We start from the raw sequence: 141997 nt of genomic DNA, 5'->3' as shown, positions 1-141997 counted from the left end.
GACTTTACGTAGAGACAATTCTCTAAAAGGCGCTGTAGAACACGTCGAACGTGCTGAACATGAATCTCGAGTGACGGAGAAAAAATCAGGATATCGTCAAGATAGACAAAAACAAAGATGTTCAGCATGTCTCTCAGAACATCATTAACTAATGCCTGAAAAACAGCTGGCGCATTGGCGAGACCAAACGGCAGAACCCGGTACTCAAAATGCCCTAACGGAGTGTTAAACGCCGTTTTCCACTCGTCCCCCTCTCTCTGATGCGCACGAGATGGTAAGCGTTACGAAGGTCCAACTTAGTAAAGCACCTGGCTCCCTGCAGAATCTCGAAGGCTGATGACATAAGGGGAAGCGGATAACGATTCTTAACCGTTATGTCATTCAGCCCTCGATAATCCACGCAGGGCGCAGAGTACCGTCCTTCTTCTTAACAAAAAGAACCCCGCCCGGCCGGAGAGGAAGAAGGCACTATGGTACCGGCGTCAAGAGACACAGACAAATAATCCTCGAGAGCCTTACGTTCGGGAGCCGACAGAGAGTATAGTCTACCCCGAGGAGGAGTGGTCCCCGGAAGGAGATCAATACTACAATCATACGACCGGTGAGGAGGAAGGGGGTTGGCTCGGGACCGACTGAAGACCGTGCGCAGATCATGATATTCCTCCGGCACTCCTGTCAAATCGCCAGGTTCCTCCTGAGAAGTAGGGACAGAAGAAACGGGAGGGATGGCAGACATTAAACACTTCACATGACAAGAAACGTTCCAGGATAGGATAGAATTACTAGACCAATTAATAGAAGGATTATGACATACTAGCCAGGGATGACCCAAAACAACAGGTGTAAACGGTGAACGAAAAATCAAAAAAGAAATAGTCTCACTGTGGTTACCAGATACTGTGAGGGTTAAAGGTAGTGTCTCAAATCTGATACTGGGAAGATGACTACCATCTAAGGCGAACATGGGCGTAGGCTTCTCTAACTCTCTGAAAGGAATGTCATGTTTCCGAACCCATGCTTCGTCCATGAAACAACCCTCAGCCCCAGAGTCTATCAAGGCACTACATGTAGCACCCGAACCGGTCCAGCGTAGATGGACCGACAAAGTAGTACAGGATCTTGATGGAGTGTCATGCAGGTGATAGAGGACCCAAAAGCGACTTAACAGAAACAGAGTTTATTCAAGTCCAAACAGGGAATAACAGAAATCCTCTAGTTTGTAGAGGGGAATAACAAGAGAAGCGGCCACAGACTGCAGGTCGCCGGGTAGGCGCAGGCCGTAGTAGACAGAGACACCTGCTCACACGCAGCATCTGATGAAGGCAAAAAACACGACAGGACAGGGGCGAAACACAATCACAGCATGGTGAATACAAAACAAGGAACCGACGGGACAGGAACGGAACACAAAGGAATAAATAGGGACTCTAATCAGGGGAAAGGATCGGGAACAGGTGTGGGAAGACTAAATGATGATTAGGGGAATAGGAACAGCTGGGAGCAGGAACGGAACGATAGAGAGAAGAGAGAGCGAGAGAGTGAGAGAGGGAGGGGGAGAGAGAGGGATAGAAGGAGGGAAAGAACCAAATAAGACCAGCAGAGGGAAACGAATAGCATGGGGAGCACAGGGACAAGACATGATAATAAATGACAAACATGACAGTACCCCCCACTCACCGAGCGCCTCCTGGCGCTCTCGAGGAGGAACACTGGCGGCAACGGAGGAAATCATAGATCAAACGGTCCAGCACGTCCCGAGAAAGAACCCAACTCCTCTCCTCAGGACCGTAACGAAAAACGATAAAAAGGGAAACTAGGGTACTACTCTAAAAAAAATGAGAACTAGGGACAGACTGAGACACAGCAAGGGCAGGAACAAGAACAGGAGAGATGCGATGGCAGGGAACAGACTGAGACCCAGCAAGACCAGGAGCAGAAGCAGAAAAAAATTACCAGACTTCTTCTGCGCGCAGTCTGAACACGCAGCCACGAAACGGCGCGTGTCACGCTCCTGAGTCGGCCACCAAAAGCGCTGGCGAATAGACGCAAGAGTGCCTCGAACACCGGGATGACCAGCTAACTTGGCAGAGTGAGCCCACTGAAGAACAGCCAGACGAGTGGAAACAGGAACGAAAAGGAGGTTACTAGGACAAGCGCGCGGCGACGCAGTGTGCGTGAGTGCTTGCTTAACCTGTCTTTCAATTCCCCAGACTGTCAACCCGACAACACGCCCATAAGGAAGAATCCCCTCGAGATCAGTAGAAGCCACAGAAGAACTAAACAGACGGGATAAGGCATCAGGCTTGGTGTTCTTGCTACCCGGACGGTAAGAAATCACAAACTCGAAACGAGCGAAAAACAACGCCCAACGAGCTTGACGGGCATTAAGTCGTTTGGCAGAACGGATGTACTCAAGGTTCTTATGGTCTGTCCAAACGACAAAAGGAACGGTCGCCCCCTCCAACCACTGTCGCCATTCGCCTAGGGCTAAGCGGATGGCGAGCAGTTCACGGTTACCCACATCATAGTTGCGCTCAGATGGCGACAGGCGATGAGAAAAATAAGCGCAAGGATGAACCTTATCGTCAGACTGGAAGCGCTGGGATAGAATGGCTCCCACGCCTACCTCTGAAGCGTCAACCTCGACAATGAATTGTCTAGTGACGTCAGGAGTAACGAGGATAGGAGCGGACGTAAAAACGTTCTTTTAGAAGATCAAAAGCTCCCTGGGCGGAACCGGACCACTTAAAACACGTCTTGACAGAAGTAAGAGCTGTGAGAGGGGCAGCAACTTGACCGAAATTACGAATGAAACGCCGATAGAAATTAGCGAAACCTAAAAAGCGCTGCAACTCGACACGTGACCTTGGAACGGGCCAATCACTGACAGCTTGGACCTTAGCGGAATCCATCTGAATGCCTTCAGCGGAAATAACGGAACCGAGAAAAGTAACGGAGGAGACATGAAAAGAGCACTTCTCAGCCTTTACGTAGAGACAATTCTCTAAAGGCGCTGTAGAACACGTCGAACGTGCTGAACATGAATCTCGAGTGACGGAGAAAAAATCAGGATATCGTCAAGATAGACAAAAACAAAAATGTTCAGCATGTCTCTCAGAACATCATTAACTAATGCCTGAAAAACAGCTGGCGCATTGGCGAGACCGAACGGCAGAACCCGGTACTCAAAATGCCCTAACGGAGTGTTAAACGCCGTTTTCCACTCGTCCCCCTCTCTGATGCGCACGAGATGGTAAGCGTTACGAAGGTCCAACTTAGTAAAGCACCTGGCTCCCTGCAGAATCTCGAAGGCTGATGACACAAGGGGAAGCGGATAACGATTCTTAACCGTTATGTCATTCAGCCCTCGATAATCCACGCAGGGGCGCAGAGTACCGTCCTTCTTCTTAACAAAAAGAACCCCGCCCCGGCCGGAGAAGAAGAAGGCACTATGGTACCGGCGTCAAGAGACACAGACAAATAATCCTCGAGAGCCTTACGTTCGGGAGCCGACAGAGAGTATAGTCTACCTCGAGGAGGAGTGGTCCCCGGAAGGAGATCAATACTACAATCATACGACCGGTGAGGAGGAAGGGAGTTGGCTCGGGACCGACTGAAGACCGTGCGCAGATCATGATATTCCTCCGGCACTCCTGTCAAATCGCCAGGTTCCTCCTGGGAAGTAGGGACAGAAGAAACGGGAGGAATGGCAGACATTAAACACTTCACATGACAAGAAACGTTCCAGGATAGGATAGAATTACTAGACCAATTAATAGAAGGATTATGACATACTAGCCAGGGATGACCCAAAACAACAGGTGTAAACGGTGAACGGAAAATCAAAAAAGAAATAGTCTCACTGTGGTTACCAGATACTGTGAGGGTTAAAGGTAGTGTCTCAAATCTGATACTGGGAAGATGACTACCATCTAAGGCAAACATGGGCGTAGGCTTGTCTAACGGTCTGAAAGGAATGTTATGTTTCCGAACCCATGCTTCGTCCATGAAACAACCCTCAGCCCCAGAGTCAATCAAGGCACTGCATGTAGCACCCGAACCGGTCCAGCGTAGATGGACCGACATAGTAGTACAAGATCTAGATGAAGAGACCAGAGTAGTAGCGCTCACCAGTAGCCCTCCGCTTACTGATGGGCTCTGGCCTCTTACTGGACATGAATTAACAAAATGTCCAGCAACTCCGCAATAGAGGCACAGGCGGTTGGTGATCCTCCGTTCCCTCTCCTTAGTCGAGATGCGAATCCCTCCCAGCTGCATGGGCTCAGTCTCAAAGCCAGAGGAGGGAGATGGTTGCGATGCGGAGCAGGGAAACACCGTTGATGCGAGCTCTCTTCCACGAGCCCGGTGACGAAGATCTACCCGTCGTTCTATGCGGATGGCGAGAGCAATCAAAGAGTCCACATCTGAAGGAACCTCCCGGGAGAGAATCTCATCCTTAACCACTGCGTGGAGTCCCTCCAGAAAACGAGCGAGCAGCGCCGGCTCGTTCCACTCACTAGAGGCAGCAAGAGTGCGAAACTCAATAGAATAATCCGTTATGGACCGTTCACCTTGGCATAAGGAAGCCAGGGCCCTAGAAGCCTCCCTACCAAAAACTGAACGGTCAAAAACCCGAATCATCTCCTCTTTAAAGTTCTGGAACTTGTTAGAGCAATCAGCCCTTGCCTCCCAGATAGCTGTGCCCCATTCTCGAGCCCGGCCAGTAAGGAGTGAAATGACGTAAGCAACCCGAGCTCTCTCTCTAGAGTATGTGTTGGGTTGGAGAGAGAACACAATCTCACACTGCGTGAGAAAGGAGCGGCACTCAGTGGGCTGCCCGGAGTAGCAAGGTGGGTTATTAACCCTAGGTTCTGGAGGCTCGGCAGGCCAGGAAGTAACAGGTGGCACGAGACGTAGACTCTGGAACTGTCCAGAGAGGTCGGAAACCTGAGCGGCCAGGTTCTCCACGGCATGGCGAGCAGCAGACAATTCCTGCTCGTGTCTGCCGAGCATGGCTCCTTGGATCTCGACGGCAGTGTAACGAGCGTCTGAAGTAGCTGGGTCCATTCCTTGGTCGGTTCCTTCTGTCATGCAGGTGATAGAGGACCCAAAAGCGACTTAACAGAAACAGAGTTTATTCAAGTCCAAACAGGGAATAACAGAAATCCTCTAGTTTGTAGAGGGGAATAACAAGAGAAGCGGCCACAGACTGCAGGTCGCTTCGGGTAGGCGCAGGCCGTAGTAGACAGAGACACCTGCTCACACGCAGCATCTGATGAAGGCAAAAAACACGACAGGACAGGGCGAAACACAATCACAGCATGGTGAATACAAAACAAGGAACCGACGGGACAGGAACGGAACACAAAGGAATAAATAGGGACTCTAATCAGGGGAAAGGATCGGGAACAGGTGTGGGAAGACTAAATGATGATTAGGGGAATAGGAACAGCTGGGAGCAGGAACGGAACGATAGAGAGAAGAGAGAGCGAGAGAGTGAGAGAGGGAGGGGGAGAGAGAGGGATAGAAGGAGGGAAAGAACCAAATAAGACCAGCAGAGGGAAACGAATAGCATGGGGAGCACAGGGACAAGACATGATAATAAATGACAAACATGACATGGAGAGACTTGAGTAGTTGCGCTCACCTGTAGCCCTCCGCTTACAGATGAGCTCTGGCTTTTACTGGACATGAATTAACAAAATGTCCAGCAACTCCGCAATAGAGGCACAGGCGGTTGGTGATCCTCCGTTCCCTCTCCTTAGTCGAGATGCGAATCCCTCCCAGCTGCATGGGCTCAGACTCTGAGCCAGAGGAGGGAGATGGTTGCGATGCGGAGCAGGGAAACACCGTTGATGCGAGCTCTCTTCCACGAGCCCGGTGACGAAGATCTACCCGTCGTTCTATGCGGATGGCGAGAGCAATCAAAGAGTCCACATCTGAAGGAACCTCCCGGGAGAGAATCTCATCCTTAACCACTGCGTGGAGTCCCTCCAGAAAACGAGCGAGCAGCGCCGGCTCGTTCCACTCACTAGAGGCAGCAAGAGTGCGAAACTCAATAGAATAATCCGTTATGGACCGTTCACCTTGGCATAAGGAAGCCAGGGCCCTAGAAGCCTCCCTACCAAAAACTGAACGGTCAAAAACCCGAATCATCTCCTCTTTAAAGTTCTGGAACTTGTTAGAGCAATCAGCCCTTGCCTCCCAGATAGCTGTGCCCCATTCTCGAGCCCGGCCAGTAAGGAGTGAAATGACGTAAGCAACCCGAGCTCTCTCTCTAGAGTATGTGTTGGGTTGGAGAGAGAACACAATCTCACACTGCGTGAGAAAGGAGCGGCACTCAGTGGGCTGCCCGGAGTAGCAAGGTGGGTTATTAACCCTAGGTTCTGGAGGCTCGGCAGGCCAGGAAGTAACAGGTGGCACGAGACGTAGACTCTGGAACTGTCCAGAGAGGTCGGAAACCTGAGCGGCCAGGTTCTCCACGGCATGGCGAGCAGCAGACAATTCCTGCTCGTGTCTGCCGAGCATGGCTCCTTGGATCTCGACGGCAGTGTAACGAGCGTCTGAAGTCGCTGGGTCCATTCCTTGGTCGGTTCCTTCTGTCATGCAGGTGAAAGAGGACCCAAAAGCGACTTGGCGAAAACAGAGTCTTTAATCCAGTAAAGTAAATACAAACAAAAAACACAACTTTCACTCGAAATGACGAGGACAAACTGGAGACTCGATCTTGAACAGCAGGTGAACAGCAGGTTGCCTCGGGAAGGCACTTGAACCAGACAGACTCAGACACCTGCTCACCACGCAGCATCTGAGGAAAACACGACACGACAGGGCGATACACAAACACAGCACGGTGAATTCTAGACAAGGAACCGACAGGACAGGAACGGAACACAAAGGAAGAAATAGGGACTCTAATCAGGGGAAAGGATCGGGAACAGGTGTGGGAAGACTAAATGATTGATTAGGGGAATAGGAACAGCTGGGAGCAGGAACGGAACGATAGAGAGAAGAGAGAGCGAGAGAGTGAGAGAGGGAGGGGGAGAGAGAGGGATAGAAAGAGGGAAAGAACCTAATAAGACCAGCAGAGGGAAACGAATAGAATGGGAAGCACAGGGACAAGACAAGATAATAAATGACAAAACATGACAGATGTCTTCAGAGGGTAAATGCTTTGCACAGTCTTGTATAGTTTAAATAAAACATAACAGTGAACACCATGTATATGTTTTCATTAATAACATATTGATAACATTTTTGGAGAAGGAAACTGTTAACCCTATCTAGTTAATATCGGATAAGAACTAAGTAACTGTGCATTACAGCCCATGTTTAACTATTGTGAATTCAGTGGTATGTTGGGAAGGCTGCTAGAGCCAGTCAGCTTGCTGTGTCGAAGGTAAACAGATGTAAGCACTAGGAAAGCCTGGTCAGTCTCTCCCAGAACCCCAAGCTGTCAGTCACCATGGTAACAGGTGCCTGTGGACTGATGGGAACATAGAACGCAAATATACTTTATATATACTGTTTACATATTGTCATTTTCAACCTAGACGGGAACTAGGATGGAACTCAGCGTTCAGTCACCCAATCACACCATACACAGTTAAGTCCTGGCCACAGCTAGAAAGATCCTTTCCCATTGGTATCACAGTTATAAATAGTGGATATTAGAGAGGCTGTCGCGTGTGTGTCTGGGGGGTTAGTTTGTTTTTGCAACAAACCATGCCTTTCTAGGTTATCCATACTCTCTGTATCCCTCACCACAATACAACAGTCCTTGTTTCCCTTTATGAACAACCAGAGACACATATTTAAATCTAAATATATGGCTCTGCAAGCAATCACACAATTTCACCATGATAACAGAGGTGTTGTCTTCCTCTTGTGTGTGTCCACTACAGACAGTGACTGGAACCCTTGCTCTCTCAGTGTTCACTGCTGTATTGGGCTCCTTTCAGTTTGGATACAACATCGGCGTCATCAATGCACCTCAGAAGGTAAGACCAACTTGCAATTTCATTAAAGGGGAATTCCACCACTTTTTAACCTCATATTTATTATCTCCAGCACCATACTAGTTTTCCATTTAACCAGTGTCATAGATAAACAGATTCTGGCAAAATCAGGCCCACTTTGGCACCAAAAGTTACAGTACATTCAAGACCGTACAATTCTAATAGAATCCCAATTAGAATGTAGTCAGGGGGCATGTTTGGTATCAAATCAAATGTTATTGGTGACATACACATATTTAGCACATGCTATTGCGGGTGTGGCGAAATGCTTGTGTTCCTAGCTCCAACAGTGCAGTAGTATATAACAATCACAACAGTACACACACATCTAAAAGTTAAAGAATGGAATTAAGAAATATATAAATATTGGAGTGGCATTGACTAAAATACAGTAGAATAGAATACAGTATATACATATGAGATGAGTAAAGCAGTATGTAAACGTTATTTAAACATTATTAAAATGACTAGTGTTCCATTATAAAAGTGGCCAGTGATTCCAAGTAATTTATATAGGGCAGCAGCCTCTAAGGTGAAGGGTTGCGTAACCGGGAGGAAGTCGACTAGTGATGTCGATTTAACAGTCTGATATCGGGTGCTGTAGGTGTCCTGAAGGGCAGTTAGTTTGCCCCCGGTGATGCATTGGGCACACCGCACCACCCTCTGGAGAGCCCTGTGGTTGTGGACGGTGCAGTTGCCATATCAGGCGGTGATACAGCCCGAAAGGATGCTCTCAATTGTGCAACTGTAACAGTTTGTGAGGGTTTTATGGGCCAAGGCAAATTTTCTTCAGCCTCCTGAGGTTGAAGAGACGCTGTTGCGCCTTCACCACGCTGTCTGTGTGGGTTAGCCATTTCAGATTGTCAGTGAGGTTTACGCCGAGGATCTTGAAGCTTTCCACCTTCTCCACTGTGGTCCCGTCGATGTGGATAGTGGCATGCTACCTTTGCTGTTTCCTGAAGTCCACAATCTACTGCTTTGTTTTGTTTACATTGAGTGAGAGGTTATTTTCCTGGCACTACACTCCCAGGGCCTTCACCTCCTCCTTGTAGGCTGTCTCGTCATTGTTGGTAATCAGGCCTACTACTGTTGTGTCGTCTGCAAACTTAATGATTGAGGTGGAGGCATGCGTGGCCACGCAGTCATGGGTGAACAAGGAGTACAGGAAGGGGCTGAGCACACACCCTTGTGGGGCCCCTGTGTTGAGGATCAATGAAGCGGAGGTGTTCTTTCCTACCTTCGCCACCTGGGGGTGGCCTATCACAGGGCGGGGTTCAGATCCAGGGCCCTGAGCTTAATGATGAGTTTGGAGGATATTATGTTGTTGAATGCTGAGCTATAGTCAATGAACATAGGTATTCCTCTTGTCCAGATGGAATAGCGCAGTGCGATGGCGATTGCATCGTCTGTGGATCTATTAGGTCGGTAAGCAAATTGAAGTGAGTCTAGGGTGTCAGGTAAGGTAGAGGTGATATGATCCATAACTAGCCTCTCAGAGCACTTCATGATGACAGAAGTGAGTGTTACGGGGCAATAGTAATTTAGTTCAGTTACCTTTGCTTTCATGGGTACAGGAACAATGTTGGACATCTTGAAGCAAGTGGGGACAGCAGACTGGGATAGGGAGAGATTGGATATGTCTGTAAACACTCCAGCCAGCTGGTCTACGCATTGTCTAAGGACGCAGCTAGCGATGCCGTCTGGGCTAGCAGCCTTGCGAGGGTTAACAAGCTTTAACGTCTTACTCAAGACGACTCCCAAGAAGGAGAAACCACAGTCCTTGGTAGTGGGCCGCGTTGGTGGCACTATGTTATCCTCTAAGTGGGCAAAGAAGGTGTTTAGCTTGTCCGGAAGCAAGACGTCGGTATCTGCAAAGTGGCTGGTTTTCTCTCTGTAGTCCGTGATTGTCTGTATACCCTGCCACATACGTCTTGTGTCTGAGCCGTTGAAATGCGACTACTGACGTTTTGTCTGTTTGACTGTCATATTCCCAGTCACCATGGTTAAATGCTGTGGTTCGCGCTTTCAGTTTTGCGTGAATGCTGCCATCTATCCACGGTTTCTGGTTTGGGTAGGTTTTAAGTCACAGTGGGTACAACATCTCCTATACACTTCCTGATGAACTCAGTCACCGTGTCTGTGTATTTGTCAATGTTATTCTCAGAGGCTACCCGGACCATATCCCAATCCCAGTGATCAAAACAATCTTGAAGCATGGATTGGTCCGATTGGTCAGACCAGCATTGAATAGACTTTGCACAGGTACTTCCTGTTTGAGATTCTGTCTATAGGAAAGGAGGGGCAAAATGGAGTCGTGATCAGATTTGCCGAAGGGAGGGCAAATGTAGGCAGGACCTCAGACTAGGGCGAAGGTTCACCTTCCAACAGGACAGTGACCCTAAGCACACAGCCAAGTCAATGCAGGAGTGCCTTCGAGAGAAGTCTCTGAATGTCCTTGTGTGGCCCACACAGAGCCCCGACTTGAACCGATCTAACATCTCTGGAGAGACCTGAAAATAGCTGTGCAGCGACGCTCCCCATTCAATCTGACAGAGCTTGAGAAGAATCTGCAGAGAAGAATTATGTGAAACTCCCCAAATTCATACCCAAGAAGACTCTAGGTTGTAATCACTGCCAAAGGTGCTTCAACAAAGTACTGAGTAAAGGTCTGAATACTTATGTATGAGTAAACCGCCACTACCATCCATACTATTGTCCAACGTGCAATCACTGGAAAATAGAATGGATGATCTATGAATAAGACTAACATACCAATGGGACATTAAAAACTATAATATCTTATGTTTCATTGAGTCGTGGCTGAATGGATACTATAGAGCTGGCTGGGTATTCCGTGCATTGGCAGGACAGAGAAGCTATGTCTGGTAAGACGAGGGGCGCGATTTCTCATTTGAAAGAAGTCTCGAGGTATTGCTCGTCTGAGGTAGAGTACCTCATGATAAGCTGTAGACCACACTATCTACCAAGAGAGTTCTCATCTATATTATTCAAAACGGTCTATTTACCACCTCAAACCAATGCTGGTACTAAGACCACACTCAACGAGCTGTATAACGCCATAAGCAAACAAGAAAATGCACATCTAGTAGCGGCGCTCCTAGTGGCTGGGGACCTTAATGCAAGCAAACTTAAATCCATTTTACCAAATTTCAACCAGCATGTCACATGTGCAACTAAAGGGGAAAAAACCTCTATACCACCTTTACTCCACACAGAGAGACACAAACAAAGCTCTCCCTCGCGATCCATTTGGAAAATCTGACCATAATTCTATCCTCCTGATTCCGAGTACAAGCAAAAACTAAAGCCGGAAGTACCAGTGACTTGCTCAATACGGAAGTGGTCAGATGACACGCATGCTACGCTACTGGACTGTTTTGCTAGCACAGCCTGGAATTTGTTCCGGGATTCATCCAATGGCATTGAGGAGTATACCACCTCAGTCGCCGGCTTTATCAATAAGTGTATCGACGACGTTGTCCTCACAGTGACCATACATACATATCTCAACCAGAAGCCATGGATTACAGTGAACCGAGCTAAAAGCTAGAGCTGCCGCTTTCAAGGAGCGGAACACTAATCTGGACGCTTATAAGAAATACCGTTACGCCCTCAAATGAACCATCAAACAGGCAAAGCGTCAATACAGGACTAAGATTGAATCCTACCACATCAGCTCTGACACTCGTCGGATGTGGCAGGGCATGAAAATGATTACAGACTACAAAGGGAAACCCAGCTGTGAGCTGCCCAGTGACGTGAGCCTACCAGACGAGCTAAAGGCCTTTTATGGTCGCTTCGAGGCAAGCAACACTGAAGCATGCATGAGAGCACCAGCCGTATCGGATCTTTAAACAGGTCAACATTCACAAAGCCGCAGGGCCAGACGGATTACCAGGACATGTACTCAATGCATGCGCGGACCAACTGGCAAGTGTTTTCACTGACATTTTCAACCTCTCCCTGACCGAGTCTGTAATACCTACTTTTTTCAAGCAGACCCTGTGCCCAAGGAAGCGAAGGTAACCTGCCTAAATGATTACCACCCCAGTAGTCATAAAGTGCTTTGAAAGGCTAGTCATGGCTCACATAAACACCATCATCCCGGAAACCCTAGACCTACTCCAATTCGCATACCGCCCCAACAGATCCAATCTCAATCGCACTGAACTCTGCCCTTTCCCACCTGTACAAAAGGAACACCTATGTGAGAATGGTGTCCATTGACTACAGCTCAGCGTTCAACATCATAGTGTCCACAAAGCTCATCACTCAGCTAAGGACCCTGGGACTAAACACCTCTCTCTGCAATTGGATCCTGGACTTCCTGATGGGCCTCCCCCAGGTGGTAAGGGAAGGCAACAACACATCTGCCATGCTGATACTCAACACTGGAGCCCCTCAGGGGTGCGTGCTTAGTCCCCTCCTGTACTTTCTGTTCACCCATGACTGCGTGGCCAAACACAACTCCAACACCATCATTAAGTTTGCTGATGACACAGTGGTAGGCCTGATCAGCGACAACAATGAGACAGCCTATAGGGAGGAGGTCAGAGACCTGGCAGTGTGGTGCCAGGACAACAACCTCTCCCTCAATGTGAGCAAGACAAATGAGGTGAACGTGGACTACAGGAAAAGGCGGGCCGAACAGCCCCCATTAACTTCTTATGGATGGGGGGGGCAGTATTGAGTAGCTTGGATGAATAAGGTGCCCAGAGTAAACTACCTGCTACTCAGCCCCAGAAGCTAAGATATGCATATTATTAGTAGATTTGGATAGAAAACACTCCAAGGTTTCTAAAACTGTTTGAATGATATCTGTGAGTATAATAGAACTCATATGGCAGGCAAAAACCTGAGAAAAAATCCACCAGGAAGTGGGAAATCTGAGGTTTGTAGGTTTTCTACTCTTTGCCTATCCAAGATACAGTGTAAATTTGGTCCGATTGCACTTCCTAAAGCGTCCACTAGATGTCAACAGTCTTTAGAACCTTGTTTCAGGCTTCTACTGTGAAGGGGGAGCGAATAAGAGCTGTTTGACCAAGGAGTCTGGCAGAATGCCATGAGCTATGTCATGCACGCAGCCGTGAGAGCTAGCTTGCGTTCCTTTTCATTTCTAAAGCCAAAGGAATTGTCCGGTTGAAACATTATTGAAGATTGATGATAAAAACATCCTAAAGATTGATTCTATACATCGTTTGACATGTTTCTACAAACTGTAATATAACTTTTTTAACTTTTCGTCTAGACTAAGTGTGCCTGCGCCTCATGCATTTGGATTTGTGAACTAAATGCGCGAAAAAAGGAGGTATTTGGACATAAATGATGGACTTTATCGAACAAAACAAACATTTATTGTGGAACTGGGATTCCTTGGAGTGCAGTCTGATGAAGATCATCAAAGGTAAGTGAATATTTATAATGCTATTTCTGACTTCGGTTGACTCCACAACATGACGGGTATCTGTATGGCTTGTTTTGGTGCCTGAGCGCTGTACTCAGATTATTGCATGGTGTGCTTTTTCCGTAAAGCTTTTTTGAAATCTGAAATCTGAAATCTGACTTGCATTAAGGAGAAGTATATCTTTAATTCCACGTATAACACTTGTATTTTCATCAACATGTATGATGAGTATTTCTGTAAATTGATGTGGCTCTCTGCAAAATTACCGGATGTTTTGGAAGCAAAACATTACTGAACATAATGCGCCAAACTGAGATTTTTGGATATAAATATGAACTTTATCGAACAAAACATACATGTATTGTGTAACATGAAGTCCTATGAGTGTCATCTGATGAAGATCATCAAAGGTTAATGAGTCATTTTATCTCTATTTCTGCTTTTTGTGACTTTTTCTGTGACTAGGTGCTGACCTAACATAATCGCATGGTATGCTTTCGTCGTAAAGCCTTTTTGAAATCGGACACTGTGGTGGGATTAACAACAAGTTTACCTTGAAAATTATGTATGTTTGAGGAATTTTAATTATGAGATTTCTGTTGTTTGAATTTTGCACTTTCACTGGCTGTTGTCAAATCGATCCCGTTAACGGGATTTCAGCCCATCTCATCTCTAAGAAGTTTTAACATCGACGGAGCTGTAGTGGAGCAGGTAGAGAGTTTCAAGTTCCTTGGTGTCCACATCTCCAACAAACTATCATGGTCCAAACACACCAAGACAGTCGTGAAGAGGGCATGACAACACCTTTTCCCCCTCAGGAGATTGAAAAGATTTGACATGGGTCCCCAGATCCTCAAAAAGTTCTACAGCTGCACCATTAAGAGCATCACCGCCTGGTATGGCAACTGCTCAGCATCTGACCGTAAGGCGCTACAGAGGGTAGTGCGTATGGCCCAGTACATCACTGGGGGCAAGCTTCCTACCATCCAGGACCTATATACTAGGTGGTGTCAAAGAAAGGCCAAAAATAATTGTCAAAGACTCCAGTCACCCAAGTCATAGTCGGTTCTCTCTGCTACCGCACGGCAAGCGGTATTGGAGCGCCAAGTCTAGGACCAAAAGACTCCCTAACAGCTTCTACACCCAAGCCATAAGACTGCTGAACAATGAATCAACCTCCCCCTCCCCTTTGTTTTTACACTGCTGCTACACACTGTTTATTATCTATGCATAGTCACTTTACCCCTACATACAAAATAACTTGGATAACCTGTACCCCCGCACATTGACTCGGTACCGGTACCCTCTGTATATAGCCTCGTTATTGTTATTTTTATTGTGTTACTTTTTATTTTTATTTGACCATTTTTACTTTAGTTTATTTAGTAAATATTTTCTTAACCAACAATGCAGTTCAAGAAAGAGTTAAGGGCTTGCAAGAAAGCATTTAACAGTAAGGTATTGTATTCGGAGCATGTAATAAATAACATTTGATTTGAAATGTGATATTTCCGGTTTTTATTTTCAATAAAATAAAATTAAAATTAAAAACTGTTTTTGCTTTGTCATGTAATCCATTTTAGAATAAGTCTGTAAAGTAACAAAATGTGGAAAAAGTCGAGGGGTCTGAATAATTTCCGAATGCACTGTGTGCTTGTTGTCCTCACCAGGGTTTTGACCTGACTGTAGTTCAGTGTCGTAACTGACATCAGTGGGCAAATACTCACTTTCGATGGCCAGTGGCACGCTGGAAAAGTGAATCCCGGTTTCAACTGTACTCATGCAGATGGCAGATAGCGTGTCTGGCGTCCTGTGGGCGAGCGGTTTGCTGCAACAAGAGGTCCCGTGAGAAAAAAACTTGCCGCCTATAGAAATCAAATGCCCATCCAACTGATTATTTAAAGTTATGTTAGGATATATCAGTTATCCTGTTAGAGCTTTTGTGCTGAATCCACTGTGTTGACTAAGGTGCCATGTTTATGGTCATGTCAGTGTGTAGGAAGGAGATTTCAAGATGTGGGAAGTGTGCAGGAAGGCAAGGGACAGAAGATTGTGTAGTTTCAGTGGATAAGGTTGCGTGTGTTAACTGTAGGGGTGACCATGCCACTGGGGATTGGAAGTGTCCGGTGCTAGAGAGTCAGGTTGATTTAATTTTTAATTTTTATCGTTCATCTCATTTGACCACCTCCCTCCAATGATCACTCAAGCCATGAACTTTCCAACCCTCTCATGATCTACCATCTCATGAATGAGGTTGTTGATTTTTTCTTTTTTTGTGTTGCTTTAAAGCGCTTTGATATTCTTTATGTAATGAATAGCGCTTGAATAAATTATTAATATAACCTTTTCGGAAACAGGCTATTGTTGTCTTTTTTCTCAGGACCAGGTTTGTCCCGTTCACAATGAAGTAGAGTCTAACGGCTTTAAAAGCAACATATTAATGTCAGTGCAATCAATTAAGGATTCAAACTAAATGAAATGTCGGGATAGAGGAAAGAAGACATGTAGGGATATAGAAGAGAGAGGGAGATTGGGGGAATAGAGAGACTGTGAGGATGGATGTACTATTACAAAATAGGAGACGGATAAAGAGAGCAGGAGGAAGAAATATATTGGAGACAAGAGAGGGAAAGAGCAGAAGAGAGAGTGGCCAGGGGAGCATCCGAGTAATGTCAACACGAGCCGCATGAGGAAACACACAGCGTTGCCAAAAAATACCCCCTCGCCCTCCTCATGCCTCCTCGCCCTCCTTACCCATCCGCAAGCCTGCACAGTTCACACATCTATCTACCCCCATTCCTGCACTTCAACCCCCCCACATCTCAGATATCCTTAACAGCCAAGGGTGAAATTGGAGGCAGAGGGGTTTAAGGCAACGATTCTGGTGTCATGGGAAAGAGGGGCTATTTTGGGCTTTTTTTTAGGACAACACTCAAAAGGTTTGTTGAGGCTTCACGCTGTGACTCAGTCGCGTTCGGAGAGAAACACACCATAGTGCACGTACAGCCTCCCTGAACAATATATACTGTAGTTAGATGATCTCGCTGCAATATAGACAATCTCTTAGATTCACTGTCGTAAAGCCCTCTTCTCATAAGGGGGCTTTAGTTGTGGTTTGGTGGTCATGGCATATCTCAGAACATATACAGTATCAGCTAATTACTAATAGATCAAATATAGCAGATCATATATCAGCTAACATACACCAAATATATTAGAACATATATCAGCTAAAATAGCTAATATATGTTAGAATATATTTGATGTAACAGAAATAAAAAAAATATTACGATATATCAGCTAACATACATCAAATATATTGGACCATACATCAGCAATCATAACCTCAGAAAAAAAAAGAAATGTCTCTTTTTCAGGACCCTGTCTTTCAAAGATAATTAGTAAAAATCCAAATAACTTCACAGATCTTCATTGTAAAGGGTTTAAACACTGTTTCCCATGCTTGTTCAATGAACCATAAACAATTAATGAACATGGACCTGTGGAACGGTCGTTAAGACACTAACGGCTTACAGACGGTAGGCAATTAAGGTCACAGTTATGAAAACTTAGGACACTAAAGAGGCCTTTCTACGGACTCTGAAAAACACCAAAAGAAAGATGCCCATGGTCTGTGCTCATCTGCGTGAACGTGCCTTAGGCATGCTGCAAGGAGGCATGAGGACTGCAGATGTGGCCAGGGTAATAAATTGCAATGTCCGTACTGTGAGACGCCTAAAACAGAGCTACAGAAAGACAGGACAGACAGCTGAACGTCCTCGCAGTGGTAGACCACGTGTAACAACACCTGCACAGGATCGGTACATCCGAACATCACACCTGCGGCACAGGTACAGGAAGGCAACAACAACTGCCAGAGTTACACCAGGAACGTACAATCAGTGCTCAGATTGTCCACAATAGGCTGAGAGAGGCTGGACTGAGGGCTTGTAGGCCTGTTGCAAGGCAGGTCATCACCAGACATTACCGGCAACAACGTCGCCTACGGGCACAAACCCACCGTTGCTGGACACAAACCCGCTTTTTGCCAGTCCTGTCGACAGGCAAAAAGTGCTCTTCACTGGCGAGTCACGGTTTTGTCTCACCTATCGTTGAAGGAATGAGCGTTACACCGAGGCCTGTACTCTGGAGCAGGATCGATTTGGAGGTGGAGGGTCCGTCATGGTCTGGGGCGGTGTGTCACATCATCATCGAACTGAGCTTGTTATCATTGCAGGCAATCAAAATGCTGTGCGTTACAGGGAAGACATCCTCCCCCCTAATGTGGTACCCTTCCTGCAGGCTCATCCTGACATGACCCTCCAGCATGACAATGCCACCAGTCGTACTGCTCGTTCTGTGCCTGATTTCCTGCAAGACAGGAATGTCAGTGTTCTGCCATGGCCAGCGAAGAGCCCGTATCTCAATCCCATTGAGCACGTCAGGGACCTCTTGGATCGGAGGGTGAGGGCTAGGGCCATTCCCCGCAGGAACTTGCAGGTGCCTTGGTGGAAGAGTGGGGTAACATCTCACAGCAAGAACTGGCAAATCTGGTGCAGTCCATGAGAAGGAGATGCCCTGCAGTACTTAATGCAGCTGGTGGCCACACCAGATACTGACTGTTACTTTGATTTTGACCCCCACCCCTTTGTTCAGGGACATATTATTCCATTTCTGTTAGTCACATGTCTGTGGAACTTTTTCAGTTTATGTCTCAGATTTTGAATCTTGTTATGTTATGTTCTTACAAATATTTAAACATGTTAAGTTTGCTGAAAATAAACACAGTTGACAGTGAGAGGACATTTCTTTTTTTCTGAGTTTACATCAAATATATTGAAACATACCCAGCTAGCAGATTTTGTTTCCTGGAAGTTGTGAGAACATGTGTTTTTGGTTTCACATTGTTTTTTTTCCTGCCCGGTAAAACTGATTTTTTTTTAAACATTCTGAGAACAGAAGTCAAAATGTATCCTGTTCTGGGAACATTTATTTTTAGGTAGCAGGGAGGTTCTGAGAATGTTTTACTCTGGTTCCTTGAAAGTTTTCCTGTAGGTTTTATTAATGCTCTGAGAACAAAATGATAGGTTATTTGGAGTTTTTTTTAATAACATCCTTAAAACTTTTACTGAATGTTTCAATAAGACTTTTAATAACACTGCTAGCTTATTTTGGGTTTTGAAATCCAAGCACAGATAGAACACGTAAATGTATTTCCTTAGGCATTTATCATGCAAACACATATTTTTTTATTGCGGCACAGTATACGTGAGATTCAAACCTGTAATCTAATGTTCTCTAGCCATGGAATGAGTCCACTGAGTCACCAGGATGGTAGTCTGAATACCAGTCTCTTTAGCTAACATTCCACTCCTTGTCATTTTCAAAGAGACTGGCCTTTGGCAGTCTACAACATTCAATATACACAGGATTTACAACGAACTTGCTCATTGGTTGTTGGAAATAATATTTTCCATTATAACATGTGGTAGCTGGAAAATATAATTAGAATTTATAATAAAGTCAAAAACAAACATTTAGCTGTTAAGCAGGTTCTATTTCGAGGCATAAAATCAAATCTAAGATGTTTTGTGGTTGGAATTACTGTATTTACTTTGAGAATTCAGACTTGAGCTAGCAACAAACAAAAAACGGTTGCTTAGCAACCAGATACCAACGTGTTTTGTGGCGGAAAAAAGTGATAGGTCTTTGAATATTTGCATAATCGTTGTGATTGGAAGATTGATGTGAGGGTGATCGAATCAGCATCAAATCCTCTGTTCTCCTTGATCTCATTAATGATAGAATGTTCATATTTGAAGATAGCAGAAAGGCCAGTCTCTTTGCCACATGGCATGGAGTACAGTGAGTGGATTAGCTAAAGAAACTGGTACCCATGCTACCACGATGGGGCTAGCATGCCATGTTTTTTTAGGCTTTCAAAACTGTTCATTTTAGTCTATTAAAACAGAGACCATTTCCAAGGAAAACATTTCTTTTTCTTTTTTAAAAATTGAACCTTTATTTAACTAGGCAAGTCAGTTAAGACAATCTTATTTACAATGACGGCTTACCCCAGCCAAACCCAGACTATGCTGGGCCAATTGTGTGCCACCCTATGGGACTCCCAATCACAGCCGGATATAAAACAGCCTGGACAAGCACTCATTAAGATCAGGAGTGGCCAATTAATGAGCGTGGACAACACAACAGAGCACACTTAACAATAGAGGATAGAGAGAGTTTTGTTCATGCTGAGAATGGACTGTACGTTTTTAAATAACATTCTCAGAGCGTTCTCTGAATATTACTAAAGTGTTCTTGTAGTTTTTATTTTACCCCCTTTTCTCCCCAATTTCGTGGTATCCAATTGTTAGTAGTTACTATCTTGTCTCATCGCTACAACTCCCGTACGGGCTCGGGAGAGACGAAGGTCGAAAGCCATGCGTCCTCCGAAACACAACCCAACCAAGCCGCACTGCTTCTTAACACAGCATGCATCCAACCCGGAAGCCGGCCACACCAATGTGTCGGAGGAAACACTGTGCAACTGGAAACCTGGTTAGTGCGCACTGCGCCCGGCCCGCCACAAGAGTCGCTAGTGCGCGATGAGACAAGGATATCCCTACCGGCCAAACCCTCCCTAACCCGGACGACGCTAGGCCAATTGTGCGTCGCCCCATGGACCTCCCGGTCACGGCCGGCTACAACAGGGCCTGGGCTCGAACCCAGAGTCTCTGGTGGCACAGCTAGCACTGCGATGCAGTGCCCTAGACCACAGGCCTTGTTCTTGTAGTTTTTATTGAAAAATATCTTGAAATTCTCGGAACAATTTGAGAACATGACTTTAAATGGAACCACGAGGAAACCTGTGGGAAACGTTTTGCTGAAGTACTGAAATTCCCACAGAAGAACGTTGTTTCTTAACGTTCTTGAAACAATTTGACAGCATTCCCAATGTCAAAACAGTTGGAGAAAGCGCCTAGACCGTTGCCAAAATTGAAATGAAATGTAACCATGTTTGAACTTTTAATCAAACGTTCTGTTAAAGTAATGAAAGATAAAATAATATTTTTTAAATGTGCTGAGAATGTTCCAAAGCAAGCAATTATCCTGAACCATTCCTAGAAAGTTGTGGGATGGTTGTTTGCAAAATAACCATAGAACAACCACGCTCTTAACAATCTCTAAGAAACATATGGTTCTGAGAACTTTATGTGCTAGCTTGGGTACTGTGTATCAGCTATTACACATAAAATATATAGGTACATATATCAACAGTATATTATATCAAATGTAGAATCAGTTTCATGCTGTATATATTGCATTTTGTGTAGACAGCAGTATCATTCAACTCCTCATCTGACAAGTTAACAAATTTATACTGAACAAAAATATAAATGCCACATGGAACAATTTCAAAGATTTTACTGAGTTACAGTTCATATGAGGAAATCTGTCAATTGAAATAAATTAATTAGGCCCTAATCTATGGATTTCACATGATTGGGAATACAGATATGCATCTGTTGGTCAAAGATACCTTATAAAAAATGCTCCTCAAAATGCCCCTCAGGATCTCGTCACGGTATTTATGTGCATTCAAACTGCAAAAACTAAAATACAATTGTGTTCGTTGTCCGTAGCTTATGTCTGCCCATACCATAACCCCACCGCCACCATGGGCACTCTGTTCATAACATTGATATCAGCAAACCGCTCTCCCACACGATGCAATACACGTGGTCTGCAGTTGTGAGGCCGGTTGGAAGTACTACCAAATTCTCTAAAACGGCATTGGAGATGGCTTATGGTAGAGAAATGAACATTAAATTATCTGGCAACAGCTCTGGTGGACATTCCTGCAGTCAGCATCTATTGTACGCTCCCTCAAAAGTTGAGACATCTGTGGCATTGTGTTATGTGAAAAAAATGCACATTTTACAGTGGCCTTTTATTGTCCCCAGCACAAGGTGCACCTGTATAATGATCATGCTGTTTAATCAGCTTCTTGATATGCCACACCTCTCAGGTGGATGGATTATCTTGGCAACGGAGGTATGCTCAGTAACAGGGATTTAAAAAATTTGTGCACAACATTTGAGAGGAATAAGCTTTTTGTGCTTATAGAACATTTCTGGGATCTTTTATTTCAACTCATGACACATGGGACAAACACTTTATATGGGTTTATATTTTTGTTCAGTGTATATTGAGCAGATTCTTAGGAATCTGATAGTATCTGTATTTAGATACAGACTGGGAGTGAGTCAGACAGAGGAACAGACGGAGATAGTCAGGTGAGTTGTGTTACGAGAGAGGCCTTACAACCGACGTGCCCCCGCTGGTATGTACTCTCTGGTCATGAGTCCTGGTCCCTTGAACCTCTTTAAACATGAGCCAAAACCTTGAACCCTCTGCCGTCTATTCAACAGGCGAAACCTTCAGGCCCAAAAGAACCCCTTGACACAACTGTGCTACTCGTTGAAAGTCAATCCATTGAAAGACAATCTATTTGCGTTAAATTCTAGGTAAGGGATTAATGATTGGGAAGTTTTCGATTTTGATAGACCATATTTGCAAGAAGCACATAGTATTGAATGGTGGTTATACCCGGCATTCACTCACACAAAGCACATTTCTCTCTGTTCCATTGCCGAAGCATTTATCTCAAGGAAGTAACACTTTTGTATACACTTACCTAGATTCAGTATATGTGGCCCATGCCATGCGGGAACCAAACCAAGAACTCTGGTGTTGGAAGGATGCACAACACTCCAAGTAACGGAACCAATTTGAACAAAGCTCATAAATCAATTTTGTCTTGACATTGTTGTCTTCCTGGCCTGGTCCCAGATCTGTTTGTGCTGTCTTACCAACTCCTATGATCCCTGTCATGCTGGGACAGCACAAACAGATCTGGGACCAGGTTACAGTCATCCTGCGATAACTAAGGAAAAATGTTAGCTCTATTGGATGGCTCATCTGTCTCCCCGTTGTCTTGTCATGGTCTTATCTCATCTCTCTTCTCCTGCCTTTCCAGATCATTGAGGCGGACTACAATGCTACATGGGTGCACCGGTATGGAGAGCCCATTCCCACCGCTACACTCACCACTCTGTGGTCCCTGTCGGTGGCCATCTTCTCTATAGGAGGCATGATCTCTTCCTTCTGTGTGGGCGTCATCTCAGAATGGCTGGGCAGGTAGGGGAGATGATACACTCAGACACGAGAAAGCGGACTCACAGACACGCATGCACACGCTAGGGTGACCACATTAAAAACCTCAAAATGCGGGACAACAGGATGATTTTGCAGGACATTAACTGGACGGTGTTGCTTACATGAATGAAACATTTGGCAGCATTTGCATATGCACAGTAGGGGATTTAGGTATGGGCAACATGGGCAGCCACCCGGGGGGGCAGCAAGATGGTGAATTTGACATTTGCGCGACCGGTTTTCTATTGCTCGTTTGTACATCACGTCAATGATATCATGTCACCGTGTGGGACTGTGGGTCAATTAACCTTGTCGGAGTGGGCGCCCTGATTCTAGTTTGTGAGCTACTGCCTGGAAAGGTCTCCCACTCAGAAGTACAAGATGGGGAGGTGGGCAGGGGTAGGTTGACCTCAGGTCTACCCACTGGAAGCCCGAGGTAGGGGGAGCGGCGGCATCTATCAGATTGCGCACCTCTAACTTTGTACAGTACTAATGCAATGAGTAAAATCAGTCACGCTATGAAATGATACCAAATGAACCACAATTCATTCATAAAACTGCAAATATATAGTTTCACAGACATATTGTTACATTTTTTTCTGGTTTGTGCAAAATCATTAAGAATAATATAAAACCAGTCTGCACACCACCAAGGTGAATTGGTTTAGTCTTGACTCTAGGTTGACAGTGTTGGGGGATGGGTAATGTAGTCTCGACTCTTGGTTAACAGTGTTGGGGGATGGGTAATGTAGTCTCGACTCTTGGTTAACAGTGTTGGGGGATGGGTAATGTAGTCTCGACTCTTGGTTGACAGTGTTGGGGGATGGGTAATGTAGTCTCGACTCTTGGTTAACAGTGTTGGGGGATGGGTAATGTAGTCTCGACTCTTAGTTAACAGTGTTGGGGGATGGGTAATGTATTGATGCTCGAGTGCCAAATCAACACAAATGGACAAGAAAAGGTCTAAGCCATCAGGTGCCCAGTTTAGGAAAAAGAGGAAAGAAGAAGAGGAGAAACGTACAAAAGATAAAGGTTTGCAGCTATGTCATCTCTTTATGAGTATAATAACATTTATGTTTGTTAGCCTATGTTACTATGTTGCTTGCTTTGCTATTTTTATTTATTTAACCAGGCAAGTCAGTTAAGAACAAATTATTATTTACAATGACAGCCTAGGAACAGTGGGTTAACTGCCTGTTCAGGGGCAGAACGACAGATTTTTACCTTGTCAGCTCAGGGATTCGATCTAGCAACCATTCGGTTACTGGCCCAACGCTCTAACCAGTTGGCTACCTGCCACCCCTATTACACATAGGGGGACAATATTCCGTTTTCTGTCCAACTAGCTTAGATAACATTGGATATAATTTCACACAATTTCATCATGATTATGTGTGTAGCCTGCAGAAGAACGATTACAACCTAACTAGCACATTATTGATTTGGTTAACTTTCATTGTGGTGACATCATAAAGGTTTTCTGTGATTGTATTGACTAGGTCCTGAGCTCAGTAAGGGGAATTTCCAATGTAGGCTAACTTAAAATATATTATGCTGATATTTTGTATCTTTTGTGATATATTGAGCCTTAAGGGGGTGTCTTATGCCTAGAATTAGACAAGGAGGTTGTATGGTTCATTTGGTTCCTATTCTGAAAGTTTGATCAATTGTGCATAATGACATGTATATTTAATTGTGCAACAAATGTATTTAGGGTGTCAGACTCATATACTGTATTTCAATGCAAATTCAGGGGCACTTCTGAAATATTTTGGAGCACCCTCTGGCACTGGCCAGAATGAGGAGGCATCTCTACCTCCTCAGCCACACAGGCCTCTTCAGAAATGATCTCAGAGCCTCAAGATGAGGAGCCATCCACCTCCTCAGCCACACAGGTGTCTTCACAAATGTTGTCTGAGACTGAGGATAAAGACCCATTTGCTTCCACTTCTCCCCAACAGGATTCTGCAGGATTCTTCAGGTGTGTGTGGGTACACGTACATGTGTTTATGTGTGCATACCTGTATAACATAAGCAAAATCAATAATTTCCCTTTGCCAAGTTTTAAGTTTCCATTTTGTTGGTAACAATGCTGATTTTATCATTACTGGGTATGTATGTGGGATGTTCCACCAGTATAAATTCTGTGAATAACGTGTGTAAACTAATGTCCATGTGCTCTCCATTAGAAATGCCTGTAGCAGCATCCCCACCAAATCCTGCTGCTGAGGATGAACCACTGTCTACAGACCCTGCTGCTGAGGATGAACCACTGTCTACAGACCCTGCTGCTGAGGATGAACCACTGTCTACAGACCCTGCTACTGAGGATGAACCACTGTCTACAGACCCTGCTACTGAGGATGAACCACTGTCTACAGACCCTGCTACTGAGGATGAACCACTGTCTACAGACCCTGCTGCTGAGGATGAACCACTGTCTACAGACCCTGCTGCTGAGGATGAACCACTGTCTACAGACCCTGCTGCTGAGGATAAACCCCTGTCTACAGACCCTGATGCTGAGGATGAACCACTGTCTACAGACCCTGCTGCTGAGGATGAACCACTGTCTACAGACCCTACTGCTGAGGATGAACCACTGTCTACAGACCCTGCTGCTGAGGATGAACCACTGTCTACAGGCCCTGTCTACAGACCATGCTATTGAGGATGAACCACTGTCTACAGACCCTGCTGCTGAGGATGAACCACTGTCTACAGACCCTGCTGCTGAGGATGAAACACTGTCTACAGACCCTGCTGCTGAGGATGAACCATTGTCTACAGACCCTACTGACTGGCCTTCAGCTCTCTCTGACAGAATTCGGACACAACTAGTTTGCAGAGGACAAAGTGAGGTACCACCTAACTTTGCTTTCCCAAGGAATGAGAGTGATAGAATAAGTTGCACCAGTATTTCAGGAAGACTTTGGTGAGTGTTGAAAAAATCCCTAGAAGTTGGTTGGTGTATTCTGAAAGAAACAACAGCCTCTTCTGCTTCTGCTGCAAACTCTTTTCTAGGAAGAAAATGTATTTAGCAAACTCATGTTTGACAGACTGGAAACATGCAAGTTCTTTGCTGACTTCATACGGCAGCAGTCCAGAACACCAAAACTGCATGAAAACATGGAAAGAACTGGCAATGAGGATCACGAAAGGGGAAACAATTGATAAGCACGAGATGGCACTTATGGAGGCTGAGAGGATGAGATGGAGAGAGGTGTTGACACATCTGACTGCTATTGTGCATTCTCTGGCAATTAGAAATCTGGCACTAAGGGGACCCACAGAAACACTGTACTCTCCATCAAATGGAAATATCCTCAAAGAGGTTGAACTGATGGCACAATTTGATCCAGTCATGAAAGAGAACCTTAACCGTGTCCAAAAAGGGACTTCAAGTCACACCACCTTGGCCACCAAATACAGAATGAACTCATTGATTTGTTGAGCAGCATTTCAATAATGGTGAGTGACATCAAGCTGGCAAAATGACTCTCTATCATTCTAGATTGCACCTCAGATGTCAGCCACACTGAACAGTTGTCAGTTGTGATTAGAATTGTGTCCCTGAAGGAGGATCCCCAGATAAAGGAACGTTTTACGGGAGTTTTGGAGGCAGAGGAGTCCACGGGCCAACGTTTGGCATCCCTGATTCTCAAAAGATTAGCTAAAAATTCATTTTGAGGACTGCAGAGGACAGTCTTATGATAATGGGGCCAACGTGAAAGGCAAAAACAAAGGTGCCCAAGCCAGACTCCTGGAAATGAATCCAAGAGGTCTATTTGTGCCATGTGGGGCTCACACATTGAACCTGGTTGTGGCTGATGCTGCTAAAAGTTCTGTCGATGCCACAGGTTACTTTGGCATCTTACACAAACAGTCACCTTGTTCTCAACCTCCACAAAGCGATGGGCCATCCTGAAAAACAACATGTGGACATCACATTGAAGATGTGGACTGAGACAAGGTGGGAAAGTAAAGTTAAGAGTGTCGAGCCACTGAGGTTTCAGGCAGCAGCGGTGAGACAGGCGGGGAATCAAACCAAAGAGTCTGTGATAAAGATTGAGGCCCAGTCCTTGTCAGAGGAGGTGGGATCATACTGCTTCAGCATCTAAATAGTGGTGTGGTGTGACATCTTGAGCCAGATCCAACATGTGAGCAAGCTGATGCCGTCTCCCAGTGTGCGTGTGGATGTTGCAGTCAGTCGTCTCAGAAAGACAGAGAGAGGTCTCAGCAACTACAAAGCATCAGGCTTTATGACTGCACAAACTTCAGCCAAGGATATTTGCGAGGGTATGAATGTAGAGGCAGAAAAGACTGAGGTCCACAAACAGTCAATTTTCATACGAATCATTTGATGAGCCTTTGAGTGACACCTTGAAGAAGCTGGATGTGACATTTTTCAATGTCGTTGTTGATGTTGCAACAGCCCTTCGGGAAAAATTGTACACGTTGGAAAATGTGGGAGAGAAGTTTGGAGTGCTGTCAACCTTCCAAAGTTTCTCAAATGAGGATCTGACAGAACAATGTGAGGCCCTTAGTATGACACTGCACTATAAAGAACACTCAGACTTGGACGGCAGAGAGCTTGCACAGGAACTGAAGAACTTGCCTGACTTGCCATCAAAGACCATGACCCTGCTTGAGCTGCTGATATTTATTTATACACGATAGGGAGCTCTCAGAAATGTATCCAAATTTGTGGACCGCTCTCAGAATTTGTCTTACTCTTCCATTGACCGTAGCTGAAGCAGAGAGGAGCTTTTCAAAGCTGAAGCTCATCAAATCCTACCTGAGGTCCACCATGTCACAGGAACGCCTTAGTGGTCTTGCTGTCATCAGTATTAACCATGCAATTGCTGGGAATATTTCTTATGACAATGTAATTGATGACTTTGCATCAAGGAAGGCAAGAAAGGTAAGGGTTTAGATGGCAGTTGTGGAAGTTGTGTTTCTTGTTTGAAGTGCAATACTGGAATAATCAGGTTATCTTCTTTACAAGTGTGTTATTCTATTTGTGTATTTATGTGATATAGGATTTGTGCAATTTCAATTTATTTGTGTGTTTTTTGTTAGCAATAGTTCTCTCTCTTTCACTCCTTTCTCTTTTCTCTTCTCTCTGAGAACCTGAGCCCTAGGACCATGCCTCAAGGCTACCTGGCCTGATGACTTCTTGCTGTCCCCAGTCCACCTGGTCGTGCTGCTGCTCCAGTTTCTACTGTTCTGCCTGTGGCTATGGAACCCTGACCTGTTCACAGGACGTGCTACCTTGTCCCGGACCTGCTGTTTTCGACTCTCTCTCTCTACCGCACCTGCTGTCTCTAACTCTGAATGATCGGCTATGAAAAGCCAACTGACATTTACTCCTGAGGTGCTGACCTGTTGCACCCTCTACAACCACTATGATTATTATTATTTGATCCTGCTGGTCATCTATGACCGTTTGAACATCTTGGCCATGTTCTGTTATAATCTCCACCCGGCACAGCCAGAAGAGGACTGGCCACCCCTCAGTGCCTGGTTCCTCTCTAGGTTTCTTCCTAGATTCCTGCCTTTCTAGGGAGTTTTTCCTAGCCACCGTGCTTCTACATCTGCATTGCTTGCTGTTTGGGGTTTTAGGCTGGATTTCTTTATAGCACTTTGTGACATCGGCTGATGTAAAAAGGGCTTTATAAATACATTTGACTTATTGATTGATTGATAGTGTAATAATTTGATTCTCTTTGTATTTATACAATTTGTTTATATTTGTCTTTTTTTATATTTACGAGTCTTCTTTTTTATATATTATTTTACATTTATATAGTTTTAAATGTTAGGATTATTTATGTGTGTTGTTTCAAATGTCGGAATAAAAATTACAGGTTGTGCAGAATGGTCCATTTTTTTGGCGGGGGCGCTGAAGGGAGCCATACATACTAGAACCGCCAATGCGTATGCATTTAGATCTTCTTGAATGACTGTTTCGTGAGCAAATTAAAGCAGATGGTCTTAAACTATATAGCCTCTCTGTATTTTGTTTCAATCAATGCACATGCGGCCTAGCGGCGCGTGCTGTTGACTTTTTGCCGCATTATATTTTTTGTGGGGACTATTCTGCTAACCATCTTAAAATCTCATAAGAAACTAGTGGTGTTTTTGTGTAACAGTAACCTTATACTGTGTTATTATATTTTGTTATGTTGTGTAGAATACTAATGAATCATTACGGGAACTTCCAATACATTCATTCAGCTTTTCTATAACTTTACTAAACCAGCACCATTGTGAGAAGTGGCGGAGCGATGTTCCGGTGTTCTCTGGCAGCACTACACCCACAGATATCAATTTTTGCTACACCCCTGCAGTCCGCAGCACCGAACGAGCAATTGAAGCGAAGCCAATTATTTTCCCTTGCACAAAAGTTGGTGATGCAGAACTGAGAAACCACACGTGTGGTTGTTTTATGAAAATCTGTTTATATTTGGTTGGACTCGTGGAATGTAAAACAGTTCAAATGAAATTGAGAAAAGTACTGCAAATATGTTGAATGAGCAACTAATGGGCACGGAGAGCCTCACACGTTTGACGAAATTACCTTATATATTTCAGTCTAATATGGCTAAAAAGCACGCCAAACTGTCCTCTCCCAATTTAGCCGGAATTTATTCCGAAAGGATTTGAAAAACATTGGTTGACTATAGGCCTATATGACGTTGGCCTACGTCTCGTCTTACAATGCGCAAAATATCAGATCTAAACGATTGGAGAAGTTAAGCTTAGGCCATAACATCATTATGATATATATGCATATATTTTCATAAGCGCAACGTGACTGAAAGAGACAGGTTTGGAATATCTGATTTTAAATAAGGGACAAAGATACATAAAATAAAATAAAAAGTGGATTTGTCGCTCTGGATAAGAGCGTCTGCTAAATGACTTAAATGTAAATGTTGATAAAATGCGGGACATGATTGTTTGGTTGCGGGACAAAGGGCACAAATGCGGGACAGTTCCACACAGTCAGTCAGATCCCACATGATTCCCTATAGATAGTGTCAGTCAGATCCCGCATGATTCCCTATAGATAGTGTCAGTCAGTCAGATCCAACATGGTTCCCTATAGATAGTGTCAGTCAGCTAGATCCCACATGGTTCCCTATAGATCGTGTCAGTCAGATCCAACATGGTTCCCTATAGATAGTGTCAGTCAGCTAGATCCCACATGGTTCCCTATAGATAGTGTCAGTCAGTCAGATCCAACATGGTTCCCTATAGATAGTGTCAGTCAGCTAGATCCCACATGGTTCCCTATAGATAGTGTCAGTCAGCTAGATCCCACATGATTCCCTATAGATAGTGTCAGTCAGATCCAACATGGTTCCCTATAGATAGTGTCAGTTAGATCCAACATGGTTCCCTATAGATAGTGTCAGTCAGTTAGATCCAACATGGTTCCCTATAGATAGTGTCAGTTAGATCCAACATGGTTCCCTATAGATAGTGTCAGTTAGATCCAACATGGTTCCCTATAGATAGTGTCAGTCAGCTAGATCCCACATGGTTCCCTATAGATAGTGTCAGTCAGCTAGATCCCACATGATTCCCTATAGATAGTGTCCGTTAGATCCCACATGGTTCCCTATAGATAGTTTCAGTCAGTTAGATCCAACATGGTTCCCTATAGATAGTGTCAGTCAGATCCAACATGGTTCCCTATAGATAGTGTCAGTTAGATCCAACATGGTTCCCTATAGATAGTGTCAGTCAGTTAGATCCAACATGGTTCCCTATAGATAGTGTCAGTCAGATCCAACATGGTTCCCTATAGATAGTGTCAGTTAGATCCAACATGGTTCCCTATAGATAGTGTCCGTTAGATCCCACATGGTTCCCTATAGATAGTTTCAGTCAGTTAGATCCAACATGGTTCCCTATAGATAGTGTCAGTCAGATCCAACATGGTTCCCTATAGATAGTGTCAGTCAGCTAGATCCCACATGGTTCCCTATAGATAGTGTCAGTCAGCTAGATCCCACATGGTTCCCTATAGATAGTGTCAGTCAGATCCAACATGGTTCCCTATAGATAGTGTCAGTCAGATCCAACATGGTTCCCTATAGATAGTGTCAGTCAGCTAGATCCCACATGGTTCCCTATAGATCGTGTCAGTCAGATCCAACATGGTTCCCTATAGATAGTGTCAGTCAGATCCAACATGGTTCCCTATAGATAGTGTCAGTCAGATCCAACATGGTTCCCTATAGATAGTGTCAGTCAGATCCAACATGGTTCCCTATAGATAGTGTCAGTCAGATCCAACATGGTTCCCTATAGATAGTGTCAGTCAGATCCAACATGGTTCCCTATAGATAGTGTCAGTCAGCTAGATCCCACATGATTCCCTATAGATAGTGTCAGTCAGATCCCGCATGATTCCCTATAGATAGTGTCAGTCAGCTAGATCCAACATGGTTCCCTATAGATAGTGTCAGTCAGCTAGATCCCACATGGTTCCCTATAGATAGTGTCAGTCAAATCCAACATGGTTCCCTATAGATAGTGTCAGTTAGATCCCACATGGTTCCCTATAGATAGTGTCAGTCAGCTAGATCCCACATGGTTCCCTATAGATAGTGTCAGTCAAATCCAACATGGTTCCCTATAGATAGTGTCAGTTAGATCCCACATGGTTCCCTATAGATAGTGTCAGTCAGTTAGATCCAACATGGTTCCCTATAGATAGTGTCAGTCAGATCCAACATGGTTCCCTATAGATAGTGTCAGTCAGCTAGATCCCACATGGTTCCCTATAGATAGTGTCAGTCAGTCAGATCCAACATGGTTCCCTATAGATAGTGTCAGTCAGATCCAACATGGTTCCCTATAGATAGTGTCAGTCAGTCAGATCCAACATGGTTCCCTATAGATAGTGTCAGTCAGATCCAACATGGTTCCCTATAGATAGTGTCAGTCAGCTAGATCCCACATGGTTCCCTATAGATCGTGTCAGTCAGATCCAACATGGTTCCCTATAGATAGTGTCAGTCAGTCAGATCCAACATGGTTCCCTATAGATAGTGTCAGTCAGATCCAACATGGTTCCCTATAGATAGTGTCAGTCCAACATGGTTCCCTAGATAGTGTCAGTCAGATCCAACATGGTTCCCTAGATAGATAGTGGTTCCCTATAGATCAGTCAGATCCAACATTTCCCTATAGATAGTGTCAGTCAGCTAGATCCCACATGGTTCCCTATAGATAGTGTCAGTCAGAGATCCAACATGGTTCCCTATAGATAGTGTCAGTCAGCTAGATCCCACATGATTCCCTATAGATAGTGTCAGTCAGATCCCGCATGATTCCCTATAGATAGTGTCAGTCAAATCCAACATGGTTCCCTATAGATAGTGTCAGTCAGATCCAACATGGTTCCCTATAGATAGTGTCAGTCAAATCCAACATGGTTCCCTATAGATAGTGTCAGTCAGATCCAACATGGTTCCCTATAGATAGTGTCAGTCAGCTAGATCCCACATGGTTCCCTATAGATAGTGTCAGTCAGATCCAACATGGTTCCCTATAGATAGTGTCAGTCAGATCCAACATGGTTCCCTATAGATAGTGTCAGTCAGCTAGATCCCACATGGTTCCCTATAGATCGTGTCAGTCAGATCCAACATGGTTCCCTATAGATAGTGTCAGTCAGCTAGATCCCACATGGTTCCCTATAGATAGTGTCAGTCAGATCCAACATGGTTCCCTATAGATAGTGTCAGTCAGCTAGATCCCACATGGTTCCCTATAGATAGTGTCAGTCAGTTAGATCCCACATGGTTCCCTATAGATAGTGTCAGTCAGTCAGATCCAACATGGTTCCCTATAGATAGTGTCAGTCAGCTAGATCCCACATGATTCCCTATAGATAGTGTCAGTCAGATCCCGCATGATTCCCTATAGATAGTGTCAGTCAAATCCAACATGGTTCCCTATAGATAGTGTCAGTTAGATCCCACATGGTTCCCTATAGATAGTGTCAGTCAGTTAGATCCAACATGGTTCCCTATAGATAGTGTCAGTCAGATCCAACATGGTTCCCTATAGATAGTGTCAGTCAGATCCAACATGGTTCCCTATAGATAGTGTCAGTTAGATCCCACATGGTTCCCTATAGATAGTGTCAGTCAGTTAGATCCAACATGGTTCCCTATTTTCGGTTTGTCTCATCATGGTCTGACAAACACCGCTTTGGCTCAGCCACTTTCCACCGCTGTCATTGAAGGTCGACAGGCGGATGCGGTGGGTTGAGACGCAGTACGTGCTAAATCTGTTAGCTCCAGTTTAAATTGACGGATTTTGATGGAGAGTTAATTATTATGTTACTTAGATTGACGCACGGGTGACTCTTAAAGGAGTGACAATAGCTGTTCCTTGTAGAAACAAAATATTTTCCTTATGACAATTTGTAACAGTGTCTGTTTTGTGGTGTAAGTCTGCCATCTAGAGGATACATTATAGAACAGTCGAAGGCCGAAAAACCACAATTATAAAGTGTTTCTGTAAATTATGACTACTAATAATATTAAAACGTATTTATTCCTTTGTACTCTGTCAGGAGGAAAGCCATGCTCATAAACAACTTGTTTGCCTTCATCGGAGGAGGTTTGATGGGCATGGCCAAAATCAGCCGGTCCTTTGAGATGATGATCCTGGGACGCTTCGTCATCGGTGCATACTGTGGTGAGCACTCATCCTGTAGACTTAAATTATACTTTTCAGTGGTGCAGTAGATAGCCTATATTATTTTCTATGAATAGTACTGAAATTCCAATAACCGGTGAAATAGTTCATAGGAATCACTATCGCTGCTCATTTTGTTTTGTCTCCAGACCTTGGCATACCAGTTTCTGAACCTTAGCCTAATGATCTTTCCTCCAGGGTTGGCATCAGGGCTAGTGCCCATGTATGTGGGCGAGATAGCGCCTACAAGTCTGCGAGGTGCTTTGGGCACGCTCCACCAGTTGGCGATCGTCACAGGGATTCTCATAGCACAGGTACAGAAGCTGAGCTTGCACAATGTATTTAACAACATGACAGTGAATTTTGTTTGTTCTACACAATATATTACTATCTGAACCTGCATTAATGTTCTCTCTCATGCACGCTCTCTCTCCTATCTTCATCACTCTTCTCTTTCCTTTCCTCTCTCGCTTTCCCTCTCTCTTTCCCCCCTCGTCCCTAGGTCCTAGGTCTGGAGTCTTTGCTGGGCAGTGAGGAGTTGTGGCCAGTGCTGGTGGGTATGACCGTTCTGCCCACTGTCCTGCAGATGGTGCTGCTGCCCTTCTGCCCCGAGAGCCCCCGCTTTCTCTACATAATCCGCTGCCAGGAGCACCACGCCAAGAGCGGTGAGGATCAAGTCACGACCGGCCACGTCCCAACACTTTCTAGTGGCCTCCTTTCCTCCCTTATCTCCTTTCCTATTTTTGATTGATTGGAGAGGACTACAAGTAGATCAGGAGCAGGGATTGAATTACAAACACACCCCAAAACCCATCCGAAGTTCTCTGCTCAGCGTGACTCTCTTTCCCACTCTTCACCAGGCTTGAGGAGGCTGACCGGAAGGCAGGAGGTGGGGGATATGCTGGCGGAGATGAAGGAGGAGAAGAGGAGGATGGACATGGAGAGGAAGGTGTCCATCGCAGAGCTCTTCCGCTCCCCCATGTACCGGCAGCCCATCATCATCGCCATCCTGCTGCAGCTCTCACAACAGCTCTCTGGGGTCAACGCTGTGAGTACTAGAGAGGGCAGGGGAGTGCAGTAGGTGTGTGTATCACCTGATGATGAGTATTTTCAAATACATTCTATATCTGGAGTCCTTAGATTTCATCAAACAGTGAAAGAATGACAAAGAAACACATTTACATTGGGATCATTGCTTCAAGCTTGACCCCATTCCATGACCAACCATCCTCTTATCTTCTCTCCAGATCTTCTACTACTCCACCAGTATTTTCCAGAAGGCAGGGGTCCAGAGCCCCGTCTACGCCACTATAGGAGCCGGCGTGGTCAACTGTGCCTTCACCGTGGTCTCGGTACACAAGCAGGCCCTGTTTCCAGGCACCTCCATTACTGTTGAACACGTACACCTTTATCACTGAACAAACAAGATAACGAAGTGGGTCGACCCAACCTTAATCTCGTTCCCAGACACTCCCGCTCACATGCGCAGAGTCTAGTGAACCAACAATTCAAACTTGGCCTTCCTGAGCCAATACAGAACGGAAGAAACTCCCAACTTAATCTACCAATTAATCATCTCCCAGAACACCTTGCCCCTTCTCTGTACATGTCTTGTGCAACTCTGTTTACGGTGCCACGCCTCACAGTCTTGTGATTCACTAAAATGAAATTATGATAAATACCTTACTTATAGCAAGGTCACTCTAGGAATTCTATAGGTCACTCCCACTAAGGCCAACTTTAAATCGTTGATGTCCCAGGTTTATATGCGCTGTGGGATGAGGTTATCCCAATCTAGGGCTCTATTCAATCCATACCGTGGAAGTTACAGTTACAAAGTTGGGTATATTTAAAGGTCAATGTTCCCACGTTAGTGGAGTCTGCATTCACGATAAACACTGCATATGTTGGCTCAATCCTAAATTACCTTTACATTTATATTGTACAATCTGTAACGCTTCAGATAGAATAGAGCCTTTAGTCTTTCTGCCTTCATCCAAAAAGGTCAGATTTGTTGATTCATTTATTGATTGTCTTGGCTGGGTTGAGGGTTGACCTTTGATTTTAAAAATGAAAACACCTCTTTAAATCATCAGCTTCACTTTTATGTTTGTATTCTGTAGAGAAAGCTCCCACTTACAATAGTCTTTATCCATGACCAAACCAGACTGGAGAATGCCTTAGACCAGTGGTTCGCAAACCTCTCCTCGGGGACCCCAGACATTTCACAATTTTGTTGTAGCCCTGAACTAGCTCACCTGATTAACCTATTCAAGGTCTTGATGATTAGTTAACAAGTCGAATCAGGTGCAAGAAACATGGAATGGCTGGGGGTCCCAGAGTAGAGGTTTGAGACAAACGCCAGTTGGAAAGGTTCGGTCAGAATCATCTGCTAAGTTTTGTCTCAATTAGAAATGAGTGAACATGATTCAGGCCCGTTGTTACCTGTTTGTCATCTTGCTCTCGTCCAATCAACAGCTCTTCCTGGTGGAGAGGACGGGACGCCGGACGCTACACATGCTGGGGCTGTCCGGAATGTGCGGCTGTGCTATTGTCATGACGATAGCTCTTGCCTTATTGGTCAGTCCTTAATGAATAGCAACAAACTCATTAGCCCATTCACGGAATCATGTACCCATAGAAATAAAATACTAGAAGGGGCGCCCCATTCAAAACAGAGGCCATAATGGGTGGTATGGCTATTTCTATTCATGTACCTCTGGCTGAACCATCACCACCTTTCCCTTGGCAGGACAGTGTTCCCTGGATGAGCTACATCAGCATGCTGGCAATCTTTGGCTTCGTGGCCTTCTTTGAGGTGGGGCCTGGCCCCATCCCCTGGTTCTTCGTGGCTGAGCTCTTCTCCCAAGGCCCCAGGCCCGCTGCGATGGCCGTGGCCGGATTCTCCAACTGGACGGCCAACTTCATTATTGGTTTTGGCTTCCAGTATCTTGCTGTAAGTGATCACTTTGTGTGTTTGTTTTTTTGACCAGGAACCTTCATTTAGGACTTTAGTATTGGTTTTAATGATAGGCGAAGCTGACATACTCTGGATTGGATGGTGTCTTGACAGACATGGACTGATGAGTAAATGTCTTCTCAATGATACACTAATGAATATATGCCCCCCTCCCCCTCTCGCTCCACAGGAGCTTTGTGGGCCTTATGTCTTCCTCATCTTTGCAGTCCTCCTGGTCTTCTTCCTCATCTTCACCTTCTTCCGGGTGCCGGAGACACGGGGCAAGACGTTCGACCAGATCTCCGCCTCCTTCAGCCAGCACCCACCCGCCATGATGGACCTGGACATGGAGCTGGGCAAGCGGAGTACAGAGCTGGACTACCTGGGGGGGGAGGGAAGCCTTGACTAATGGGGTCCCATGGGGGAACTGGGGAGGGCAGGCTGAGGAGGCCAGACGGACTCTTGGTTAGGCAGGGAAACTCAGAGGGATACAACTGGGTACTAAGGGGTGGGCTTGGGCCTAATTCAAACTTCCTTTGAGTTGTGTCTAGGCATATCGAGCAAGGTTGGCGTGTGGGTCAAGGGTTAGGGAGGTGGAATGGATTTGGAACTGGGCCCTTAGTTGGGAAATGGAGTTTGAGGGAGATATGTTGACAGGAACGGGTTGCTCGAGGAAAAGGCTGTGCAACATTAAAGCATTGCACCAACTTAACATACCCCAGAAAGGGTGGCGGGTGAGTGATTTTTATTACCAGGGCAACCCATAATGGGTGATAGAGGGGATGATCAGGAACAAGAATAAGGTTCCTGAACTTTGAGGCATTACCCCCGCCCGGGTGTACATATGCTGATGGGGGATGGAGATTTGATTGAGAGACTGCGCACAGATGTTCTATGGAGAGAGGTATTCCTGCACTTTATATACAAAAATGTCAGCAGTTTTCAGATTGATAGCTGGTTACAATAACAGCTAGTGTGGAAACCCATGTACATTTTTAGTGAGCAAAGCTATGGTGTTGTGGCATTGAGTGATTTATTTCCAAGTTACTGTAAGTTTGTCTCAGTGGGCTAACCAGTCTACCGCTAGCAACCCACTTCCTCTTTGGAAGTGTCCCTAAACTTGATTTCACAAGATGGACAGCTTTAACATGACTCATTGCACAGCCTACAGAGAAGTTACTTTTAATGAGCAAATCATGTATTTAGTACTTAAATGTATATAGCGTGCTGGTTTGAGTGAAAAAAACAAAATGGTACAAGGGTCTTCAAATACTCAAACTTTACCCACTCCAATATGAGTATGTCTTTGGTTTCTATGGGGTTGTGCACAATATTAGTTGATTTGGTTGGTTTTGACTGCTACTGCATCAGCAATCTGTCCCTGAACTACGACACATGTGCTGTCTTCTGTACTGGTTGTGATTGAACAGTTGTCTTTGAAGATTTGTATTGAACAAAGAGAATCTGTAATTTATATGAAGTGTGAATATTGATAGTATCCTGTATGGTTTGTATGACAATTGTTCCCATTTCAAACATGAGCATGTTGATGCCCCAACATTTCAGTGAGACTTTAGTTACTACCATCCCGAGAAAAAAGGGTCATATTGAATACAAATATACTGCAATTTAATGTTACAGCTTTTATCAAGTGTCTGATGCTACGTTTTCAGATTCTACGAGTTGGAATTTAATGCAATTACTTACTCTGGTTTTATCCCACAAAAATGAGATTCAAGGCAGACATATTTTACATTTCCTGGACTGTGTATTGTGGACATTAAAGACATGACTGCATTGTGGTTTTCGCAAACATTTTATCGACATTTAGATACTGACATTGCACATAATCCCCTCCAAAAGAAAAGCACATACAAAAATAAGTAGAACAAAAATGTATATATTTTTTTAAACCAACCCCCGGCCTTGATTTTCCAAATAGGGTGTGGGCTGCAGCATGTTACAAACTAGGGGGGGGTGGCAAGGTTATCGTCGCAACTCCTGGACCACTACCCTCACACACGCTTCCCACATCATCAAACTTAAAATAGCGGCTGGGTCCTCTACTGCTCATGCCCATTCTCAGTCAATTAAAGTAAACTAGCTGGGGGTTTGTGGAGTAACTGGGCATCCAAGCAGATTTTTAAATCTTTCTTTCCTCTAGATCTTTCTAGGCGTATTTTAACATTTATGAATACATGCAACTCCCTCCCTCCCATCCTTCTCCCATATGCAGGGGGGGGGGGGAGGGTCAGTAAGATGGGATGGGGTGGGGGAATTGGAGAGTAGTGCACAGTGGTGGGTGTGGTGAGAGGGGCTCGGTCCCCCAGCTAACCCTCCCTAGGAACCTAAAGAGAGCGACAGGGGGGAGAGAGACAGATGGGCAGAGAAGATAAGGGGAGAAAGGCAGGTATGTGAAAAAAAGACAGGCAGGGGGCAAAGACCGACAGAGAGGACAAGGAGAGATACATTAACACTTAAACCAATAGAACACAATTAATGCCAAGAATTAAGACTTCTAACAGGCAGTGGGTCCCACGGGGTTTCAGACTTCAATTGGCGACCAATTTACAACTGCAATATAGGTGGGCTTTCATTGAACACAAACATCCCAAAAATATAAAGTCATTAGGAAAAGCATTTAACACTCATGTGGACCACAGGGGCTGACCATCCTTCAGAAGACTTGTGCACTTCCTCTGAAAACCCATACATTGAAAAAGTACCTAAATATCACATACTAGTGACAACAGCTACGAGATAGCCGCGTCGCAGTTTCGGTAGTAATGCAAGAAGCGCAACCCTCCACCCAAACCCTTAAAGGCTGTGCCAGTTTAGAGCGGGGTCCCACCTCTTGTCTGGGGTCACGTTACACCGTCTCATGGGCGTCATTCTGTGTCTGCGGGAACTGTCGTGGCAGGTGGCTGAAAAAAAGGACCCTTTTGTAAAAAAAACTGTTGGAACATAACTAAGTCAATATTAATATAATGACTACATGCAGGAATACCTACAGTAAAATAGCCAAGTTTAGACCAGTTAGTAAAAGCAAGAGGGAGTATTGAATAAACGTCGGGGTGCCTCTTACCTCTGGTGATTTGGGGGAGGACTTGGGGGACATTTTGGGGGACATTTTGGGGGAGCCTTTAGGGGAGGATTTGGGGGAGGATTTGAGGTCGGCTGGCTTGGCTGTCTGAAGGGGAGTGCTAGGTTCCGAAGCTAGCTTTTCGGGCTTCTCTGTCCCATCCTAAGATATGAACAGAGGGGAAACTTAGCAACATAATATTGTCATTGTATTATTTTGTATCGCAACATTACATAGGAAGCACTGAGCCGCTCACTTTAGAGACAGAGTTAGACTCTGAGTTCCTCTGCCTGCGGCGGCTGAACTGTCGGCGGGGCTTTTGGCCGTCTTCGTTGGCCTGCTCCCCGTTTGTCTGCTGGCCCTCCTGGGCCTCCTTCACCACATCCTGCCCTTCTGCTGCCTGGCCCTTTGAGGTGGCAGCACCCGCCTGAACCTCCCCGGGAGGTGGGCGAGGACGGAATGGCCTGAGAAGGTTAGATAGCATGGGACAAAGTCAAATTTACAGCCAAATAGGCCAAAACTGCGCCATCAAATCTTGGAATACTAGCCTACGGGCTAAAAAGCCATCCACAAACTGCCAATATCTATTGACATGAGAACATCCAAATACATAAAAAAGCCTACACAAAAATGCCATGTCAGTCTCACCTGCGGTACTGGGTCCTAAACCTACGCGGTGGAGGCCTCTGCTGGTCGCCTTCTACGCCTCCCTCCTGTTCCCCTGGCTCGCCCTGGGGAGAGAACAGACCACACAACACTTCAGGAAAGAAAACAGATTACACAACTGATAAGCACAGGTGGGAGATCCAATCCTCAAATACGCCTCCATTTGCATTTACATTTACATTTAAGTCATTTAGCAGACGCTCTTTTGCAAACATTTAGGAATGGAAAAGTCTAAAAGGGACCCTTGGGACGTCCCAACTGACTTCACCCCATTGAAGTTTAAATTTAAAACAGTTAAGGTAAGGGTAGGGGTTAAGGTAAGGGTAGGGGTTAGGGTGGGGACATCCATTTAGGAAATGGAAAGGCGGAAGCAACTTCCTGGAAAAAGTGGCAGTAAATTCCATTCACCATTTTACTCTGTTGGTCTGCTTTTTCCTCTTCAAATAAGTCAAAATGGAGAACGGACTGTAAACATGTGGAGTTGCAGCTATTTAGCCATCTACTCATCACCTCTTGCCCTTCCTGTCTGGGTCGGCGGGGCCTACGCCGGCGCGGTGGGGGCCGGTCTCCAGGCCGCTCTCCGGGCCGCTCTCCGTCGTGCTCTCCTCCATGCTCCGAAGTGGGGCCTGAGGTGCCGTCACCCTTCTCGTCACCGGGCCTGGGGCTGCGAGAGGACAAACGCCGGCGGAAACGGCGTTTGGTGGGCGCGTACCGACTGCCTTTAACGGGAACACCACCAGGCCCTGTCACGTTGGCTGCCTCCGAGCCCTGAGAGGGGGAGAGAGAGATCTTGTAGGAGAGATATTTTAAACAATGATTTGCAATTCAAACCGTTTGAGTGACTCAAATTAAAAGGGATAGTTCACACCAAAAAGCGAATATTTCCAATTCATTTGAAAAGTAACAAATGGATAAGGCAGCAGCTACACAATGGCCTGAAACTGAAATTGGCATAGGACTGTAAAAAGCACAAAAAGATCAAAGTTTTATTTTGGGCTGAACTATCCTTAAGACTTGTTAATATGGTGGGTGAAAAAAAAAAGATCATCCTTACAGGTTTGCCTACCTTGGCGGCCTCGACCACGTCAAACTCTACCACCTCCCCATCCCCAACACTGCGAAGGAACTTCCTGGGGTTGTTCTTCTTGATGGCAGTCTACAAATATGGATTGGATGATGTGATACAGGGTTTTATTCACGAGGCACCAAACAGAATAAAACATTCTAAAACAGGGATGGCCTGCCTGAACTTGTCCAACAAGAAACCCTCGTTTTCATTTCACATTGTAAAACGTTTTGCTAAGATACGCACTAATGAATGCAACCCAGTGGTATGAAGCAGCAGGTGCTCTTTGCAACTCAGACTTTATCTTGCTGGGTTTACCTGATGAACAAAGACATCCTCTTTGGTGTCGTTTCTGGGGGGGACAATGATCAGTTATGACAAATCCAAAATGATCAAGCCTTAGCCATGTTAACATGTCATACTAGTACTACAGAGCACATGCATTGTGTCAAATTAAATGCTAATTAGTGTACTTTTCAATTTCACATGTGACAGCCACATTACACAACCACATTCTAGCACATAGCAGGGTACCTGTTGATAAAGCCATATCCGTTGCGCACGTTGAACCATTTCACGGTGCCTTGGACTGCGGTGGCTGCAACAACAGCTTGATTAAACACCATCTCAAACATCAAAGTCAAGTCAAAAGAAAGACTCAATGATTGTGAAGCTGCATGTGAGGTCTTGAAAGGGAACGTCTACTATATGACCTAATACATTTCTCCCTCATGGCAACTTTAATTAACCAAAACGGTTCAAGCTAGGCTGCAGGACATGCCGTGATTGTGCCAATCATTAACACTTGACTAGAAACCTATTGACTATGTAAAGTGGGACAAGTTGTGCTTACTGTGCATAGTTGTGGTGTTACCATTTTAACATTGTAGAGAGTTGATGAATAAGTGCCTACATTAACGTACCAAGTAACTTTGTTGACGTAACAAATCAATGGCAACTGACACCTCAATTGGAACGTTTTAACGGAAACTTGTCAAATAATTTACACCAATGCGCACTGCACATTTAATGAAAGCCCAGTTCACTTGTCAATGCTTGATCGTCACGTTAACATTTAGACCTAAATGGTCAATGGTGGTGAAATCAGACGTCAATCGCTGATCAAGATGACGTTCACCTGTGAACAAACTCCCTCCCCCTTGGAACACGTGACATTTGATGAGGTGAAATTAGGGTCATATTGTGACACCATAGGCCTACATTCAACCACGTTCATACTCGACAACTCAAAATGTCGGTTTAAGTAATTAATCTTGATAACGCGTGTGTATCTAAACAGCCCGGCACACTACCAACCGCACAAACCCACGAGGGGTCAGTTTAGCAAATGTTCTACTTTGTCTCACAATTACAATATGCGCTTGTTGAACAATATATTTGTATCAACATTAATGTCAGTCTTAAAATAGAGTAAGCATTTAATAACATGATATTCAGCCAAGTCCTTGCGTAAAACATGGAGGCACGTGGAACTTGAAACGAAACGCCAAAAACTGCTTAGGATCAGCACAACTTGACCTGGGTGTACAATGTGCGCTACTCCCATAGATTAACTCCCAAGAGTTACAAAACCGACATGAGTCACTGAAACATACGCACTTTCCAACCACCCAATCTGTAGCCCTACAGACATATTTTAAGCAATGATTTGAGGCACAGCCATGTTCTGGCTTTAGTCCGTGGCCATGACGCATAGGTATATCCACAAATTTATAACACTCACAAATTGTGCTAACTTTTGTCAAGGAAGATATTTGTCACTAGTAATTCCACTTCATTTACCTATAATTTTTCTCTCCGGCTGTGGCTGTTCTTCCACCGGAGCCGACGGTGGGGCGCTCTGCGCTTCTGCGTCGGTCATACTCTCACGGATACACGTTTACAACAATATCCCCCTCTCCAAACTTTGCTCTGGCCGCCACCGCAAACTTTTTATCCCGACAACCTCCCGGGATCCACAATGTTAACCGCGCCTCATTGGTTTCATAGTAGCCAATCCAGGAGCCTCATTAGCTCAGCAAGGAAGCCATTTGGAAGGGCGTAGGCCGCAAAAAAAAGACAGGTTTAAAATAAAAGCAGGTAGAGCAGGACAAATGATAGCGCGCAGAGGTTACACCTCATTCAGGTGATAACCTGAATGAGGTGTAATCAGTGGTGGAAACAGTACTCACAAGTCATACTTGAGTAAAAGTAAACATACTTTAATAGAAAATGACTCAAGTAAAAGTGAAAGTCACCCAGTAAAATACTACTTGAATAAAAGTCTCAAAGTATTTGGTTTTAAATATACTTAAGTATCACTATTAAATGGAATTGCTAACATGTACTTAAGTATCACAAGTAAAAGTATTAATAATTTCAAATTCTTTATATTTTGAAAACCCGACAGCACAATTTTCTAGTTGTTTAATTGTTTTACGGATAGCAAGGGGTACACTACAACACTGACAATAATTTACTAACAAAGCATGTGTTTAGTGAATCCGCCAGATCAGAGGCAGTAGGGGTGACCAGGGATGTTCTCTTAATAAGCGTGTGAATTGGACCATTTTCCTTTCAAAATGTAACAAGTACTTTTGGGTGTCTGGAGTAAAAAGTACATTATTTCCCTTTCAGAATGTAGTGAAGTAAAAGTTATCAAAATATAAATAGTAAGGTCAAATACAGATACCCCAAAAAACGACTTAAGTAGTACTTTGAAGTATTTTTTACTTAAGTACTTTAAACCACTGGGTGTTATGCATGTAGCCTCTCGTGGCTGTGTTGACCAGAGGGCATAGCCTATATGATTGATAAAGTATTCGGAAATTGTCATTGTCAAAAGTGTAATTCATGTGTGCTGTTCTATCATAATGGGTTACTATTGCCTACTAGGTGTTACCCTCTCCTATGAGAAAATGGCTTATATTTATTTAAATGCAACAATTATGTACGAAGTCGGCTAGCCTAAATCCTACTTAGGTGTACTTTAATTGGTCAGTCAATAAAGCTAAATGGCCCCATATCCTGCTTGTCTCGTCTGTTGCTACAGGCCATACTACAGGCCCACTCCCCTGTGTGCACCTGTCTCTCTGTTGCCGATATTTCAGCTCGTGCAGCCGCCAGTGATAAATTAGACACATGGTTGGCCCTGCGCCAAATCAGTCAGCACAAGCACCCCGTCCTCGTCTTTGCTCCGACCCATGCCCCGACTCGCATGCCCACCAGTCTCTCAACACTCCCCATCCCTCCATTTTATCTTAGCTCCCATCTGGCCCTCGAGCCCTCCACACATAGGTCATCGGATTCATGTTTCATTGGGCTAAATTTAACCCAGCGGCTCCGCGAACTGCCAATCACTGCGCACTGACTTTGACTGCCTGCCGCCATGTCAATACCACCATGGGGGCAATACCACCATGGGTAGCCTATTACAAAGAGCAAAGACTTTTGCCAATAATGAGACGCTGTTATTAGGCCTACATCAGAAACATGTATTGAGCATTAAAACCAGAACCCCCTAAAAGCACAATCTACTTTAAAAAAGGTTAAAAACAATATTAATCCTAATATTCCCTTGAAAGTGAAATATGGTGAAGGATAATGGATCAATTTTTATTGAGGCTTCGGTCATTATCCGAGAGTGGTTACTTGGTGCGTAAAAGCGCCCATATCACCTATGCCCAAAATAACGGTCCTTAGAATGAATGAGAGAGGCCCCATGCTCAGTGAATGAGAGGTTCCATTCGATGTTCCGGTGATTGCGCCCCCTCCCTGTTCTAGAATCTGAGAATTGAGGGTGACCACGCCTGCGCACTAAGCACAATATTGCCTAGGTTCATTTCATGGGTATTTGGAAAGGCTGGGTGAGGGAGTGAGCGAAAGGCGGAGAGTGCTAGGCTACGGACATTGTGGGTTTAAGGTTCCCACTCTTTTTAGGCTGGCGGCTGACCCAAGCGTATGCCCCCCTCCCCCAACGAGAACGATTTCGACGGAGCCGCAGGACAAAATAGGGAGGATAGTGGAAGCGACTGGAATGAGAGAAGAAGAGAGCTGATTTAGGAGATAAGGTACTACAGACAGAGGCATCGCGGCGGTAGACACCAACTAGACAACGGTAGCTACGGACGAAGGGATAAAAAGGAAGACATAAAAAAGTGGGAAGGTTTGACAGTTTTGTAAAGCGAACAGAGTAAACAAATTGTGGAAACGTTAGTTCACCGGGTAAGTTATGCCTACTTATCATAACGTGAAAATAACGGGTATGATTTTGCGTGAGACTAACTAACATTGCCTATGCTCGTCTGCTCATAGCTGTCACCTTATTTTCATTCTACATAGCTGCTCCCTTGTGAGCATTATGAGATGATTGCCTACCAATAAAACAACATTGCATTGTTGTATTGTAGGCTATCAAGTTTGATAGCATATAAGCAATAAGCTGTTAAATTGCCCTTGCTCAATGCCCACTGATAAAGTTTCCGTTACCTATCAGCCAATCAAATGTATAATGTCATGCATATCTTCGGTGGGACGATTTTACACATAGAGATTGACCAAAATAACTTGGGACCGAAACTCAAACCTAACGCTATGCTCGCCGTAGCCTTATCATGCGCATTAGCTTAGTCATTTTACTCTAGTAGCCTACATTCCTATCAACAATGTGCGACATAGCCTTTTCAGTGTATCAAGACCACGATTTCTCCTTGTGTGGTTCATGCAACAATGTTACACTTGCCTCTCGACTGGAGCGGAGCCCCCATATTAGTTAGTGGGCCTCAGCCCCTAGCAGTGCGCATGCATGCAACGATGCCGTCACTGACAGCCGGTTCACGTTTTGTGCGCACTAGGCCGCGCTAGGCTCCTACACTGCGGAGAAGACACGCGTGTTATAAAAATGTGTCAGCGACAGTTTGTCTGTTACTAATATGTCAATGAATATATCCTTATTATGAATGTGTGTTTACGTGCAACCGATAGTCTCAAATTGGCCTTGTGTGTGTCAAGCGCCGTGGTTAAGCCTCTGCCAGTATAATCAGTCGTTTCCCAGTAGGCCTAGGCTATTGCTTCAGACCGAATTAAATCACAGTAAATTCATTGGAATATGCTTTATGATGCAATACTTTTGTAGCTCTTTCTGTTAAATGGATATAGCTTTCCACCAATACCTTTGCCATTATTCTAACAGCAAGTTGACCGTTATAATATTATTGACGTTATAACCAAGAACAACAAGTTGACCGTTATAATATTCTTGACGTTACAACCAAGAACAGCAAGTTGACCGTTATAATATTATTGACATTATAACCAAGGCTGACGCACGCGTGCATTGCTTTTGGCCAGGCATGGGGCCTTTCCTTGAATCGCGTGCATTCCTCCGCCGCGATATATAGTCGCACCCACTCGGCAAATAATATACTTGTTTCCATAGTCCATTATTTGAAAATGTTCCAATGTTTGTGTCAATTGCACAAAAGTAGCATAGAGAAGGCCTATACATTTTTCAGAAAAGTGTTATATCCTATTGCTCATAGTGAGTAGGCAATGGTTGACTGGTCCAGTTAAGAGGTGCCCTATCTCGTTACTTTATTTAGCTCGATATTATCTTTTTCTTTCTCCTAATATCAGTGAACCAGCTCTTTATTCATTTTTGTATTCAATTCGTAATGTTGCATTTCTTAACGTTATTAAGTCAAATATGCAATTATTCCACTGGAGTGTGGTCATTTGGACACATTTAAAATGATTCTTGAAAATTCACAATAGGAGACAGTGTAGGCCTACTGTACACTTCATTACACTGCAAACAGTGTTAACATCATACCAAGTGCAGTAGGCCATAATTTTTATATTGCTCAATAATGTGTTTATTGCTAGAAATAGGAATACAGGAATACGCTCTCTTTTTATTTATTCTTTAGCAAAACCTTTTCAACATCTATTGTAGATGTATCAGCAAATAGGTCGTTTCCCAAGAATAAGCCATAACTAATATGTATTAGAATGGAGTTAGAGGTAAGTAGACCACTTGGAGTAATTGGACCCCCTTACCCCAATCCCAGGACTCCTCAGTATCTGAGGGGTGTCATTACCAGTGATGTCATTACCAGCGGTGTCATTAACCAGTTCTTAGTCCTCATTAACATTTTATGTTTACATTTTGTCATTTAGCAGACGCTCTTAGCTAGAGCGACTTACAGTTAGTGCATTCATCTTAATAAGATAGCTGGGTTGGACAACCACATATGTCAGTCATAGTAAGTTAATTTTCCCCCAATAACGTAGCTATCAGCAAAGTCAGTGCTAGTAGGGGGAGGGAAAAGTCAAGTGCGAGTGTTATGTCATGAAAGGCCATCTTTTTTTTCTTTCTTTTTTTCCCCAACCTCTTCCCACATTCCCCCTCCCCCCTGTGACATCATTGCCTCGGCAGCAGGTATGGCAGACGCAGACGTCGACTTCCAGACAGGCGATGCCGGGGCATCCGCCACCTTCCCCCAGCAGTGCTCGGCCCTGCGCAAGAACGGCTTCGTGGTGCTGAAGGGACGACCCTGCAAGATCGTGGAGATGTCCACGTCCAAGACCGGCAAACACGGCCACGCTAAGGTCAGTGGTGCCTGATTTGACTGTAACCATTTGTATAGCCCTGGCTGGTGTGCAGACATGAAGGCGTGTCTGACATCATACTACCTTGCCCTTGTTTCTGAGTCTGTACGTATTGTCTACAACTCCCTGAACAGTTTGTATTTTCTTTCCTTTATGGGCAGGTCCACATGGTTGGTATTGACATCTTCAACGGAAAGAAGTATGAGGATATCTGTCCCTCTACCCACAACATGGACGTACCCAACATCAAGAGACTAGACTACCAGGTGAGAGGACATTGGAACGGCCAAAGCAGTGAGGGGGACAGAAAGCACAGAGGGAGAGAAGGAGAAGTAGTGAGAAAGAGGTATTGCTGGTTTGAGTGAGATGGCCAATTAGGTAACACTCACTCTCAAACAAAATGGCCACGTCACTGGTAATAGATGTCCCTTGTGCATTCTGATTCCCTATTTGTAATTCCCTGACTCAATCCCCTGCTTGACTCACACTGGAAGATTTGTGAGGATTGACTAGGTGTCAGCAGTATGGTGGAACCTCCCTATAGCCCAGGGATCATCAACTAGATTCAGCCACAGGCTGATTTTATCTTGAGCGGATGATCGGGGGGCCGGAACATGAATACAAATCGTTTGTAGTCGGCAAATTGCCTGCGTGGGAATAATTAGGAACAGATTTCCAAAAATGTAATAATTTGGAACTGATTTACTGGTGTTTTACAGTCTTTTATGTCCAACAATGAAAATGTGAAATGTTATGTTTTTGCTCAGAAAACTTGGTGGGCCAAATAAAACCACCCGCGGGCCAAATTCATCCCGCTGGCCGCCAGTTGGAGAACCCTGCTATAGCCTATTAATAGGCAGTGGAGACATTAGCATTTTCCCCGTACCAATCCAGTGTTGTTTAAGCCATGAGGAAAAGTCAATGAGGGTGGAGGAACACATAATGGAGTTTGTAGGGGAATGTAATCACAGTGGTGTGTCTAGTAAAACTCTGGGATGGAAAGCCTTTGACCTACACCAGCACAAGTTCCAAACTTTCTCATGGTCCTTCGAGCCGGATAGGGAACCTCAAGTGGGTAGCTGTTTTTTCTCCTGTGTTCATTTTTACCCTCTTTCATGGCGGGAGACTCTGGCACTGTGTGTGGACATGACAGTCAGTTGATTGGAGAGCACGCAGGAGCTCTAATTGATTGATTGATTGACAGGGCGGTCACAAAAGTGTCAGAAATTAAAAGAGAGTACTTTTCATGCGTCTCTCTTTTCTGTCATCCTCCTTTCCCTCCCTCCTCTCTTCCCCCTGCAGTTGATTGGGATCACGGATGGTTACTTGTCTCTGCTCCAGGACAGCGGTGAAGTGAGAGAGGACCTGAAGATGCCAGAAGGAGACATGGGCAAAGAAATCGAAACCAAGTACGACGCTGGAGAGGAGATTCTGGTCAGTGGTGTTCCTCATCCTACTTCTTCTATGATTCTCCCTTCGACAAGAAATTGCCTACATTGCTATTAAGCATGGCGGTTTTGTAAGACACAGTGTTGCATTGGAGTAGCACTTTTGCTTAAGTCCAGAGATTTTATTGTGCTTATTCAGTCCTTTGTACCTCCTCTACATAAGCAGTTGTGTAGGTAGACATATCTGATTCATGTTTTCCACTCCTCTTCTGATCCATTTACCCAGTGTGTGTTTGGTGGAAATTCCATACAATGGGATGAAGTACTTAAGTAAAAATACTTTAAAATACTACTTAAGTATTTTTGGGGGCTATCTGTACTTTCCTATTCATATTTTTGATAACTTTTACTCTACTACATTCCTTATGAAAATATTGTACTTTTTACTCCATACATTTTCCTTGACACCCAAAAGTACTCGTTACATTTTGAATGCTTAGCAGGACAGGAAAATGGTCTAATTCGCACACCAATGAAGAGAACATCCCTGGTCATCTCTACTGCCTCTGATCTGGTGGATTCACCAAATACAAATGCTTTGTTTGTAAATGAGTGTTGGAGTGTGTCCCTGGCTATCCGTAAATTTAAAAACACAAAAATCTGGTGTGCTTAATATAAAGATTTTGAAATATATATATTTTTTTACATTAACTTTTAATACTTTAATATATTTAAAACCAAACACTTTAAGACTTTTACTGAAGTAGTATTTTACTGGGTGACTTTCACATAAGTCATTTTCCACTACGGTATCTTTACTTATACTGAGGTATGACAATTGAGTACTTTTTCCACCACTGATTCCATATGTATTATAGCTGCTATAGTCATATTGAACCTGTATACTTACATTACTTCTGGGAATTGAATGTCCCTGTCATGAATAGTTAAAATTAGCAGAGTACACAAATACCCTCACTTATCAATGAAGACTGGCAGGACTAGGGATACATGTAATTTGGGAGTAAGACTGTACAGTATGTAGCACATACCAGTCTCTACTGGGAATCGATATCATGCTCTTAGCAGCACTCTGCAAAGTGTTAAGGTTTAGGGCACAGGAGGTTGGTGGCACCTTAATTGGGGAGGACAGGCTTGTGGTAATGATTGGAGCGAAATAGGTGGAATGGTATCAAAAACTTGCCATTCCATTTGCTCTGTTCCAGCCATGATTAGGAGCCGTCCTCCCCTCAGCAGCCTCCACTGGTTTGGGGGTAACAATTGCTTCAAGTCTTGGGGAAAGGGATGATGTCACAGCCTAAGATAGACACACCTAGTTTACTTCGACTACACTGTTCTGCTAATTAAAATGAATGTATTTTTGTTTGTTTCCCAGATCACTGTTCTGTCTGCGATGAATGAGGAGGCTGCAGTTGCCATCAAGGCCATGGCTAAATAAGACACTGCAGGTAAATGCAAAGGCTTTCTGTATCCCAACTGAACTACATGTCACCTCATACACACACTGCCTGTGACAAAAGTGCCTGGACACACGTGTGTGTGTGTGCGTGTGCGTGTGATGCCACAGGACACTTTTTAACATGCACGTGCATTGCCAGGTTACACGTACATAACACTGTATGTCTATGGACCAAGGGGAAGGCAACTCCAAGACTGATTTTTGGAGAACATCTCTATTCAAGACCTTGAACTACAGAGACGTTGGCACAACAGGAGTTATGGTTAATGTTGGTCAAGGTCTTTCTGAATGTATCTTATTTATTTGTATGTCTTTTTTATCAGCTAAGCTTAGGTACATGTTTTACTTTGCCTAAGGACGCACTGAAACACTTTGGCTGGTCCCCCAGGCGACTTATTTATTTGTTTTTGTATCACAGGAGGTTGGTGGAGGACGGGCTCGTGGGAAAGGCTGGAGTGGAATAGGTGGAATGGTATCAAATACATAATCATGTCTGTAACTGCGCAAATGGAATGGCCTCAAACACATGGACAATGTGCCATTATTATGAACCGTCCTCCCCTCAGCAGCCTCCTGTGTTTGAAATGTTACTGTTGGTTTACCTGGTTGTAGTCTTCATTCACACTACAGTATATGTCTGTTTTGAAAAACATGTTGAAACAAGGGAATTGTTTAAGAGTACTATACAATATACTGGGGATGTCTTGTTTTTCCATGTACATTGCATTCGGAAAGTATTCAGACCCCTTGACTTTTTCCACATTTTGTTACCTTTACAGCCTTATTCTGAAATGGATTAAATAGTTTTTTTCCTCATCAATTTACACAAAACCCCATAATGACAAAGCAAAAACAGGTTTTTAGAAATGTTTGCAAATAAAATACAAAAGAAAACTGAAATATCACATTTACATAAGTATTTACTCAGTACTTTGTTGAAGCACCTTTGGCAACGATTACAGCCTCGAGTCTTCTTAGGTATGACGCTACAAACTTGGCACACCTGTATTTGGGGAGTTTTTCTCATTCTTCTCTGCAGATCCTCTCAAGCTCTGTCACGTTGGATGGGGAGCGTTGCTGCACAGTTTTTTTCAGGTCTCTCCAGAGATCGATCGGGTTCAAGTCCGGGCTCTGGCTGGGCCACTCAAAGACATTCAGAGACTTGTCCAATAGGCTCTCCTGCGTTGCCTTGGCTATGTGCTTAGGGTCGTTGTCCTGTTGGTAGATGAACCTTCTGAGCGCTCTAGAGCAGGTTTTCATCAAGGATCTCTCTGTACTTTGGCCCGTTCATCTTTCCCTCGATCCTGACTAGTCTCCCAGTCCCTGCCGCTGAAAAACATCCCCACAGCATGATGCTGCCACCACCATGCTTCACAGTAGGGATGGTGCCAAGTTTCCTCCCGACGTGACGCTTGGCATTCAGTCCAAAGAGTTCAATCTTGGTTTCATCAGACCAGAGCATCTTGTTTCTGTAATATTTCAGTTTTTATTTTTTAAATAAATTTGCTAAAATTTAAAAAAAAAAAAACAGTTTTTGATTTGTCATTAAGGGGTATTGTGAGTAGATTAATGGGGGGGGGGACTATTTAATCAATTTAAGAATAAGGCTGTAACGTAACAAAATGTGGAAAAAGTCAAGGGGTCTGAATACTTTCCGAATGCACTGTATATTATCTGAAATCTGTGAAAGGTACAGTACTGTTACAGCAATGGACTTGCCTACCCCAAATGCACGTATTACTTGCTTACATATGTTGTTATTTATTTACAGTATTTATGTATGAGCACATGTATATATAAGAGTTGTTTTATATAGATTCCAATGCTTGGTGTATTTGTGTGAATGTAATGGTGTATTTACAGTGAGCTCCAAAAGTATTGGGACAGTGAGCTCCAAATGTATTGGGACAGTGACACATTTTTGGTTGTTTTGGCTCCGAAATGATAATGACTACGAGGTTAAAGTGCAGACTGTCCACTTTAATTTTGAGGGTATTTTCTTTGATATCGGGTGGACCGTTTAGAAATGACAAAGCGTTTTGTACATATTCCCCCCTCCATTTTAGGGGACCAAAAGTATTGGGACAAATTCACTTATGTGTATTAAAGTGGTCAAAAGTTGAGTATTTGGCTCCATATTCTTAGCGCCCAATGATTACACAAAGCTTGTGACTCTACAAACTTGTTGGATGCATAATGATTAATGATGGAGAAAGCTAATGCACCAAACAAGTTTGTAGTCACAACTTGATCTAACTAATCATTGCATGTATTAATTTGTCCCAATACTAAAATGGGGGGGGACTACGTGCAAAAAGTGCTGTAATTTATAAACAGTTCACCCAATATGGATGAAAATACCCTCAAATCAAAGCTGTCTACACTTCAACCTCATAGTAATTGTATCATTTCAAATCCAAAGTGCTGGAGTACAGAGCCGAAACAACAAATGTGTCACTGTCCCAATACCTTTGGAGCTCACTGTATATGAAATGTGCACTATGTGAGGTCAAGGTTGTTAAATGTGTGGTGGGTTACTGTATTTTGATGGTATGTGAAAGGATCTTTGTATTTTTTGAATGTTCGGAGTCCATACTGTATGTACCTCAATGTACTTGTGAACTGTTTTGTATTGATGCACACTAAATTATCCTGTCCACTTTGTTTTCTTTCTTCCCGTCTCTCCTTCCTATCCCTACGTGTCTCTTCCTCAATCACTTCATCTTCCCTTTTTTCCCCCTTTTCTACCTATCCTACCCCTGTACTTTCCTTGTCCTCCCCACTCTCTTTCAGGAGTTAACAAGATTCACTGGACCTGGAAAAGGGAGGGAGTAAGGCCACGTCAATGCTATTCTCCCACTTTTGTTTTTGTAATCTCTCTCCCTCTCACTGTACTTTCTCGCCCTTCTCTGGGTTAAATTAGGAACGCAATTCAATAAATAATTGGAAATGGCAAAACATTCTCTCCACACACACACAGGTCAACACCTGTACAGATGAAACGGAGAGAGAAGGTAGAATAGAGAAAGAAGTGTTTTCTCACAAACAAATTGCCGCCTATGAGGGCAGGGCGTAAGTAACTACTGTACCTAGTCAAGGGAGGAGGGGTGAGAATCTCACAAATGTCTGTTTTGTACATTTTTCCGATTCATCAAGGGCTTCTTCAACTCTATGCATGAGTGATGGATGCTGTTCTGTTTAGGAGCTTATTCAGCGGGAGCAATGTGCTTGGAATGTTACAATAGAAATATAGCATACAGCATTGAAATTGGTGCCAGTTCTAGAACATGGAGATTGTGTCAGGTCTATACGTTCCATTTCTATCTGACGTTCCGAGCGATCCGCCCTTCTGAATGAGCCCCTTCTGTCTTGTTCAATATTTTGTGTAACGTATAGCACCTAAACCTGTCTGTTAAAAACGTGTCATGATTTACATGCTAGGACCAGGGCCCAGATTCACAAAACCTTCTTAAGAAGAAATGTCTTAACAGCCATTTTTTCCGTAAACTATAGACTTATGATGAAAGTTAAACACAGTTGCTATTCCTCAAAAAAGGTTATTGGAAATGTACTTGCGCTATTTCTTATGTTTCTCCTTTTAAGTAAGAAGTTAAGAAATTAGATTCTTGAATAGAAAGTTGGGGGATTTGTTCCTAATTCCAAGATAGCTAAACCCTTTGTCTTGAACTCAGGGCAGTGAGAGAAAAAGCTCATGAAAGCAATTGAACATGTTTAATTCACTCACAAACCTCATCTGAAAGTTTCAGTATTTATTATTTTAAACCCAAGAACATACTAGAACAGTAATCTCAGTAGAAAATAGGATTGCCTTTGCTAGAATAAATGATGTTGCTAGGCAACCAATTTAAGAAGACTAACAAGATATGAGAAGTTTGTAGGAAAATCATAAAATCTTAAGATATTGAGGAATTTTTTTCTTAAGAATATTCTTATGCAAGTGTTTTATGAATCTGGGGCCAGTTCTTTGAGTAGGAGTTGAACAAGTGTCACACAGTAGCATTTGGGAGAAATGAAACTAGCAACCCAATTCCAGTGTCAATTTCAGTCTTTCAGATATCTGATCAAGTCCGTGCACAAGACTAAGTCCTTTCTTTGCGCAATCGGCCCCTTATCTTCCATTACCCTCAAAGCCTGGGCAAAGACCTTATCGACAGGGGCTGCCAACAGGGCAGGTATCTAGCTAGTAGACACACTGGGTCACCTAGAGAGAAGCATCAAGTTTTTGACCCATTATTACTTTGTACAAACTCATGAATGAGAAAAAGTTATGGCATTTGGTTTTTGCATTCACAAAAGTCCAGAATGTGCAGAATGTCTCCCCGCCCCAAGACAAATTAAAGAAGACACAAATTGTTAGAAATGGTGTGTGCTTTATTTATTTATTTCACGGACATAATAGTTTACGGTAATACATCCAAACACACAATACAATTGACAAAGTATAACACTATACAGTTTCACAGTGGAGAAAATGGTTTCCTAGAACCCCTAGGCCTCTAAAACTAAAGTAATACAGCACTAACAAAATTAACTATACAAGAAATATTACTACAAAGTCAAGCCTGTAGGTTTGGGCTTTACAATCAACCATCAAAATCCAAGTTTTACTGTCCCATAATTCCAGTCTTCTAGAAGCCTATGAAATCTCAACGACAAGATCTCCTGGTAAAGGTAGTTTGGGCAGGTAAACATGGTTACTTGCTTTGGTGATAGAATCTCTGTCCACTCTGGGTGTGGGGGAGGAAAGCGTTGCGGGGAGCCGCTTGGGGAGAGCTCTGGAAAGGGGCCTGGTGGACGGAACAACGCCAATGAAATGTTATCAAGCAACAGCTAAGACCTTTAAGCTAAACCATGCATATTTGAAATGACCAAGTAATAATTTAAATTGAATATTATAGTTGACACATTAAAGATGTTTGCGTTCACTGTTAAGATTATTTCATACTCAAGATTCACACTGGTTTTCCTCTGGCTTTGGCTATGAGAGCTTGGACAAATTGTGCAAGAAAACAAAAATACAAATCACTTTTCAGTCTATGCTTTAATAAAGAGCATGAGTAAAGCAATAACCAACTTTTTCCAAAATAACCTCTTTCTGAGGCACTCATATTTCTGATGGGGGTGATGGATCAACAGTGGGCAGTAACAGTAAGATGTGGGGTAGGGAGGGGGTAATGAGGTGTACCTTGGGAGTGGGGATCTGGACAGCCATGGAGGGAGTAGGGAGCAGGCTAGCAGCGGATGTATGGAGGGCTTGGGGGTGCATGGGTCTCAGAGCACCCTGAAAAACACAAGAGGAGTTTAGGGAAAGACAAGGAAAGGACAAGAGGTAAAAGTGAGGACTCCGATTTGAATTGACATTTGTGCACTAAGCACTTAAACATTAAAACAGATTCACAACAAAGTGTATTGGTTGAATAGAGAACTCAACCTTATATAATAGGCACGTCTTGAAAGCGCATCTTCCCCCCTATCTGTCTGACCAGTGGTCTTACCGCGTCAGTGAAGCCAGACTGTTGGTTGGCATGTTCCAACTGCTTCTGAAGGGGTATTCCAGCACCAGGGATGAATCCAGGCTGGGATGTGAAGTGACTATGAACAGCATAGCCTGGCTGCTGATGAGGGAGGTACTGCATTGCCTGGAATGCAGACACACCTAGGCAGGAGACAGAAACAATCAGATTGGGTATTAAGGTATTAACCCATTCACATCCTAGTACTATCTTTAGTACAATATCAACACGTGCCACAGAACAAATTCTGTTTGGTGGAAACTCATGAAATTGTTTCAACATAGTTAGTACAAGTGTCTAGACAGGCCACATTGACGTCATCCATCTATAAAATTTGAACAAATAATTCTAAGCACAACTTTGACAGTGGAGGTACTGTCAAAGTTGTGCTTAGAATTATATGTTCAAATTTTCTCAATGATCAGCATCTTTCTTTAAAAAAAATACATTTAAGAATCAAATTGTTTAAACGCATATATAGGTCTTCCAGCAAGTATTCACAACCCTTGACTTTTCCACATTTTGCTGTGTTATAGATTACATTCAGATGGGTTTTGTCATAGGAATTACGTTTTTACAATTTGTTTTAACAAATGAATAAAAAATTAAAAGGAGAAATAATAGGCATCCACCTCTGTTAGGGAAACACTAAATAAGTTCAGGAGTAAAATTGTGCTTAACAAGACACATAGTAATCTGCATGGACTCACTGTGTGCAATAATAGTGTTAAACATGATTTTTTTTAATGACCACCTCATCTCTTTACCCCACACATACAATTATCTCTAAGGTCCCTCAGTCGAGCGATGAAATTCAAACACTAGTCATTCAACCACAAAGACCAGGGACGTTTTCCAATGCCTCGCAAAGAAGGGCACCTATTGCTAGCTGGGTAAAAATCTATTTATAAGTAGACATTGAATGTCCCTTTGAAAATTGTAAAGTTATTAATTACACTTTGGATGGTGTATCAATACACCCAGTCACTACAAAGATAGATGCATGCTTCCTAACGCAGTTGCCGGAGAGGAAGCAAAACCCTCAGGGATTTCATCATGAGGCCAATGGTGACTAAAACAGAGTTTAATGGCTGTGATAGGAAACTGAGGACGGATCAACAACATTGTAGTTACTCCAGAATACTAACCTAATTGACAGCGTGAAAAGAAGGAATCCTGCACAGAATTCAAATATTCCAAAACATGCATCCTGTTTGCAACAAGGCACTAAAGTAATACTGCAAAACAAATGTGGCAAAGTAATACACTATTTGTCCTGAAAGTGTTATGTTATGGACAAATCCAATATAATACATTACTAAGTACCACTCTCCATAATTTCAAGAATAGTGGTGGCTGCATCGTGTTATGGTTATGCTTGTTATCATTAAGGACTGGGGAGTTTTTCAGGATAAAAAAGAAACAGAACGGAGCTAAGCACAGGCAAAATCCTAGAGGGAAACCTGGTTCAGTCTGCTTTCCACCAGACACGGGGAGATTAATTCACCTTTCAGCAGGACAATAACCTAAAACGCAAGGAACAATCTACACTGGATTGCTTACCAAGAAGAGAGTGAATGTTCCTGAGTGGCTGAGCTAGAGTTTTGAATGAAATCTTCTTGAAAATCTATGACAAGACTTGAAAATGGTTGTCTAGCAATGATCAACAACCAATTTGACAGAATTTTGAAAAGAATAATGGACAAATGTTGCGCAATCCAGGTGGGGAAAGCTTTTAGAGACTTACCCAGAATGACTCACAGCTGTAATCACTGCCAAACGTGCTTCTACAAAGTATTGACTAAGGGTTGTGAATACTTATGGAAATAGTATATTTCTGTATTACATTTTCAATACAATTACCAAAATGAATTCAGGCTGTAACACAACAAAATGTGGAATCAGTCAAGGGGTATGAATACTTTCTGAATGCACTGTAATACACTGTATATAAAACATAGACATGGTTTTAAAAAGGTAGTTGTAATATTTCATTAAGTACAGACATTTGTAGGTGGCTTAACTTGTCCCTGTCCCACGGCTCAGTTTACCCCATACCCAGGGTAAGTTGTGCCAAGAGACCACTTTTTTTGTACAGTTATGTTTTCAAAACTCTAATGTTTACATGAATTCTGATTATTTCCAAGGATTCACAACATTCTGAAATGTATGTAGACAGAATAAAAATATAAAGCAACATGTGAAGTGTTGGTCCCATGTTTCATGAGCTGAAATAAAAGATCCAAGACATCTACCTGACAGGTGTTGCATATTTGGAAAGTGATTAAACAGCTTGATCATTACACAGGTGCACCTTGTGCTGGGGACACTATAAGACCACCACCATGTGCAGTTGTCACAACATTATACCACATGTCTCAAGATTTGAGGGAGTGGGCAATTTGCATGCTGACTGTAGGAATGTCCACCAGAGCTGTTGCCAGAGAATTCAATGTTCATTTCTCTACCATAAGCTTCCTCCAACGTCATTTTAGAGAATTTGGCACTATATCCAACCGGGCCTCACAACCGCAGACCATGTGTGGGCGATCGGTTTGCCGATGTCAACGTTGTGAACATAGTGCCACATAGTGGAGGTGGTATGGGCAGGCATAAGCTTCGAACAACAAACACAATTGCATTTTATCAATGGCAATTTGAATGCACAAAATTACAGTGACAAGTTCCTGAGGCCCATTGTGAGACCATATTTGTTTTTAAGGTATCTGTGACCAACAGATGCATATTTGATTATCCCGGTCATGTGAAATCCATAAATTAGGGCCTAATGAATGAATTTCATTTTGACTGATTTCCTCATATGAACTGTAACTCAGAAAAATCGGATAATTTTAAATGTTGCGTTTATATTTTTGTTCAGTATAGATATCTTTGTTAGAAAGAATACTTGATTTCCCTTGATGGAGTGATGGGGAATGTAAAAAGTGGCAGAACCTATCCCACTCTCCCCTATTGAAAAATGTCCGTTATGGACATGAATAGTTTAAGGCAACAGTAAACCTGTTAGGATGCTATAATCTATTTCGTAAACTGAAATAAGATAATTAACAAACCCATTTGAAAAACTAAAGCTATACTGAAATTATTATATTTCACTCCAAAACTAAATAAAAACCATCATGAACTATGTTCAGTTTCCTTCCACCATATTTGTTTGCACCAGCTTCAGTGCTATTCCTTTTAAAACCAAGTTACATTGAGATTTTCTTTATATTTCAAACCTAACCTATGACCTGACCCATCACCTGAAGTATTACAACCCCCCCCACTGGCAATATCTCCACAAACTATTCAACGCAAATGGCTCTTAGCCTCCCACAAATGTTTTCTCCCTTACACTAAAACAAAGACAAAATATTTTATGCAACTAAAACTAAATTAAAAACTAGCAAATCAGGTCAGAAAACGAAAATCAACTTAACTGAATTTCAAATTAAAATCCCAGCCACACACATCCTACCTCTGATCTGGGAGCTGCTGGCGAAACTGACAGGTACAGAGGGGCCGGGGGCATAGGTGGAGGAGTGTTGTGTCTGGGCCACGCCGTAGCTCTCATGGACCGACTGACTACCCCCAAACTGTCCGTGCTCAGCCGGGCCCGCACTGAACCCAGCCTGGTTCTGGTAGTGACGGCCCTGTGGAGCGAGGAGAGTGAAACGGTCACTCTAAGCAAATCACACAGAGCACAGGTTATGCGTCTGTTGGCATCATTGACATTTTCTATGGCTCAGTGGGTAGGGGCGTGGTGTTTGGAACTACACAGTTAAGGATTTGATTCCAGCTTGGGCCGAATAGTGATGTCTGGAACTCCATTTATTGACCACATTGCTCCTCAGACACAAGTGAAAAGTGTGCTTCATAGAAAGCTCTCAAATGGTTAGAATGGATATTACACATGCGGAGGGCTTGCCAGTTGCCACTCACCGGGTTGACCGGTGTTGGAAACAACTGCTTACTGCGCTCCGACAGCAGTCCCCCGGCCCTGTTGTGACTGACTGGACTGCCTGACAGAGGGGAGAGAACAAACAAAAAAGGGATGAGAGAGGAGTATAGTTAAGTGACAGGTGTCAGTGAAGTCACTGAAGACATTTGTGGAGAGAAACAATGTGCCACATATATTGAAAATCAAAAGGTCTGGTAGATGACCATATTATTATGATTATTATGTAATTGATAGGAGATTGCATTTATGAACAGATGTAGGTTAAACCTTACATTCAATGTTAAGGAGATGCTGTCCTGTGTGCATGGTTAGACTGGGTTGGTAGCTGGCTGAAGTCAGTGTTGTGATGTCACTGCAGGAGAGGTAAAAACAGGTGAGATATCTGACAGGAGACCTCAAACAATCAGCAAATCCTGATATCTATGGCCTTACTACAATCACATTCCTAATCCAAACTGGGAGTATTGCATTTCAATCATCTAAAGTGGATCCTTGACCTTGACCTTTTCTACACCTACATTAACATTATAATAATAACAATAGTAATACATGGGATTTTAAGAGCCTTTAAAACAAAAAAGGACACTATGTTAAGGAAGCTTGACCGGTGAAAGCACATTTCTAGACACATCCAGGCATCCAAACTGTTTTCACCTAAGCTGTTTCCATGTCGGTAAATATTAAGGAAAGAAGACAAGGAAAGAAAGCCACCTAAAATTATTGAGATGCACCTGAGGAGTCATAGAGGCTCAATTCCTCTCACCTCTGCTCCTTCCTGCGTCTCTTCTCCTCCTCGTGCAGGACCTTCTTCAGCTGGAGGAAGAGCTGATGCTTCTCCTCCTGAAGTCCCTGCAGTTTCTCCCCCATCTTCATCACCTGTGAGGAGGAAAAGGGAGGGGAAGAGATGGTTAAGGTGAACAAGTTATTTCTCCGATTGATCTCCATCTGTTTGTATGTTGTTATGACTTTCTCTGACCTGTTCTTTGGTCTCCTCCAAGGACATCCTCTCCTCTATCTCTTTTGTTCTCTTTCTCTCTTCTTCCTCTTTCATCTTCTGCTCCATCATCTTGTCCACCTCTTCCTCCTCTGAGATTAGGAAGAAAATAAATCACCTTGATAACAATGAGAAATGTGCACCAATTCCAACAAGATAATTGTGGAAGCAAATCAGGCTTCCAGTTACGGTTGGTGAGGAATGCAGTAGTCAAGCAAAGCCTTGTGATATCTCACCTTGTCTTTTACGCTCCCTTTCTCTCATGATGTGTTTGTGGAGGGCTCTGGCCATAGCGTTGGACAGCTTTGGTCTGTCCAGCAGAGCAGGCATGGTGACAGGCAGTGGAGGGGCCAGCTGAATGCAGCAGAATGGAGAAAATATGTTGAATAGTAGTTAGCTACATGCAGCAATGAAAAAGTGACAATTACCAGCTAGGAACTGAACATGTTGTTTTCTTCAAACATTTACTTTGTTGCTAATAGAAATACATAATCATAGCTATAGTTAATTGCATTAACCATCAGCTAGCTAACGTTGCGTTTAATCTGGCTATGCTAGTTGGTAACTACAATTGCTAACTCAATGAAGAACGGCCAGCAGGCGTTAAATTGTAAACAGACTTTCGTTGCTTTATGAGTCTCCGCTTGGAGTTTGGTTGTTTTGCATAATTACAAAGCGGAAAATTACCGTTTTTCTACGAAAAACACTGACTTTTTGTCTGTATTGTAAAAAAATAAATTAATTCATGGTTAACCCCAACCAATACACTTCCGGTGTGAAATGGAGCTTCCTGTTTTGACTTCAGGGGAAACGTGGGAGTTTATAATTAGCGCGTGGCCCAGACCTTGATCAGATGATATTATTTGGAATGACTGAAGTTCACGGCCGGCCCGCTCATTATACAGAATTAGGTGGCCGATTGACTAGGGCTGCATGTTCTGAGCTAAACTGACCAAGATGCACCTCCAATAACTACACTTTTATTTATTTTAGTTCACCTTTATTTAACCAGGTAAGCCAGTTGAGAACAATTTCTCATTTACAACTGCGACCTGGCCAAGATAAAGCAAAGCAGTGCGACAAAAAACAACAACACAGAGTTACACATGGGATTAACAAAAGTACAGTCAATAACACAGTAGAAAAATCTAAATACAGTGTTTGCAAATGGAATAAGGAGGTAAAGGCAATAAATAAGTCATAGTAACGAAGTAATTACAATTTAGCAAATTAACACTGTAGTGATAGATGTGCAGATGATGATGTGCAAGTAGAAATACTGGTGTGCAAAAGAGCAAAAAAAGTCAATTAAAACAATATGGGGATGAGGTAGGTAGTTGGATGGGCTATTTACAGATGGGCTGTGTACAGCTGCAGCGATCGGTAAACTGCTCAGATAACTGATGCTTAAAGTTAGTGAGGGAGATATAAGTCTCCAACTTCAGCGATTTTTGCAATTCGTTGCAGTCACTAGCAGCAGAGAACTGTAAGGAAAGGCGGCCAGAGTAAGCGTTGGCTTTGGGGATGAACAGTGAGATATACCTGCTGGAGTGCGTGCTACTGGTGGGTGTTTCTATGGTGACCAGTGAGCTGAGATAAGGAGCTTTACCTAGAAAAGACATAGATAACCTGGAGCCAGTGGGTCTGGCGACGAATATGTAGCGAGGGCCAGCCGACGAGAGCATACAGGTCGCAGTGGTGGGTGGTATATGGGGCTTTGGTGACAAAACGGATGGCACTGTGATAGGCTACATCCAGTTTGCTGAGTAGAGTGTTGGAGGCTATTCTTTAAATGACATTGCCGAAGTCAAGGATCGGTAGGATAATCCGTTTTACGAGGGTATGTTTGGCAGCATGAGTGAAGGAGGCTTTGTTGCGAAATAGGATGCCGATTCTAGATTTAATTTTGGATTGGATATGCTTAATATGAGTCTGGAAGGAGAGTTTATAGTCTAGCCAGACATCTAGGTATTTGTAGTTGTCCGCATATTCTAAGTCAGAACCGTCCACAGTAGTGATGCTTGTCGGGCAGGCGGGTGCGGGCAGCGATCGGTTGAAGAGCATGCATTTAGTTTTACTAGCATTTAAGAGCTGTTGGAGGCCACGGAAGGAGTTTTGTATGGCATTGAAGCTAGTTTGGAGGTTTATTAACACAGTGTCCAAAGAGCCAGATACAGAATGGTGTCGTCTGCGTAGAGGTGGATCAAGAAATCACCCGCAGCAAGAGCGACATCAATGATATACAGTGCTGTGAAAAGTATTTGCCCCCTTCCCGATTTCTTTTTTTTTTGTTGCATATTTGTCACACTTAAATGTTTCAGATCATCAAACACATTTTAATATTACACAAAGATAACCCAAGTAAACAAAAAATGCAGTTAAGCGATACTTTGACTTATTAAGGGAAAAAAGCTATCCGAACCTTCAAGGCTGTTGACTCACTAAAACCTCACATAATTATGTCAGAAAACAATCAAAATTTCTCTCAACCACTTGCATATCGGATTTTTAGGTGAGCAGTGATGCCACCCTGTGATAAACAGTGCCCACTTTGTCAAAGGCAGTTACAGTAAATATTTTGCTTGTCCATTCCCAGAGGCCTCTCCTGGGTGCTGTTGGAGAACCGAGGTAAAGACAGTTTCAAGTTGGATATTCGACTGATGTTTGCGCTCAATAGCTTTCAAACCACTTGAGCCACAGACTCCAAATGAGTATCATGCTGTTGGAATAACATTGCACAGGTTTTATTTTCACGATTTGGACATTAATTAGCTTTTCAAAGCTAATTAAACATGTGGAAATGTGAGCAGCATTTTGTATTCCTAGTTGAATTAGTTAGGGAGTGTAAACAAAGTACAAACTTTTTTAAATATTCAAATATCAATAGCTCGTTGGTCATGTGACCTACTTGACTCAAACAAGGTTCAGAATGTCCACTGACTACCCTTCTATATTGCACACCCTTTGGTTTGTTCATTTTCATTTTTACATGAATTTTTAAATGTCAAAATCTCCTTGATCATGTGACCACCTGACTTCAAACAAGGTTCAGAATGTCCACTCAGTGGGCCTACACATAACACACCCTTTAGTTTGTCAAATTACATGTCACACATTTGTACATTTTTCAAACCTTCTAATTTCAATTGCTCCTTGGTCATGTGGCCACCTGACTTCAAACAAGGTTCAGAATGTACACTCAGTGGGCCTACACATTGCATACCCTTCAGTTTGTCCATTTTCATCTCACTTGATTTTATATACACTTTTTAGAATTTAAAACGTAAATAGCTCCTTGGTCATGTGACCTACTGGACTCAAACAAACTTCAGAATGTCCAAGGACTAGCTTTATATATTGCACACTCTTGTTGTGTGCTGTAAAATCGCACAGTGTAACGTACATTTTTCATAGTTTTACATTTCAATAGCTCGTTGGTCATGTCAATTACACACCTAAGAAGCGTGCAGTGGATATACACCCACATTGCATAACCTCTAGTCATGTATCTTCTATATTGTTGTACATTAATATTAGTTTGACAATTAGGGGGTTCAGTCCAGTGTTGTGTTAACCCTTTTCTTTAATATTTATCTATAATAATTGGTAGTTCTAAGTACTTATTTTCCCTGTTTTTTTTGCCACAGTATTTAACAGTGGTACACAATAGGAGAGAGACAGATAATATCCCCTTTCATTGTTAATATCAACCATGAAGGAAAATGGCAAAGTACAAGAGTCATGTTACTAATTGTCCAAAGCAGGGATGGAGAGTGAGCTTGTGAGGTAGGCTGCAGTGGGTTTGCTGGTCAATACATATACTGAACATGTAACCACAGTAATGGTGGCCAGTAAATAAATGAATAAAAATGGAATATTGACAAATTAAACATAAATTGTAGACCATTTTTTATCAATTTCCAACATGTCAACAGACACTTTACTTCAAATAAGTACTAAACATTTCACAGTGTTGACTTTCTCTTTATCCCTGGTTGATGTACATTTCAGAGCCTCTTTGGTGTGGATGGGGTATAGCATATATTTTCAACAACAAAAACAGCACTTCCAGTTTGTGTTCTTCACTCTGAACTCTTTTGTCTTCATTCCTAGGCACATCACCGTTGGCATGCAAAACATTAAATCTAAAACAAAACAAAGCGTAACACATTATAAATAATATCAATGCAGTATGACGAATTAGCCATCCATTGTGTTATATCATAAATTGTCTTACATGCCGCCACTGTAGTCAAATGATTATAAACATGTTAAATAAAACAGTTGTGGGCTTTGCTGAACTCTGAAATCATAGGCATGAACTGAACATATGGCTGTCCCACACAACTACAGTTGAAGTCAGAACTATAGTTTTAGCAAGTCGGTTAGGACATCTACTTTGTGCATGACACAAGTAATTTTTATGTCATGGCCATAGAAGCTTCTGATAGGCTAATTGACAACATTTGAGTGAATTGGAGGTGTACCTGTGGATGTATTTCAAGGCCTACCTTCAAACTCAGTGCCACTTGAAATCTTGAAATCATGGGAAAATCAAAAGAAATCAGCCAAGACCTCAGAAAATAAATTGTAGACCACAAGTCTGGTTCATCCTTGGAAGCAATTTCCAAATGCCTTAAGGTACCACGTTAATCGGTACAAACAATAGTATGCAAGTATAAACACCATGGGACCACGCAGCCGTCATACCACTCAGGAAGGAGACGCGTTCTCTCTCGTTGAGATGAACGTACTTTTGTGCGAAAAGTGCAAATCAATCCCAGAACAACAGCAAAGGACCTTGTGAAGATGCTGCAGGAAACAGGTACAAAAGTATCTATATCCACAGTAAAACGAGTCCTATATCGACATAACCTGAAAAGCTGCTCAGCAAGGAAGAAGCCACTGCTCCAAAATCGCCATAAAAAAGCCAGACAACGGTTTGCAACTGCACATGGGGACAAAGATCGTACTTTTTGGAGAAATGTCCTCTGGTCTGATGAAACAAAAATGGAACTGTTTGGCCATAATGCCCATCGTTATGTTTGGAGGAAAAAGGGGGAAGCTTGCAAGCCGAAGAACACCATCCCAACCTTGAAGTACATGAGTGGCAGCATCATGTTGCCGGGGTGCTTTGCTGCAGGAGGGACTGGTGCACTTCACAAAATAAATGATATCATGAGGATGGAAAATTATGTGGATATATTGAAGCAACATCTCAAGACATCAGTCAGGAAGTTAAAGCTTGGTCGCAAATGGGATTTCCAAATGGACAATGACCCCAAGCATACTTCCAAAGTTGTGGCAAAATGGCTTAAGGACAACAAAGTCATGGTATTGGAGTGGCCATCACAAAGCCCTGACCTCAATCCTATAGAACATTTGTGGGCAGAACTGAAAAAGCGTGTGCGAGCAAGGAGGCCTACAATCCTGACTCAGTTACTACAGCTCTGTCAGCAGGAATGGGCCAAAATTCACCCAACTTATTGTGGGAAGCTTGTGGAAGGCTACCTGAAACGTTTGACCCAAGTTAAACAATTTAAAGGCAATGCTACCAAATACAAATTGAGTGTATGTAAACTTCTGACCCACTGAGAATGTGATGAAAGAAATAAAAGCTGAAATCAATCATTCTCTCTACTATTATTCGGACATTTCACATTCTTAAAATAAAGTGGTGATCTGAACTGACCTAGAACAGGGATTTTTTGTATTCTGATTAAATGTCAGGAATTGTGAAAAACGGAGTTTGAATGTATTTGGCTAAGGTGTATGTAAACTTCCGACTTCAACTGTACATAAAAATAAAGAATTTCCATTTACTTTGAATTAAATGTAATTACATACCAGACATCTTTAGTATATCCTCAGCCATTTATTTTTTGGGGAAGTTCTGTGCAACTTCCTTGGCCATCTACACCAAAAAGTTCAATAGAGTTTTTGACCTACTTGTTCATTATTGAAAATATAACTATCAAACCTGCATTACAAAGACCCCACAGCTGAAAGTGTGAGCTATTTCCCCACTTTATGACCACCCAGTGGTCTTTTCCATGGCAGGGTCTTCTCATTTTGAAGTACACTCAAATTATAGGCAAATGAATACACAGGCCAAAACTGTTTGCTGATTTCCTGATCACTATAATCTAGTAGAGGTAACTTCCATTATGCCCCATTCTACACACAGCCTAAATTATAGGCACTGAACTATTTACAGGAGAATAATAAAAGTAGCAGATAGGATCCAACCCTATCACATAGTGAATAAAAGTAGAGCGTTTGTAGACTTTAAGAATAAAATATTAAGTGACAGTTTCATCAGTACGTGCTTAAAGTTATATCACAAAGATCACAGATGACAGTGCCCATCAAGTCTATGACAAAAGAGAAGGAATTGTAAGCACCAATGTGAGTTAAAGTGTGTTTGTCAAAGTGTGTTTATCTGAATATGTCAGTTGTTAAACATAATACTTCCATTTGCAATACCAATTTATGATATATGCAGTTGATGAATATACAATGTATCAACACTACATGTAGGACGGAAATAAGACATTCCCACATACAGTATACACATACATAGAGGCATTGTTCAGCTCTGATTTTACCACTCAGAATCCAGAATGGATATGACAGTGGGACCATCACAGGATGTAATACACCTACGTACATCTACGTTTTGATCTTCTTGACTTCTTATCTGGTTAACTGCTGCTGTGTGTCAAGAATAGAGACCCAAATAGGGGTTAGTGTATTCCAGTACAAAAAGGGCTGGTTTAGCTATTGCCCTGTGTCCCTGTTCATAGGGGCATGAGAGACTAGAATTGAGTTGGCACTTTATTGACCCAAACACCCACAGACCCACAAGGTTGAGGTTACTCATGGACAGTAATTAGTAAAAAAAAAATAATAATTGCATTGACTCATTGTGTCTTCTAACAGAATAGGATCCAAAGTGTTAGGAAATATTTGATGCCATATATACAAAGGAGGATGTCTCTCCTCATACATCTGGCACATTAGTAAGACTGCCAGACAGTGTAAAAACGTTCTTCGAAAGTCAAGTTAACAAACAGATCACCGACCAATTTTCGAATCCCACCGTACCGTCTCCACTATGCAACCTGGTATCCAAGGTGGTCATGGGTGCACCTCAGCCACGCTCAAGGTCCTAAACGATATCATAACCGCCATCGAAAAAAGACAGTACTGTGCAGCCGTCTTCATCGACCTGGCCAAGGCTTTCGACTCTGTCAATCACCTCATTCTTATCGGCAGACTCAATAGCCTAGGTTTCTCAAATGACTGTCTCGCCTGGTTCACCATCTACTTCTCAAATATAGTTCAGCGTGTCAAATCGGAGGGCCTGTTGTCTGGACCTCTGGCAGTCTCTATGGGGGTACCACAGGGTTCAATTCTCTGGCCGACTCTTTTCTCTATATATATCAATGATGTCGCTCTTGCTGCTGATGATTCTCTGATCCACCTCTACGCAGACGACACCATTCTGTATACATCTGGCCCTTCTTTGGACACTGTCCTAACAAACCTGCAAATGAGCTTCAACGCCATAAAACACTCCTTCCGTAGCCTCCAACTGCTTTTAAATGTAGTAAATCTAAGTGCATGCTCTTCAACCGATTACTGCCCACACCCTCCTGCCTGACTAGCATCACTATTCTGGACGGTTCTGACCTAGAATATGTGGACAACTACTAATACCCAGTTGTCTGGCTAGACTGTAAACTCTCCTTGCAGACTCACTCGCATCTCCAATCCAAAATTAAATCTAGAATCGGCTACCTATTTCGCAACAAAGCCTCCTTCACTCACGCTGCCAAACATACCCTCGTAAAACTGACTATCCTACCGATCCTTGACCTTGGCGATGTCATTTACAAAATAGCCCCCAACACTCTACTCAGCAAACTGGATGTAGTCTATCACAGTACCATCTGTTTTGTCACCAAAGCCCCATATACCACCCACCACTGCGACCTGTATGCTCTCGTTGGTTGGCCCTCACTACATATTTGTCGCCAAACCCACTGGCTTCAGGTCATCTATAAGTCCTTGCTAGGTAAAGCCCCGCATTATCTCAGCTCACTAGTCACCATAGCACTATAGGAGCACGCCCTCCAGCAGATATATTTCACTAATCATTCCCAAAACTTCCTTTGGCCGCCTTTCCTTCCAGTTCTCTGCTGCCAATGACTGGAACGAATTGCAAAAATCACTGAAGCTGGAGATTTATCTCCCTCTCTAACTTTAAGCATCAGCTGTCAGAGCAGTTTACCGATCACTGTACCTCTACACAGCCAATCTGTAAATAGCACACCCAACTACCTCATCCCCACATTATTACTTACCCCCTTGCTTTTTTGCACCGCAGTATCTCTACTTACACATCATCAGTTGCACATCTATCACTCCAGTGTTAATGCTAAATTGAAATTATTTTGCCTCTATGGCCTATTTATTGCCTGACCTCCCTACTCTTCTACATTTGCACACACTGTACATAGATCTTCTTTTTTTAATGTATTGTGTTATTGACTGTATGTTTGTTTATATGTAACTCTGTGTTGTTGTTTTTGTCGCACTGCTTTGCTTTATCTTGGCCAGGTTGCAGTTGTAAATGAGAACTTGTTCTCAACTTGCCTACCTGGTTAAATAAAGGTGAAATAAAATTTAAAAAATGATGGGAAGTAAACCTTAATTTAACTACACAAGTCAGTTAAGAACAAATTCTTATTCACAATGAAAGCCTAGGAACAGAGGTTTACCTGCCTTGTTCAGGGGCAGAACAACAGATGTCAGCTCTGAGATTTAATCTAGCAACCTTTCAGTTACTGGCCCAACACTCTAACCACTAGGCTACCTGCCACATGTCTGAAAGTGACAGAGCCAGCAGTCAGGGGAGTTTTCACAGTATGTCACAAAAAAAGTATTACACTTCTGAATTTATGTAAAATGCTAATATGTATTAGATCCAGTACAATGGAATAACTATAGTCCACTGACTATATAAGGGCAGTCAGTGGACATTCTGAACCTTGTTTGAAGTCAGTAGGTCACATGACCAAGGAGCTATTGACATTTGAAAGTTTGAAAAATGAATGTAAAAATGTGTGAGAAGAAAAACTACAAAAAAAGGTGTGTGCAATGTATTGGTTATAGAGCTATTTAAATTTGTTACATTTTATTTGTCACTATGTTAACGGTCCCTAACTGCTATTGGTGAACAAAAGGAAAATGACAGGCGAATATCCAACCTGAAACTGTCTTTACCTCGGGTTTTGGAGAGACGCATTGCTGCAGCGCTCCACCAACGTTCCATAAAAACAAGCATCTAACATAAATCATGTAGCAGATAAAGAATATGTTATAAAGATTGTGACATTTTCTGTAGCCTACAGCCTGGATACAAAATGTATAACAATTGTATGACATGGTCACTTTCTACATCATGCAGGTTTCTCCGATCAAATGGCCTAACCGAATCAAATAAAAAAAACGCGCTGTCATGTTAACAAACAACATATCCTAAAAACAGGACAGGTCAAAGTAAAACTGACCATATGGAATGGATAATCACAACTGTTGTCAGGAGTGTCACTTCATTTTCAATGGTTTCAAGTTTGTATCCGTCAATTTCTTTGACAAGCTGATCACAGACAAAAATAAAATACTTCTGCATTTCCCGCTGTGTAAACATGTTGTAAATAGGCCTGGCTCGCGATAACTCCTGATAAAGTTGGGTAGCTGATATTCACAATTTAAATAGGCAAATTGATTAGTCATTGGAAACAGGACTAATAAAGCCAATGTAATGGCCTATCACATGGATGGGCGTTCATAAAGTTCCATTGCGGCCGACGGGGTTGGCTACACCCCAGTAAGCACAAGCCGAATTATTTTGGAAGTCTTTTTTGGGGGGTGTTTACAAACGGTAGGCTTACCACATAGATGGGTATTCGTAAAAAATATATATTTCAGGGAACACAGGCTACACCTCAGTAAGCATGGACCGACGCTGATGCTTTTGGGACGTCTTTCGTGTAGTCTGAACCAATCATAGATTTCTAGGTTTGGTTCAGATTTTGTCTGGTCTAGACCAGCCTTGATTTGACCCAGATATAGACCTCTATAAATTACGTATTTTCAACTCTCATTCAGAACCAAACATTTGCCTGATTTCAACATCCCCATAAAGACAAAGAGAAAACAGTGAAATATTTGCAAATGTATAAAAAAAAAAGACAAATAGAAAATGGAAAAACCTTATTTACATAAGTATTCAGACCCTTTGCTATGAGACTCAAAATTGAGCTCAGGTGCATCCTGTTTCCATTGATCGTCCTTGAGATGTTTCTACAACTTGACTAAAGTCCACATGTGGTAAATTAAATTGATTGGAAATTATTTGTAAAGGCACACACTCGTCTATATAAGGTCCCACAGTTGACAGTGAATGTCAGAGCAAACACCAAGCCGTGAGGTCGAAGGATAGAGCTCCGAGACAGGATTGTGTCGAGGCACATATCTGGGGAACGGTACCAAAACATTTATGCAGTATGGAAGGTCCCCAAGAACACAGTGGCCTCCATCATTCTTAAATGGAAGAAGTTTGGAACCACCAAGACTCTTCCTACAGCTGGCCGCTCAGCCAAACTGAACATTCGGGGGAGAAGGGCCTTGGTCAGGGAGGTGACCAAGAATCCAGAGTTCCTCTGTGGAGATGGGAGACCCTTCCAGAAGGACAACCATCTCTGCAGCACTCCACCAATCAGTCCTTTATGGTCGTGGCCAGACAGAAGCCACTCCTCAGTAAAAGGCACGACAGCCTGCTTGGAGTTTGCCAAAAGGCACTTAAAGACTCAGACCATTAGAAGCAAGATTCTCTGGTCTGGTGAAACCAAGATTGAACTCTTTGTCCTGATTGCCAAGCATAACGTCTGGAGGAAACGTGGCACCATCCCTACGGTGAAGCATGGTGGAAAAGATAAACGGAGCAATATACAGAGAGATCCTTGATTGAAAACCTACTCCAGAGTGCTCCGGACCTCCAGACTGGGGCAAAGTTTCACCTTCCAACAGGACAACAACCCTAACCTCACAGCCAAGACGACGCAGAAGTGGCTTCAGAACAAGTCCCTGAATGTCCTTGAGTGGCCCAGCCAGAGCCCGGATTTGAACCCAATCGGACATCTCTGGAGAAACCTGGAAATAGCTGTGCAGCAACGCTCCCCATCCAACCTGAGAGGATCTGCAAAGAAGAATGGAAGAAACTCCCCAAATACAGGTGTGCCAAGCTTGTAGCGCCAGTCCCAAGGAGACTCGAAACTGTAATCGCTGGCAAAGTTGTTTCAACAAAGTACGGAGTAAAGGGTCTGAATACTTTTGTAAATGTGATATTTCCACTTTTTATTCATAATCGATTTGCTAAACCTGTTTTTATTTTGTCATTATGGGGTATTGTGTGTCGATTGATTGGGGGAAAAAAACAATTTAATACATTTTAGAATAAGGCTGTAACCAAACAAAATTAGGAAAATACATTCTGAAGGCACTGTATAGTCTTCAGCAGGGCTTTCACACCTTCCAGTCCCTCCCACTGCACAGAAAAAACTCACACTGCCTTGAGTATCCAGGGCAGGCACAGAGATCATGCTTCAAAAGCACACTGATAAGACAAGCCTAGACAAATGTATTGAAATGTAAAGACTAATAAGAAATGGTGCTTGTGTGTTTCCTATGCAGACACATTACACCACTGACAGTCATGTAGTAGGCCTATAGATCCTCAAAGTTTTACAGCTGCACCATTGAGAGCATTGACTGGCTGCATCACCGCTTGGTATGGCAACTGCTTGGCATCCGATCGTAAGGCGCTACAGAGGGTAGAGCAAACGGCCCAGTATATCCCCGGGGCTGAGCTGCCTGCCATCGAGGACCTCTATACCAGGCGGTGTCAGAGGAAGGCCGTAAAAATGGTCAAAGACTCCAGCCACCCAAGTCATAGACTGTTCCCTCTGCTACCACACGGCAAGCAGTACCGGAGGGCCAACTTTGGGACCAAAAGTTTCCTGAACAGCTTCTACCCCCAAGTCACCACTGCTGAACAGTTAATCAAATGGCCACACTATTTGCATTAACTGCCTTTTTATTTGCAATGACTCTCTTGCACTCACTGGACTCTACCCACACACACCATGCATATTAACATACACACACAGACACACTTTCACACCCTGCTGCCTAGTAACTTTTACCCCTACCTATATGAAAATATTACCTTGTACCCCAGCACATTGATTTGGTACTGGTACTCCTTTTATAGTCTCGTTATTTTCTTGCACATTTGGCTTACTTTTTACCTCTGCATTGTTTGGAAAGGGCTCGTAAAGTAAGCATTTCACTGTAGTCTACGGCACATGTGACAAATACAATTTGATTTATAGATGAGACTTAAGACGAATAGCCCTTTCAAGTGCTTTATTTGAATGTGTGTTTTTCATAGTACCATTTTTTTTGATAATGCATAATTTCCTTTCCATCAGGGGGCTCTCCAGGAGAGGACTTGGCAGACTGCAGTGGTTATCATAGGGGCGGCGTCCTGACACCAAACTAAACCAATCTAAGTGTAAAGGTGAGGTAACAACCTCAGAACGCCATCTTGGCTGAATAGCAATATGGATGCTAATTACTGGGCGCATTCCTCTGCCCAGGCATTCCTGACGCCTGCCAGATCTTACAACCCCTTAATATGTACTTTACGTATCAGCGAACATATGTTACAGCAATTTGTCATTTGATGATGTAGTACACAACCATTGGTTGATGCATGTAACATCTGAGCAGGGTAATGTGACCTGTCTTTTTCCTCCCTACAGCTCATGCCGAGCTATATGATGGTGGGATTGGTTATCTCCACAGTGAGTGCAGCCTGTGGTGTGATCAATGTAGCGATCAAAAGGTTACCATTTTGAAAGCTAATAATAATAATTTGAAAGCGCAGGTGTGAACGGAAGAAAATAAATGTTCTTTATTCAGTCTCTCTCAAGACGATGGTCGCGGAAACCATTTCAATATGTTCACATACAGCAGAAAAATGAAGGCGAAAGACCGACAGTTAAGAACAGACAGGAAACAAGAGTTCGCTTTTTGTCACATTTTATCATGTATGATCATGAGTGGAGACGCCAGTAACGCAGCTGTATAACGAGTTCCAACTTTTTAAAAGGGAAACAAAAATTGCTTTACAATACCTCAGAAATCAAAAAATAAAGTACAATAATCATAATAATCAAAATAATATATTTTTTAACCACAAAGCAGAGAGGGTGGGATGATTGTTCAGTTCGAATTCTATTCTACTCCAGTCAGATGTCAAATACACTACGTCTTCAAAGTATCTTACCAGCACTACGACATTAATAAAACACATTACATTTTTTCATTGCCAAATGGAGCAGAATTTAATCACGGTAGATCCAAAGGCTACCTCCTTTCTTAACCCTCATCTTTAGAATAACTGGTATCATTGCCTAATTCTAACAGTAGTTTCAAAATGGCATCCGTTCTCGGTTTGAGCATGATCAAAACACTATGAAAACTGGCTTATGGGACCATTCAACTGAAAACCCTATCTCAAAGACCTGGAGGTAAATAAAATTCACACTGTTGGAATAGTACTAAAGGGGTAAAAACAAAGGGATAACAGGAGGGGGAGTGAAAGTGCATCTGACATCTTTGCTCCGGGAACTCCAGGCTGCTGAGCTGGATACAGAATTTCATTAGAAACAGGGTGTGGTTTGGGGGGGGGGACTTGGTTGAGGAAGGGAGGAGGTTCAAATTTCTGTATGGTTGTCTCCATAGACACTCTCATCACTGTAGGCAATGTAGAGGAAAAAGTCCTCTTCATGGTGCTCCTGAAAGAGAGCGAGAGAGATAGAGGTGTTAGACCATGGTGCTTGCCTACGGAGCTGTGAGGGGATCGGCACCTCAGTACCTCCAGGCTCTGATCAGGCCCTACACCCAAACAAGGGCACTGCGTTCATCCACCTCTGGCCTGCTCGCCTCCCTACCACTGAGGAAGTACAGCTCCCGCTCAGCCCAGTCAAAACTGTTCGCTGCTCTGGCCCCCCAATGGTGGAACAAACTCCCTCACGACGCCAGGACAGCGGAGTCAATCACCACCTTCCGGAGACACCTGAAACCCCACCTCTTTAAGGAATAACTAGGATAGGATAGGATAAGTAATCCCTCTCACCCCCCTCCTTTAAGATTTAGATGCACTATTGTAAAGTGACTGTTCCACTGGATGTCATAAGGTGAATGCATCAATTTGTAAGTCGCTCTGGATAAGAGCGTCTGCTAAATGACTTAAATGTAAATGTTAGTGTGAGCTGACAAAACAGAGGTAGGGGAATTGCATCCCAATCCCCACAGGAACAAGCAGCAGAAAAGTGAGAATGTAAAAAAAAATATCATACCTGGTATAGCAGGCCCATGGTGGCGGAAGTGGGTGGAATGACGTTGTTTACAAAGAAGAATAAGGCGTCTTCTGCCCGCAGGTGGATTCGTTTTCGGATGAGGAAGTAGAACTGGCCCACTGTAGTAAAGGTAGAGGAATTGAACAATTACAGTTCTGAAAAGAATGGTATGCGTTTGTGATACATGGGTGGCACTGTTATAATAGTTCAAATTACCCGTGAGGTCGGAGGGCACGAGGTATTTCTTCTTGTCCAAATCTCCTATCCTTGCTTTGGGGGCTTTTTCCACAATTACCTAAAATAAAAAGAACAAAAGCAATCAGTATAGGCCTAAATATTGTGTGGCTATGTATCCAACAATGTGAAGTTTGCTGACACGGTCAAAAAAAGAGCCACACTTTTTACATGAATAACTTTTACATTCATAATTAACTTGGTCACATACGCTTGCACAATTCAAGCTTCTTTGTTTCACATTTCAAGGTAAAGGGGATCGGAGACCTGCGATACCTTACGGTGCGAGGTGATTTTCAGAAACCATGGTACCTTTTGGCTTTGGCTCACTTGCTACTTCTCCATTTAGATTCCACTGCTATGTGAAGCTGACAGGACAGAAATGTTGAGTGGGGAGTAGAAATTAAACCAAATCTCACAGAGAAAGAATACTTCCCTGTGCTCTAAGGCCAGAAAAATGACAACATTGGTATCGGCCCAATGTCTAGTTTAACGGCTATGTGCAATACCGATGTCAAAGCTGATATAAAACGTAGGTACGCAATGTATTGACGCCACGTAAAATTGTGCGTTGCACGTGCAACACAGAATTCCTAACCTAGCCCACAATGTCTGCTGTGTGGACCGAGCAGTCATTTGAAAGAGTAAGAAAATTTCAGCTTGACAACTTAAATGTGAAATCCATTAACGCCAAGATAGTGGAATTCATTGCCCTTGACAATCAACCGTTCTCTGTCGTGGGTGATGTTGGCTTTGGGTACACACTACCAAGTACCCTATTTTTTAGATGTTGCACTACCATAGTTACACAGTAATAGCATCACTGCTATTAGCTTACCAACATACAGTGGGGCAAAAAAGTATTTAGTCAGCCATAAATTGTGCAAGTTCTCCCACTAAAAAAAGCCTGTAATTTTCATCGTAGGTACACTTCAACTATGACAAACAAAATGAGAAAAAAACCCCCCCAGAAAATCACATTGTAGGATTTTTAATGAATTTGCAAATTGGAGTGTTGTTGTAGCTCCTATTGCGGGCCTGTGACTGTGAAATCACCTCCCCAGTCAGCCTATTGTGTGTCATGATATTCATATGGCACTGTTTTGCTTTACCTAAGGATTGGGGATCAATGAAATTGGGTATATGTCTACTAAATATATTTTTTCCAATGTCCTCCTCAGAGTTATCAGACCGCAAAACATCCACACAGTATTGTTTTCCCTCTGGAAGTGTTCAATACACATAGGTTAGGTTGACAATAAATGTGGCTCAATCCAGTTGTTTTAGAGTCCCACAATAAGAGCTATGACGCTAATGTCTCTTGGTGTCACTGAGTAGACTGATAGCCCACCATGTCATTGATCCACAATCCATAGGCAAGGCTGTACAGTGAAATAAGTACACCACCAATGCAATTCTAAAGTATAATACATCCAGTGTGATTTCAGATTTGCCAAATTAACTTATTTTGTTGATTTGATATAACATTACAACCTCGTTTAGCATGATGTATTCAATTATGGCAAAATTCTACCATTTGTATTAATTTGCATCACTGTCAATGACAAACTTTTAATTTGAAGGCTACCCGCAAAGTCCACTATTGTGGGGTTAATCCTTCTTGTGGCTAGCTTCACATAGATGGGTTCGACCAACATTCATCAAATAAGTATTGTGTTATAAATGAGGGCTATTTTAGATGATACCCAGCTATATAGTTAGCTAGTTAACTATAGCTACTGAAACAGATTTCGTTGTTTTGCTATGTTTTTTGGGAAGAACATTGTTTGCATCCATGATCTAGCAAGCTTTTTTTATGACCAGCACTGTAGGTGCGCGAGACAACTTTACCAGCATCATAGCATACGTATCGATGAATCGTTGCGACATATGAAATACGAGTGATAGTGTAATCAATGTGTAATAACTACGTAAAAATGTTATGAACATGTCATTATTATGTGACCTTCAGTCATATTCAGGTCCCGATGGTCAAATAGTGTTATTTGACGTGTATCTTTTTTGAAACGCAAAGACCCAAACAGCGTTTCATAGAAATCCTGGTTGAGAATGAAACTACCAAACAAATGAACAACGAAACAGCACAGCAAGTAAGTGAAAGAAATAGGTTTTGGTTATGATTTACTGGCAATGGGGACATACGTAAATGACAACAAAATAACTTTTTGGTCAGTGTGGTGTGTAACCTTTATTTAACTAGGCAAGAACAAATCTTATATTTGATGGCCTACCCCGGTCGGCCAAACCCGGACGACGCTGGGCCAACTTTGCGCCGTTCCCAATCACGGCTGGATGTGATAGAGCCTGGATTCAAACCAGAGACTGTAGTTACGCCTCTTGCACTGAGATGCAGTGCCTTAGACCGCTGTGTCCATGGGTTTTACCTATTTAACTCTACTAGAATGCTTAAAAGGCTGGATATCTGTATCAGCAAAAAAATGTCATAGGTGCAGGGGGTGGGCACACAATGTGCGAGGGCGCGGGCACGCGGGGGGAGGGGGCACGCTGTGTGCGAGGGGGGCACGCGGTGTGCGAGGGGGGGGCACGCGGTGTGCGGGGGGGGGGGAGCACGCGGTGTGCGAGGGGGGCGCGGTGTGCGACGCGGTGTGCGAGGGGGGCACGCGGTGTGCGGGGGCACGCGGTGTGCGGGGGGGGGCACGCAGTGTCGACTGTAAACAACCTACCTACAGAGGGGCCAAATGCGAAGGACTGCTTATTGACACCAGCTGTAGGCTATTTAGGGTACTATTCGTTCAACACAAACTACCTTAAACTATAAACCTAGAAACTCATTAAACATTGAATATTAAGATGTCATGTTTAATTTTGACATAAGCTTGGTAGCAAGTTAGCCATTAGCTCCTATTGTTTTGTAAGGATGTTAAACTAGCTACCGGTCTTATGAAATACTGTGTCTGACTCCATGGATTAACAGCAAGCATGTTGACAGATTGCTAGCTAGTAACAAATTAAAATCCAATTCAACATTGACTAGAATTATGCCTAACTGCGACGAACACGGTAGGCCCATAAGAAGCCAATTGTTGTTGCCAACCCACAAACGCTAACGCGATAGCTAGCTAGTAAACTAATACAATTGCCCTGCTTTGGCGTCGTTATGATAATACACCAAAACCAAACATGACATGGCTTGAGCGGTTATCACGTTAACGTTATCTAATTGGGATTACTAATGTCAATACTAGTTTTAATATCCAAATGTTTCCCTATTGACTTTTGGGTAGAAAAAAAAACATTTAAAACGTTAGGCTATGGTAGTTTAGCTTGCTACTTACAGGAACCCTGTCCGGATACTTCTTCCTTATTTTCTCGCCCTCAGACCGTCTCTTTTCAAATGGATGTTCCTCTTTGTATTGGAACTTCATTGTCAAACGAATGACAGGGTGTCGATCTGAGATCCTCAAGTAACAATTCGATGGAACACGGGTCTGCTGTTTTGCTCGGATTCTTTCCTAGTACGACTGCAGCGGACGGATACAATAACATATGACGCGCAAGAGAGGTCTGCACGTCGAATTAGCTAAATAGTTTAGGCTACGCTCATGGTGCTTTCAAGACAACTTGGAACTATGAAAAAAACGGTGTCAAATCATTACATCAGTGATATTTAGGTCGGGAATTCGGAGCTCTAGAAAGAAGCGGAGTTCCCGATTTGTCGTGAATACACTGAAGTCAGATATATCCAAGTTCCCAGTTGTTGTGAACGCGGCATCCGTCGCACGGCCTCATTAATATTAGTTGTGAAAGTTTGAACGCTGAATTAAATATTTAGTAATATTCAGCAATTAATCGAAATGTAAGGATTATTTAACAAATTAGCAATCATTTTGTTTTGTTGCAAAATATATATTTTTAAGAAAAAACATATTTTCAACGGAACTACTTTATTTTGATCAACCGGTTGTGATGAGGTAGTTGTCATATGACCCATCACTGCACTTTCCGTGGCGTGTTTTTGAGTATAGCCAGCAGCAAATTCAACAGAGACTACTAAATCGATGGCTGAATTTAATGTGTTTATAGTGCAGACCTGGAAGTAAGTTGTGGGACTAATAATTTCTCCGTGTCTAATCACACTTCAAGGTGGGTGTCAGTATCAGTTTGATTGGGCAGTTGCACAAGTGGTCACATGCTTGGGAGTCATAGGTCAGCTGAGGTGGCTGCTGTTGATATTACTTTTTGTTTTCCCCTAGGCAAGTCAGTTAAGAACAAAGAGTTTTACCTCGTCAGCTCAGGGATTTGATCTAGCAACCATTTAGTTACTGGCCCCAACGCTCTAACCACTAGGGTACCTGCCGCCCCACAATCGTCACAGTATCCTTACAAGTAGTGTAAAAAAGCATTTGAAAAGGTAAACCAGTTCCATAAAACAATATGATCTGTTTATGACCCGTTTTTAAAGTTACCTTAATACACCATACTTCACAAATTCCAGGTTCCTAGCAAAGCTAGTTTTATTCTCCCTAGCAGTTGATTACCCTATGTCATAGATCAACCAGCGAAATTCAAATCAATCTCTGATTAAAATGAAAATATGGAAACCAGTGTGGTGGCCCTTCAGTGGCCAACCTGGATATTAATACACCTGCTATGTCAACAGGTAGTCACCATGTCAAGCTGCGGAGACAATGATGGGGAATGAGATCATGATGCAGTTACTCATCTTACCCCATGAGGGCAGCCAAGTGTAAGATTTGGCAGTGGATCTTATTGAGAAACAGAATATCACCATTTATTACTTGTCCTATAAAATTGCAATGTCAATTTATGACATTTGTCTCAATTCAAAACGGGTCCCCCTTTCCTGAGCATTCTGTCATATTCCCACAAAATACAACCAGACAAAACACCACAACTGGGATGCTTTTTGAGAGCCCCGTGATTCTGTGTGAAGTTACAAAGGAGAGCCAGATAAAAGTAGTCAATACTGACAAGTGTTTTATTAGTAACACAGACCTGGGGACTGAGCCAAAAAGATGCAGTCTTGACAAGACTGAAATTGTTCAAATGGCATTGAAAAGACAGGAGCAGACAATGGAACCAATACAGTCAGGGGAACAGGAAACAATCAAAAGGGCTTCTCATTCTGCTTCAAATACAAAACAACAAAGTAAAAATCCAGAAATTAAGTGCAAATCCCAAATTGAAATGATGTATCGGGCATAAGATTTTCAATAATGGAGATGTCTATGTCATACTATACATCATGGTAACTGAAAGATGAGAAATTGAAATATTTTTTAACCATTATTTTCTTTCATAAGTTCTTCAGTCCAGCCTTACATCCTACAATGGGTTTGAGGAAAAAGCTTGAGATAAATGATCATGTCTAACCAACAGTCATTTGATTAAAAAAATAAAAAATAGACTGCTTTATATTTCATCCAGAGAGGTCTGTGTTGTGTAGCGAATCTTCATTGCGTAAAATTACTTGTCATAACTCACTCATTGGTACCCCCGACACATGAATTACCCTGGTTGATTGACAGGGCTTATATTCCCCCAATCAAAACTATCATCCTCCATCTAATCCTGTCGTCCGGTTCCTCTTGGCCATCTTAACAGAAGTAAGGTCCAGTACCAAGTTGAGAAAGAGAGAGTAAAATAACAGGCGTCGTTAGAGGTGCAGTCCAGACTAATGACATGTAAGAAAAAAAGGATGGAAACTTGTCTAGTTCATTGCCTTGCTGTCCCTATTATTTTTGTAACGTCAAAAGTTTAGCATGACGAACAAACGTGAGCATTCTCCCAATTCATGTACAAAAAGACTCAGCCCCATGCGTACTTACACAGAGTCAGTATTAGGAACTAAGGCAGAGAGACTCCATTTAGTTTTTTTCAAAAATCATACAAGAAGAAGAAAAAAGCTGGCTTCCCCCCAGTCATTTGCTGGCTCTCCAGATCTTGCTCCGTTCATTCCTTGTTGGATGTTCTGCTTTAACCCTTCTCTCCTCGGTCCTTTTCTGAGAGGAGTGAAAGGTCCACTGCGTGGTAACGGCGGAGCGCTGGGAGCAGGTAGGGGGAAGGGGTATAAAAAAAAGAGCCAATCAGCGAGACCCTCCCCGCAGAATCAGCCAATCACCAGAGCCGGTGCTGGTGGAGGTTTCGACTGAGGACGGATCGGATGTCAGCGGTGAACCTAGCAGACAGTTGTAAGGGTTATGTATTTGTCATGCTACCAGGTAACTGGAAAAACACTGCTACAGTGCAGGATCATCATCCATCCGAATACCTTAAATACTCACCTAAGTGCATCGAGCATAGGCAGCAGGTTAAGGAGTGCTGTGTCACTAGGGTCGCTGAACCAAGACTTGATAGGTATTGCATTGTCTGGAAGGTAAATACAGACATTCAAAACCAAAATAAGGATAGTAGGAGAGTTGTGAAACCTAATAATTGGTATGTAAAACCAGGTGAGTACAAAATGATCTGCTGTTGAAAAATCAACAAAACATTACTTTTATAAATAGGGTACAGGTGGTTGCTCCTTGGTAGCTGCCAACTTACCTTGATTCTCACAAGTCTGTCACAAGGCTAATCACGGTTTCTATAGAAAACGGCAATGTTTGAATTGGTGTGTTTGTTCGCTTAAAAACGTGCAAGAGCTGGCAACCTTCCACTCACACCCACCAAGCGGACAGCAACTGGTTTGACAACATATTGACATTTAAAACAATCATTACAAGCTCACCTAGGCGGATATGACCTAGAATGATGTACAGTTGAAGTCGGAAGTTTACATACACTTAGGTTGGAGTCATTAAAACAAATTTTTCAACCACTCCACAAATTTCTTGTTAACAAACTATAGTTTTGGCAAATCAGTTAGGACATCTACTTTGTGCATGACAAGTAATTTTTCCAACAATTGTTTTCAGACAGATTATTTCAAAGTATCACAATTCCAGTGGGTCAAACATTTACATACACCAAGTTCACTGTGCCTTTAAACAGCTTGGAAAATTCCCCCAAAAAGCTTGATCTGTACAAACAATAGTACGCAAGTATAAACACCATGGGACCACGTAGCCGTCATACCGCTCAGGAAAGAAACGTGTCCTGTCTCCTAGAGATGAACGTACTTTTGTGCAAAAAGTGCAAATCAATCCCATAACAGCAGCAAAATACCCTGTGAAGATGCTGGAGGAAACAGGTACAAAAGTATCTTTATCCAAAGTAAAATAAGTCCTATATCGACAATCTGAAAGGCTGCTCAGCCAGGAAGAAGCCACTGCTCCAAAACTGCCATAAAAAACCCAGACTACGGTTTGCAACTGCACATGGGGACAAAGATCATACTTTTTGGAGAAATGTCCTCTGGTCTGATGAAACAGACCAACAACAACAACATAACTGTTTGGCCATAATGACCATCATTACATTTGGAGGAAAAATGAGGCTTGCAAGCCTGAAGAACACCATCCCAACCGTGAAGAATGGGGGTGGCAGCATGTTGTGGGGGTGCTTTGCTGCAGGAGGGACTGGTGCACATCACAAAATAGATGGCATTCATGAGGATGGAAAATTATGTGGATATATTGAAGCAACATCTCAAGACATCAGTCAGGAAGTTAAAGCTTGGTCGCAAATGGGTCTTCCAAATGGACAATGACCCCAAGCATACTTCCAAAGTTATGGCAAAATGGCTTAAGGACAACAAAGTCAAGGTATTGGAGTGGCCATCACAAAAGCCCTGACCTCAATCCTATAGAACATTTGTGGGCAGAACTGAAAAAGCGTGTGCGAGCAAGGAGGCCTTACAAACCTGACTCAGTTACACCAGCTCTGTCAGGAGGAATGGGCCAAAATTCACCCAACTTATTGTGGGAAGCTTGTGGAAGGCTGCCCAAAATGTTTGACCCAAGTTCAATCAACAATTTAAAGGCAATGCTACCAAATACTAATTGAGTGTTTATAATCTGCTGACCCACTGGAAAATAAAATCACGACTATTATTCTGACATTTCACATTCTTAAAATAAAGCGGTGATCTTAACTGACCTAAGACATGGGTTTTTACGAGGATTAAATGTCAGGAATTGTGAAACTGAGTATAAATGTATTTTGCTAAGGTGTATGTAAACTTCCAACTTCAACTGTACATAATCATCTCATCACAAAGTATGCATACATTTGTGTTGTGTGAGTGTGTGCACGCATATGTGTATAACCTCACCTGGATGACTCCGGTAAGCTCCAGGCGAGTTATCCAGGATGACGATACTAGACAGGTCTTTGTGTACAACAGACAGGTCTTTAATATAACTACCTAGATCCAACGTGCAATGCTGCAGACACAGGAAGAAGACATAGAAAATGTAAGCAGATCGTAAATAAATGAGAAAGGGGAAACGAGGTCACTGATAGAGTACAGTTTTCACAAAGATGTGGATAGACATAAATCAGTTGTGTTCAGATGATAGGGGAGAGTGATACCTGTCTGTAGTATCTGCGTTTCAGGATGTTCCTGTTGTTGTCCAGCTTGTCTGCCACTGCCGAGCCATAGATCTCCATACTGGCCGTGAATACTACCAGCTCATACCACTGGCTGACCTGGAGAGCGGGGTCAAACACACAGCGAAGGATACATGTTAGGCTCACGCCATCATTTATAGTCAAAGAACTGGTCAAACAGAGCACAGCATTGTTGACAATGACGTACAAAATAGAACTCACAGTTCACAAGGACAACATTTTTACTTACCACTTCTAAAAAGAAGTCAACGTGCGGCCTTTTATGTACAAAGAATCTGACAGGGTGCTTGTCAATGACTACCTGCGAGAGAGAGAGAGAGAGAGAGAGGGGAAATGGATGCAACACGTATCTAGATGCATGATCTCCAATATGATACAGGAAAGATAAGTGTTTTCACTGCAGTCATTTTAGGTGTGGGCTGCCACAATATGGAACATGGGAAAAAATATTTCTGCCGAGGCGCACTTTAAAGATGCTAGAACAATCCACATTTACTTTCTCTGCAAACAAAATGAGTAATGAATAGAATAAAATCAGACAACCCCATAGTAGAACAGTTTATGTATTTACCTAGTTGGCTTGTTGTGGGTTCTCTGCAAGATAATATTCCTCTCAAAGCACATTCATGTTACAAGTGTCATAGGGAGTGAGGGAAACATGCATGCTGAGAAGCAGTCAACGCACAACAATTCTCATAATAGCTGGAAAAACAGCTCTTGCAGAACTTTTGACTTCACCCCAGTCTCAAAATGAAATGGTTTTGACAGTTTGGAGGTTAACGAAGTGAGCTTCTCTTTTCCTCCTGCTACAACCACAGTGCGACTCACAAAAGTGATTGCAGTCCTCGTTATTAAACTATCAACTATACTCAGCATATGTAAAGAAATGGCCATATACAGTGTATTCGGAAAGTATTCAGACCCCTTCCATTTTTCCACATTTTGTTGCATTATACAATTCTTACATTTATTAAATACAAATCCTCAATCTACACACAATACCACATAATGACAAAGAGAAAAGCAAAATGATAAATAAAACAAATGTCCTATTTAAAATAGTATTTAGACCCTTTGCTATGAGACTCAAAATTGAGCTCAGGTGCATCCTGCTTCCATTTATCATGCTAGACATGTTCCTACAAATTGAAGTCCACCTGTGGTAAATTCAAGTGATTGGACATGATTTGGAAAGGCACACACTTGTCTATATAAAGGTCCCACAGTTGACAGTGCATGTCAGAGCAAAAACCAAGCCATGAGGTCGAAGGAAATGTCCGTAGAGCTCCGAGACAGGATTGTGTCGAGGCACAGATCTGGGGAAGGGTACCAAAAATGTGTTTGCAGCATTGAAGGTCCCCAAGAACACAGTGGCCTCCATCATTCTTAAATGTAAGAAGTTTGGAACCACCAAGACTCTTCCTAGAGCTGGTCACCGGCCAAACAAAGCAATCGGGGGAGAAGGGTCTTGGTCAGGGAGGTGGTCAGTCTGAGCTCCAGAGTTCCTCTGTGGAGATGAGAGAACCTTCCAGTAGGACTACCATCTCTGAAGCACTCCACCAATCAGGCCTTTATGTTAGAGTGACCAGACAGAAGATACTCCTCAGTAAAAAGGCACATGACAGCCTGCTTCTAGTTTGCCAAAAGGCATCGAAAGGACTCTCAGACCATGAGAAACATTCTCTGGTCTGATGAAACCAAGAACTCTAATGAAACCAAGAACTCTTTGGCCTGAATGACAAGCGTCAAAAACCTGGCATAATCCCTACGGTAAAGCATGGTGGTGGCAGCATCATGCTGTGGGGACATTTTTTAGCAGCAAGGACAGACTCGTCAGAAAAAGTTGAGCAAAAACTGTTAGTGAACCGACAATTTGTAACATTTAAATCATGACTACCCCCCAAATTCACTGTGTGCTTGTGTGTGCGTTTACCTTGAGGATGAAGTCTGGTGGTGTGCCGGGTCTCACTGTGGGTCTGAGGACCCCGTCATGGTGAGAGTGGATCAGCGTCTCATCTAGATCCAGCACCAGAATCTTCCTCTTCACTGCATCTAAAGGACCAAACAAACACATACACCTGCTTATTACATGTTCAACACAACCCCCACCCCCCCCTTGCGGTTAGTGTGCGGGGTTCGCTCCTGGCTGAGTCATAACCAAGACTCAAAATATGGGACCGGACGTCTCTCTGCTTGGCACTCAGCAATAAGGAGATGGAAGGCCCTGCGACAGTCTAGTGTCCTGTTCACCAGGTTGTGTACTTGTACATCAAGTGCCTCACCTCACGGTACAGAAACAAGAGAAAGGGAATGAGAGTATGGGCCACTCTGGCTCAGACAAGGCTTACTTGTCCAAGGCTGACTTAATACACACCTTGCTTTATATCTAACCTATAACACCATAAAGAACATGACAGATGGGTCAATAATACTGATGATTTTACCATCTTATACAAGTGACAAAAAAGTTTCCTTGTGTCAATGCATTCACATGTTTTGCACTATGCTAGCTGTTTCAAGCGCCTACATGCTTCAATAAAAGGTATCGGGTTAATGTGATAAGAGATAACAAAGCAGGTCTGTGCTTTAGAAAATCCCTTGGAAGAGACTGGGGTTGCGTTCATACTCTTCAACCTTAGAGGAACTGAAATGAAAGCTGCAACATGTAACTTTCGGGGGACTTGACCAATTCACAGTTATAGATCTGTCCTCATTGAAAGCAAGTCTAAGAAGTGGTAGATATGTTCTCTATTTCTATGCTTCCTGTTCTTAAGTTTAGCTTTTGCATCTTTTACTTTCAGTTTTGTACACCAGCTTCAAACAAACATTTTGATTAGTGAAAATATATTTCAGTGTTTTAAATGGTACAACGATAATCTACAATTGCTTGTTTTATTACAAATTGAAATTAGGCTAACTATTCAAATTTTCACAACCAGGAAATGGTGAAGCGATTTCTGCTTAATGCTTTAATAATGGATTTACAGAACCACGGATCCACATTTGTGTGAGTATGGTTCCCCTGTTGTCCTTTGAGACAAGCATTAAAACATTAGTAGTCGGAACTCCTAGGTCCCAGCGAGCACCTGTGTTTCATGCACATACAGTATGTTGTCTCTGAAGATGTATACAATTATATGCCCACCACTTTGCTGTTGTAGTTGCTTTGTACATATTGTATCTGTTGCTGTTTCATTGCATTTAGTTTTGTGATCATGTTTTTTCCTGTTTGTCTTAATCAGAGTTATCAATAAAACAAAAAATAACAGAGTAACTGAAGTAACATAAAGCTCTTTCTTTGAAGGCATTACTGAACAAGGACTTTACTAAATAAAGACAACTGGACTCTGGCAACTGATGTGTAGATGCAGTAGACCAGCTGAAACCAGAATGAAAGTTGAGGAAGCTATAGCAAAGGGCAGAGGCCTTATGAGGTCATGTCAGTGTGTTTATTAATTCTATTTCTATAGTTTATACATAATGATCAACTGGACAGGGTCCAGTTTTCTGGGATCGAGGAATGGCAGAGTGGGTCAGAAAGGATGACAGAGCGACAGCAGTACTCACTAAGTCTATTTCTGGAAATGGGGGACAGTGGTAAAGTGTCATACCGCACCGTCTGATACTGGATTACCTGAAACAGAATGAGAGAGATTAAACATACTTGTTCAACTCAGCCAAAGAGAGTCACTCACAGACACTAGTGTTTGTTACATTTGTGAGCATAAATTGCATGAATTTGAAGGCAAAACAGTGGGCAAAATGTAGTTACTCCTGTCTTGGAAATGGTACAGAAATACAATTTTAATGAAAAAAAAAAAACATCTTGGTAAATTCATTACAAACCGATTTATTCCATTGTCTGATCCCGACATGAGAAAGCCTAATTGGGGGAAGGTGTGGTTATGGAAAATGTAGGCCTATGTCTAGGTATCCTTGGCAACATTATTCCCATGTTCACAAACAAAAGCGCAGGGTCAGACTAGACCTAGGCCTCCATGACTACTGCTATCCTTGGGAGCATTTCAAAAGTTTACAGTGCGTTCCTCTACTTCAATTAGGTCTCAGCACTAATTAGGTCTGTGCTTAAACCTGTCAGGGCACATGACAGACCAGTTGGTAAGGATCCCAGAGGAGAGGGAGCCATATCAGATTTAGACACACCGATTTTCCCCACTCCATTCATTGTTCCCTCCTTTTCCCCCTAAACAGAGTAGACAGCTTTTTTGCCTTTCTGTTCTCCATAAGGGCTAGGAATAGGGGGCCAAGTGAAAAGGGAGACCTGCAGGGTGACTGTCTGCGGCTGCCAGGTTGTTTTGTCCAAAACCCTTAGATGACACCCACTGCCAGATCTTTGATACATGCCCTGTGGCGCTTGGCCCGGCCTAGGGGTAGCCTGTTCATGAGCAGCTGGTGGGGGAACCCACAACCCCACATTCTGTACCCCCTAGGGCAGTGGTATTCAAAGACTGAGTCGTGGGGGAATTGCACTTTAACTTTTTGGGGGGGGAACAAACATATGAGAGTACATGTTATTTTATGGGACAATATACAAACATTGAGAATTATATATTGAATATATTTTTTTGGGGGAAATACAATTTTATTGAGTAAATGAATGCATTGGTTCTCAGAGATGAAAATGTAATGAATAGAAGATTGTTGATGTAAAATCCAAATTTACAGATTTTAACAGTGTCATTATATTTGGGGTAGCCAGAATGTCTGGGGGGGGGGGTGTAAGAAAAATGGGGTCCCCGCTGAAAAGTTTCAATACCACTGCCCTTGGGTATTGTCTGGATATAACCCTCCCAGAAACCCTCTCGAGCCCTCCACTCCTCTGGAAGATGCATTTATGTCATAGTGTTGTCTGTCTTGAAGATTATGATGCAACTGGCTTATATGTCTAGCACACATCTGATCAAGGACTGGTAGCATTTGCATGCGTTTATGCTCCATAATCCAATTGTAGTGAAGACAGCTACCGTCCACTAGGTTTTCATTGTAACCCTAATTTAGCATACCAAATTCTAATAATTAGCTTATTTGTATCCCAATTAGCTTTTGCAGATGCATCAGCTTCTTTTTCTGGGGCCCACAAAGCATTTTCAAGTTACAAACAATGATCGATAAGGACAGTCACAAATTTGAAATACAATGATAAACAATACAATAAAAATACTGTGCGTATTAGTGTCTGTATGTGCATGCGTTTGATAAACTTGTTGACAAGCTGGTTTAGCTAGACACCTAGGCATCATCACATTAGTAGCTGGGAGTGGGAAAACCTGTAATATACTCCAGAGAATTCCCAAACGGAGAATTCCAAGCCTAGGCAGTCTTTCTCCAGCATATTTTGGTCGCACAACATGACGGATTGTTCAGGAAGAAATAGGTTGCTACATTGTGAAACAAATGGTTATTTTATTCATATACGGCATTTCGACTTGAAATGTTCCAAACACTGTCCGCATCCCACTGACTAGGCCCTGAGCGATTATGTATCACTGTTAGGTAATACAATACATGCGGTAAACACTGGAGCTTGACTAAACTACAACATACTTAAATGTAATATCAGCACTCCCCTCTCGCTCTCTGTTGCTGTGAAACAAAGTCAGAAACAAAATCCTTTGATAATGTGGCATCAGGTTTACAGACAGAGTATATAATAAACAAACCATATGACCCACCCAAACGGACTTGGTGCATTATTTGGTGGACAGGTGGAGCCTTTGACACCTCAAATGTCAAGTTTATATTTGGGGCATCAGCAAACGTGACCAGAGTCTTGTGGGTCCTGTCCATATATCAAGGGCATGCAAGACCTCAGTCGGACAAGAGCCTTCCTTTGTCCTCCTAACACTCACATCACACTACAGTAGAGGGCTACAAAAGTAACCCAGAAACATTTGAGAGCAGTGGCATTTGATTGTCAGAATGAAAAGGATTTTTTTAATGAGTCCATTACAAAAGTTGTCTTTATTTCAACTGATCCTACAGCCCCACCGGAAGCACATTACCTGTCAAGACTTTCCACCAAGTGCCCTTCTTATCTATGGCTCTGATAAGGGCCATGTGGCCATAGGGAATTGGAAGCATGTTTGTAAACTGTGAGATGATTGTTTCTTTAAGGAATACCTAGGATAGGATAAGTAATCCCTCTCACCCCCCCTTAAGATTTAGATGCACTATTGTAAAGTGACTGTTCCACTGGATGTCATAAGGTGAATGCACCAATTTGTAAGTCGCTCTGGATAAGAGCGTCTGCTAAATGACTTAAATGTAAATGTAATGACTGGAGGTTAGTTTTGTTTTAGGTTTGTGACAGGGCCATGACAGAAGTAACCAATGCATTTGAATGTCATGTCTATCCCACACACACACACACGACTTACCCCAGACAATGTAAACAAATGTGCAAACAAACAAGAGCAGTTGGTTTGGCTATTTTTCAAAAAATACTCACCGTGCGTAGGTGCTTCCTGAGAATGTACAAGATGAATCCCCACATTCTGGACGTTACACCTAGGAAAGTGCGGATGCCAAGTAGACACTGACGGGTCTTCAGCATGTCGGCGACCACACAATGACCCACACAGGAACAGGAGGTCGAAGGTGCTACAAGTTAACCCGCTCAACTAAATTTACCAATGTGGTTCAGGCTAGGGTCCAAATTGTCGAATTGGAATCCGTCCCTACAACCTCAACAACCTCTCAAAAACGAACCAAACGCATCCAAATTAACAAGAGTAGATCGAGCAAACGTGTGAGTGCCTCTGCACGCTTGCTGCACAACTCTCATAGATTTGAATGCATTGCCATTGTGTAGCAGAATATGTTTACTATATAAACAATAGTTAAAACAAAAGTAGACTCTTGCACGACGTTTGCTATCCAATAGCAATTTGGTCAGTGAGTGGGCTACCGACTAGCTAGCTAGAGTCAGAATATACCACGCAGCTCGTCTCGCCGACAAGCTAAGCTAGCAGCTAACTAGGTAGGGTGACCACCTTGAACCCTGGAGAACATTAAACTAAAAACTTTCGTCCTTCGAAATTTGAAAACAGTAAACAATACTCTTATTTTATCTGTGGTATTTGACGAAAAATAATGTCTGAAAACTAACAAAAGTCAAACAGTCACCATGAAAACTGCTTGCAGTTCACAGCAAATCCGGAATCGAACTGCGAGCCGCCATCGCCGTCACTTCCGCGGGGAGAAGTCTTCTCAACCTGATTCGAACCTGACGGTTGCGCGCAGCACGTCCCCGTGGAAAACAGACAAATTAAAAGTAAACGAGTAGATGGACAGAATTTTCAAACTTGTGTATTCTCTTTGATAGTTGTGTGGGTTTTCCCAATTTCTAAAGCAAATACATTTGTTGTATTACCCCGAACAAACATTGAAGTGAATGAAATATGATGCAGAAGTCAAATCAAGCTGTTTTTGTTGTTGTTTTTTCACCTTTATTTAACCAGGTAGGCAAGTTGAGAACAAGTTCTCATTTACAATTGCGACCTGGCCAATATAAAGCAAAGTAGTTCGACACATACAATGACACAGAGTTACACATGGAGTAAAACAAACATACAGTCAATAATACAGTAGAAACAAGTCTATATATGATGTGAGCAAATGAGGTGAGATAAGGGAGGTAAAGGCAACAAAAAAAAGGCCATGGTGGCAAAGTAAATACAATATAGCAAGTAAAACACTGGAATGGTAGATTTGTAGTGGAAGAATGTGCAAAGTAGAAATAAAAATAATGGGGTGCAAAGGAGAAAAATAAATAAATAAAATAAATACAGTAGGGAAAGAAGTAGTTGTTTGGCTAAATTATAGGTGGGCTATGTACAGGTGCAGTAAGTGTTTCCCTGTTTAGGGAATTCAGTTGCTCCTTTCTGGCATAAAATTGGCAAGACTACAAGAAACAATTTTAGGTTTATTTACAAGTCTGTGATTTCATGTGGCTTCTATTACGGTGAGTTGGGTCTGGCTCTAAATACTAGTGGTCACTAGACTCAAGCTCACACTCCAGTGGTTAGCGGTAGAAACTACAGAAGTGCAAGCATACTGTACAAAAAGGTGTCAGTTTGAGGTATTACAAATGTGCTAGTATAAAACAAAAATACATAACAGACAACCTGAAAACAGTACCCTTTATTTGAAGCTAGATTTAAACAGACACCTGTCATAGATGTACTGTAGGCATCTGTTCTCTGCATCATTCAGTCTTCTGCTGAAATATTCCTGAATTGATTGCTGTAACAAGCAGTATCTCTCTTGTCTACTTACACGGACTCCACCTTAACCACATTCCTCCACTGCAAAAACTGGCATTCGGTAAACCTGGTATTCTGTTAGACTTTAATTTAAATCTCATCTGAGAAAGTAAAATAAATACCAGGCAGGGACCCAGGCTATTATTTTGGTTTCCGGCATGTAAATGTCCGATGTGGCATTAACTGTAAGGGCTTAGGACACTGCTTTTCATGGATAGTAGCCTGTCCTCTAGAAATCAAGATCATCATCAGGGTCCTCCGGGTCATAATCATCATTGGCATCAGGCTCATACAGGATCCGTCCTGAACTGAGGCCCAGAAGTGCTGACTTCCTGGAAGAAGACAAATGCGGAGTTCAATAAACACTTGAGGCAACTTATTCAGACAGCAGCAAGCAAGGACAGTAGCGAGACAGTTTGGGGAGAAAAGGCATGGATTGTGGAATCACAGTGGAAATAAATCTCACTTCTCTTCCCTGAAGTCGAATGGAAGCGGCAGTTTTTCTTTGGCCTCTCTCTCTGTATTGGACAGGTGGAGGTTAAAGGTCAGGTTGGCTGTTGGATATACCTGGGGAAAGACGAGAGAATCATACAACACAATTGGCTTATTCCTTCTCATTCTCATATAGTACATGTCAGAAATAATACAGGTGTGCTAGCTCAGATTTGTCTGCATTCATCCCTGTGTATCCAGGATGACTGAGTTTGCTCTGTATTGTAACTGGCAGGTCCTCATTGATGCTGAATATCTCTTCCTGGTAACAGACACACAACACTATCGGCATAAAATGGCTAAGACAGTTTAGCTCCCAGTCCTCTGGTCCCTGGAGCCCCGGTGATGACACTGATTATAAATATACCATGACAAACCTTTCTTGAGAGCCTAAAGTCTCTGGCATATGACAGCAGGGTACGGATGCCTCAAAATCCATGAGAGAGAGACAATGATGAGTGTCACTGCTTTGGCCTGAGGTGTTTGTTTGAGAAGAGTGCCTATGTCCTCTAGGGTGAACTGATGGACAGTAAATTGTGAGTTTCCAGTCCAGCTAAGAGGATCTGAGTCGGCATTGTGAAAGTGCAGCCTATTTTCAAAGTGGAAAAACATGCAGAAGTGGGCTAGTACAGTTGACTAATTTAAGGAGTTTCTGATTTGTTTGTAGTCACCTCTGTGCAGATGTTCTGTACAATCCTTCTTTGAGTTCATCTTCACTGGCCTCGAACCCCAATACATGGACTACTGTACCTCCTTCCTGAAACACAATATATTGGAATGATATTAATGCACAACACGAACTATATGAATAACGTTACAAGATAACACAATGAAAATATTTGTGCCATGGAAAAGTGACGTACCGTTTAAGTGCTGTATTTATGTAGTTTTTCAGGTGTCGACCAGAGTAATTCACATAATCGGTCAAAAGCAAATGTTCGCTAGTTAACTACTGCCAGTGGTTCATAAAATATTGCTTTTAGTTAGCCAACTGTACAATATGGTGACCACAGACAAGTATATTTTGCCTTGTATTAAAATTAATCCTCCACATTCTGTTCCTTGCAACACTTCCCACAACATACTGTATTTACAGGCTTAACAGCTTGCTAACGTTATAGCAAGAATGTTGGTTGCCGCGTGTGATACCTCTTCATCTGCCTTCTTCAAACATTGATGTTCCTCTACAAATCTGACAATTATCATGACTAGCTTTTGTCAGCTGGATATTTATCTCGGTTAACCCAACTAAAGTCTTGCGTTTACGAGAGATTACCTGAACATTAAATGGAACATGGAAGTTTGCGTTTAGAAGAATAATTAAGTTGTGCGAGTGCATTAAATGTACATTTCAACACAAGGCGATCAGCTCGTGTCGGGAAAAACTCCATGCCCCCAGAAAGCATCTGGTTATTAGCCCTAATCACGCCATTCCTTTTCCCCTCATGACATTATCAATGTAGCAAATGGAATTAAATTATTTATGAAGTGATTGATTGATACAAGTGTGTCCTATATAAATACGATTTCATGGATCTGGAGAACAGTGAGCATTCTGTTATGCAGGTAGAATTACCAGCAGTTCAATGAATCCCGTTCCTGTCTTGTGGAACTTTGGCACGAACGCCGGTCGAGCTGGTTGAATGTTTGGAAAGCTGTGGCTCGTGAACAATCGTTCATAAACAAACTACTCAGTGTTTCAGCTCGGCTGTGCTGTGACTGGGTCAGAGAGGGTAGGAGATAGTGATGGAGAAACAAGTATGGAGCATAGTGGTACAAATAATGGAGGGAGTAGGGGTTTGAACGGGAGCGAGAGGTCTATGGAGACAGAAAAGGAAATCTGAGGAGAGCAACATAGCTTCTCGCGCTCTCCAGGGTGTATCACATCCAGAAGTGATTGGGAGTCCCATAGGGCGGCGCACAATTGGCCCAGCGTCGTCCAGGTTTGGCCGGGGAAGTCCGTCGTTGTAAATGATAATTTGTTCTTAACTGACTTGCCTAGTTACATTTTTAAAAATAGAGGCAGTTCGGAGGTAGAAAGTGCCGATAAAGTGCAAGACGCGCTGGGAGCATAAAGTGATTCTGAAGTTTAGGGAGGAAAGGGGAGTTGGGGCGATGAGTCTGATAAGGTTGACGGCTGTTATAACATAGTTGATTGGGGGAAGTTGTCAATGCTAAATTGTTAAGAGATGGGAACTTGTTGGTGTTCTGTAAGGACATGGCACAGAGGGAAAAAGCTCTCCCGAGTGAAGGTGGTGTCAAGCAGCTGAACTGATCAAGCAGGGAAGCAGTGGATTAAAGGGGTGATAACAGGGGTTCCTGCACTAAAGAGGTAAGGGACAATTTGAGAGGAGGCGTTCTAGTGGATGTTCAAAGGTAGTAAGCAGGAAGGGGTGGAGTTAGGGTAGATAGAATATATACGTTATTATGTGAGGGCGTATGTGCAGAAGCCTTTAAGAGGTTATAACTGCCAGAGGTTTGGGCATGTGGCAACAGCCTGTAAAAAGAAAAAGAGGTGTGCCAGGTGTGGAGGGGAGCTTGAGTATGGTGTACAACCAAAGTGCTGCAGCTGTCGGGGTACTCATAGTGTGGCATATAGTGGGTGTGAGACTATGAAGCAGGCAGTGGAGGTGCAACAAGTGAGAGTGGAGGGAGGGGTGTCATATGAGGCAGTGATGGTGGTCCAGGGTGATATAGGTTTAAAGGAGAGATGGGTAGGAGCATCGAGACTGGGGATTACTGGGCAGGTGGGAGACGATATGGTATACTGTACATAGATAAGAGAAAGCTGGTGATGTTCATAGCTGGAGCTGTCAATAGCACTGCTAAAGTAGAGTCTAAAACAGTAAGGATTCAGCTAATAGTGAAAGCTGCTGGGAGACATCTGAGTATGACAGGGTTGACATTGGAAGAAGTTCGAGATGACCTCAATCAGCTGAGGGTGGAGTCATGTATTACTGGATCTTAGTTATGGTGGTAGTACTACAATGGAAGGCTGTTAGCTAATGGGCAGGAGTTCAAGCAGTTCATCGTAGATATGCCAGCCAAGCCTGATGTGATTTGTGTGCAGGAAACATGGCTCAAACAGAATGTGGAGTTTATCATACAGGGATATTTTGTGGTTCGTAGGGACAGAGATGTAGGGGGAGGGGGATGTGCCACCTTCATAAGGCAAGGACTTTCCTACAGGATGCTAGGCAGAGGTATTGGAGGTGTGGTTGAGAGGAGGGGTGATAGTGGTAGTGAACTACTGCAAACCGTGTCAGATATTGGACCTGGAAGTGGTGAAGAGGGTGCAGGGCTAGGATAGAAGTAAGGTAATGGGGTGTGGGGATTTTAATTCCCACAACACCCTCTGGGGGGATGGATGGATGGAAATGGCCAAGTGATGGAAAAAATGCTAGAAATGAAAGATCTGGTGTGCCTGAATGATGGCAGAGGGACCAGGATTGATGTAGCCACAGGGAAAGAGTCTGCCTTGGACCTCACGCTGGTATCTAGTGCAATGGCAGGAAACTGAGTGAGAGGTATGGGAGGAGTTGACAGTAGGGAGTGGTCTTTACCCCATGGTATGCACAGTAGGCCGGATGGAGGATGTGTTGTCAGTGGACGGAGTAGGCAGTTGGGTGTTTGGAAGGGCAAAGTGGGATCAGTTTCAGGAGCTGAGTGAGCAGGTGATGGCTCGGGTGGATATGGGAGGGGATGTGGATAATATGAATAACTGGGTGAGAACAGCGTTCTTGGGGGCAGCTACTGAGGCTATACCTAAGAGTTCAGGGAGGAGGAGGAAAGCAGTCCCATGGTGGACGGAGGAGTAGGAACAGAACATTTAGAGTACTGAAAAGGACTCACACCTTGTATGTAGGGGTATGGGGGATGATTAGGGAGGATAAGTAGGGTCCAAAGGGAGTGGGATTATCCAGTGTTGACGAGTGGGAAGGATGTGGCAGTAACAGATGAGGAGGCAGAGATGATGGACAAAGCGTTTGTCCAAGTGCGTAGCTCGGCAAATTTGTCAAAGGAGGGGCAGAGAGAGAACCAGAGAGGAGCATCCTGAAGTGCTGGATAGGAGGGAGGATGTTCAGTTGAAGTCGGAAATTTACACAGACTTAGGTTGGAGTTATTAAAACTCGTTTTTCAACCACTCCACACATTTCTTGTTAGTAAACTATAGTTTTGGCAAGTCGGTTAGGACATCTACGTTGTGCATGACACAAGTCCTTTTTTCCAACAATTGATTACAGACAGATTATTTCACTTATAATTCACTGTTTCACAACTCCAGTGGGTCAGACGTTTACATACACTAAGTTGACTGTGCCTTTAAGCAGAAGCTTCTGATAGGCTAATTGACACTATTTGAGTCAATTGGAGGTGTACCTGTGGATGTATTTCAAGGCCTACCGTCAAATTCAGTACCTCTTTGCTTGACATCATGGGAAAATCAAAAGAAATCAACCAAGACCTCAGAAAAAAATAGTAGACCTCCACAAGTCTGGTTCATCCTTGGGAGAAATGTCCAAATGCCTGAAGTTACCACGTTCATCTGTACAAACAATAGTACGCAAGTATAAACACCATGGGACCACGCATCCGTCATACTGCTCAGGAAGGAAACGTGTCCTGTCTCCTAGAGATGACTGTACTTTGGTGTGAAAAGTGCAAATCAATCCCAGAACAACAGCAAAATACCTTGTGAAGATGCTGGAGGAAACAGGTACAAAAGTATCTATATCCACAGTAAAACGAGTCCTATATCGACATAATCTGAAAGGTCGCTCGGCAAGGAAGAAGCCACTGCTCCAAAACCGCCATAAAAAAGCCAGACTACAGTTTGCAACTGCACATAGGGACAAAGATCATACTTTTTGGAGACATGTCCTCTGGTCTGATGAAACAAAAACATAACTGTTTGGCCATAATGACCATCGTTATGTTTGGAGGAAAAAGGGGGAGGCTTGCAAGCCGAAGAACACCATCCCAACAGTGAAGCACGGGGGTAGAAGCATCATGTTGTGGTGGTGCTTTGTTGCAGGAGGGACTGGTGCACTTCACAAAATAGATGGCATCGTGCGGGAGGAAAAGTATGTGGATATATTGAAGCAACATCTCAAGACATCAGTCAGGGAGTTAAAGCTTGGTCGCAAATGGCTCTTCCAAATGGACAATGACCACAAGCATACTTCCAAAGTTGTGGAAAAATGGCTTAAGGACAACAAAGTTAAGGTATTGGAGTGGCCATCACAAAGCCCTGACCTCAATCCTATAGAAAATGTGTTGGCAGAACTGAAAAAGCGTGTGCAAGCAAGGAGGCCTACAAACCTTACTCAGTTACACCAGCTCTGTCAGGAGGAATGGGCCAAAATTCACCCAACTTAATGTGGGAAGCTTGTGGAAGGCTACCTGAAATGTTTGACCCAAGTTAAACAATTTAAAGGCAATGTTACCAAATACTAATTGAGTGTATGTAAACTTCTGACCCACTGGGAATGTGATAAAAGCTGAAATAAATCATTCTCTCTACTAATTATTCTGACATTTCACATTCTTAAAATAAAGTGGTGATCCTAACTGACCTAAGACAGGGACTTTATACTAGGATTAAATGTAAGAAATTGTGAAAACCTGAGTTTAAATGTATTTTGCTAAGGTGTTGTATGTAAACTTCCGACTTTGACTGTAAATAATGTGTTGAATGTACCATTAACTACCAGGCAATTAGAAGGAGGCAGTAGTGGGACCAATCCGGAAACCAGGGAAGGACCCAACGAGGCCAACAAGCAATCGGCCTATAGCTTTAACACCACATGTGTGTAAGATTATGGAACATATGAATAAGGAGAGGCTAACGTACCTACTGGAGAGCACAGTTATAGTATCACCACATCAGAGTGGGTTCAGGAAGGCAAGAGGAACTATGGACCCAGCGCTCTGCTTCGAAGCAAGGAAAGCTCAGGTAAACAAGGAGACTGTTGTAGCTGTCTTTTTTGATGTGGCGAAGGCGTATGATATGATGTGGATATGTTAATGAAGTTTGTTAATGAAGTCTGATATTATGGGGGTAGGAGGAAGAACGAACAACTGGATAAAGGATTTCCTGTTTGGATGGTCGATCCAGGTGATGGTGGGAAAGTCACTATCGGGCAGCTACCTGGTAGATAACGGTACACCACGGGGGAGCGTGATTAGTTGTTCTCAATGATGTTTACTCTCAGGTACAGACGGACATTGGGAGGTCGTTATTTGCAGATGATGGGGCCTTATGGAAGAGGGGAAGAAATGTGCCATGCATAGTCAGGAAGTTACAGGAAGCAAGTGAGGAGGTAGAGCGGTGGGCATTAATGTGGGGATTCAGGTTCTCTGTAGAGAACTCATAACAGTGTTCTTTACCAGGAGAAAGGTGGGATATGAGGTATGCTTGAGGTTATATGGGAGAAACTTGGAAAGGGTGGGGGCCTTCAGGTTCCTTGTGTTAAACTTTGACACCAGACTGACCTGTGCGGAACACATTGAGAGAGTGGTGAGAAAGTGTAAGAAGGTGCTAAATGTGATGTGCTATCTGACGGGGAAGGAGTTGGGGGGGCATTCCTCAATGAGGACCACGTATGTTGCATTGATCTGATCTGTAATAGACTATGACAGTATATCGTATGGTTCGGCAGCCCGGACCTCATTGGACTACAGGTGGAGATGGGGGATATGCCATTGCAGATTATGAGACAGCAGCTGGGAATGAATTATTACAGGGGACATGGGGTGTCTCATCCTGCAAAAGGGATTTTACAAGCATACTGGGAACATGAGCGAAGACAGAACACAAGCTGGGTAGGGTGGGTAATATCCAGGCGAAGGGGTGGGACTGTATGGAAGGGAGTTTAGTCCAACGGGAGCTATACCATGGCTACTCCCAGAGTCGCCTCTTCTACAAGTAAATGAAAGTGTCTAGTTTGAGAAACAGACGCCTCACAAGTCCTCAACTGGCAGCTTCATTAAATAGTACCCGCAAAACACCAGTCTCAACGTCAACAGTGAAGAGGACATTTCAAAGTGACCCCAAACTTTTGAACGGTAGTGCACGTTTACATAAAGTGGTTTGTAAATTAATACTGCACAAATTTTTTTTTTTCCCCCAGGTTATTTGATCAAGAATTCATCTTGCAGGATTCAATGGTTGGAATTGTAAGAGTTGTTGCCTTGTCCCTTTCTCTGTGATTGTCATTCTGGAATCCAGAAAGAACCAAACCCTGTCCACAAACATTCACATCATAAGGTGCAACGTTATGGGCAACTACCTTTTTTTTGCCAAAGCAGAGATGCTGAAAAAAATTTGTTTACCTAAACTACAGATGTCTATATAGGTCCACTAATACTAGTAAAGGCCCAGTGCACTACTTTTGTGAAGAGAAAACAACAATCCAAATATATATACATATAAATATATATATTTTTAAATTCTGATTTTTCATGGGATGCTGCAGCACCCTCAGCACCCCTACTTCGCGCGGCTATGCGTATTCCCAAATACTTCTCTGCAGCTGCCACCACAACAAGATTCCCCCTCACAACCTCAATCAAAGGAGCTCATTTTGCCAGCAATGCGCCTTGTTCCATAGCAGAAAGCCTCCACACCCAGGCCCAGGTAGACACTCATATCTTTCTTGACAGGTCATTGTGCTACACTACTTTGTGCATGCATGTAGACCAAGTGTAATCTCCTGTGCTCCTTCTTTCTGCCAGTGACCCCTCTCATGTTCAATTTAAACTCACCCAACTAATTGCCATGCACACTGGTCAGATTGACCAGCAGATTACCTTTGCCTGATAGAGGAGGAGGTGGCGAGAGAAGTGCAAGAGAATGTAGAAGTTGCGGATTCAGAGGTCCCACCTGCACTTTTCAGATGTGGCCTGAGGGATAGACATTGTCCTCTATCCGGAGGCAGCCCCACAGAGGAGGGGCAGGTGGTGCACAGTGGCCAGGCTAGCTATGGATCCCAACAGGAATACGTCGCCTCTCAAGAGCGGGTGCCTGCAGCTGGGTGAGCCCAGCGTCCACTCACCCACTCAAAAGCATTGCAAACAAGGCAAGGATGATGTGAGTGATTTGGATGACTTCGCAGAGGAACCTGCTCCTCGTGGGGGTGTGCATCCTACCTCCACCCCCAGAAGGGCAATGTTATAAGGGAAATGTGGAGTGATAAGGAATCTTTATCTCACTCTCCTAATATGCCTTTGAAGATAGCATCAGCACTGGAAAGAAGAGGATGTGGATGCCCAAGGAGTGTGTGGAAGCAGGGGTTTCCCACTATGGTGAGGGCAACTGGGAAAAAATCAGGTCGTCTTACCCCTTTGCTCGATGCTCTTCCATCCAAATAAAGGACAAATGGAGGCCCATAAAGAAGTAAAAATTGGTATGAGTTGTGGAGAAGGGCCTATGGCTTAGAGCTAAAAGCAGGAAGGAAGGAGGATTCTATCCAGTTATTTCAAGTTCAGTTCAGATTTTCCCGGGAAGAGGGGTAATGAAGGTTTCATTAAAATGATTCAGTGAGGGTTGTTAACTTAGGAACAGTATATGTTCAAAATATGTCAAAAGTTTAGAACTATCTATCAAGTTCAGATGGGTGGGTGGGGGACACATTTCATGAATATTTATGAGTCTCGACATAGAACCCGTCAGTTGATTGGTTGAGCCTTCTTGAGTGTGTGATGTGAAAATCACGCACCCAAAAAGGCTCAACCAATCACCCGACATGTCGAGACTCTTGAATATTCATAAAATTGACATTGCTTATGCCTGGCTCTGCTAGCTGAAGTTTGGAGAAGCGGAAATGTTGCTTGAATCTGAAAGTGCAGCAAGTGAAGGTTGTGAAAGTGAATGGAAAGCAGTGAAATCAAAAAATTTGAACGAAACAAGCAACAGATGTAGTGGAATAAAAGGGTCGGTCCAATACTGCATTTCTTCTTGGACTGGTCAAATGACCCATGGGAACTCCCCTTCACGCAATGTGATTGAGATGCTTAATATCAAAGAGGTTTACAGTCACACACCCTTAATGTACCCACGTGACCTGTCACTATAAAAGGCGGTGTGGCGTGACATACTGTCTTTTCTTCACTCTCACATTTGTGTTTTTCATTACGAGATTGCTATTAAATACCCTTTAGATTACTTTCTAACTGTTACGATTCTTCAATGACTTGAGGAGGTGCTGCGAGAAGTACATTTGATCTAATCTGTCTCTCTCTCGTTATTGAGCCTCCCCATACGAGCTAACTTTTATTGCTTTTTGTTGGGCATTTTTCATCCTTGTGTTAGCTAACTAGATTTACCTCAGAAGTTAGCTCGTAGCTAGCTAGCTAAATTAGCCATACATAGCTTGTTGTAGCTGTTGTTGGCACTTGTTGACCTGAGGTGTCGTGCCAGTCCCCACTTGACTGCCAAACCAGCCCGTTGATCTAGTATTACCAATCCCTCGCTTGGAGTTTTGCTGTGATCACGGAGCTCAGCGGTGCTGGAGGCTACCGGTTCTCTCTTGACCAAGTCCACCAACGCTAAGACTGACAGTTCACTCTTGGGAGTTTCGAACCCGGACCTTGATACATATTTAGACGGGAGTCTCAATTCTCTCGAAGCATCCAAAGCAGATACCGAGGCAATCGAAGCATACACCAAGACACATCGAGACAAAATCTATGTTTTGTTACCTTTTTCTTGGAATACACTTCTCTTGTGTGAAAATCTGTTCTTTGCACAATGGTTCAGTGCTGTACACAGGATGTCATTCCACCCATGTCAAGTGTGAAAAACAACTCCCAGCCTCGGATGATCACAAACTTTGGATAACAGGGTAGCAGCACTTGCATTTACTCTTAGAAATTCAAACCGAGAGCATTGAAATCTCAACTTCCACACTTTGGGGGCAGAGCTGTGAGGCAGACACATTCTCATCAGATGTGTCTTTCTCACAGATCAATGATCATTCTAAACGCTCCAGGTTTAATGATGGATCTCACTCCACTCATGGTCCACTGCCCATAAAATGCCATCGCTGATCCTCGCCTGGTAAAAAATGTTGACTCACTGAGGCGCGCAAGGATATTAAGTCACTAGACAGTCGTATGGAAACCATTGAGTCTGCCCTTAAGCACATCCTGGCCAAGCTTCCCCTACCAGTACCAAACCCAACCCCTACCTCTGAACGGAGCGTGGTTTTTGAATCAGATGACAGTGACGTACTGTCCACAAGAGCCTCACACTCTTATGACACAGGAGCACTCTGATGATGATTATAATGCTATGTATCACAGCGCTAGCATCATCCAGTCCCAGTGATGGTCGACCAGAAAATATCCTCGTCTGAAATCTTTAATAAGAAGGCAAGCAGAAACCTCAATGTGGAGAATACTTCTCCTGCCATGGCATCCACATCCAAGTTTGATGAATTTAGTTCTTCAAAGACTGAGTGCATGAGCTCCAATGCACTTGGAGCACACCAAATGACAGAACCCCTGCCATGCCAAGCGTGTGCACTTGCTTAGCTACAGTTTATGGTGCAGATGAAAATGGTTATGGCCATTTCCCCCGTATGGACAAATAATTTGCTTTTCTTGTTCTACCTACTCTCCATCACAGTTCAGAACAAGAGCTGCTTAACAAACGATGCAGGGTATCTGATTGCTTCCTACGCATGACATATGACAGCACATTGTCAGCCGCTAGGCTTAGCAATTGAGCAGCAAGACTGCCCTTATATCAAAAGGAGATGCAGGTACGCCGCTCCGCAAACTACGATGCTGAGACCGTTAAATAACTGTCTACAGTTAGGCCTGCTCATCTAATGCCTAAACGGCAATGCTCAGATAGTTGGAAAATCAATGGCAACACAGTGAGTTGCACGGCGCCGCCTATGGTTTGCGCAGTCCAAGGTGTACCCATATCACCTGGCCAGACATTTGGCCCAGCAGCGGCACACCTCCTCCAAGTGTCTAAGGAGGACAGAGAAGCAAAGATGGAGCTTCAGCGCCGGATTCCAAAGCCTAGAATGCATCAACCAGCAAACCATTACTCCTGTCCAAGGGCCCCAACTGGGATCCCAAGAAACCAGGTTCAGAATCATGCTGCACCTGTCAGGAGTGGAGAAACAGACACTCTCAGTCCTACCAAAGAGGTGGAGCGCAACATCACCAAAGAGGCAGAGGTGCACCATATGCAGGCCGCATCCCCTCGGCACCACAGCACGCAGTGCCTCGGACTCTCTAGCGCAACCCGGTTTCCTCGAGCACCACCTTTCCAGCTGGAAAAGGTCAACTGCGGTGTTACGCATTCTAACACAATGCTATGCACTACAATTTTGTCAGTGACCCCCACACTTCAGGGGTGTCTTGAAAACAACAGCTCACAACCCTTCTCAAAGCAAACACTCTGCTCAGAAATCTCCTTGCTCCTTGAGAAGCATGCAATCAAATAGGTAGAACCAATGCAGCCAAACTGCGGGTTCTACTCAATCAAAGTCCTACGTCCAATCTTGGACCTAAGGTGTCTGAATCGTCATCTTTCAGCACTTCACTTCAAAATGCTGTCAATCAAAACCATCCTTCAGTCAGTACAACCAGGCAATTGGTTCACCACAGTGGACCTGAAAGACACACGCTTTCTTATCAAAATTCTACTAGCACACAGAAAATACTTGAGATTTGCCTTCGAAAAACTTTCACAAAGTGCATAAGAGCAGCATAAGCTCCCCTTTGTCAAGCAGGAGTAAGGGTCCTGAACTACTTAGACGATTGGCATGTGTCAGAAAGCCAAGCTTTGGCATACACGTCCATGTTCTCACATCACCTCTCCGAGTTGGGACTAACAATGACCTTGGAAAAGAGTTATCTGGACCCCACTCAGTGTGTGCACTTTCTGGGCTTGACACATTTGACACTCAAATCATGCAAGCTACACTCTCTCCAGAAAGAGTGGTAATCATTGACAAATTGTCTTTCAACGTTCACACTGAGAAAACAGGTGACAGTGCTAGTGAGTCAGAGGCTCCTAGGCCTCTTAGCTGCTGCAGTCCATGTTGTACCGTTGGGCTTGCTCCACATGCGTCCAATACAGTGCTGGTACAAGAGACACAATCTATGTCCCAGAAGGGACAAACACAAAAAGGTAATGAGTTGCTGAAGTGCTAAGCACAACCATTGTATTGCTCTTCACACTCCCAGATGAGGTCTCCTAGGCATAGTTCACAACCGGTGACTTTGACCACAGACGCCTCCATACAGAGATGGGGAGCAGTCTTGAACCAGTCAGGGGTTCATGGTGTATGGTCAACAGCATGGACAACAGCTCACATCAACGTACTGAAGCTCAAGGCAGTTCACCTTGCACTCTAGCACTTCCTCCCAGTACTGAGAGGACAACATGTACTGATACTGAGACAGCACAACCGTGGTTGCACACATCAACCGCCCGTGCGGACTGAGGTCAATGACACTGCACCAGGTAGCAGGGGAGATACTCCTTTGGACAAAGAGACACCTTTCATCCCTCAGAGCAAAACACCTGCAGGGGGTGTAGAATCGGGCAGCAGACTTTCTCTCTAGAGGAGGCCCTCTTCCTTGAGACTGGAGGATACATTCCACAGTAGTGGAGAGGATCTGGGCACGATTCAGAACGCTGATCTGTTCGCATCGCAAGACTCAACCCATTGTCCTATGTGTATCTCCATAAAGGCACCAGCAGGCCCAATCGGGGTCGTCGCCATGCTATATGTGTTTCTACCAATTCCCTTGCTCCCTCTGGTCTTGAGGAAGATCAGTCTTGAGAGTGCGCCAGTTCTACTTGTTGCTCCACATTGACCACAGCATCACTGGTTTTCAGACCTTGAACAGCTGACAACCTCTCAATCATAGGAAATACCTATTCAAGCGGATCTCCTCTCAGAAGCGAACATCAAGCTTTGGCACCCAAAACCCAGCATACTGAAGTTGTGAGTGTAGCCCCTGAACGTGACCACCTTATAGCTTCAGGGTTGCGGTCCTTGGTAATTGATACAATTCAGGCAGCCAGGGCATCCTCTATGCGAACGCTGGAGTCCTACTGTCTTCACTTGAGCTACAGTATGTGAGCTCTCAGTCAATACTGACTTTCTATTGGCTACTGTTTAAGCCAAGTGTGTTGAAAAATTGCATGCGCTTTCTTCCCATCCTTCATGCTTCTAGCAGAAAATGGATCTAAGGCAGTGCTTCGGCCAATCCAGCATTCTTACCTAAGGTGCTTTCATCATCACATGCTAACCAGCCCTTAATATTTCATTTCACCCGCCTCCCCACTCCTCACAGGAGAGTTGTGAGTTGCATACACTTTGCCCAGTTAGGGCATTGAGTGCCTATCTTCCTGCAACAAGAACTGTTTGTCAGAACAGCATTTTGTGTGTTATGGGGAGAACAGAGTGTAAACATTAAAGGTCTCCAGACCACGTGGTAGCACACTCCACCAGTTGTGTGGCCACTTCATGGCCCCTGTTCAGAGGGGCCTCCATGGACTCTCTGTGTTGCTGCAAGTTGGGCAACACCCATAACTTTCATGAGGTACTACAGACTCAATGTTATGTCTACTCCATCGGTGGGGTCTGTGGTTCTGGCCATGGCATGCTCACTCAACCCAGATAAGTGAGCATACTGTGAACCTTGTACATACTTACTTATCAACCATCAGTGAGATGGATGTTCTATACAGCGGCCTTCCACTCTTGGTGCTGTTGAACCCAATTGAAGCTTCATATTGTATGTTCTAGCTTTCAGCTTGCTTGTGAATACGGTTGTATACCACAGTTGAAAATCTGTGTTACCATGGAAGGAGTTCCCATAGGTCGTTTGGTGACCCGTTACTCTACTCAGAGAACCAAGGTTACATCCGTAACCCAACATTTTTTTGACAAGGACGTTAATTTGGGAGATCCTTTTTACTATCGAGGACTGTGAAGAGAGCAATGGGAAAGGTGGATTCAATCAAGGTGACTGGAAGTGGCCTTGTTTTGGATTTTTTTTTTTAATTGAACCTGTATTTAACTAGGCAAGTCAGTTAAGAACAAATTCTTATTTACAATGACGGCCTACCCCGACCAAACCCGGACGATGCTGGGACAATTGTGCGCCATCCTATGGGACTCCCAAGCACAGCCGAATGTGATACAGCCTGGATTTGAACCAGTGACACCTCTTGCACTGAGATGCATCGCCTTAGACCGCTGCGGGAGCCCAATTGGTAAATTGTGTAAATGAAGAACAGAAGAAGCGTGCACTGGATCTGGCCAAATTCCCTACGTCGGAAACTGACCTTCATTGATCTTCAGAGCAGGGCACCTGCTAAAGGAGTTATATCTGGAGTCTCATTAGATATAGATGACGTGTGGGCTTACCTTATTCAGAAAATTCCAGGAGCGGTCAGTGCACATTGCCTGACCCGTGTTGTAAAAGGAGAAAAGCTTATCGATATCATTGTTGTTTGAGGGGACTCTGCACGTGAAGCTTGGATATGTGAGGTATGAGGAGAGAGCAATTGTGCCCAAACCACTCAGTGACCACATGTCAAATGTTTTCAGATGGGAGAAGTATGTTATTGAAGAATCTATGAAGGGAAAATGTTGCAACTGTGGTGGGGATCGTACTATGGACTTCCTTGAGTGCCCTGTTAGGGTGAAAGAGGTCATGGTGTTGCTGTGGAAAGATTCTTACACAAGGACACTCAAAGTTAACCTTAAACAATTCATTGTTTATTGTCAGCGCGCTGGAGAGGTTCCAACCAACTCAATGCACCATCGTACACATGTCAATCGGGAGCTCTGCCTGGGCAGACCCAGCAGTTGTCTTATATATGGCAATACACAGATAAATTATATTTGCACGATTTAGCATAATAAATTAATCATTACCGTTTTGTTCTATTCATGTGACCGACCAATACTGTTTCATAATATGTGACAGACCAACATCTCACGAGGCTTCTCCTCTCTAAGTGGAGACCTTGAAACTAATATATTGTCTGTTCTCAAAACAATGTCTGTGTGTATAGCCAAATTGCAGCTACTGACAGTTGATTTGTACAGTCAGCCACTTGCATGAACACAGAAATTGGTTTATAGAACAGCACATGAATAGAACATAGAAAATTGTTATAAGAAAAGCACAAACATTAAAATTCCCATTACAGTGTCAAAGATCTGTGTTGTACAGCAGATCTCCTATGTGGTGAAGAGTCGAAGGGGCAAGGGGCCATAGTGCTGAAGAAGATATGGCGGTGGATGCACCACAACCAGTTGCAAATATTTTTTTACGCCAATAAAGAAATCTTGATACACTCATTGTGAAGGTGGATTTTGTAGCATTTATAGTCAGAGTTATTATTTGTACTTCCAAAAAGGTTTTGTGGCTCCAAGACTTCCTGGCAGAAGCACTGCAAGGACTACTGTTGACAGAAAATGTACCACCCTCACAGGATCCTTCTGACCCTGAATCGAATTTTGCATTTGAACAGAAAAGCATGTTGATTTAGTTTAGTTAAACTATTTTTGGTGGTTTGTATGAATATTTTTCCCCCTTTTTGGAGTCTTTGTTATCCACTTGCACAGTAGGTGGCGCAATGCACATCCAATTGTTGCAAACGCCATTATGCCAGAGAAGAAGATGCCTGGCAAGAGTGAGGCGCGCAAGGGACGATACATATTCTAGTCACTCTCGTCGATTTTGTTCGTGTTATGGAAAAACGTAAACTTCATCTAAGAAATATGTTACCTGAATGCCTTTGTCCTTTACAATGGATTCACCTGCTGCAGTTTTTTTCCGGTGACTTAGTGCGATAGTTAAAAAAACTAGTTGATTTCCAGGAATATTTATGCAATATAACTGCTGTGACGAAGAAATTAGCTAGTAACGTTAGCTAGCTAACCTTGCTTCTTGTTAGCTAGGTAACGGGCAGATAAGGAATTATTTCTGCAATTGTGGTTGGCTAGTCCGTACCTAGCCGGTTAAACAATCTAGAACTGGTGACCATAATCCAAAAAGTCAAGGAAAGTCGCTTGTCGAAGAGTTTTTGAGTCCTGCGTTCTCGGCAGGGGTGTCCCACACAAAGTCAACAGTCAAGCCGGGAGAAAAACACCCCAGCTGCTAGCTACCTGGTAGCTACCACCACAACGGGCCTTGTTGCTGAGGCGACAATGCTTGAAATAATGTCTGAACACCAAGGTACGTTAAGTGTCAGTTCACATAGTAAATTGATCTAGAGTTGTTTTCTAGCTAGCGGACATTGTTGGTTTTGTTCAAGCCTCCCAGTAAAGCAACTGTTGGTTGTTAAATCACAGTGTTAGTTGGTTAACGTTAGCTAACACGTCGCTATAGTTAACTAACATTAGCTGTCAGTTAGCTAGATTGACTTAATCTGTATCAAACAGTCAATTTAGCTTGCAGAGTTTGATGATAAACTGTGCGTTTTTTATGCAGTAACGATAGATAGCGTAGCTAGTTAACGTTTGCTTAACCATGATGTGGCTAATGTAAAATAACCGCTGGCAAGCTAACGGTAGCTAGCTAGCAAGCATAACGTTCCAACAAAATGGGGCGTAATGATTTTTGCTCTGCTAACTAACATGTCTTCAACAGTTGACTATCAGTGTTTATTAGATTGTTACAGTAACTAGTTAGCTATATGATGCTAGTTTGCTAGCCAAGTTCAAAATTCGGGGTTGAGCCGGCTCCTCATGCCAGCTGCTAAAGCTGGCTCACAATGCATGGATGGCATGGTTCAAGTTTGTACGCTAACGTTATCCAACCTAGCCAGCTAGTTACGACTCAACATTTTCACCCCAAGCACCATGTAACAATCTTGAATTTGTCGTTGCATCTCTATTGAAGTTATTGACCCGTTGTAAAAAAAAATATAAAGACAACATTGTTGGCGGTAACGTTAGCTAGCTGGCTAACATCGTTACTGGCGAGCAGGGTAGGTATTCACTCGTTTAGGACAACTAGCTAACATCATTGTTAGCTAGCAAACTAAACAGTCAGTCAGTACCCTTGTCTGGTTTTTCATTGCATTAGCGAGCTAACTAGTTGTTCGTTTATTCTCTCGATACATCTCTAGGCCGAACACAAATAGACAGTGGGGAGAATGAGGTTATTATAACATGAATTGAATTGTACTTTGAAGTAATGTATACTTTTTTTCATCCAAATGACTGTATAAAATGTAACCCGATTATAGCTAGTATAGTAGTTTTTTTCTTAAGTTATTGTTTTTTTTTATTATACAGATTCGTTATTGAAGTGCAAAACGGAGACTCTGGTAAGTAGACTTCCGGTGTAGTATTTAATTTCACCTCCCCCTTAACATGACCACTCTATTTGGTGATGCATGTACGAGTTATTAGCTTGATTCATGTATGTGTGGATCTCATTCATGTTTTGTTTTCTCTTTAGCCTCCAGAGAGGAGAAAGAGGACCGTCGAAGACTTTAACAAGTTCTGCAACTTTGTCTTGGCATATGCAGGCTATATCCCCAATCCAAAAGAGGTAGGTTAACTAGGCACATCAGGACATAAACCCCGTTTCAACTGGCACTTAAAATTAGAGGCAAATTGAAGATGGCTCGAGAGAAACCCGGACCAGCACAGCCCAGTTTTACAACTGGTAGTTTGATTAGAATCGGGGCTGGTGACGCCATTACTATGCAACCACCAGCTGATCACGAGTGGATGATTGCACCACGTTTAGCTAGCTCGTCTGAGCTTGTTGCTGCTTGCTAGCACATTGTCAGGCGGTACTGCGATAGTCATACATTACACAAATTACCACCATATCTGAATCCTTAATCCAATACACTTATGACAAGTCAGTCTTCGAATGCTAGCTGCTAGCTACATAACGCTGGCCAGCAAATCAGAGCTGAAACACGCTAGCAAGCAAGCTAACGTGAGCTAGCAGGAATTTTAGCTGACCAGGTCGTATTGAAAGCAAACTATCAAACCCGTCTGGTTTCCTTGGTTAACTAGCTAATAGCAAATGTCATGGCTAACAAAGGTGGAGTGTAGCTAGCTAGCTAACCTGTTGTGCTAGCGACGACGCTAACCGTTTAGCTAGCTAGCTAACGTTAGAAAGCTAAATACATGTCTGAGTCTGTCTGGCAGGAGTATGTGGTAACGTAAATTACAGCATGGTGGGGGCGAATTAAATTATTCAACATCTTGCTAGCTAGCAACATTAGCGAAGACTGCTAGCAATATGACATCTCTAATTTCTGAAGGAAGTGAAAACTAGTCGAGCTAGCCAACCTAGGCAAGCTCAACCCGGTTGACTTCTGTGTAGGCTGGACACGTGACATTTTAAACAATTCTTTTTTTTGATAACTAGTGAATTTAATCCCCCGTGGAGTCCAGTTTCATAATATAACCATATGTCCCAGCTGCTTGCCGTAGTTTTGAAGAAATCGCGAAAAAACAGGCCTTATTTTATGACATTTTTCACCCCGCCAGCTCCTATTAGTTCTACTAGCCTTCCGAATGTTCTATTTCCAGTTTGTTTTAAGTCACAATGCCTGATTCCCTGTTGTTGACAATGAGACCTGCCCACGTTGTTTGTAGTTAAAATGTAAACAAAAAACGTCTCATGGAACTCTTGAGGTCCTCCCAGTGTTTACTATAGGGAAATACAGGTATGTCTATTTTGTCAAATATCTCGCAATGTGTATATTTAGATTTTTTTCGAATTGGATACCATTTTAATCAGGATCAATCTCTTTGTAATTACTTAAGGTTGGATAGCGTACTCTGCTATCAACGATCGCCAAGCCAGAAATAGTCAAAAGTAGATTTTTTTTGCCCCTACTTCTCCTTATGCAAACATAAGCACACTTGGCACTATCAAGGTGTGGATGTTTACATTTTTTTAAATAAAAATAAATAAATAAAACTTTACCCCCCTTTCTCCCCAATTTCGTGGTAACCAATTGTTAGTAGTTACTATCTTGTCTCATCGCTACAACTCCCGTATGGGCTCGGGAGAGACTAAGGTCGAAAGCCATGCGTCTTCCGAAACACAACCCAACCAAGCCGCACTGCTTCTTAACACAATGCGCATCCAACCCGGAAGCCAGCCACACCAATGTGTCGGAGGAAACGCTGTGCACCTGGCGACCTGGTTAGCATGCACTGCGCCCGGCCCGCCACAGGAGTCTCTTGTGTGCGATGAGACAAGGATATCCCTACCGGCCAAACCCTCCCAAACCCAGACGACGCTAGGCCAATTGTGCGTCGCCCCATGGATCTCCCGGTCGCGGCCGGATGTTTACGTTCTACACAAGTTGTTTTTCAGTTTCATCCTAAGAACAGATTGTAGTGGTAAAATAAAAAGGGATACATTTGTTGGTGCCATTTAGGTGAAATTGAGTTCTAAGCGTCACTCCAGTCAAAAGTCTCTGCCAACGTTCGATTCCATTCATTAGCTATGGGCTCACGCTAGTGTTCCAGCTTAGGCAACGTTCTTTTGCCAATTTTTAGCCTTGGGTGAATTTTGACTCGTTCTATTATCCATCCTACTAAGTGCCAATGAAAACTATAGAGTAGCAAGGACAAACCTGTTTTGGTGATTTTATGGCATATCATCAAAATGAACATCACTGCACATTTTTGTACTCATTCAGCAGTTATCTGATTTAAGTACAATACCATTAGAAATTAATGTTTAAAGATTTATATTCCTAAAACGTACATTGAAAATTATGCTGTTTCTGCTTCCTGTTGACAATGCATATGGATAAATAGCCCAAACAGTTTGTCCAAATCAATAACCAATATGCAGTAACAGTTTGATGTAATGAAAACATAATACATTTTATCTAAACATGGTCAACAATAGTAATCATATCACTTCTTTATATTTAACGAGCACCTTATAAACTGCATATGCACCCAAAACACTTGACAAATGGCAATAAATCACTCATCGATTGGGGGGGATGCATTGTTGAAACTACCACTACTCAAAAAACACATGGAAACTCAAGATATTTATTTTACCTAACTGACCACCCCCGGAACAGTCAACTACATTTTTGAATGTTGTATTTTGATATCAGAATCACCAAAACTGAAAGAGAAATGCATCACTGTTTTGTCAATCACTCATCGATTATCACGTTGAAATCAATTGCCAGGGGGGCTAGGGAAGGTTGCAGATACTGTTAACTAAAACAGCTCAAAAACCTAATGGAATCACTGGTTAGAGGACAATTTGTAGAAGACTGCTCGCTACATTTTAAAGTGTTGCATTTTTAAATTAAATTGGTCACCGACATGGTAAGTGACACAACACTTTATGTTAATCACTTCCATCGATATCAAGCTGAAATCATTAGAACGTGGCAAATGTTTGGTGTGCAGCGCTGTTTAAACTAACACTATTAAAAGGCCACACGGGAACTTAGATTTACCTAATACATGGTTGGTTAGATTAGAACTTGAAGGCATATACAGTTGAAGTCGGAAGTTTACATACACCTTAGCCAAATACATTTAATTTTCACAATTCCTGATATTTAATCCAAGTAAAAAAAATCTCTGTTTTTAAAACGGTTAGGATCACCACTTTAGTGCCTCGTTGTGAACACAATGCATGGTTTTATTCTGTACATGCTTCCTTTTTACTGTCAATTATGTTAGTGTTGTGGATTGTAGTGACTGGGTGTATTGATACACCATCCAAAGTGTAACTTCACTACGTAAAAAAATATATATATACTGCTCGACTGAGGGACCTTACAAATAATTGTGTACGGTCCCAAGTGTTAAACCACGTGACTTTTTAAGCAAATGTTTACTCCTGAACTGATTTAGGCTTGCCAAGACGAAGGGGTTAAAATACGTATTGATTCAAGGTGTTTCAGCTTTCCATGTTTTATTTATTTGTAAAAAAACATCTAAAATTTGTATAATGGGGTATTGTGTGTAGGCCACATACCAAAAAAACTACATTTAATCCACGCTAGAGCGTGATGGGGTAAGAACATCCCTGCCGGCCAAACCCTCCCCTGACCTGGATGACGCTGGGCCAATTGTGCGCTGTGTTATGGGTCTCTTGGTCGCGGCCGGCTGCGACAATCGGGACCGAACCAGGATCTCTAGTGGCACAGCTAACACTGCGATGCAGTGCCTTAGACTACTGCGTCACTTGGGAGGTCCAGCCCATAGAAAATCATTGAATAATACATTCTTAAATGACAAAAAGGACAGTTAAAAAAAAAGGAAACAAGGTTTTGACGTCTGTCCAAAACCTAGGAGATATTAAAAAAACAAAGGAGAAAAAGAAGTCTTGACATTCGTAGAGAAAAATGGAGAATCTCCCCTTTCTACAGTGGGGTCCCATTTAGTTTGTAGCCCAAACGGTTCGGACGCTACCAAACAGAAGTTGGCACATTGATGGTAGAATTCAGATGAGTCTCCTGATGCTTGTGGGGGTTGTAGAGCAAAACGGAGATCACTTTGTGTTCATGAGTCCCTTTTCCATAGTTGTCGTAATAGTTTGAACACTACAGACGTTTACACGAGCAGACATATATATATATATTTTTTTTTAAAACTATGTGTGTGGTTGTGATTATATAATTGTATTTATTTTTTTGGTGGATATCTCATGGTCTGACAAACACCACGCTGCTACCTTTAACCGCAGATGCGGAAGTGCGACTCTGGCTGAAGAGGTGGATTGAGACTAATCTAATGCAAAAAACAATATCTATCTTATACTGACTGATTTTGATGGATAATTTTATGTAACACAGATTGACGCACCGGTGTGTCAATCAACTCTAGGGGGTTAAGTAACATTTATAACCCTATGCATCAAGTATTGTTTGCCCTATACTGTTTATCTTCCTCATTGGTCTTTCTCTACATCTGTGGCTGTGTAGGAAGGTCCGTGGTCGCCAGCCTCCTCCAGCTCCCCACACAGCTCAGGGGCATCGGGGGAAAGTGGAAGCGGCGGCAGCTCTGGGGGGGCCAGCTGGGGAGACGGAGGCAATGACCTGCACACCATCCACACGTTTGTCCACAAGGCTCGTGCCAACAAGGGTAAGAGCATGCGCCACATGCACTCGGACAGCTCCCTGCTGGACAAGATGCGGCTGAAAGACTCTTTGTACGACAGCCAGGCTGCCAGCAAGGCAGAGCGCAAGAAGGACAAAAAGCTCAAAAAGTTGTCAATGGGTTCCGCCATTGGTGGTGCGGCTGACAGCGGGAGCAGTGGCGGTGAGAAGAGGGCCCGCATCAAGCGCAGCAAAAATCCCAAGCAGCCCAAAGCCCTCAAGAAGCTTAAGAGCTCGGCCACCCAAAGTGAGACAGACTCTGAGACCGGCCATGCCCACCCCGGGGAGCGCTCGGTCCAAGCGCACCTGACAGGGCACAGTGTCTCCTCCCCAGGGATGCAGGGGCTGGCCAAGATGCAGGCAGGGATGCAGGGGCTGGCCAAGATGCAGGCAGAGGAGTCCAACCGGGACGCAGAGATAAGTTCGAGCGAAGGTGAGACATGGATAGCCGACGAGGACATCATGGTGGAGTCAGGTAAGCGATTTCATACTGACCACGCCATGGACAAGAAAGCACAATTTTTTTTTGCTGTAAATGTGTGTGCCCTGTCATTTCCACACAAAAAAAGCCTGATCACTTCAGCTTTTCTAAGTGTATGGCTACTGTTTTCTGGCAATATGCTTTGCTGCTTGGCTTACAATGGATCGATATTAGTGCACTGACCTGTTCCCTGAGGTCTAAACCAGAGGCTCATACAAGGTTTGCTTTTCTTGGGCATAAATAAGGGAAAATGTGGTATTTTAATTTGAACCTGCTTGGTAACAATAGGTACTTTATTGTATTTATTATAAGTCACTGAGGAATAATTAATGGGTCATAATTATGTAAATCTACTGTTTCTATGTAGTTCCTCAGTAAACACCAAGTAATTAGGGGGCCATAAATTAAAACCTCTGTAAACAAACAGTTGAAGAGCTTTTTCTTTTTGAAAACCTTTGCCCCTGTAAGGTGCCCACTGAACCCATCCCTGTTTGTCCCACTGAGGTGCCCCCTCTTACCTCTCTTCTCCCTCCTTCCCTGCCCAGGTGATGACTCTTGGGACTTGATCACCTGTTACTGCGGCAAGCCGTTTGCGGGGCGACCGATGATCGAGTGCAACCAGTGCGGAGTGTGGGTCCATCTGTCATGCGCCAAGATCAAGAAGTCCAACGTCCCTGACATCTTTTACTGCCACAAGTGCAGGGACACGCGACGGTCGGGGCCAAAGAAAGACCCCTAAAGATAGAGGGGTGAGAGGGACAAAATCCCTCTTATATCCCTTTTCAATCTACCCTTTTTTTCTGTGTACTATTACAACCAAGTTCTTTTCTGCAATGCCAACAGCTGATTGTTAACCCTCATCTGGACGGCAACTGTATTGTTAGTTTTTTTCTAGGTGTTTTTTTTTGACAATCACCATCCCCACTTATTCATGTAGGTTCTTTGTTACGTTCTGCCTCTGTGAAAACTACTAAAACAGGAAGACATTGGAAGGAGATCTTTTTATTATCTGTAACATACAAATAGACACTCTTTTGCTCAGTAGTCTTACTAAATTGGAGACTGGGTTCCTTTTTTTTTTCTTCATTGAAATGCTAAGGCAACCGTACAGAGATCCATTTCCTGGCTTTTACATTAAGGTCATAGCATAAGGTGCATCACAAGGTATAGATAATTATTTATTTAGGACATTTGATGGGCTGCTTTTCTGTCAACGTTCAAAGGAAAAAGCTAGTATTTTATAATGGTACATCCACTTTTGTCAGACCCTCTGTAACCAGTGTTCAATGCGACTGCCACACCATGGCAGAGGCACAACAAAAAAAATATTTTTAGGTCTAGAAAGGGTCTCTCGTGTTTTTTTTGCTATTTTTTTCTTATGTAAGCTTTCAATTTTGGCATTTTTTATTAGTTTCTGTCTATTACACTCAGTACCGCTTGCCACAGTGTTAAGCCCCTATAGGATTTCTCTCATCAGAGGTTTTCTGATTGAAACGATACCATATCAAATTTGAAATGTTCAATCTATTCCATAGAAATATGCATAAAGTTGTGCTACAACAGTGCACTAAAAGTCAAGCCCAAACCAAACACCCCTTTTTGTGGTTATTTCATTTGAAAGTTAATTGCTTTTGGCAATTGCTAATACACTAACTTTTAAACTAAGGACTGTGCTGTAAAGTTTTTAGATCCAGCCCATAACCAGTAAATATATTTTTTAAAGATTTTTTTGTCAACTGGTGCAGTATAAGCTTTGAGGAGTGGGTTAACATCTGCTACATCGCCACTTGATTACTTTGAGTTCTCTCTGCATGACAATGGAATACCATGACTACCTTTGGTTGCGGTTTGACTTGGCGACAGACTTCAAAATCCTCCAATGCTTGTTCGTGCTTTTTGTTTTTATTCACATTTGTGCGTTTTGTTTTTCATTAGAGACTTCTGGTTTGGGAGATTGTGATTGTTGTAAACTGTCGTGACAGAAAAAGTTGGAGCCACTTCACCTTGTAGAAGTGGCTTGAACATCTTTTTGCATGAATGGTTGTAAAATATATATTTTGTATTTCTTTCATGTTATCATTTGTTTGTTTAAATGCTCAGAAAATGCTAGTTGAGATTTGTTTCCAAATCAGAGAACATACAAATCCCTCACCCTCAATTCTCATTCGTGAAGCAAAGTAGACTGTTTGTATTGTACAGAAAAGTAAGTTGATATCACCAGAGTTGTGGCAGGTCCTTTTATGTTGGTTGGTTTTACCTTGCTTTTTGTTGGTGGGAGAGTCATGTTTAGTCCCCAAAAAGCAAATGCACTCTCTCCACCACCCTTCCCTTCGATTCTCTGTATATACCCTGTTCTTCGATAACTGTACATATTTGAAAGTGAAAAGAGAGAAGAAAGCCTAGCAGATGTTATATTTTCAGCCTCTGGTATTGTTTTTCTTTAACTGTAGCTTGAAAAATAAAATCTTTTTTGGGGATCACCTGTTCTCTTGTTTTTCCCCAATATATGTGACTTTGGTAAATATAAGGAATGCATTTTATTGATGTTAGGCACACAGGATGTTTGTCGTTGTGCATACACAACCACTAGAGGGTGTTCAGTCCCTAACATCTAAGCAGGTTAAATATCTTAAATATAAATAAATATTAACATGCTTTCAAACCTATTTGTGGGAATTCATCTTTACAAAACAACCAACTAACATTCACAATGAATTCTGATATGAACCGTAAAGTCAGCATTGGATGAGTGGAGATAATTCAGTCATATTCCCAGTAGTCTTCTGGTTCATCCTGCAACACAAATGGATACAAATAAGCCAGTTCACCAGTAAAGGATGGTCAGTCCTACCTGTTCTGTTTTCTCACCTGTCTGCTCTGCTGGTTGGATGTAAGGGTGCTTCCAATAGAATCCAGAGGAATTGTTGCCTTCCTTCTAGAGTGATGGACAAATCAAAGCGAAAGATATTAAATCATGCAGACTGGACTTGTTTGGTGGCTAAAGTGATGTACATTTCACAGCACTGCAATATTGTTACACTTACATCAGTGGCTACTCCTGGTCTCAATGTTACATTATCACCCACTCCTCGATTGTCTCACCTCTTGTCCTTGGGTTTGCCATGATGATGGGTGGAGATGCGTTCCATGGGGTCTGGGATGTGTTACCGAGGGGTGTTGAAGGTGGCAGACTTGGAACAGCATTCTTCCCAGTTGTTACGAATCCCTTTTGGCCCGACAGTCTAGGGGGGATGGTAATGAGACCCGTAACATAACTCATGCAAATTATTGTGACAAAGTAAAAGTGTGAACGAAATAACCACAACAACAAAAATCTACCGTCAAACTCCAGGTTTATTTATAAACACACGGTAATGGGGGGAGCAGGAAAAGGGGCTGAGCTGGACCCAAGGAAAGAAACAATAAATATACAAAAACACACCCCTAAGCTAGACTAGCCTATTTTAACAGCTAACTAACTAACCAAAAATACAGTGGGTGGTCCGCCCAGTTCTACCTAGTGTATTTAACAAAGTTCACCTACGGGTAGTGTATGCCCATGGGCGACTTGTCTTGGTTTCCCCTTTTCCCACGAGCAACAAACAAACACCATAACCAAAATCAATACTCACAGGTGATGACAAAGTGCTATGGAGGTGCTTTAAACAAAAGAGAGGTTAAGATACAAAGCGAGAGTGAAACACAGAGACCTACAGACATGGCATTTACAGAGAGATTGAGCTAGAGATTTAGCTAGAGATTGAGCTGAGCTTTTAGAACAAACAAATGGGGTTTTTAAACCATGGGGAAGGAACTGTGATAGGTCAGGAAATAGGAGGAGGTGTGTCTTCTGATTGATGATTGATTGTTGACTGATTGGGGAGTGATGGTTTTCACCTGTGAGGGGAGAAGGAGAGAAAAGAAACACACACACAGGATACACACACACACAGGATAACTGTATCCGTAACACCAGTCCCGGGGTTGTCTCCCAGTGGGGAAAGGAAGGTGAGGTCAGAGAGCTCAGACAGGTGTGGGAAGAACTATTGGTCCAGCCAATTCACATCCTGAGGAGACAGGGAGGACATGTTCAATCACACCGCATGGAATAACGATAGTTCATATAATACTATTGATCTACACTAAGTGTACAAAGCATTAGGAACAATCCACTTCAATCAGTGTAAATGAAGTGGAGGAGATGGGTTAAAGAAGGATTTTTAAGCATTGACACCACAAGACATGGATTGTGTATATGTGCCATTCAGAGGGTGAATGGGTCAAGTTTAAGTGGCTTTGAACGGGGTAAGGAAGTAGGTGCCAGGCACACCGGGTTCAGTGTGTCAACAGTTTCCAGTGTGTATCAAGAATGGTCCACCACCCAAAGGACATCCAGCCAACTTGACACAACTGTGGGAAGCATTGGAGTCAACATGGTTCAGCATCCCTGTGGAACGCTTTAAACACATTGCAATATTTAACAATTTATCAACTTCTTATAGAGGATGTGTATGATTCTATTGTTCACTTGATGAGTTGCTGAATAAGTAACACAATCAAAATATACTGAAATAGCTCAAATTCTGATATCATCCAAAAACATACTAGTTGGAAAAACACACAGTCAACGAAAGGAGGGCTACCAAAAGTGTACTTGTTGTTAGAAGTGAATTTGTGGAATTTCTTTCCTTCTTAATGAGTTTGAGCCAATCAGTTGTGTTGTGACAAGGTAGGGGTGATGTATTGAAGAAAACCCTGTTTGGTAAAGAACATGTCTACATAACGGCAAGAACGTATCAAAGAGAAATGACAGTCCATCATTACTTTAAGACACGAAGGTCAGTCAATACGGAAAATATCAAGAACTTTGAATGTTGCTGCACGTGCAGTCACAAAAACCATCAAGCACTATGATGAAACTGTCTCTCACGAAGACCGCCACAGGAAAGGAAGATCCAAAGTTACCTCTGCTGCAGAGGATAAACTCATTCGAGTTACCAGCCTCAGAAATTGCAGCCCAAATAAATGCTTCACAGAGTTCAAGTAACTGACACATATCAACATCAACTGTTCAGAGGAGACTGCGTGAATCAGGCCTTCATGGTCGAATTGCTGCAAAGAAACCACTACCACAGGACACCAATAATAAGAAGAGACTTGCTTGGGCCATAAAACACGAGCAATGGACATTAGACCAGTGGAAATCTGTCCTTTTGTCTGATGAGTCCAAATATGAGATTTATGGTTCTAACCGCCGGGTATTTGTGAGACGCAGAGTAGGTGAACGGATGATCTCTGCATGTGTGGTTCCCACCAAGAAGCATGGAGGAGGAGGTGTGACGGTGCTTTAATGGTGACACTGTCAGTGATTTATTTAGAATTCAAGGCACACATAACCAGCATGGCTACCACAGCATTCTGCAGCGACACGCCATCCCATCTGGTTTGCACTTATCATTTGTTTTTCAACAGGACAATGACCCAACACACCTCCAGGCCATGCAAGGGCTATTTGACCAAAAAGGATAGTGATGGGTTGCTGCATCAGTTGACCTGGCCTCCACGATCACCCGACCTCATCCCAATTGAGATGGCTTGGAATGTATCAGAACTCAGGATAATACTCAGATGCAGACAGCTAAAGTCACAGATGTTTACTGACCCAAACAGGGGGCACGCAAAAGACAAGTCAAAGGCAGGCAGAGGTCCATAATTCAGGACAGAGTCAATAAGGTACAGAACAGCAGACAGGCTCGGGGTCAGGACAGGCAGAGGTTCTTAAACGGGTCAGAGTCAGGCAGGTACAGAACGGCAGGCAGGCTCGGTGTGTCCAAACTTTTGACTGGTACTGTATAACATTCTATTAGTTGCAATAATTTTGAACACAGCGTTGTTTTGAGGATCAGTTCATAAACAATGTGCCATGGAATCGGTACATCGGAAATCTCTTCCCAACTATTTTGTCATCTACATGGGACAGGTATACATTTTTGGTCCTTATACGAGACTGGTATACTTTTCTATTTATCAACATTTTCTTTAGCCAATTTTGGTCTTTAATGCTGGGTCGACAGACAACTTCCTTACTTTCTCCCCTTTCCTCTTCCATTTTTGCGATAATGCTGCAATTAGTTGGTTGTATTTTTGAGTAGAGTAGACATTTCCACATTTTGTTAGTTACATGCTTCACCAGTCCCATTTATGATAGAATTTACATTACTTCTTACTAGTAATGCTTTTATTGTTTTAGAAACATTACAAAGCATGCTCAGCCATTTTTTGTGTTTTGTTGCAGTAATTTGAGCAACAAAATATATATTTTTTCTGGTAAAAAATGTGAATGTTTGGTAGATATTTAAACCTACTAACCACAGTGGCTGGTGGACCAAAAGGTAAATGTCCTGTTCTCAATCATAGACCATAAGCCATCACCTGGTCAGTACTGTGTACAAGTGTGGCTTCAGCAGGCAGGCAGGCAGGCAGGCAGGCAGGCAGGCAGGCAGGCAGGCAGGCAGGCAGGCAGGCAGGCAGGCAGGCAGGCAGGCAGGCAGGCAGGCAGGCAGGCAGGCAGGCAGGCAGGCAGGCAGGCAGGCAGGCAGGCAGGCAGGCAGGCAGGCAGGCAGGCAGGCAGGCAGGCAGGCAGGCAGGCAGGCAGGCAGGCAGGCAGGCAGGCAGGCAGGCAGGCAGGCAGGCAGGCAGGCAGGCAGGCAGGCAGGCAGGCAGGCAGGCAGGCAGGCAGGCAGGCAGGCAGGCAGGCAGGCAGGCAGGCAGGCAGGCAGGCAGGCAGGCAGGCAGGCAGGCAGGCAGGCAGGCAGGCAGGCAGGCAGGCAGGCAGGCAGGCAGGCAGGCAGGCAGGCAGGCAGGCAGGCAGGCAGGCAGGCAGGCAGGCAGGCAGGCAGGCAGGCAGGCAGGCAGGCAGGCAGGCAGGCAGGCAGGCAGGCAGGCAGGCAGGCAGGCAGGCAGGCAGGCAGGCAGGCAGGCAGGCAGGCAGGCAGGCAGGCAGGCAGGCAGGCAGGCAGGCAGGCAGGCAGGCAGGCAGGCAGGCAGGCAGGCAGGCAGGCAGGCAGGCAGGCAGGCAGGCAGGCAGGCAGGCAGGCAGGCAGGTCAGTCTATGCTGTGTGTGTGGCCAACTGGAAAACCTGACGACCTTGTCTCGCTTAATTTCAGCATCGGATTGTGACCTCCAACCACGCACACACTCTACCCCCATACACAGAAATATGAAACAATGGGAAGATAGTGAACGAGAGAGGGCGATAGAGGAGGGGGCCAAAGGGCCTTGCATGGAGCGTACGAAAGGTCTGACACGTTTTCACTTTTCCTCTTTTCCTGACCATGTCCCAAGTATTTATATTCTGGGGCCACTAGAACCACCAAACATAGACTCTAGAACAAGTGCTGATTGATCTCCATGCAAAAATAAACCAACAGCCCTGCCTACTGAATGTGGTCCCTGATAGGCCCGACTGGTAGTATGTCAACAGGGGCATACTATTACCTTACTTATCACAGAACTATGGGGACACAACGTGGGGTATTGCTTGTCACTGCCAGTGTGTCTATGTGTGTGTGTGTGGTTGACCCGTGCTCGACTCAGAACAACTCTTCCACCCAAATGTCTGTGTTTTACTGTAAGTGTGTGTCCAGCATGACTTTCCCATGCTTCCCCACCCCCCCGTCTGCTGCTCTATAAGTATCCAGCATGACAGTGTGTGCCAAATTTAGACCAAGAGCTGATATATTACAGAGCATGCATGTCTCTGCTCTCAATATCACTGATAATGAAATCCAAGATGAGTCAACGTGAGACAAAGTATTACTGGACATTATTATACACAATAACTAATATGTTCTAGGTAATAGGCCAACTACAGTATTTGGGCTACATATAGTGGCTTCGGAATGTATTCAGACCCCTTGACTTTTTCCACATTTTGTTATATTACAGCCTTATTGTTTCCATTGATCATCCTTGAGATGTTCCTACAACTTGATTGAAGTCCACCTGTGGTGGATCCAATTGATTTGACATGATTTGGAAAGGCACACGCCTGTCTATGTAAGGTTCCACAGTTGACAGTGCATGTCAGAGCAAAAACCTTCCAGAAGTACAACCATCTCTGCAGCACACCTCCAATCAGGCCTTTATGGTTGAGTGGCCAGGCAGAAGCTACTCCTCAGTAAAAGGCACATGACAGCCCGCTTGGAGTTTGCCAAAAGGCACCTAAAGACTCTCAGACCATGAGAAACAAGATTCTCTGGCCTGATGAAATGAAGATTAAACTCTTTGGCCTGAATGCCAAGCATCATGTCTGGAGGAAACCTGTCACCATCCCTACTGTGAAGCATGGTGGTGGCAGCATCACGGAGTGTTTTTTTTCCAGCGGCAGGGACTGGGAGACTAGAAGAAAACCTGCTCCAGAGGGCTCAGGAATTCAGACTGGGGCGAAGTTTCACCTTCCAACAGGACAACAACTCTAAGCACACAGCCAAGACAATGCAGAAGTGGCTTCGGGACAAGTCTCTGAATGTCCATGAACCCGATCGAACATCTCTGGAGAGACCTGAAAACAGCTGTGCAGCAACAACTTAACAGAGCTTGAGAAGATCTGCAGAGAATAATGGGAGAAACTACCCAAATACAGGCGTGCCAAGCTTGTAGCATCATACCCAAGAAGACTTGATGTTGTAATTGCTGCCAAAGATCCTTTAACAAAATACTGAGTAAAGGGTCTGAATACTTATGTAACTGTGATATTTCTGTTTTTTTTATGCTTCTTAAATTAGCAAATAATATATAATAACTTGATTTTGCTTTGCCAATGTATTTAAATAACTGTGTTGTTGTAGAGGGGACCGTAACATTAGCAACTCTAAAAAATATACTTTAGGTTAAATGTTTTAATATATTTTGTCATTTTTTATTTGTATGTTTAGCTCACAAAATACCATTTAAAACTATGCATGTATAAATCATCGAGTCAACTGCTCAGTGGGTGTAAGATTTAACAGCCCTTAAATAAGTCGACATCGTCCTCTTGTGGGTGGATATTGCTTCGACGTCAAAGTTCCAAAAATGAACATGACGTAGTAGGTTAATGAAAACCTGTCGAAATGTAACAACTACACGTCGACTTAATTTTGATAGTATTCTGAAGGAATCAAATTGCTTTCGCTGTAAAACAATGTTTCACCTATTATGATGAGGATTCGCACTACCGTACATTTTATTTACCTCTGGTCCAGGGCTACATCGTAGCAGCTGTCGGAAGAGCGTCGTCATAACGTTGAACTTTACAGTGCGCATTAAAACAGATGTGCACTTCCAGAAAATATTATTGTCTGCTGAAAGTTGTCGGGCCGTTCAGTGTCATTTCTATCACATAGAAGTATTTGCCTATATTTAACTACCCTCTTGGCTTAAATTCCGTAAACCGGTGTATCCACAATTAGATCAATCTTGTGACAGCCAGTAAAGGGGCGGAGATTATGCACAAACTACACCGATATGACAGCAACGCTTGTAGTTTTCGTATGATACAAAGACAAGTTGTTTAGCCGATCGTTAATTTTACGCCTGCTACGTTAGTTTACTGATAGGCAAATAAGACCGTCAAAGCAAGTAGGATTCTTCACGTTCTCCTCGGTTCTTCTGGTCAAGAACCACCAAACAACAAGCAATTCCTTTTTGGTTTAAGAAAAGGTAAGAGATTCCTGCCATCTTCTTTCCATTACTTTCACGAAACTAAAGAAAGCACACAGCAACAGGCCAGAAAAGTTGTTAGTTATTCAACATAATTGAAAACATTAGGCCACAATTTATTTTATTTTAGAGTGTTTATAGTGATATTGAGCAGTGGGAAACCTAGCCTATTCTACAGTGTTTTTTTTATGGATGCTTAGTAAAATATGAATGTATTATCCTGCTATAGGCTATTCAATATTATTTACCCATCCCCATTGAATGATGACAGTGAGGTATGATCAAAGATAGTGGGTAAATTTAAGATCGTTTACCATAACAAAAAGGTCAGTTCTGGTCCACTTTAACTGCGTGTGTCTCCCATAGACACCAATGCAAGAACCGTTGGGTCTGGTCTACTTAGTTCAATGACATTCATTGAACCAGAAAACAACAACAACGAGTGGGTTGTCGCTTCCTCTTCTGTCTCAGGTATGATGACAAGAAACAAACCCACAGAGAGGATTGGTAGGGCTCGTAATTCAAGGTTATTGTGCTTTGAATATATACTCTGAATCATCTAAAACCATGTTTATAAAATGGTTACTTTGGATCCTGGATTACTGTATTGTGAAAATAACTAGTTAACTCAATGTATGTGACTGGAATAATATACAAAGTGGAAAATGCCTGACTTAGCTCACATCCCTGACTTAGCTCACATCCCTGACTTAGCTCACATCCCTGACTTAGCTCACATCCCTGACTTAGCTCACATCCCTGACTTAGCTCTGACCCCTGACTTAGCTCACATCCCTGACTTAGCTCTGACCCCTGACTTAGCTCTGACCCCTGACTTAGCTCTGACCCCAGACTTAGCTCTGACCCCAGACTTAGCTCTGACCCCAGACTTAGCTCTGACCCCAGACTTAGCTCTGACCCCAGACTTAGCTCTGACCCCAGACTTAGCTCTGACCCCAGACTTAGCTCTGACCCCAGACTTAGCTCTGACCCCAGACTTAGCTCTGACCCCAGACTTAGCTCTGACCCCAGACTTAGCTCTGACCCCAGACTTAGCTCTGACCCCAGACTTAGCTCACATCCCTGACTTAGCTCACATCCCTGACTTAGCTCACATCCCTGACTTAGCTCTGACCCCTGACTTAGCCCACATCCTCTATACATCTCAAAGCAAAATAAACTGAAATGCTTATTGGCTGTGCTGTATTGTGTGTGTGTGTGTATCAAACAAGTTGCATAACCACATGCATTGATGCACGTTTCAGATTTTATGTTGGATAATGTGAAAGGAGAAAGTTTTGGATTTTATAGCAGTCTTATTGTGAATGGATTGTTTGGAATGGTGGACATGTTTTAGTGTCGTTCTCTCTCTCTCATTCACAACAACCCTGTTCTCTCTGCTCTGTTTTTTTATTTTTTACAGCCCATGACCACTGACCATTTTATTTTTTTCTCCATAGAGACTACGGCAGTGGACAAGAGAGGAAGTCCTCCTACTATCCACTGTGCGTCCACTAACTAAGTGCTCATGTCAGCCCCAGGTAAATGGCTTCTACACCACTGTTGATGTTGATATCATATTATGCTGGGGTTGCTGTTTGCCCCTTGGTATTGCACCACGTGGATTTGTATAATGCTATTATTCCAATGTATTCCAGATAGGAATTTGAAACCAGAGCTTGGCTTGGCATGTAAAAGGCTGACTATGTTGATGTAAGCTTTGACGATTATTTGGATAATGACGTGGAAAATGAGCTCGGACCATGTTTGACTGATTTTTAAAGAACCTTTCTTCCTTGCAGTTTCCATTGAATGAGTGGTGCAGTGTTTTGGAATCCGTTGGTGTTTATCAATATGGCCCTCCTTTTGTTATGCAAACAGTTATTTCCTTAATGCAGATCTCCAATGCACATCATGAGCCTTAATAACACCAGTTCAAGCTCCCCACATATTTGCATCCATAACTCCATATACATGTTTTGATTTTTGTCAATAAGAATATATTTATGATACCCACTGTTTGTATTTCCTCCTATAGGTTACCCATCCCCTCACCAGGGTCCTGGAAGTTACTCCACGGCACCCTACCCTGTTCCTCATGGTGGGTATGGTGAGCCTAACCATGCTCCCCCACCGGTTGGCTTCCATATGGGCTACAACCAACAACAACCACACCCAGGCCAGCCTGTGATGTACCAGCCTGTGCCCATGCCCGAATATGGGGTACCTCAAATGGGCCCCAGCCCAGGCTATGGTGGTCCCATGCCTGGGCCCGAGTACGGTGCACCTCAGATGGGCCCCAGCCCAGGCTATGGTGGTCCCATGCCTGGGCCCAGATACGGTGCACCTCAGATGGGCCCCAGCCCAGGGTATGGTGGTCCCATGCCTGGGCCTGAATACGGTGCACCTAACTCGGGCCCTCCTGCAGCCATCTCCCCAGCCCCTGCAGCAGTTGTGCCTGTTGGAGTTCCACCTGGTCTGGAGTACCTAACACAGGTAGGTTTGCTTGGGAAGAGTAGCACAACAGGCTGTCAAGTACACTTTCACAAACATCATCTGTTATCACTGTGTAATCTTTGTTTTTCTTCCATGCGCTCTCTTTCTCCATATCTCTCACACTCTCTTCTGTGTGTGTTTCAGATTGACCAGATCCTTATACACCAAAAAGTGGAGTTGCTGGAAGGTGAGCTTGCTAGTCTTATCTGAGAACAGAAGTAAAGGCATTGTAAAAATCAATAAATCATGAGAAGAAAGTGACCAACACCGACCTACTGTTTTCATGTTTACATTCCTGCATTTCTGTCCTCTCACCATCCCCTCTTCCTTCTCCCTCCGTTCCCGTCTCCTCAGCGTTCATTGGCTTTGAGACCAACAACCAGTACGAGATCAAGAACAGCCTGGGTCAGAAGATCTACAAGGCCAAGGAGAAGAACGACTGCTGCACACGCAACTGCTGCGGTGCCCTGCGTAGCTTTGACATGAAGATCAAGGACAACATGGACCGCGAGGTCATCCGCCTCATACGCCCCTTCCGCTGTGCCTCCTGCTGGTGTCCCTGCTGCCTGCAAGAGGTACGATGGGGCACTGAACCCTGAGACAAATATTTGACTGCTTTGACTATGTAAACGGGACACAAATCAGGAAAAACAATATAAAATCATCATACTGAGTCTTAATGTGTTAGAGGAGTAAAGGGACAGGTCACCTAAAATGCAATTGGTTTATAAGGTTAGCATTAACATTGCCATACAACTGTATGAATTACAGATTAATAATGCTAATGCTAAGTTAATGCTGGTAATAAATGCATGCAAACTGTTGTACTGCAGGCCATTTTGGACTGTCCTACAAACTCCCTAGACCGTGCTTTGTAAAGAGTTATGAATGACACTGAATGGTCCTTTCAGTCTGACCCCTCTCCCAGACAGTCTTGATCTGGTGCCATCACTTCACCTTTATGCTGTCTCTATTGACTCACGTTTGCTGGCAGCCTGCCTACAGTATAGTGGCCTTCACGGGTCCAAACAGTTGGACCCATACCTAAATGGACCTTGGGCTTTTCCATCCGGACACAATATAAAAATGTTAAATATAGAGAGAGACCTGTTCTAAACTCACCTGGGGACAATTATTAAGCTACTTTATTAACCAGAGCTGATAAAGCACAAGGAAGCAAGAGGTGTGCTTTAGTACGGGCTGTGCTGTATGTGTCTAGTCTACTTTGAGTGTGACTGAGTAACATGGGGAACAGGGAGGGGAGACGAGTGCTATAGTCGACTAATAGCTGCTATAGCCAGGTTATTTTTCATCCAATATGATCACGTAGTACCTGTCTTGACTGCATCAAACTGGGGGAAGCTAGTTAACCGAGCTAGTTAACCAAGCTATCTAGCTAGCTGGGCTAATTTGAGGCTGCATGCGCTTTCTCACCCCACACAGTTACAAACAACAACTCCATTCGGAATATAAAGAAGCAGCCTACCTGTTGGCTCTTGGTTATTGTAGCCTATCCTTATCCTTTAACTTTTAATTCCACCTTCCATTGATTAGATATCTCCTCCCTTTTGACGCACACGGAGGCACTGCTATTATTCCTCGGCGTACACATCACAGACAACCTGAATTGGTCCACCCACACAGACAGCATCGTGAAGAAGGCGCAGCAGCGCCTCTTCAACCTCAGGAGGCTGAAGAAATTCGGCTTGTCACCAAAAGCACTCACAAACTTCTACAGATGCACAATTGAGAGCATCCGCCTGGTACGGCAACTGCTCCGCCCACAACCGTAAGGCTCTCCAGAGGGTAGTGAGGTCTGCACAATGCATCACCGGGGGCAAACTACCTGTCCTCCAGGACACCTACACCACCCGATGTCACAGGAAGGCAATAAAGATCATCAAGGACAACAACCACCCGAGCCACTACCTGTTCACCCCGCTATCATCCAGAAGGAGAGGTCAATACAGGTGCATCAAAGCTGGGACCGAGAGACTGAAAAACAGCTTCTATCTCAAGGCCATCAGACTGTCAAACAGCCACCACTAACATTGAGTGGCTGCTGCCAACACACTGATTCAACTCCAGCCACTTTAATAATGGGAATTGATGTAAAATATATCACTAGCCACTTTAAACAATGCTACTTAATATAATGTTTACATACCCTACATTATTCATCACATATGTATACGTATATACTGTACTCTATATCATCTACTGCATCTTTATGTAATACATGTATCACTAGCCACTTTAAACTATGCCACTTTGTTTACATACTCATCTCATATGTGTATATACTGTACTCGATACCATCTACTGCATCTTGCCTATGCCGCTCTGTACCATCACTCATTCATGTATCTTTATGTACATATTCTTTATCCCTTTACACTTGTGTGTATAAGGTAGTAGTTTTGGAATTGTTAGTTAGATTACTCGTTGGTTATTACTGCATTGTCGGAACTAGAAGCACAAGCATTTCGCTACACTTGCATTAACATCTGCCAGCCATGTGTATGTGACAAATAAATTTGATTTGATAGACCATTGTCGCTTTGATGACTTACAGTATGATTGGCCAACAACAACAAGCTACACGTGCCACTCTCGTGAAAAGCAAATAGCTGCAGCATAAGTGGTACAATTTCTGCAGCAGTTGCGTTCGGATCTGTATAGGTCCTTCTGGACGAGTCAGTTATAATTACACATACCAGAGACCCATGACCATCATATCAGATGTGACGCAGACCTCTGTTGATATTTAGAATTCTGGATCTGGAACCGTTCGTGTCCTGGTTTGGGTCTCTGGTATTTGTGTACAGGTGGATTTGTGAAGAACTCTACTACAGTACATTCCCATGAGACGTGAAGGTCCCTTATGACTGCAGTTTCACACAATTGTTCAGCATCTATGGAGACCTCAAATTTAGTTATATAGCCCTTCGTACATCAGCTGATATCTCAGTGCTGTACAGAAACCCAGCCTAAAACCCCAAACAGCAAGCAATGCAGGTGTAGAGGCACGGTGGCTAGGAAAAACTCCCTAGAAAGGCCAAAACCTAGGAAGAAACCTAGAGAGGAACCAGGCTATGAGGGGTGGCCAGTCCTCTTCTGGTTGTGCCGGGTGGAGATTACAACAGAAAATGGCCAAGATGTTCAGATGTTCATAAATTACCAGCATGTTCAAATAATAATAATCACAGTTGTTGTAGAGGGTGCAGCAAGTCAGCACCTCAGGAATTAATGTCAGTTGGCTTTTCATAGCCAATCATTAAGAGTATCTTTACCACTCCTGCTGTCTCTAGAGAGTTGAAAACAGCTGGTCTGGGACAGGTAGCACGTCCGGTGAACAGGTCAGGATTCCATAGCCGCAGGCAGAACATTTGAAACTGGAGCAGCAGCACGGCCAGGTGGACTGGGGACAGCAAAGAGTCATCATGCCAGGTAGTCCTGAGTCCTAGGGCTCAGGTCCTCCGAGAGAAAGAGAGAATTAGAGAGAGCATACTTAAATTTACACAGGACACCGGATAAGACAGGAGAAGTACTCCAGATATAACAAACTGACCCTAGCCCCCGACACAAACCACTGCAGCATAAATACTGGAGGCTGAGACAGGAGGGGTCAGGAGACACTGTGGCCCTATCCGATGATACCCCCGGACAGGGCCAAACAGGAAGGATATAACCCCACCCACTTTGCCAAAGGACAGCCCCCACACCACTAGAGGGATATCTTCAACCACCAACTTACCATCCTGAGACAAGGCTGAGTATAGCCTACAAATATCTCTGCCACGGCACAACCCAAGGGGGGGGCGCCAACCCAGATAGGAAGATCACGTCAGTGACTCAACCCACTCAAGTGACGCACCCCTCCTAGGGACGGCATGAAAGAGCACCAGTAAGCCAGTGACTCAGCCCCTGTAATAGGGATAGAGGCAGAGAATCCCATTGGAGAGAGGGGAACCGGCCAGGCATAGACAACAAGGGCGGTTTGTTGCTCCAGAGCCTTTCCGTTCACCTTCACACTCCTGGGCCAGACTACACTCAATCATATGACCCACTGAAGAGATGAGTCTTCAGTAAAGACTTAAAGGTTGAGACCGAGTCTGCGTCTCTCACATGGGTAGGCAGACCATTCCATAAAAATTGAGCTCTATATGAGAAAGTCCTACCTCCAGCTGTTTGCTTAGAAATTCTAGGGACAATTAAGAGGCCTGCGTCTTGTGACTGTAGTGTACGTGTAGGTATGTACAGCAGGACCAAATCAGAAAGATGGGTAGGAGCAAGCCCATGTAATGATTTGTAGGTTAGCAGTAAATCCTTGAAACCAGCCCTTGCCTTAACAGGAAGCCAGTGTAGGGAGGCTAGCACAGGAATAATATGATAACATTTTGGGGTTCTAGTCAGGATTCTATCAGCCGTATTTAGCACTAACTGAAGTTTATTTAGTGCTTTATCTGGGTAACCGGAAAGTTGAGTACTGCAGTAGTCTAACCTAAAAGTAACAAAAGCATGGATTAATTTTTCTGCATAATTTTTGGACAGAAAGTTTAAGATTTTTGCAATGTTATGTAGATGGAAAAAAGCTGCCCTTGAAACAGTCTTGATATGTTCGTCAAAAGAGAGATCAGGGTCCAGAGTAACGCCGAGGTCCTTCACAGTTTTATTTGAGACGACTGTACAACCATCAAGATTAATTGTCAGATTTAACAGAAGATCTCTTTGTTTTTTGGGACCTAGAACAAGCATCTCTGTTTTGTCCGAGTTTAAAAGTAGAAAGTTTGCAGCCGTCCACTTTCTTATGTCTGAAACACAGGCTTCTAGCAGGGGCAATTTTGGGGCTTCACCATGTTTCATTGGAATGTACAGCTGTGTGTCATCCGCATAGCAGTGAAAGTTAATATTATATTTTCGAATGACATCCCCAAGAGGTAAAATATATAGGGAAAACAATAGTGGGACTAAAATGTAACCATGAGGAACACCAACATTTACAGTTTATTTGTCAGAGGACAAACCATTCAGAGACAAACTGATATCTTTCCGACAGATAAGATCTAAACCAGGCCAGAACTTGTCCGTGTAGACCAATTTGGATTTCAAATCTCTCCAAAAACCAGACTGAAGCATTTCGTATACATTGTTTGTCTTCAGGAAGGCAGTGAGTTGCTGCGCAACAGCTTTTTGTAACATTGTTGAGAGGAATGGAAGATTCGATATAGGCCGATAGTTTTTTATATTTTCTGGGTCAAGGTTTGGCTTTTTCAAGAGAGGCTTTATTACTGCCACTTTTAGTGAGTTTGGTACACATCCGGTGGATTTATTATGTTCAACAAAGGAGGGCCAAGCACAGCCCCACAGTTACCATGTGAAGCATATTATCTTTGTCATGATAGTGATTGCTACGCCAATATCAGACACCAATACACTCATCAAATTAGTGCCATGTTACCTGCTGAAACGAGCTTTACACTAAGCCAAGCACATGCTATTTAAAGCCACAGTGTACAGATTAGCCACAGTGTACAGATTATAAACATGGCTATTATAAACATGGTCAAATACCTTTCAAATGTTGTGTCCCTCAGCTCGAGGTCCAAGCCCCGCCTGGCACCACCATAGGCTATGTGTCCCAGGACTGGAACCCCTGCGTGCCCAAGTTCTCCATCAAGGGGGCCAACAAGGAGACCGTAATGAAGCTGGAGGGACCCTGCTTTGCCTGCAACTGCTGCGGGGACGTCAACTTCAAGGTAAGGGGTCATGAACCGAGGGTGAAAGCGCTGGTCCAATGTGAAGCCAATTTTGAGTTTTCGCTTTCTTTGGGTGAAATCAGTTAACCGTCCTATTTAACTAGAACAAACCTAATATTTGACTTTTATTTTAGACCAGAAAAGATTGGATAAGTTGCGCGTTTTATTGTCTACACACCCATCCAATCCTTTCAGAAGTAGTGATGAGGTGCAGTGGCCAGAAATCTTTGTCTCTGACCCATGTGCTTTTCTGCCGCCCTCGTAGCTGACGGGGAAAGATGGAGGCAAGCCCATCGGCCGCATCAGTAAGCAGTGGAGTGGCCTGATAAAGGAGGTCTTCACCGACACGGACAACTTTGGCATCCAGTTCCCCATGGACCTGGACGTCAAGATGAAGGCTGTGCTCATGGGCACCTGTTTCCTCATCGTGAGTCCATCCATCTGTTTGAATAAAGATATATTCAAGAAAATGTTAGGTTTTTCTAATTCCAGAGCTTTACAGGCGTAAAGCCTAAAACTGAGCTGATAAGATAAGCAGTCGTTGGAGGAAATTTAATTGACATTTTCTTTCCTCTTCACAGGATTTCATGTTCTTCGAGAAGGTTGGCAACACAAAGCAGCGTAACACCGTCTTCTCATAACGTAGGAAAAGAAAGAAAGACTGAGCCCTTGAGGCAATGCAGTCTGTTTTTCCGATCCCGTTCGGAACCTCCATTTTTTTTCCCCAGAATCTATAAGGAACTCCGTCCTTATTCAAAAGCTTAGAGGACACTGCCAATCCCAGGACTCTTTGTGTGAAACACAACATGAGGCCTTATCTGATGATGAGCTTACATTTGAGCCAAAATGCCCTCTCTGGACTGTTTCTGTGTATCCATCCAAATGTAAGAATCAGCAACTGGGCTATAAGACATAGGCTTTAGTTGTCTTTCATGGGTTTCTCCACTCTCTGCATGGAATGTGTTTTATCTACGGTATGTTTTGTCATATCTCTATTTTCTATTTGTTTTCTATAACATTGATGTGGGGTTCAGAACAGTAAGCCTAATGGAAAATACCAGTTATATATTAACCTAACTACATATTCTTTGAGATTTCCGTTTTGTCTGTGTGCAATGGTATATTTTACATCATGTTATTTGTAAGCCAAATGTATATGTTAATCTATCTATACTTCACCAGCCATTAAATTATTACTGTAGAAATCTAGGTAATTTCATGATTAGTCTAGTACTTTTAAAGAGATTATAGGATTAACACTTGCAATACACTACTATACTAACTGTAGCAGCTGTGGTTGTATTAGCTGCTTTATTAGATTTTTTAAGACGACCACATACACTACCATTCAAAAGTTTGGGGTCACTTAGAAATGTCCTTGTTTTTAAAAGAAAATCAATTTTTTTGTCCATTTTAAAATAGCATCAAATGGATCAGAAATAGAGTGTAGACATTGTTAATGTTGGAAATGACTATTGTAGCTGGAAATGGCAGAATTGTAATGGAATATCTACATAGGTGTACAGAGGCCCATTTATCAGCAACCATCCCTCCTGTTTTCCAATGGCATGTTGTGTTAGCTAATCCAAGTTGATCATTTTAAAAGGCTAATTGATCATTAGAACATCCTTTTGCAATTATGTTAGCACAGCTGAAAACTGTTGTGCTGATTTATGGAAGCAATTACAACTGCCCTTCTTTAGACTAGTTGAGTATCTGGAGCGTCAGCATTTGTCGGTTCGATTACAGGCTCAAAAGGGACAGAAACAAAAGACCTTTCTTCTGAAACTCATCATTTACATTTACATTTAAGTCATTTAGCAGACGCTCTTATCCAGAGCGACTTATCAGTCTATTGTTTTGAACGGTAGTGTACATTATCATACAAACAAAGTACACCTGTATTATGATTTATGGTGAAAACTAGAGTAGTTTGAAGGACCATTAATGGGAGAAGACTAATTCTGACTTGGAATGCTTGTACTAAATATACATGCTAATGAAATATGGGATATTTGTGGATGGATATGTTTATGTACTCTGAAGTGCTCCTTGTCTTGTCTCCTGCTGTATTTGTGACTCTTCTATTGTTTGTTGCCATGCCATAAATATGAATATACTACAGTATAGGACAACAAGGCTATTTTTCCCTTCCTCTTTCTCATGACTCTGCCTTGAAGCTTTGTTTACAGTGCACTGTTCATGGTCTGTGCTGGTGCTCTGGGGACTGACTCAGTTTTTCCTCTCTCGCCCTCCTTCCTCTAGAGATGGGAGTAAACCATGGGGTTGGATCTGTGCCAATAGACAACAAGTAAAACTGAGTTGAGGCACTGAAAGAGGAAAATAATATAGGAAAGTTGAGGAAGGACAACAAAAACAGAGATGAGGGCAACGGACGACAGAGAGCGAGACTGACAGGAGGAAGTTGAGGTTAAAGAACATAGGGCCAAAAGTTCATTTTAGCTTGATCTGAAAATGTGCTCTGAGGTTTCGTATGGAGGGTGTGACGCTGTTGCAGAGCCTGTGGAGTCATGCAGAGGCCAAATCAAGTTCTGCACTGCAAAGCCTTGTGTTTCTCAAATTTTGTAACAATGCGGAGGGCTCCATATTGACATGACTGGTTGACTGAAGTTGAGGGCGGGAGGTCCTGTATAAACACAAACTCACTTCCTTGACAACTCCCTTCACAACAGCTCTGCGCTGTTCCGTGGAGCACAATAAGTTAGAATGCACTGACTTCTGCAGAGGCCATACTGTATCACCATAAATGCTGCACGGCCAATTCAGAAGTCAGATTGACCATGCAGCGCCTTTAACTGTCTGACCTCATATAGCCCGGAAAACCCCAGTCAGGGAAACACTTTACTTTCCCTTGTAACCATGTTATTATATTATTGAAGGCATATCTTACAAAGGTTGTGGGTAGTGTACTGGTCCTGTCATGTTTTGTCTTATATTGTCTTGTCATTTTGCTTTCCCTTCTGTTCGTTTTCCCCCTGCTGGTCTTTTTAGGTTCGTTCCCTTTTTTCTCTCTTCCTCCCTCTCTCTCTTCTCTCTATCGTTCCGTTCCTGCTCCCAGCTGTTCCTATTCCCCTAATCAATCATTTAGTCTTTCCACACCTGTTCCCTATCTTTTCCTCTGATTAGAGTCCCTATTTCTCCCCTTGTTTTCCGTTTCTGTCCTGTCGGATCCTTGTATATTGTTCACCGTGCTGTGTCTTTGTCTCGCCCTGTCGTGTCGTGTTTCCCTCAGATGCTGCGTGGTGAGCAGGTGTCTGAGTCTGCTACGGTCAGTGCCTTCCCGAGGCAACCTACAGTTTATGGTCGAGTCTCCAGTCTGTCCTCGTCATTACGAGTGGAATTGTTTTTTATGCTTTGTTTACCGCTCCGATTTGTCTAGGAGTTTTGCATATTTCCTTTACTGGAATAAAGACTCTGTTTTCGCCAAGTCGCTTTTGGGTCCTCATTCACCTGCATAACAGAAGGATCCGACCAAAGAATGGACCCAGCGACTACAGACGCTCGTAACACTGCCGTCGAGATCCAAGGAGCCATGCTCGGCAGACACGAGCAGGAATTGTCTGCTGCTCGTCATGCCGTGGAGAACCTGGCCGCTCAGGTTTCCGACCTCTCTGGACAGTTCCAGAGTCTTCGTCTCGTGCCACCTGTTACTTCCTGGTCTGCCGAGCCTCCGGAACCTAGGGTTAATAACCCACCTTGTTACTCCGGGCAGCCCACGGAGTGCCGCTCCTTTCTCACCCAGTGTGATATTGTGTTCTCTCTCCAACCCAACAATACTCTAGAGAGAGAGCTCGGGTTGCTTACGTCATATCACTCCTTACTGGCCGGGCTCGAGAGTGGGGCACAGCTATCTGGGAGGCAAGGGCTGATTGTTCTAACAATTACCAGAACTTTAAAGAGGAGATGATTCGGGTTTTTGACCGTTCAGTTTTTGGTAGGGAGGCTTCTAGGGCCCTGGCTTCCCTATGCCAAGGTGATCGATCCATAACGGATTACTCTATAGAGTTTCGCACTCTTGCTGCCTCTAGTGACTGGAACGAGCCGGCGCTGCTCGCTCGTTTTCTGGAGGGACTCCACGCAGTGGTTAAAGATGAGATTCTCTCCCGGGAGGTTCCTTCCAGTGTGGACTCTTTGATTGCTCTCGCCATCCGCATAGAACGACGGGTAGATCTTCGTCACCAAGCTCGTGGAAGAGAGCTCGCGTTAACGGTGTTTCCCTGCTCCGCATCGCAACCATCTCCCTCCTCTGGCTCTGAGACTGAGCCCATGCAGCTGGGAGGTATTCGCATCTCGACTAAGGAGAGGGAACGGAGGATCACCAACCGCCTGTGCCTCTATTGCGGACTTGCTGGACATTTTGTCAATTCATGTCCAGTAAAAGCCAGAGCTCATCAGTAAGCGGAGGGCTACTGGTGAGCGCTACTACTCAGGTCTCTCCATCTAGATCCTGTACTACTATGTCGGTCCATCTACGCTGGACCGGTTCGGGTGCTACATGCAGTGCCTTGATAGACTCTGGGGCTGAGGGTTGTTTTATGGATGAAGCATGGGCTCGGAAACATGACATTCCTTTCAGAGAGTTAGACAAGCCTACGCCCATGTTCGCCTTAGATGGTAGTCATCTCCCCAGTATCAGATATGAGACACTACCTTTAACCCTCACAGTATCTGGTAACCACAGTGAGACTATTTCTTTTTTGATTTTTCGTTCACCTTTTACACCTGTTGTTTTGGGTCATCCCTGGCTAGTATGTCATAATCCTTCTATTAATTGGTCTAGTAATTCTATCCTATCCTGGAACGTTTCTTGTCATGTGAAGTGTTTAATGTCTGTTATCCCTCCCGTTTCTTCTGTCCCCACTTCTCAGGAGGAACCTGGCGATTTGACAGGAGTGCCGGAGGAATATCATGATCTGCGCACGGTCTTCAGTCGGTCCCGAGCCAACTCCCTTCCTCCTCACCGGTCGTATGATTGTAGTATTGATCTCCTTCCGGGGACCACTCCTCCTCGGGGTAGGCTATACTCTCTGTCGGCTCCCGAACGTAAGGCTCTCGAGGATTATTTGTCTGTGTCTCTTGACGCCGGTACCGTAGTGCCTTCTTCCTCTCCGGCCGGGGCGGGGTTTTTTTTGTTAAGAAGAAGGACGGTACTCTGCGCCCCTGCGTGGATTATCGAGGGCTGAATGACATAACGGTTAAGAATCGTTATCCGCTTCCCCTTATGTCATCAGCCTTCGAGATTCTGCAGGGAGCCAGGTGCTTTACTAAGTTGGACCTTCGTAACGCTTACCATCTCGTGCGCATCAGAGAGGGGGACGAGTGGAAAACGGCGTTTAACACTCCGTTAGGGCATTTTGAGTACCGGGTTCTGCCGTTTGGTCTCGCCAATGCGCCAGCTGTTTTTCAGGCATTAGTTAATGATGTTCTGAGAGACATGCTGAACATCTTTGTTTTTGTCTACCTTGACGATATCCTGATTTTTTCACCGTCACTCGAGATTCATGTTCAGCACGTTCGACGTGTACTCCAGCGCCTTTTAGAGAAATTGTCTCTACGTGAAGGCTGAGAAGTGCTCTTTTCATGTCTCCTCCGTTACTTTTCTCGGCTCTGTTATTTCCGCTGAAGGCATTCAGATGGATTCCGCTAAGGTCCAAGCTGTCAGTGAGTGGCCCGTTCCAAGGTCACGTGTCAAGTTGCAGCGCTTTCTAGGTTTCGCTAATTTCTATCGGCGTTTCATTCGTAATTTCGGTCAAGTTGCTGCCCCTCTCACAGCTCTTACTTCTGTCAAGACGTGTTTTAAGTGGTCCGGTTCCGCCCAGGGAGCTTTTGATCTTCTAAAAGAACGTTTTACGTCCGCTCCTATCCTCGTTACTCCTGACGTCACTAGACAATTCATTGTCGAGGTTGACGCTTCAGAGGTAGGCGTGGGAGCCATTCTATCCCAGCGCTTCCAGTCTGACGATAAGGTTCATCCTTGCGCTTATTTTTCTCATCGCCTGTCGCCATCTGAACGCAACTATGATGTGGGTAACCGCGAACTGCTCGCCATCCGCTTAGCCCTAGGCGAATGGCGACAGTGGTTGGAGGGGGCGACCGTTCCTTTTGTCGTTTGGACAGACCATAAGAACCTTGAGTACATCCGTTCTGCCAAACGACTTAATGCTCGTCAAGCTCGTTGGGCGTTGTTTTTCGCTCGTTTCGAGTTTGTGATTTCTTACCGTCCGGGTAGTAAGAACACCAAGCCTGATGCCTTATCCCGTCTTTTTAGTTCTTCTGTGGCTTCTACTGATCCCGAGGGGATTCTTCCTTATGGGCGTGTTGTCGGGTTGACAGTCTGGGGAATTGAAAGACAGGTTAAGCAAGCACTCACGCACACTGCGTCGCCGCGCTTGTCCTAGTAACCTTCTTTTCGTTCCTGTTTCTACTCGTCTGGCTGTTCTTCAGTGGGCTCACTCTGCCAAGTTAGCTGGTCATCCCGGCGTTCGAGGTACTCTTGCTTCTATTCGCCAGCGCTTTTGGTGGCCTACTCAGGAGCGTGACACGCGCCGTTTCGTGGCTGCTTGTTCGGACTGCGCGCAGACTAAGTCAGGTAACTCTCCTCCTGCCGGTCGTCTCAGACCGCTTCCCATTCCTTCTCGACCATGGTCTCACATCGCCCTAGACTTCATTACCGGTCTGCCTTTGTCTGCGGGGAAGACTGTGATTCTTACGGTTGTCGATAGGTTCTCTAAGGCGGCACATTTAATTCCCCTCGCTAAACTTCCTTCCGCTAAGGAGACGGCACAAATCATCATCGAGAATGTGTTCAGAATTCATGGCCTCCCGTTAGACGCCGTTTCAGACAGAGGCCCGCAATTCACGTCACAGTTTTGGAGGGAGTTCTGTCGTTTGATTGGTGCGTCCGTCAGTCTCTCTTCCGGGTTTCATCCCCAGTCTAACGGTCAAGCAGAGAGGGCCAATCAGACGATTGGTCGCATACTACGCAGCCTTTCTTTCAGAAACCCTGCGTCTTGGGCAGAACAGCTCCCCTGGGCAGAATACGCTCACAACTCGCTTCCTTTGTCTGCTACCGGGTTATCTCCGTTTCAGAGTAGTCTGGGTTACCAGCCTCCTCTGTTCTCATCCCAGCTTGCCGAGTCCAGCGTTCCCTCCGCTCAAGCGTTTGTCCAACGTTGTGAGCGCACCTGGAGGAGGGTGAGGTCTGCACCTTGCCGTTACAGGGCACAGACTGTGAGAGCCGCCAATAAACGTAGGATTAAGAGTCCTAGGTATTGTTGCGGCCAGAGAGTGTGGCTTTCCACTCGCAACCTTCCTCTTACGACAGCTTCTCGTAAGTTGACTCCGCGGTTCATTGGTCCGTTCCGTGTCTCCCAGGTCGTCAATCCTGTCGCTGTGCGACTGCTTCTTCCGCGACATCTTCGTCGCGTCCATCCTGTCTTCCATGTCTCCTGTGTCAAGCCCTTTCTTCGCACCCCGTTCGTCTTCCCTCCCCCCTCCCGTCCTTGTCGAGAGCGCACCTATTTACAAGGTACGTAGGATCATGGACATGCGTTCTCGGGGACGGGGTCACCAATACTTAGTGGATTGGGAGGGTTACGGTCCTGAGGAGAGGAGTTGGGTCCCGTCTCGGGACGTGCTGGACCGTTCGCTGATTGATGATTTCCTCCGTTGCCGCCAGGATTCCTCCTCGAGTGCGCCAGGAGGCGCTCGGTGAGTGGGGGGGTACTGTCATGTTTTGTCTTATATTGTCTTGTCATTTTGCTTTCCCTTCTGTTCGTTTTCCCCCTGCTGGTCTTTTTAGGTTCGTTCCCTTTTTTCTCTCTTCCTCCCTCTCTCTCTTCTCTCTATCGTTCCGTTCCTGCTCCCAGCTGTTCCTATTCCCCTAATCAATCATTTAGTCTTTCCACACCTGTTCCCTATCTTTTCCTCTGATTAGAGTCCCTATTTCTCCCCTTGTTTTCCGTTTCTGTCCTGTCGGATCCTTGTATATTGTTCACCGTGCTGTGTCTTTGTCTCGCCCTGTCGTGTCGTGTTTCCCTCAGATGCTGCGTGGTGAGCAGGTGTCTGAGTCTGCTACGGTCAGTGCCTTCCCAAGGCAACCTACAGTTTATGGTCGAGTCTCCAGTCTGTCCTCGTCATTACGAGTGGAATTGTTTTTTATGCTTTGTTTACTGCTCCGATTTGTCTAGGAGTTTTGCATATTTCCTTTACTGGAATAAAGACTCTGTTTTCGCCAAGTCGCTTTTGGGTCCTCATTCA

The 141997-nt window shown here is 43.5% G+C and overlaps 8 protein-coding genes, 1 long non-coding RNA gene and 1 pseudogene across 25 annotated transcripts in view; 4 read left to right on the top strand and 6 right to left on the bottom strand.

Annotated features, from left to right (window-relative positions):
* LOC124007884 (solute carrier family 2, facilitated glucose transporter member 4-like) overlaps window positions 1–38149 on the top strand; it is a 44196-nt gene extending 6047 nt beyond the window's left edge. The window contains exons 2-12 of the mRNA XM_046318711.1: window positions 7905–8000; window positions 22487–22647; window positions 33269–33393; window positions 33592–33707; window positions 33896–34058; window positions 34254–34441; window positions 34641–34745; window positions 35872–35973; window positions 36146–36349; window positions 36543–36793; window positions 36886–38149. Coding sequence (XP_046174667.1) covers window positions 7905–8000; window positions 22487–22647; window positions 33269–33393; window positions 33592–33707; window positions 33896–34058; window positions 34254–34441; window positions 34641–34745; window positions 35872–35973; window positions 36146–36349; window positions 36543–36761 — 1479 coding nt within the window. The 3' untranslated portion in view covers window positions 36762–36793; window positions 36886–38149. The remainder of the gene's footprint in view (window positions 1–7904; window positions 8001–22486; window positions 22648–33268; window positions 33394–33591; window positions 33708–33895; window positions 34059–34253; window positions 34442–34640; window positions 34746–35871; window positions 35974–36145; window positions 36350–36542; window positions 36794–36885) is intronic.
* A 3-nt stretch (window positions 38150–38152) lies between these two features.
* On the bottom strand, window positions 38153–43148 carry LOC124007885 (Y-box-binding protein 2-A-like). Of its 4 annotated transcripts, none has more exons than XM_046318712.1 (10): window positions 42970–43148; window positions 41701–41764; window positions 41485–41518; window positions 41155–41256; window positions 40611–40889; window positions 40083–40165; window positions 39691–39898; window positions 39438–39596; window positions 39204–39276; window positions 38153–38700 (listed from the first exon to the last, which is right to left on the bottom strand). In XM_046318712.1, exons 1-9 carry the CDS (start codon window positions 43046–43048, stop codon window positions 39241–39243), a joined length of 1044 nt encoding a protein of 347 aa, XP_046174668.1. In that variant the 5' UTR covers window positions 43049–43148; the 3' UTR covers window positions 38153–38700; window positions 39204–39240. The 4 variants fall into 4 exon arrangements, with proteins under 4 accessions (XP_046174668.1, XP_046174669.1, XP_046174670.1 ...); XM_046318713.1 differs by having other exon boundaries at window positions 41167–41256; XM_046318714.1 differs by having other exon boundaries at window positions 40611–40868; window positions 42970–43147.
* Window positions 43149–45050: 1902 nt separating this feature from the next.
* On the top strand, window positions 45051–55024 carry LOC124008076 (eukaryotic translation initiation factor 5A-1). 6 transcript variants are annotated; one of them, XM_046318999.1, is made up of 6 exons: window positions 45051–45236; window positions 47606–47775; window positions 47937–48041; window positions 49078–49209; window positions 50560–50632; window positions 53437–55024. In XM_046318999.1, the coding sequence occupies exons 2-5, from the start codon at window positions 47608–47610 to the stop codon at window positions 50620–50622; spliced, it is 468 nt and encodes a 155-aa protein (XP_046174955.1). In that variant the 5' UTR covers window positions 45051–45236; window positions 47606–47607; the 3' UTR covers window positions 50623–50632; window positions 53437–55024. The 6 variants fall into 6 exon arrangements, with proteins under 6 accessions (XP_046174955.1, XP_046174954.1, XP_046174953.1 ...); XM_046318998.1 differs by having other exon boundaries at window positions 47603–47775; XM_046318997.1 differs by having other exon boundaries at window positions 45052–45390; window positions 47603–47775.
* LOC124008075 (G protein pathway suppressor 2-like) lies at window positions 55015–61928 on the bottom strand. Of its 4 annotated transcripts, XM_046318994.1 has the most exons (11): window positions 61823–61928; window positions 61372–61489; window positions 61118–61227; window positions 60905–61017; window positions 60414–60493; window positions 60123–60202; window positions 59659–59863; window positions 56160–56320; window positions 55850–55945; window positions 55610–55651; window positions 55015–55451 (listed from the first exon to the last, which is right to left on the bottom strand). In XM_046318994.1, exons 2-10 carry the CDS (start codon window positions 61463–61465, stop codon window positions 55643–55645), a joined length of 948 nt encoding a protein of 315 aa, XP_046174950.1. In that variant the 5' UTR covers window positions 61466–61489; window positions 61823–61928; the 3' UTR covers window positions 55015–55451; window positions 55610–55642. The 4 variants fall into 4 exon arrangements, with proteins under 4 accessions (XP_046174950.1, XP_046174949.1, XP_046174947.1 ...); XM_046318993.1 differs by having other exon boundaries at window positions 55015–55651; XM_046318991.1 differs by lacking the exon at window positions 55610–55651.
* Window positions 61929–74159: 12231 nt separating this feature from the next.
* Window positions 74160–79577, bottom strand: LOC124007834 (gamma-aminobutyric acid receptor-associated protein-like). The gene is made up of 4 exons (XM_046318615.1): window positions 79185–79577; window positions 75850–75928; window positions 75634–75752; window positions 74160–75069 (listed from the first exon to the last, which is right to left on the bottom strand). Exons 1-4 carry the CDS (start codon window positions 79272–79274, stop codon window positions 74989–74991), a joined length of 369 nt encoding a protein of 122 aa, XP_046174571.1. The 5' UTR covers window positions 79275–79577; the 3' UTR covers window positions 74160–74988.
* A 1253-nt stretch (window positions 79578–80830) lies between these two features.
* LOC124007832 (CTD nuclear envelope phosphatase 1A-like) lies at window positions 80831–91620 on the bottom strand. 4 transcript variants are annotated; one of them, XR_006834019.1, is made up of 9 exons: window positions 90854–91617; window positions 87952–88018; window positions 86318–86436; window positions 84614–84685; window positions 84346–84462; window positions 84086–84197; window positions 82155–82239; window positions 81699–82048; window positions 80831–81466 (listed from the first exon to the last, which is right to left on the bottom strand). XR_006834019.1 is itself a non-coding variant. In XM_046318614.1 (8 exons), exons 1-8 carry the CDS (start codon window positions 90956–90958, stop codon window positions 81988–81990), a joined length of 738 nt encoding a protein of 245 aa, XP_046174570.1. In that variant the 5' UTR covers window positions 90959–91617; the 3' UTR covers window positions 80831–81987. The 4 variants fall into 4 exon arrangements, 1 of the variants encoding a protein (XP_046174570.1); XR_006834021.1 differs by lacking the exon at window positions 80831–81466 and adding an exon at window positions 82417–82456 and having other exon boundaries at window positions 82008–82048; window positions 90854–91620; XM_046318614.1 differs by having other exon boundaries at window positions 80831–82048.
* Window positions 91621–92165: 545 nt separating this feature from the next.
* On the bottom strand, window positions 92166–94574 carry LOC124007651 (annotated as a pseudogene).
* A 14238-nt stretch (window positions 94575–108812) lies between these two features.
* On the top strand, window positions 108813–118236 carry LOC124008385 (PHD finger protein 23B-like). Its single transcript, XM_046319631.1, has 5 exons — window positions 108813–109391; window positions 110456–110487; window positions 110622–110714; window positions 115105–115753; window positions 116305–118236. Exons 1-5 carry the CDS (start codon window positions 109364–109366, stop codon window positions 116496–116498), a joined length of 996 nt encoding a protein of 331 aa, XP_046175587.1. The 5' UTR covers window positions 108813–109363; the 3' UTR covers window positions 116499–118236.
* LOC124008386 lies at window positions 117088–119075 on the bottom strand. 2 transcript variants are annotated; one of them, XR_006834090.1, is made up of 3 exons: window positions 118862–119075; window positions 118628–118694; window positions 117088–118552 (listed from the first exon to the last, which is right to left on the bottom strand). It is a non-coding gene; the product is annotated as an uncharacterized LOC124008386 (long non-coding RNA). The 2 variants fall into 2 exon arrangements; XR_006834089.1 differs by having other exon boundaries at window positions 117088–118694.
* A 5815-nt stretch (window positions 119076–124890) lies between these two features.
* LOC124008280 (phospholipid scramblase 2-like) lies at window positions 124891–135179 on the top strand. 2 transcript variants are annotated; one of them, XM_046319434.1, is made up of 9 exons: window positions 124893–125462; window positions 125829–125933; window positions 126923–127003; window positions 127501–127958; window positions 128103–128145; window positions 128313–128533; window positions 133556–133717; window positions 133983–134144; window positions 134299–135179. In XM_046319434.1, exons 3-9 carry the CDS (start codon window positions 126991–126993, stop codon window positions 134356–134358), a joined length of 1119 nt encoding a protein of 372 aa, XP_046175390.1. In that variant the 5' UTR covers window positions 124893–125462; window positions 125829–125933; window positions 126923–126990; the 3' UTR covers window positions 134359–135179. The 2 variants fall into 2 exon arrangements, with proteins under 2 accessions (XP_046175391.1, XP_046175390.1); XM_046319435.1 differs by lacking the exon at window positions 125829–125933 and having other exon boundaries at window positions 124891–125462.
* The last annotated feature ends 6818 nt before the right edge of the window (window positions 135180–141997 follow it).

This window comes from Oncorhynchus gorbuscha, linkage group LG21 (assembly GCF_021184085.1).
Source record: "Oncorhynchus gorbuscha isolate QuinsamMale2020 ecotype Even-year linkage group LG21, OgorEven_v1.0, whole genome shotgun sequence".
Taxonomy (NCBI): domain Eukaryota; kingdom Metazoa; phylum Chordata; class Actinopteri; order Salmoniformes; family Salmonidae; genus Oncorhynchus; species Oncorhynchus gorbuscha.
This window is presented reverse-complemented; position numbering and strand designations above follow the sequence as displayed.

What these genes read in the sequence shown, in the direction of transcription:
- LOC124007885 (XM_046318712.1), bottom strand. Translation starts at nt 43,048, where the DNA reads ATGACCGACGCAGAAGCGCAGAGCGCCCCACCGTCGGCTCCGGTGGAA. An exon ending in CCGCCAAGGTAGGCAAACCT is followed by an intron (nt 40,890 to 41,154) that starts GTAAGGATGATC and finishes CTCTCCTACAAG; the next exon opens with ATCTCTCTCTCCCCCTCTCA. An exon ending in CCTCCCCCAAATCACCAGAG is followed by an intron (nt 39,277 to 39,437) that starts GTAAGAGGCACC and finishes CCTTTTTTTCAG; the next exon opens with CCACCTGCCACGACAGTTCC.
- LOC124008076 (XM_046318999.1), top strand. Translation starts at nt 47,608, where the DNA reads ATGGCAGACGCAGACGTCGACTTCCAGACAGGCGATGCCGGGGCATCC. An exon ending in GCAAACACGGCCACGCTAAG is followed by an intron (nt 47,776 to 47,936) that starts GTCAGTGGTGCC and finishes CTTTATGGGCAG; the next exon opens with GTCCACATGGTTGGTATTGA. An exon ending in ACGCTGGAGAGGAGATTCTG is followed by an intron (nt 49,210 to 50,559) that starts GTCAGTGGTGTT and finishes TTTGTTTCCCAG; the next exon opens with ATCACTGTTCTGTCTGCGAT.
- LOC124008280 (XM_046319435.1), top strand. An exon ending in GTCTGGAGTACCTAACACAG is followed by an intron (nt 127,959 to 128,102) that starts GTAGGTTTGCTT and finishes TGTGTGTTTCAG; the next exon opens with ATTGACCAGATCCTTATACA. An exon ending in GCGGGGACGTCAACTTCAAG is followed by an intron (nt 133,718 to 133,982) that starts GTAAGGGGTCAT and finishes CCGCCCTCGTAG; the next exon opens with CTGACGGGGAAAGATGGAGG.
- LOC124008385 (XM_046319631.1), top strand. Translation starts at nt 109,364, where the DNA reads ATGCTTGAAATAATGTCTGAACACCAAG. An exon ending in AATAATGTCTGAACACCAAG is followed by an intron (nt 109,392 to 110,455) that starts GTACGTTAAGTG and finishes TTTATTATACAG; the next exon opens with ATTCGTTATTGAAGTGCAAA. An exon ending in AGTGCAAAACGGAGACTCTG is followed by an intron (nt 110,488 to 110,621) that starts GTAAGTAGACTT and finishes TTTTCTCTTTAG; the next exon opens with CCTCCAGAGAGGAGAAAGAG.
- LOC124007834 (XM_046318615.1), bottom strand. Translation starts at nt 79,274, where the DNA reads ATGAAGTTCCAATACAAAGAGGAACATCCATTTGAAAAGAGACGGTCT. An exon ending in CGTGCCCTCCGACCTCACGG is followed by an intron (nt 75,753 to 75,849) that starts GTAATTTGAACT and finishes CCTTTACTACAG; the next exon opens with TGGGCCAGTTCTACTTCCTC. An exon ending in CCATGGGCCTGCTATACCAG is followed by an intron (nt 75,070 to 75,633) that starts GTATGATATTTT and finishes GCTCTCTTTCAG; the next exon opens with GAGCACCATGAAGAGGACTT.
- LOC124008075 (XM_046318991.1), bottom strand. Translation starts at nt 61,465, where the DNA reads ATGCCTGCTCTGCTGGACAGACCAAAGCTGTCCAACGCTATGGCCAGA. An exon ending in TGGAGGAGACCAAAGAACAG is followed by an intron (nt 61,018 to 61,117) that starts GTCAGAGAAAGT and finishes TCCTCCTCACAG; the next exon opens with GTGATGAAGATGGGGGAGAA. An exon ending in GCATCTCCTTAACATTGAAT is followed by an intron (nt 60,203 to 60,413) that starts GTAAGGTTTAAC and finishes CCCCTCTGTCAG; the next exon opens with GCAGTCCAGTCAGTCACAAC.
- LOC124007832 (XM_046318614.1), bottom strand. Translation starts at nt 90,958, where the DNA reads ATGCTGAAGACCCGTCAGTGTCTACTTGGCATCCGCACTTTCCTAGGT. An exon ending in TTGACTTCTTTTTAGAAGTG is followed by an intron (nt 84,463 to 84,613) that starts GTAAGTAAAAAT and finishes CCCGCTCTCCAG; the next exon opens with GTCAGCCAGTGGTATGAGCT. An exon ending in CCTATGCTCGATGCACTTAG is followed by an intron (nt 82,049 to 82,154) that starts GTGAGTATTTAA and finishes ACTGTCTGCTAG; the next exon opens with GTTCACCGCTGACATCCGAT.